At 41.4% G+C, this 117,144-nt stretch overlaps 5 protein-coding genes across 10 annotated transcripts; 1 reads left to right on the plus strand and 4 right to left on the minus strand.

The window, feature by feature from the left end:
- Positions 1–896: 896 nt before the first annotated feature.
- Positions 897–17,740, plus strand: dnai1.2 (dynein, axonemal, intermediate chain 1, paralog 2). The gene is made up of 20 exons (XM_061786191.1): positions 897–1,990; positions 2,189–2,233; positions 2,349–2,441; positions 2,561–2,641; positions 3,417–3,543; positions 3,895–3,950; positions 4,115–4,270; positions 4,350–4,409; positions 4,490–4,615; positions 4,844–4,928; positions 5,038–5,155; positions 5,259–5,302; positions 5,407–5,654; positions 5,993–6,082; positions 6,918–7,005; positions 7,152–7,231; positions 9,028–9,176; positions 10,112–10,211; positions 13,741–13,926; positions 17,002–17,740. Exons 1-20 carry the CDS (start codon positions 1,955–1,957, stop codon positions 17,104–17,106), a joined length of 2,073 nt encoding a protein of 690 aa, XP_061642175.1. The 5' UTR covers positions 897–1,954; the 3' UTR covers positions 17,107–17,740.
- Positions 17,741–31,108: 13,368 nt separating this feature from the next.
- Positions 31,109–40,446, minus strand: LOC133484183 (dynein axonemal intermediate chain 1-like). Of its 3 annotated transcripts, none has more exons than XM_061786394.1 (20): positions 40,216–40,446; positions 39,629–39,667; positions 39,407–39,466; positions 39,234–39,314; positions 38,959–39,088; positions 38,708–38,739; positions 38,383–38,529; positions 38,164–38,223; positions 37,965–38,078; positions 37,781–37,865; positions 37,557–37,674; positions 36,787–36,830; positions 36,455–36,702; positions 35,150–35,230; positions 34,874–34,961; positions 34,636–34,715; positions 33,666–33,814; positions 33,051–33,150; positions 31,413–31,598; positions 31,109–31,266 (listed from the first exon to the last, which is right to left on the minus strand). In XM_061786394.1, exons 1-20 carry the CDS (start codon positions 40,228–40,230, stop codon positions 31,183–31,185), a joined length of 1,941 nt encoding a protein of 646 aa, XP_061642378.1. In that variant the 5' UTR covers positions 40,231–40,446; the 3' UTR covers positions 31,109–31,182. The 3 variants fall into 3 exon arrangements, with proteins under 3 accessions (XP_061642378.1, XP_061642379.1, XP_061642380.1); XM_061786395.1 differs by having other exon boundaries at positions 34,636–34,683; positions 36,636–36,702; positions 40,216–40,445; XM_061786396.1 differs by lacking the exon at positions 34,636–34,715 and having other exon boundaries at positions 36,636–36,702.
- A 17,773-nt stretch (positions 40,447–58,219) lies between these two features.
- Positions 58,220–61,838, minus strand: LOC133484091 (transmembrane protein 233-like). Its single transcript, XM_061786192.1, is given in 4 exon segments — positions 58,220–58,694; positions 58,785–58,919; positions 61,428–61,583; positions 61,585–61,838. Coding segments are annotated over 4 exon segments (333 nt in total). The 5' UTR covers positions 61,609–61,838; the 3' UTR covers positions 58,220–58,676.
- A 220-nt stretch (positions 61,839–62,058) lies between these two features.
- Positions 62,059–90,677, minus strand: LOC133483693 (RNA-binding protein Musashi homolog 1-like). 2 transcript variants are annotated; one of them, XM_061785234.1, is made up of 14 exons: positions 90,532–90,677; positions 90,039–90,079; positions 89,408–89,489; positions 89,196–89,280; positions 80,596–80,637; positions 80,121–80,213; positions 72,140–72,188; positions 71,285–71,367; positions 70,641–70,758; positions 69,782–69,862; positions 69,137–69,193; positions 68,329–68,385; positions 66,451–66,605; positions 62,059–64,282 (listed from the first exon to the last, which is right to left on the minus strand). In XM_061785234.1, the coding sequence occupies exons 1-14, from the start codon at positions 90,594–90,596 to the stop codon at positions 64,241–64,243; spliced, it is 1,050 nt and encodes a 349-aa protein (XP_061641218.1). In that variant the 5' UTR covers positions 90,597–90,677; the 3' UTR covers positions 62,059–64,240. The 2 variants fall into 2 exon arrangements, with proteins under 2 accessions (XP_061641218.1, XP_061641219.1); XM_061785235.1 differs by lacking the exon at positions 69,137–69,193.
- A 15,390-nt stretch (positions 90,678–106,067) lies between these two features.
- On the minus strand, positions 106,068–111,483 carry LOC133483491 (protein unc-119 homolog B-like). Of its 3 annotated transcripts, XR_009790131.1 has the most exons (6): positions 111,139–111,483; positions 109,488–109,601; positions 109,223–109,379; positions 108,955–109,121; positions 108,705–108,879; positions 106,249–106,382 (listed from the first exon to the last, which is right to left on the minus strand). XR_009790131.1 is itself a non-coding variant. In XM_061784816.1 (5 exons), exons 1-5 carry the CDS (start codon positions 111,359–111,361, stop codon positions 106,180–106,182), a joined length of 864 nt encoding a protein of 287 aa, XP_061640800.1. In that variant the 5' UTR covers positions 111,362–111,483; the 3' UTR covers positions 106,068–106,179. The 3 variants fall into 3 exon arrangements, 2 of the variants coding, with proteins under 2 accessions (XP_061640800.1, XP_061640801.1); XM_061784816.1 differs by lacking the exon at positions 108,705–108,879 and having other exon boundaries at positions 106,068–106,382; XM_061784817.1 differs by having other exon boundaries at positions 106,248–108,879.
- Positions 111,484–117,144: the final 5,661 nt, after the last annotated feature.

Consider the following 117,144-nt stretch of genomic DNA (forward strand, 5'->3'; position numbering starts at 1 on the left):
GCAATGAATTTGCTTGTTATGGAATATAAACCCAGTAGGGCTCTGAGATCGACAAACTCAGGTCACATAGTGGAGCACAGAGTCCAAAGCAAACATGGTGAAGCAGCATTTAGCTATTATGCTGCACACAAATGGAATAAGCTGCCAACAGAAGTGACGTCAGCCCCAAGTGTGAATGTTTTTAAGTGCAGGTTTTTGAGTTTGAGCTTCTGTTGTTGCAATGTCCACATACTGAGGGTGTCCCAAAAGTCACTATACACTATACTTTTTTCCATTTCATCTCAGGTATCATTCAGACAGACGTGAGGCCATCATCATATGACAGTTTGGGCTTTGCCCATGGCTTGCTAATGGATATTGGAACAGCTGCAGTTCAGCACCAGTTTGAGAACGTTTATGGCCATCGCACTGCTCCAACACGTAGTACTATTTACACGTCTCTATCCATGGCAAGTTTCTCAATACAGGATTTGCTCCTGACAAACCACACAGCCGAAGGCTTGCTACTACCACTACTGGTAATAAAACACCAACCTCATAGAGCAGGCGTCCGCACAAAGCCAGGGAAAAGTCTATCCAGAGGGCTGCACTCAAACTGAGCATCAACAAAAGCTCAATACAGGGGATGCTTCGAAGACTGATAAAACCTTACGTGTACCGGCTTCAGGTTGTTCAAAGGCTCGAAGCAAAAGATTATTATGCTCAGCAACCTTAAACGTAAATTGTAGCTACTATACGTTGGAGCAGTGTGGTTACCATAAAGCTTCTCAAATTGCCGTTGAACTGCAGTCGGGTACAGAAAAACTTCTTGCCAGGCAGTAATTTTACAAACCCTGTTTCATTGTCAATTTGCAACCCATGGGCAAAACCTAAGCTGTCAAATGGTGATGGCCTCACATCTGTCCAAACGACCTCAAAAGAAATAGAACAGAGAAAGTGTAGAGTGACTTGTACTACACCCTGTATATACAAATCTGCAACTGCCTGGCTAACTGTTAGAATCACAATAAGGTTAAGTCCTATAATGTTCAAACTGAGCTAAAGTTCACCTGAATGAAGGGCGAAGTTCTGTATAACTGTGGATCAGGACAATTACAAAAATGCATTGGAAAAGCAAATATTCAGACAAAAGTACAAGTTTCTCTATTCCCACTTTTGGGAAAAGAATGAATAAGAAAGTTGCACTATTTGGGAAAGAATGTATCAGAAAGTCAATGGAAAATGCGATGTGTAAAAAACAGTTAATGATAAAGGATGAGAAGCATTTCACTAGATCTAATCAGATAAGTTGTTTGTATGGGGAATGTTTGCTAGACTTTCATAAATGTGTACTAATTTCTACAACATTGTAACATGAATTTGTTGAAAAAAAATACATTTAGGAGAGTATTTTATAATACAGTATGCCAAAATATTCTGAAACTCAAGGTTTTGCAGCCCATCTGTTGGTGTGTACTTATTTCTGTGCAGCACTGTCACGCTTAGTTGCACAGAAATTGTCAAACCACGACAGGTACACGATTAAAGGCTCATATGCTGGTGTCACTTACTTACTGTAAGTAGCCCCGTTAAATAAAGCAAAATGAATTAACAATGGCACATGTATAGTGATGTAAAACGTGAACTCTTTTGATAGGTTTTGGTGGTGTGTGGAAGTGTGTGCTTGTTGTGTTTACTACTGTGATAAATTAGCTCAAATGTGGTCATTGTGGTGCATGCATGATTAAACCATGTTTATTTTGAGGATAACTTAAGTGGGTCAAGGAGAGGTATTATCCATGGGTGGCAGTAATGCACACCAAGAGTTGTTTGCAAGCTGTCTCGTGGACAATCGAAGAAGCTCTATTGAAACTGGTGGTTGTCTCGGCAACTGGTATACAACAGGCCAGGCAAGCCTGTCTTCATATGTTGGAAAGTTCCTCTGGAGTTCTGTTCAAAAGTTGACTCTTTGACGATGCCAAACAATAATGTTGCAGCACCTGGGAAAAAGGTAAAAATGATCGTCATAGTTGACATAGAATTAAGTTAATGAGCAAAAGGTAAACAGATCACATAGTAAGTTTATTCAAAGAGCCACAAGACTAAGTCATATTGTTTGCAATTACATTGAAATATTTCTGTATACTGTGCAAATTTAACACCTGTAATCCTGTTGTTGTTGTTTTTTATGTTACAATCAACTGTTCAGAAGGTAGTTGGTACAAAGTCACAAAAAGCTACCAATAAGAGAAAGGTGAGTCACATAAAAAATATATATAATTCATGTTTCTGATATTAATTCTCATTCTTATTTGAAAAGAAATTGTGAAAGAAATATATATATCCTGCAACTGCTAGCGACATTGCAGGATGAGGACGACGACAGTGGTGATTATGGCTGGGAAGAAAGGGCTCATGGCAAACTCACCAAACCCGCAGATCAACTGGTGCTTACTGATGCTGTAAGAGAAAGCTAACACAGCAATACAATTAATCATTATTTTAACGTCATGAGTTACCCCGATAAATTATTCAGTGTTGTACTACGTTCTATCTGTTTATTTCTATATTAATATAATAGGAGCTGAAAGGGGAAGTCACCAGGATACTGACAGCAAAAAATCCACACGCCCCACATAATATTGTCCGATACAGCTTCAAGGTAAGCACTGTATCACTGTGACAATGTAAATATATGAAATATATCTAGCGAATATTTTTTTTCATGCAGTCAGTGCTAAAATTAATGCCATAATACTGACAAAAAAATGCAATTTGAAAAAGCATAACCAAGCATCTTAATGACAAAATTGTAATGCACTCTTTGACCAATGTAACATTTCATCTTTGACATTCCAAAAACTTTGTTTTGATAGAGACATTCATTGCATACATTGATCTTTACCAAAATTAGAATCCCAATGCCTTCATTGTCATTGTATTATAGCAAATACAACAAAATCAAATTGATGCTCCATTAAGCCGCTTGAGGCGTAAAAGACACAAAAACATAGATCCAATAAAAAATAAAAAACTACAATATACCCAGCAGAAGATAATACACGAATTAACAAAATAAGTCATCAATATAAGGAACCAATTGTGTATTATTTACAGTCTATACATCTTGAGAACAGTTGTTGGTTTTGAGGGGAGAAATGTTTGAGTCTGATTGTGCCTGTTTTGTTTTGTGAGTGGACCAGTGGGCATATAAACTGAGAAGTAAGCAAGAAGTAATCTTTGAAAGAGATCTGCTTTGTCATTTGTCTGCTTTGTCTTCACCCCCTCGGCGAGGGGTATATTTCTCTGATTGTTATGATATGCTATGAATCTTAGCTATGCAATATTGGAACAATCAGATGAATCACCTCCAGCCTATCTAAGGACCTTGAACTGGAATCATTATTCTTAGTAATTCTTCGAGATGTATTTTCCAGGAAGGCGCTTTCAAGCTGACCAATGTTGTTGATCAGCTAGCTGTCCACTTTGTCCTGGATGATTCTCTCATTCATCAGGACTCTGATGAGGCTCGCAGGCTGGCAGCCAGTGAAGACCTCCCAGAAGGTACTGCATAACACCTGTGACTTTTTTTAACTGAAATTTATGGTTTTTGTTCAATCCCCCATTTCTGTGTTATTACAACTGCAGGCAGTGTTCTGTATGTTCGTGTAGACCATGGACAGAATTCTAGTGCAGTTCATACTTTGTGCCACCAAGTGTCACTATCAACATGTCATGACATTTATTAAACAAAGAGTCAACCTTGCATCTAAAGGTTGTCTCGCCTTCATCTTCTTGAAGGCGAGACATCTCCCTTTCTCAAAATCGTCCATAATACTAATGCAAGCTAAGCAAATAAATGATAACTTCTACAATATATTTAACAATCATGATTTGATTTTTGATTGTGTTCAGAGACAGCAACAGTTGATACTGGAGCAGAACTGGATGAGGACACACGAGAAACATTGGTAAATTATGGTTTTTTTCTTTCAATAAACAGTCATCTTTGTTGCGAAATAACCACCCAGTTCTAGTAATTTTAGGAACCTTACAGTTCCTGGTTTGGTTGTACAGTCAACAATGTGATTTTAGCTAAAACAAAAAACAAAAACTTTATTGTTTTTCCATGTAGGATGCATCTGGTGACGGAGGTGAGGAGGACGAGGATGCTAACGAAGACGAGAGACCAGACAGTTTTGCCTCCAAAACAAACAATCAGGATCCAAAATGTACAAACCAGTTCAACTTCATTGAAAGAGCCTCACAAACACTCAATAATGCACTGCGGGTAGGAATGAATTTAAAAAAACACACACTCGCTTCCACATTGAGTAGAAGAAAACACTTGAAGTTATGTTTTCCTTTAGGAAAGAAGTTGCCAGACTGTACCTCCTCCACGCTGCAACTATTCTGCCACCGCGAGTCAGGTAGGGGATTCTCTGACTTCTATACTGCTACAATAGCTGGGAATGTTTATAAATGCTCAAGTCCTCTTTTGTCTTTTCAGTGGGAGATATATGATGCATACACGGAGGAGCTGCAGAAACAAGAAATTAAAAAAGAGAAACAGAGAGCCTTCCAAACCAAGAAGGATAGTGACAAAAGCAAAACGAAGACACTGAATGAGACTCCGGTAACTCTCCTTACACGCAATGTCCCTGATTGACTTGTACAGTATGCATTTACTACCTGTAAATTACTATATTATAATTCTAAATTAATTGTTCTTTCCATCCAGACACATCTGTCACTCAAATATAGAGTAGGATGTTTCTTCTTGCTTCATTTTGCAGCAGGAAACACAATTTTTCTGTCAGACACATTTTATTTCTGTCACTCAATTATAGTTGTATCCCTACAGAGTGATGACATCACCCAAATGGCCACGGCAGTCACACTCTTGGAAAGAATGGTCAATCAGAATATATGTAATGACATAGCACAAGGTATTCTTTGTCCAATGCTGTTTTAATTATGTGAGATTCAAAGGACCACTGATATTGCAATCTGTCACACTTCCACTAGTATGTTCTCTTTCCTCGTATGTCCTTTCAGATTTCAAATACTTTGAGGATGCAGCAGATGAATTTAGGGATCAGGAGGGCACTCTACTTCCCTTGTGGAAGTTCCAGTATTACAAAGCCAAAATGATGTGTGTCACTGCAATCTGCTGGTTGGTTTACCCACCAACACATCAAGTATAGCGTTGAAGACCAATGCAACACAACCTATTTAGAAAAGTACAAGATGAATAATGAATGCACCTAATTTCACAGGAATGAGAAATATCCTGATCTTTTTGGTGTGGGTTTGGGATCTTGTAAGTCAATAACAGAAAAAACATCAATCATCAGACTTTCTGAGAAGAATGCATGTTTATTAGCATGACTGAATAAACAATTCCTCTATCCTTTCTACCGGCAGATGACTTCAGCAAACAAGGCCAAGGGATGCTTCTGTTCTACACGTTGAAGAACTCTACCTTCCCTGAGTACATCTTTCCTACAAGTTATGGCGTCCTGAGCCTCGACATTCATAAACAACATTCCTACCTGGTTGCTGTCGGTTTCTATGATGGCTGCGTGTGCGTGTACAACTTGAAGAAGAAGGGACTGGACCCTGAATACAAGAGCAATGCTAAAACTGGCAAGCACACTGACCCTGTCTGGCAGGTGAGGTATTTTATTACTGTATATGATAGTATATTTACAGTATATGATATTCTATGGAATTATATGCTATGATATGATATAATATATGATATATATATATATATATATACTCTTAATTGTCCAAAGGTTTTTTTTGTCCATATGTGTGTGTATACAGTAATTGCACAAAGTTTAGTGTTTTCCCAAACCTGTCACCCAGTGTGAGCTGGGTTAGGCGGCAGCTCACCTGTGACCCTAATAAGGACAAGCACTACTGGTATAGAAAATGGATTGATATACTGTATTATATTATATTTATCTGTCATGAGTATCTCAATTGACTCCGACTTTTCAATCAGGTACGATGGCAGAATGATGACATGGACAACAACCACAATTTCTATTCTGTGTCCTCTGATGGTCGTGTTGTGTCTTGGACACTCATTAAGGTTTGTTTTGTGCACAGTATATGCTGTGTATAGCTAGTACAGTCAAAGGTTTCTCATCAACACTCAATAGGTTGTCATATTCACAGGGATTATTCAATTTGAATAATATTGGACACAAAATGGCTTCGGTAACTGAAGACAAAGTTCTTCCTTTTACGTGTTTTACTCGCTACAACTTTTATTGAGTACTGCAATGATCTTTCTTTTATCTTTTATTGCTGTCCTTCTATATATGTTAAAAGATGTACAGAGTAATTAAAATTCTCATGTGCAATGCAGTGCTAACAAATTTATTAGACCACCTCTGCTCCCCTAAATTAACAGCATTAGTAACTAACAAAATCATTATTTCTGGAATGGTTCTAAATCAGTACATAGTATATCTGTAGCCGGAAATATATTTTTAAACACTAAAATATAGTTATTTTATCAATCCATGACTTTTCAAATCAAATCTAATGTCCCCACCCCCAAAACAATAAAAAGGTAAAAGCACATTATTAGTTCTTGACTGATATTGTCAAATTATAGTTATTTACATTCCTGAACAGGAAAAATACGGCGTTTTTGATTACGTGCTCGCTTCTCAGTGAAGCCCAGTGTGCTGTTCAAAATTGTTTAAATAATTAAATGAAGATGAATTCAGTTTGAAATGATGAAATCCCTCTTTCTTGGTCAAACTGCCTTAAATTCGAGCGCTTGTTGAACTTGATCTAGGTTGTGCTAAAGCTGTTCATGACACTGTAGGGTCTCTTTTTGTTTTTATGTCAAATGATCTAATAAATTGGTTTAGCACTGTGTGTAAGTGCATCACAATGTATTTGCATGTCTGCAGAATGAGCTATTCTTCTCGGATGCTCTCAGGCTCGTACGGGATGATTCTGTGTTGGATGGCCCACAGGGTATTCAGGAGTGCCGCACTGGTGAGATTTTACTTTCTTAATGCAATAGCACTAGAAATTGTAGATAGAACCTTTTTTTCTCGTAGAATGCTTGACTTTCATTAGCCAGGCCGGTGTCTGTCCTTGTGAATTGTTCATTTAAGTGTCTAAATACCTGTTGTCTACAGTTGGAGGTACATCCTTTGACTTCCACAAAAAGACTGACTCTCTCTTCGTTGTTGGCACTGAAGTGGGGAAAATACACAAGGTATGTTGAAATTCATTCCACCCTCCAAAATTTGGTTGTCAGTGAACTGCCAGTGACTTGAAATACAGCGGCTGTACTCACAAGCCACAAAATTGATTTAGTCTGAGAGTATGCACTTTATTTGTCACTGCAATCAGACGTTCAATCCAAACTGTACAATTCTTAAACTTAGACTTTTTCAAAACTTCAAACACATATGATTTCATTATTCCCTTCAAAATTAATTAAATTAAAATGTTACAGTTTGGTTTTCATCTATCTTTTGTCTGCAGTATCTTCTTAATCTTCAGGTGAGAGAAATTCATTTCAGAGCATTTCAAGCATTTGGATCCCTTAAATATCCATTTTTGGAGTGTAGATCACACTTTCAATTCTGAACACAGCCACATCCCTGGTAATAAGAGGGTGTGCATGCTTGTGCAACCACATTATCTCATGTTATTTTTATTTCTTCTCTATAAAAGATTTCTTCTTTTTTTGCAATTGAGATTTACATTTGATCAATCACATTAATGGTGGAAATAGTTTTGAAATGATTTATCTTGGTCTTTTTCTTAATATCACAAAAATTGAATTTGAACAAGGATGTGTAGACTTATATCTATGTATGTGCCCTGCCATTTGCTGGCGACCATTCCAGGGTGTACCCGCCTCTTGCCCAGTCAGCTGTGAACCTAATGAGGAAAAGTGCTATAGAAAATGGATATATAGTTATCAGGCCACTGATGATAGTACAGACGGTTTCTCTCATTCTCAACTGCTTATATACACTATTTCTTGATACATATAGGCACGGCGAGAACATGCAAACTCCACACAGGCAGGGCCGGGATATATATATATGGTCGACTGGTTAGCACATCTGCCTCACAGTTTTGAATTCAAAACCCGGCCCCGCCTGTGTGGAGTTTGCATGTTCTCCCCATGCCTGCGTGGGTTTTCTCCGGGTATTCTGGTTTCCACATCCCGAAAAAAACGTGTGGTAAGTTGATTGAAGACTCTAAATTGCCTGTAGGTGTGAATGCGAGTGCGAATGGTTGTTTGTTTACATGTGCCCTGCGATTGGCTGGGATAGGCTCCAGCATGCCCTCGACCCTAGTGAGGATAAGCGGAACAGAAAATGGATGGATGGATGTTCATATTCACTTTTGTATACAGTATACTGTATAGCATGTGTCCAACTCAGGGCCCGGAGGCCAGATCCAGTATGCCATATCAATTCATGTGGCCCGCGTAAGCAAATCATGTGCACCTATTTCATGTTCTTCTGGAGCGAAATTTAAAATTGTCTTCACTTTTAATAACGTATTTTAAGATATTAAAGTGAGGAGTGACGCGGGCAGGCGGATGCATTTTGTGTTTGGACCATTTTCAAGTGTACGGAAACCAAGCTGATGTACAAAAACTGGGACAAAATTTCAGCGAAGGAAAATGACCAAAACTACAAAAACTATGGCATAACAAAATCGACGTTCCACTGTATATGTACTGATATGATGAGGCGATTATACATATTAATGGTTCCACAGTCATAACGGCCCTCTAAGGGAACCCATAACAACAATGTGGCCCACGACAAAAATGAGTGTGATATGGTATATATTTGTTCATGTACAGTTGCCACATAGTATGTACACTGCTGTTGTCATTCTTTTTCCTCATTGCGGACTAATAAGGAAGATTATTATTTTCTATTCTATTCTATTTACCACTTTAGATGTTTAGACAATCTCCAAAGAGAATTTGAAATACACGATCACCTTTGGTTCCCAGCTAATTTTGTTGCCATTCCCTAGTGCTCCAAGAATTACTCAAGCCAGTTCCTGGAGACATACGCTGCCCACAATATGGCAGTGGATGCAGTAAAGTGGAATCCTTACCACCCAAAGGTTTTCATCTCATGCAGCTCGGACTGGACCGTCAAGATCTGGGACCATACTGTCAAGTAAGACAAATAATGGATTAAAGACTTAATAATAAATAATTAAATAAATAAAAGCAGCAACGAACGTTTTATTTTGAACACAATGACTGTCTTTGATAGTAAACTATTCAGCAATCCACTTGTTTTGTACCAATTGCAGTGCATTGTTTAAAAACAAAATCCAACTGGATTTTTGAGAATTTGCTGTTGGTAATAGGTTTTGAAATTCTCTTTCTTTAGTGTTGCAATATAGAATCATCTTTGGAGGGCGGGGGGAGAAGCAGTGTAAAATCAATGGACCTGGCTGAAAGGGTATGGTGCCTTGTCACTGGGATAATGCCAACATTTCTTTTTTATTCTGCTGGCACTTTACTTTTAAAACTTTTATGCTTAAGTTACAGTTACCAAGGAGTTCAAAAACTTAGTGAGTGAGTTTCAATACCTTGAGTTCTTCAATATAAGATGCAACTTATTATAGAAACATTAAGATGTTTACTTTATTCATATGATCATTATTATTACTAATACTACTTCCTACAAATATGTTTTGGATTGTTCCAACTATTCTGACCTTTGCATAACAGTTTGAACAGTAATTTACCCGCCTTGTCCTCATATTCTCCACATATGATTTTCATAGCATATTTGTTGCCTCCCACTCCCCCAAACTTCCCTAACATCACTGCTTCATCCCTGGTTTTACCTGTCTCCAGCTAGCACTTTTTCCATTTACCTGTCCTTAACACCCTACAAACTGTACAATTTTAAAAACAAAGTTGGTGATGTTATTTAAAATAATTTAAAATTGAATTAACAAATTCCATCCTGGGATCAATAGAAGTATTCTGATTGAAGAGAGCTCACTTCTACTCAATGTTGATTCAAACATTTAAAAAGGAAGACAGATTATGTTGACATTGCTTGTCTAATATGTTGTTGTTGTTGTTGTTTTCCAGCACTCCCATGTTCACATTTGAGCTCAATGCTCCAGTTGGTGATGTGGCCTGGGCACCGTATTCCTCCACTGTCTTTGCTGCTGTCACCACAGAAGGATTGGTAAGAATAATTTTAAAGTAACAATTTGTGATTAATATTACTATTTGCAAATTATTTTTCAAAACCTTTTTATTGAAGCATTGTACATATGACCACATGTATTATAATGCATTTATTGTAAAATGATGACATTTACTGGCCCAATCACTTGGAATAGCATTTTTCCACCATACCTTTCAAGCAGGGGGGGGGGACCAAGCAGACAATAATCAACTCATTCAAACTATTATCTGAAACAATGTATGTTAATAGATTATTGTTTGTCACAAAATGGTGATCTTTGTGGCAGGTCTACTTTGCTTCATAGTCATAGTTTGACGTGACCAAGTTGTCGTCACCATTGTAACTATAATCCACTTTTGCACAACAGAGTGCTGCTGTTTTGTAAAAATTTTTTACTTTGGGCAGACAGACAGGTTATTTGGCACACCAATAGATTTGGAGACACCCTCTCATTCAATAGCACAATAAAGTGTGTCCTAAAGTGTGTGAACTGTACTTCATCTTTTTTATTTTATTTTATTTAGCCTTTATTTAACCAGGTAAAAGACCAGTTGAGACAGAACATCTTTTTTGCAATGGTACCTTGGCCAAGAAGGCAGCAAGTTAAACATCTAATCCAAGTCAATAACATACGGTACAACAAAATTAGATACCATCATAACACCTATCCACGCAACAAATGAGTACAAACACATACATTATAAACAACACATAAAAACCAATAGGTCATCAGAACTGTGTAAAATTCTAAAAATTACACAATATGGCAATAGCAGTAAATGGTTTCTGCTATCTTTAGTTTGAAACTGGCCAGAGAGACGAAGGTGTGAAGATTGAGTTTAGTTTGGAGGTCATTGCAGGATCATGGACCATAGTAAAACCGACTCCTCTTTCCAACCTCAGTCTGCACTGAAGGTAGCTTTAACTGCAGACAATCACTGGATCTAAGATTGTTGGTACGTTGTACAGGAACAAGCTTAGAACAAATGTAAGTGGGTAATCTGTTCAAAATGCCCTTGTATATAAAGTGTGCCAGTGTTGTATCCTGTCTGTCTAATCAAAAAAATCAAAATGATCTACCGTGCAATGTTAATGTGAGTGGAAACTATTTTGTCTCCAGCTTCGTACCAAATTTGAATGGGTGCTCCTTTGGCCTCGCAATACTACGTTGTTTATGTGTAATCCTGCTTACTTGCAAAACAGGTGTGGTCACATCATTTAAAAACATGACTATATGGGAAATAAAACATCCATCCATTTTCTGAGCCGCTTCTCCTCACAAGGGTCGCAGGCGTGCTGGAGCCTATCCCAGCTATCATCGGGCAGGAGGCGGGGTACACCCTGAACTGGTTGCCAGCCAATCGCAGGGCACATACAAACAAACAACCATTCGCACTCACACTCACACCTACAGGCAATTTTGAGTCGTCAATTATCCACCGTGCCTGAAATAAAACATCAAACAGCAATTTTCAACTTTTTCCCCATGACAAACTTTATTTCCTTCGAGTCACATTTGGTATTGCACCCCACCCTACAGCTTAATGATGCATTTTTCTCATTGGGACAGTTCTTGTACTCCCCACTGGGTCATTGATCAGCAAGTACTAATTAGTCTGCCCACACACCTTGGACTGCTTCTTTTTGTCACAATGATAATGTCCACCATTTAAGAAAGCAGTCAAGGAAAAAAGGAAACAAGCATTTGAGTCTCTAGTGTAATGTGACACATAAAATGAGAGCAAAAAGTCTGATCGGCTCTTAAGAACTCATTTGAAACGTGACAGTCATTCATTTCCCAAAAATAAATACCTTGCACAATGAAAATAGTACAAAAGATGAGAGTATTAAACTGTAGTGGCTCAAAGTCATTAACACTGATATCACTGATTTATTTATTCTCAAACTCTAAGCCAGTGATTAGATCTGTAAATGTCATCTGTGAATCCAAGTTGTATGGAACTAACATGACGCACAATAGTCCCCATGGCAGTTGTGAAGATTTTAATGCAATAATCTCTTATTAAGTCCAAATTCCATCATTTACACTTAGTTACAGTACATAATATTGCCATGTTCATGCATGATATTTGTCATTTTCTGTGACATCAGTTTGACTCATTTAGACTGCTGCTGTCTGTAATCATATCATATGTTTGTGAGGATAACAACATGCCTGGTGGCCTGAGATACCTGACTGTTGTGGAATTGTCATGTCAAGATGAAATATCAGCGCGCCCAAGTGAAATCATTCAGCCCAAAAAATCATATTTGCTCTGTCGACTTTTAACCTTCGAGTCACATATCTTCCACTTCCAAAGTTAACTATGTTTTTTTTTTTGTCTTATTTAGCAACACGTAAATAGCGACAACAGCCGGTTTCAGTTCGTATATTTGTGGGTGCATGGTGTAAATCATGTACATATCATGTATCATCCTTAGGTCAAAACAAAGAAAAAATCTAATGAGTGAAATTTTATCTGCTATTGTCTCTTACAACTATCTGCACATTGTATAAAAACATATTTGTCTTGTAGTTATAATGCAAATTACAAAGTTGGTAAATACATGAGCAAATTACTGCAATATATTAATTACTGACATTTGAACAATTGTTCAAGACCGTAATAGATAAACTCACTGTAGTTCACGGCCAATGAAGCACAGGCTGCAGAAAGTCACGCAGATCAGTATTTACAAGTGATGACTGTGACACTTCGTGTGCAGCCAGTACGCACAGTAAGTGTGGACACTAGTGACCAGGCAGTCAGTCATCTGCTGGCTTGAAGGAGTGGGCTGTAATGTGGATGACACCATATATTACCTATGTGGTGTCATCCAGTTCAGCTACGCTTGAACTGTGTTTCTCACAAACAGTACAGTACGGTTCAGCGCATCATGGTTTCTAAGTGGTTTGTGTTTCCATCACAGGGTGTGTTGTCGGGATGGTGATACTGAATCAGCTCCGTAAATAGTGTGACATGATAGCAGTGGGTCACAGTGACTCTAACAAAGAGGAGTAGAAATGGTAAACAATGGAAAATATTTGCCATTTTTGTGCTCTTTCGCTTTGGAATGTTTTTTTTTTTTTATATATATTTTTTTTCATGGCTGCTCTGATTAAAGTCCTCCTGCCACCACAGGGTCACCGTCAGTAACTCGCTGATAGCGTCATGCATCGTTAGCCTTAGCACAGCCACAACAAAAACAATCGAGAATTCCCTTGGCAGGTAGAAGGGTCGACATTTCACAATGATGATTTCTGATGAGTGTCATTTGTTATATATACTTTATAAGACACAGTATATTCCTACAGTATAAATATCTGGGACAGGCTTCACAAAAACATGCACAATTGGCTCTGATCGTCTCTTGAGAGGGCACTGCTTCCTTACGCGCCACCATGGTCAATCTTCTGCAAATCTCAAAAATCTGATTGTGCAAATGTACTTAATGTTGTGGTCAGTGAGTGTATGATAGATACGTTATCTGCTCAGCTTATTAAGTGTTCTGACATCTTTTCCAGGTACATGTTTTTGACCTGAGCATCAACAAATATCAGGCTATCTGCCAGCAGCCAGTGGTGGCAAAAAATAAGGCCAAACTGACTCATATTGAATTTAATCCTGTCCATCCCATCATCATCGTGGGAGATGACAGAGGCTCTGTTATCAGCCTGAAACTGTCCCCTAACCTCCGCAAGAAACCGAAGGTAAGAATCCTTATCACCTCCTGGAAGCAGCAGTGCTTTGCATTCTGTTCTTATCAATGTCCCACGCAATGAACACATTACATTACTCACTTGTTCTGTATTTATGACGTATGGCTAATTTGACTTCAGAACAGCTACTCCTCTACTCACTATCAGCATCACCGAACGATTGTGTCCCTCTTTTCTTTTGTCTTAATTCAGACCAGTCAACAATTAGCAATGTGTACCCTGAGTGCTCCAATTAGATTAGCTTGTCATTAGGTAGCACCAGAGCCAGAGGCAAAATGATCTAACTTGTCTTTTTAACACATTAGAATAGTTTTCCAGCAATTTATTGGTTTTAGTATACCTGCTTCTCAACGGTTATGACCTTAAATGTATTGAATTTAATAAACATTGTTAAGACTTTCATAACTTTAAGTATTTACAACTTACATATAGTATGTCAAATATTTTAAGTATTGGGTTAAAGTTTATATTGGTATAATTTTTTTAAGCAAATGTTCTCCGTAGGCCTACAATAACAAGACATCTCAGAATAGCTTAATCTCAGAATTTGTAAATCACTTAAACCCATTAGAATCCAAAGTAGACTTAAATACACTATTTCAGGGGTGGCGAATCCGCGGCTTTCGAGCCGCATGCGGCTCTTTGCCCGTTTTCAATGCAGCGCTTATGAAGGCATGAAAGCATATCGAAGTTTAGGTTTTTCAATGTGCGTGCGCGCTTTCCTTGAGTTCATTACGGTATTTGCGTGCGCGCTTTTCTTGAGTTCATTTCGGTATTTGCGTACGCGCTTTGCTTGAGCTCATTATGGTATTTTCACAAAACTGGCATGCGCATTGAATGAAAATAGCCCGAGGTTTCCCAGTCGGATCGCAATCTTTCGAAAAAAATATTTCCCAAATTCGCTCCCAAAATGGCAGGGAAAAAATACACAGTTAAACAAAAATATGTGGATGAACACAGGACGTTTTTACCAGAGTGGAAGAGCTCATATTTTTTTTGTTGAGCGCAATGGCAAGCCACTCTGCCTTTTGTGTCAGGTGTCTTTATCGCATTTCAAAGCTTCAAATTTTCAGCGACACTTCCGCTCACTCCACACTAACATCGACCTGGAATTTCCGGAAGGGACTGAACTTCGCAGTCACAAGTTGGTCACTGAAAAATCAGACAGAAAAGCAGATGTAGTTTTTCAAAAAAATAATGAAGCATCCAGAGACTGTAACGCTTGCATCATATCAACTGGCTTGGAACATTGCAAGGGCCCAAAAGCCATTCAATGAAGGGGAATTTATTTTAGAAAATGCCTCGGTTACGTCGCTCAAATCTTGTGTCCTGAAAACAAGAAACTTAAACGAATGGTATCAGACCTTCAACTGTCCCGCAACACTGTTGAATAGAAAATATCGGACATTAGCACAGGTATTGAATCACACTCTGAACTCCAATCATGTGAGTATTTTAGTTGTGACATACAAGACAAACCTCAATTGGCAATATTTACACGGACTGTGTCAAATGATTGTTTGATAAAAGAAGAACTTCTTGATATTGTGCCATTAAAAGACGGGACTCGTGGAATAGATTTGAAACGAACAATGATGGCTGCATTTGTGAAACCAAATGATGTGACTCTTTGCAGTAACACAGTAAAAAATGTGGCTCTTGATCTCTGACTGGTTGGCCACCCCTGCACTATTTGAACACTACAAATAAATCCAATTTAATTTGCTGTTTTTATTAGCCATAAAGGCCTTAATTAAGGAGGAAGTTGCAGCGTTTCTTATTGGTGGTGCAACTAAAATAGGTAAAATTATAATGATCGTAATGTATTATACATTTTACAATGCATTGTGGGCCATACACATAAAATGATCTCAAGCACTGAATACAGCATAAACATGCACGCACACATGCGCGCACACACGTGCACACACACACACACACACACACACACACACAGGCCCGGTGGCGCATCATTGGCAACATATACTGTAGTCCTTGAGAATACGTTTGGGACATAATTACAAAGTTCACCACCACTGACAGTGCTGTTAGACCTCAAAGTGGCAAATAGCCATCAGACACAAGCGCCCATTGCAAATATTATCAACAATATGCTACTAACATTGACAGAGAGACCCTCAAAAATTAGCACAAACATAAAATGGTAAAACAACCTTGTAAATATGTGCTGCACATAAAACACATTTTAGGGTGTCACGTAAAATGTCCAATACAGAGGGTATGTAATTCAGAGACTATTATTTGAGTTTTACAAGGCAATGCAATGAATGAAAATGAAAATGAAAATTTAATGAAGTTTGCAAAGTGTCTTTTATAATCTAATTATCTGCTATATTGATCTGAGCTGAAGGGCTGCAGTCACTGCAGCCAATGTTGTAGTTGAAGTGTGCAGGATATTGTCATGTTGTGAAGGGTGTTTGTTGGGAATAATGAGAATAAGAATAATAAAGGAGCAAAAACAGATATTAGCAGAATATTGGAATAAATATACAGTACATGTGTACATAACTGTGTTGATGAAGCCAAACAAGACAAATCAATAATTATCAATATTTTACAAAGCTGTTTTGATAAGGTTGACTGTGGGGAGTTTGCTGTAACAATGTATTAGCAATGGAAGGAATATGCTAATATTTTTTTTTGTCTGTCTTACCTTTTTGCCCTTGTATTGTGGATTAATTATGATGAGATTGGTTTTAGCTTAATGTAAAAAAATACAAGTGTTCTGTTTTATTATTGTTTAGGTTTTGAGCTTCAGAAAGGGCGGTGATTGATCACCACTTTCAAAAAAAAAAAAAAAACTAGCATATTGCATTTGTCATGGGTTTCACCAGTCTTGGCATAAACCCTATACAATAGATACAGGGAGACGGGGGAAAAAAATGGCCGGAGCCAATGCAGGTTGTTGTTGTTCTCAATGTATTAAATGGAGCCAGCTTCAGTGGGTAAGACATCTCTTTGTGTGTTTACTCAGCAAAGGTCAAGTAAATCATGCATGTGTGCGCGCGTGCATGTGTGTGTGTGTGTGTGTGTGTGTGTGTGCAGGGCAAGAAGGGTCAAGAGCTGCCTGAAGGTCCTGCCGTGGAAATAGCCAAGATGGAGAAGCTTCTCAGTCTACAGTGCGATTCAGAGCAAAGCAGTGTAACGTAGCCATCATGGTTTCCTCATAGAGTTTCCATCATGTTCATTCAGTGAGTGTATCAAAACAGGAATAATGACCACTTCTGCCTTGGATGTTAATTTGTTTTGCAAGCAATTGTTTGCATGTCTCTCTGTAAATTTTAATGAAGCTGGAAAGTGAAGTATGAAGAAGAGGGTTAGGGTTAGGGTTTAGTAGTATGCCAGCTTCTCACATTTTGAATCATTTCGACAAATTTATTTAACCATCGATTGAATTGCTGTTTGTTGGTTCGTTTGTTATAATTATGCTATTATTCTTTTTACTGCATGTACCGTATATAATCAAATTCTCATAAACTGCATGGAAGGCTGACACGTGTGCCAAGAAAGAACCTGTTCTGTTTTGCTACATGACCATATAAAAATGTGGGTATGGAACTTATTTTGCAATTCAGTCACAATGGAACTGTTCCCCCAGCCCAATGTAATTGATAGAGTCCTGTCAATCTATTCATAATATCAACCCAATTCTCCATGAACATGGAAGTAGCCTCCCAACTAACCAAAAACAAATATAAATATAGTCCTCTGTGGTTCTTTCATTTATGTCATGTATTGTATGTTCTGTACTATCATTTTTCCATTTGAATAAAATTCTCCCAACTCAGAATTCAAATGGTGGAGTCGAGCCGGTTTTCTCTTTATGTCGTTCTCCATCGACCCGGAAGTACCCTGACAACTTAAAATAATAATAATAAAGGGTGGACAAACACACAAATACTGTAGTATGCTTTGTTTAGTATTTTTCAGTTTTCCATCTATCCATTTTCTATTCCACTTGTTCTCGTTAGGGCCATAAGGAGAGCTGGAGTTTATCTTTGTTGAGTGGGAAAGAAAGGCAGACTACTTTTTTTTTACAACATTCTTCAGTTACTGTATATTAGAGGTTTTTCTTTTCCTCCACCACATAATAAAAAAATTGGCATTCTTGGAGAACCAAATTGTGGTTTTCTAACATATGGATGAAGGAAGAGAAATAAAACCGTAGGATAATCCATCCATCCATTTTCTGAGCCGCTTCTCCTCACTAGGGTCGCGGGCGTGCTGGAGCCTATCCCAGCTGTCATCGGGCAGGAGGCGGGGTACACCCTGAACTGGTTGCCAGCCAATCGCAGGGCACATAGAAACCAACAACCATTCGCACTCACAGTCATGCCTACAGGCAATTTAGAGTCTCCAATCAATGCATGTTTTTGGGATGTGGGAGGAAACCGGAGTACCCGGAGAAAACCCACACGGGCATAGGGAGAACACGCAAATTCCACAAAGGCGATGCCGGATTATAACCCAGGTCCTCAGAACTGTGAGGCAGACGTGCATCCACCGTGCCTGGACGGACATGCAAACCCAAATACATTTCAAGCCTGGCAGAGGTAAAGGGCTCTACTGAATAAGTAGATAAAATGTGATACATTGTTTTTTTTGTTTTTTTTATTATCAAAGACATCACACACAATAAATTATGAAATGCGTTTATTTGTATACAGTAGTACTCCTTACATGAAACAGGCAACATTAGGACGGCAGTGCACTTCTGCAGTGATTAACTGAGGCAATTCCGTATGTATTGTACAAGTTGATTAAGCGGTTGTGTGGGAGGGCATTCTTCTAAGTGACCACCAAAACAAATTACCCTGATAGATTAAAAATCTTCAGACCTCAAGTAGACGAATTATGTTAATTGACTTGCACGTGCAGTCCTGGGCAGCATTCCAGGGATGAACCAAGAGTCTTTTGACTTCCATCTTCAGTACAGGCAGCACTTTGCATTGAGTAATGATGCTGCTGGTTGGTTGTGATGCTCTTGTTCAGTGACGTACCACACAGTGCCCCCCAAAACCTGGCTGCTGACACATGTAGCACTCTATCCATTAACTGCGATTCGTTAGTTCAGCTCCTCAGGTTTTGTTGGAGAGGGCTGTACGTCCATATTGCTTTAACACCGTGAAACCTACTTTCCCAATGTGTTTACTGTTCTGTTCATTGTACACTATAAGGACAAATGTATTTGGGACATTTGGTCATTACACCTACTGCTAGTAAAAGGAATTGAAAGTCTGTGCGCTATTTGACCATTCATCCAGAAGAACAGAGAGTAAGAGAGAGGACCGGGCTCTCTGCTGCAGTTCATCCTAAAAGTCTTTCCGGTGGTTGAGGTCGGAGCTCTCAAATTCTGCTACACCACACTCATTGCACATTGCTTTGTGCATTTGGGCACAGTCATGTTGGAACAGAAAAGTGTCGATGTCTTGGAAAAATGGAAAAAATTCTTCGGTGAGGAGTCAGGGAGTCAACCCTTGATTGATTGAGTCACGCATCAAAAGTTAAGCCTACAACTGGGACATTAGCAAGTGTAGCGTATATGGGTTAAATAAAAACGTAATTAATTTAGGAGAAAAGAATAAGCCGGCAGCGACACTTGCGTTACTTCCGGTTTAGCCTAATTCTAAATTTCAGCATTATTAATCAAGCTATTTTGTCTCGTAAAGGGGCACCGCGTCACTTTTTAGATGTATAAAACTTCAGGACAAAGTGACGACAAACCTTTTTTCAGTCTCGTAATTTGAAGGTTGCTACATGAATTAGATAAGAGTTCTCCATAACCAGAGGTCTTTTGTCGAAACACAAACACACACAAATGATACAGGTAGTGAATTTTTATAGAAAATGTAATGAGCTCTAACATGGTCATCTACTAGGGAAACAATGCAGGAAAGAAAACACAAAAGACAGACCAGACAAACATTGGCAAAGGAGCCTGACTTGTGATATGAGGGTAGAATTAGCGTGTATTGACAATTGGGGCTGCTGCGCCTTGAAATTCTGTCCATAAAAGTTATGATCAGAATCTGTGACAAAGGGCAGCCTTGGCGGAGTCCAACCCTCACCGGGAACGAGTCCGACTTACTGCCGGATATGCGGAGCAAACTCTGACTCCGGTTGTACAGGGACCGAATAGCCCATATCAGGGGGTTCAGTACCCCATATTCCCAAAGCACCCCCCACATGACCACCCGAGGGACACGGTCGAACGCCTTCTCCAATTTCATTTACGATAATTTGTGGTTCATAACCAGTGGAATAAAATAACATTAATTGTTGGATTTCAGATAACGAGACCATGTTCCAGCTTTCCATTGTCATACGCACATCCTTTTTAATCCCTGTAGTGAATGTTTCAATGGTATGTGGTCATTGAGAACGCTGTAATATTTGCAATGTGGCATTTGTGTTGTGTGGGGTGAAACATTTCATCCGGCTCAGTTGTCAAACAGATTTGACAACAGACATTCAAATTTGCAGAAATACAATCACTAGTGGCGCTATTGTAATGGTAACACTGGTGGCCTTCATGCAAAGTTCTTAAAATATTATATCACATTCAAGTCCAGTGAAGATTGTAATTAGTTGATCCGGGGTTGCAGTAGCTTTCCACTAACTGTGGGTGTCGCTAGTGCTCCATCCATTGTCCCAGACAGAAGGAACAAATGTTACTGAAAACAGCGGGAAAAAGAAGTCTTTGTTGGTGAGACTCTTCAGGCTTGCTGGGGTGGAAGTTAATTAATTTAGCGTCCGGGTGAGAAACCAGTTGTCTGTGTCTCCGCTTTGATGAACTACTTGGGACTGGCTGGTAATTCATTTAGCGTCCGTGTGCGAAGTTAAATTCCTAAGACTGACTCAGCGGGGGCAGCCGAGGCAGGTATGCGGAACAGCACAAGACTGGGGGTGCTGGGTGTCATCTTTACTGGCGTGTCCATTACAGGAAGCCTATGCAAATTCCCTCTACATGTCATCTAATTCAGCTCAGACTCAGTGGGACGCCATGCACAGTAGAAGCGGATGTCAGAGTAAGGAATAGAGGGCTCAGCATAAATGAATGCACACCAACAGATTTCTTGTTTCCTCTCAGAATCTAAATATTTCATGTCATGCTATACAAAAAATACTCTTTGATTACAAATGTGATTTGACAGTGTGCACAAAAAAATTTAGACTAATAAATTTAATATTGCAGTTTTCAAAAAAATAAATCGTACACACCATTTAAATAAGCTACTAACAATTATTGTTCTTGTATTTGCTAAGAAATTAATAAAAGCTTACTTTTTACAGGGGGCGTACTCATTTATGTATGTTGAACAGTATATTGAAGAGGACACCGATATAGCCTCGTCAAGCGTTATGTAACAGCCCTGGTAAGGACTTCTGGCAAACAAATTGCTGGGATTTATGAGTGACAATGGCACACAAACAGGCTCAGTCCCTGTTGTCATTAATATGCTGAGATGAAATGACAGAATGTATTTAGAAACCACCTACAGCAATCATATTCCTCAGTTTATGTGTTTTTACCTTTCACTTCATAGCTACAGTATCTTTTAGATAAATCACACGGTCGTGTTGAATTCCAAAAGGCATGCCTAATTATTGCTTTTCGTGAGTTCCAGTGCTTCCTCGCACAATTTCTCATTGCTACGTATGACTCCTCCCGCTGCAGTCAGGAAGTCAGGAGGTACTTCTCATTCAGAGGTCTGCTTTCTCCTTCACTGGCAGCAAGCACCATCAGCCTGTCTGGGGTGGAAGGAACCCTGCAAGCTCGATAGAGGACAAGACACAGGAGGAGGAGGAAGATAGCAGCAAATGTGTTACACACAATGGCCACCAATGCTGCTGTGGACAGTGATGGCACGCTCGCTTCAGATTCCATAGTAGGGCTTCAATGTCCAGTGTCTGCTTAAAATTTAGGTAGGATCCATAATGTCTTCAGTCTTCATAAAGCAGCCGAGTGAGAGTGTTTATCTGCAGGGTTAATTGTCCACATTTGATCGGATAATAAACAAAATTAGCATAAAGTTACTGGTCTTCCACTCAGTGCATTTTACTTCCAGTTGATTATGTTGATAACAGCAAGAATGTCAGCATTTGGGAGGGGTCACATCACCTCTCAACTACATCTCTTCAGATGAGACTTAAAATATTTTCTTGTATGACTGACTCCACATATAGGCTCAGTCAAAACACTGCAGTGGATGATTGGCAGTGTCTAAAGGAGAGAAAAAAAGTGAGCAATCGGAATTAGGCTTGCATATAGAAACATACCTGTAATCCTATTTAAGGAAGCTAATGAAACAAATTGAATAACAACAGGGGGACGGCAAATAGAGACGCAATAAAAACAGAAAGTGCATTATTATGTAATAGCCTCAATTAGCATTTTGTTTAAGAAGCATTTTAAAACTACAGGAAATGCCCCTGCCTCATACTAAATTACGGTTTGAGTTTTACAACCAAAATAGCAAAAACACCGTTTATATTCTGTAGAGACTGCGTGAGCGGGTGTGTTTAAAATGAATGAACCAAAACTTCATTTACAACGTTCGTACTGATGATCAAGGCCACTTTGTGACTGCACACAATATCCTCCACATCACTGTCTTGGCAGGAGTTATAATCAGATGCAAGCAGAACAAAGTCACATTTTATTTTTAGTTATAGCAACAACAGCTGAGTAAATATCTCTGGGTCCCAACCACTTGCCACTTTGAGTCAAGTCTGTGTTTTTTATTGTCATCTTATGTAGGGATGTCACCACTTTAGATAGCAGTACTTAAATTGGGACTGTCTTAAATTGGAGTGAAATTTTTAACTGACTCCAATTACACCAAATTCTGCACCTTTGTAGCTACCTCCTTCAGCCATATGCCTAATTATCATTGAACAGTGAGTCATTATATTCAATGGGGAAGTTTACAAGAAAAATCTCAAAATTTTAATGAAAGTGAAACTGATTATTTGATAGGGAACTTTATTCCTAATCTAGTGACATTATTTTATATGGATTCCCAGCAGAGCAATTTGTTGTAAATGTTCATTAAAGATACATTAAAAACAAATCAACAAGCAAGGCTAATTATACTAGATAATCGTTTGTCGTTTGAAAGTGACTCAGCATGTTAACAGTAATTAGGCACACAACTCAAGGTAGCTAATAGGAAAGTGATAAGTTTGATCTCAATTTATTAGGGTTATTCTGTATAAGAAAAGACGTAGCATCTTGTCCATTCTATTCCCATGAAAAGCATTTGATCTATTATTACACATTGGAAAGACATACCCCCAAAGGTCCATTCAATTCACATTCTTTTTTTTCTACGGATCATGCATCTTTCTCGCTTTATCTCATCATACAACTTAATTGCATAGATGCATAACAATATAACAGTTGCTTACTTACCCAGCAGGCTCTTCTGAATGAACATGCTGCTTTGCTTATGTTTCACTGTCCACTGTGTTCAGTGCTCTTCACTAGCCTTTCAGCCTCTTTCCACTTTTGTTTCTTGCCCTCCCCCCCTCTCCATCTGTTCATCAAACACAATCAAAGATGAGGCAGCTCTGCTTGAGGAGTTCTGTGGTAGCAGAGACAGAGAGCACGAGAGAGAGACAAACAGAGCGAGAGAATGGGGGTGGAGGCGGGGCTGAGTTTGAGTTAGTGGGTGTCAGCAGTGATATCAAGCGCAAAAGAGAGGGGAACCGTTTGGATGCAATTGCATCAGGATCCTGCTACAGCACAGGAGGTGTTGTTATGGCGAACAAGCACAATGCAGTGCAGAGGGCTGACAAAACAATTTCAGCACAGCAGAGCATGTCTTCAGAGAAAACAATGCAATTAGTGATGATTTGGGTCTATATTTAGGACACAAAAAAACACATAATGTTGAGATGATGACACAAGAATCCATATCACAATGTCCTCTCTCCTTCAAGACAGAGCTGAGACTCAAACCAAGAATTCTATTTTAATGCGAGCTGGCCTACCAAGTCACCATCGATCCATTTTCTACAACCGTTTATCCTGTTCAGGAGGCTGGAACCTACCCCAAATGACTTCAGAAAGGAAAGGCAGCCTACACCCTGGGCTGATCACCAATCAATCACAGGGCACATAACATAGACAGACAACCATTCATACTCACTCATTCTGTCACTGAATAGCAGCTGAACCCACGCTGTCAGACGTGTCCTACACCATGAGTGCCCCCTGAGTCATGCATTCCTACTCACTAATCCCTGTCTGGGGGTTCACAAACCTGACACACCAGATGGATGTTTTCTAAAAACACTGATAGAAATTATCTGGAAAAGGCCATGTACTTTATCCAATCATAACTAGAATATGTTATTCTATGTATTCTAAGTGACTTTCCAAAAGACAACAGTAACTAGAACCAAAGCCGCTTTTACGCTGACTGTAAAAGTTAGCATTTTCTTGCCTTATTTCATTGATGCTGTTCTGTATGATTGTATCAAGGGAACAAAATGGGGTACAGCACAGCAGCAGCAGCTCCCATTTGTAAACCGGTGCTTTTCCTTGCAATACTGGCATAGCAGTGTTCACTTTCACACAGTAACACGACATCAATACATACATGACAGCTGTGCCAGTGTCTAATTGTTATGTTCCTGTTTTCCTGCCTCCTGCTCACTTCTTTTTGTGTGTGTTCACAGTCACCTTTGAAAACGCTTATTGGCGTAGTTTCTCGCTTGCACCTATTGGCAATTGTTGCCATATGGTATTTAAACTCTGTCACAGCGGAAGGTGCCTGATTATTGACTCAGATCGCTTGTCACCATTGACCTAACATTTTTGTTGTCATCTCTTGCTTGTCAGTGTACCGGTACTTTTTGTAAGTTTTAGAAAGTACTGCTGTGATTCTCATTGTTTTGTTTTCTACCTTGTGTAGGTTAGATTAGGGTTTTTTGTATTTTGTTCCTCCACCTTGTGTAGGTAGGTTTTGTTTTTGTTTTACACTCTCAGCATGGTGCTTAATAGATTCCGCTTGCCTTAGTTTGATTCGCCTTCCTTCTGCTGTGGCACAGTCCGCCTCCCTTAGTTACTAGTTTCCTTTATATTAGTCTACACAAGAAGACCTTATGTCAACGTAGTTTAGAGTTACCGTAATTTCTCGTGTATAATGCAGATTTTTTTCCCCCAAAAAATGTCAGAAATCAATTGTGTGCATTATACATAGGTATAGGGAAAAATGAAAAAAACTTTCTCATTTTATAAATGTATGCCGCCATCTAGAGGTTATGAAAAAGCAGTACACATTCATTTCAATATGCCACCGTAACCTAGAGGTTTTGAAAAAGGTGTACGCTTTCATTCTACTATGCCAGCGCCACCTAGAGGCTATGAAAAAGGTGTAGCCTACACTTTCATTCCAATATGACAGGGGTACATGTGACTGCATAATATGTACAGTTGTGGTCATAAGTTTACATACCCTGGCAGAATTTGTGAAATATTGTTTTTTTAAATATGACTGATGACTGAACAACAACCATCATTAATTTCTTAATGGTTATGTTTTGTTTAATGATAACGCTTTCCTGAAATGCTTGACCGTTGAATTTGAATCCCATTAAAATAAAACAAAATGTGTTTCACCTGGCCCTTCATGTTTTCTTTAAAGAATTGCACCTGTTGTTGTAAGTGGCACTTGCAGTTGCAATTGTGCGCATTATCCATCCATCCATTTTCTTTACCGCTTATCCTCACTCGTCTCGCAGGCCACTGGAGCCTATCCCAGCTGTCTTCGGGCGGGAGGCAGGGTACACCCTGAACCGGTCACCAGCCAATCACAGGGCACATAGAAACAACCGACCATTCCTACTCACATTTCCCTTCGGTAGAGAAAGTCAAGATTCACCTGGGAAAAAAGTCTGATGGACAGTCAAATGAAAAAAAAAGAGTAGGCATGACATACTATCGCAGCTTGTTCAACCATTTTGCATGTAAAGACTTATGCAATGAACTAGTGCCTAAATGTTGTGGGGGGTGAGACTATTCAACAGAGAACACTACTGTATAAAACATGACATAAGCAATTGCTGATGTAAGAAACAGCAGAGAATTGCACATAACCATTTGCATAGATGTACCAAATAAAGAAATGTTTAAAAAAATGAGAAACTGCTTTTTTGATATGCAAAATTGACACAACGATGTGAAGATTGAACAATTAGTTTTCAGAGAATTTTAATTCTGATCTGTGAAATGTACAAAAGCAATTGAGAAAAACTGTAATATTTTGGATCACAAAACCAATTTCTAATGTTTCACAAATACAATCCAGGTAAATATAAAGTGTGGTTTCTAAATTATGATTTTGTTTATTAAGCTGGGTTCCAAACCTTTTTGTCCCTATGTGAAAAGCAGTTGTCCCCCATGGATGCCATTCTTGCCAGTTTCTTTCTCATGGTTGAGTCAGAAACACTGCCCTCAACTGAGGGCAGTGGGGCCTGCAGTTCTTTGAATGTTGTTTTCGGTTCTTTTGTCACCTCCTGGTTGAGTCGTCGCGTTCTTGGAGCAATTTTGGTTGGCTGAACACTCCTCGAAAGGTTCACCGCTGTTCCCAGTTTTCTCCATTTGTGGAAAATGGCTCTGACCGTCATTTGATTGAGTCCCAAAGTCTTGGATATGGCTTTGTAACCTTTTCCGTACAGACAGACAGACAGACAGACAGATAGACAGACAGATAGACAGACAGACAGACAGACAGACAGATAGATAGATAGATAGATAGATAGATAGATAGATAGATTGACAGACAGACAGACAGACAGACAGACAGACAGATAGATAGATAGATAGATAGATAGATAGATAGATAGATAGATAGATAGATAGATAGATAGATAGATAGATAGATAGATAGATAGATAGATAGATAGATAGATAGATAGATAGATAGATAGATCGTGTGATACGTTTCTTTATTAGGCCTTGTAGCCTACTTCACCTCAGCTCAAAATAACTATTTGAGGGATTTCTTGGTGAAACAAATCTGGCAGTAATCAGGCGTGGGTGTGTCCAGTGAAACTGAACTAAGCTTTCTGAAGAAAAAAAACTGAGGTTAATCAGTTAACTCCTGATTTAACAAGAGAGCTTTTACTTTTTCACAGAGGGCCAGATAGGTCTGGATTTTTTCCTGTAATATATGAAATCACCATTTAGAAACTGAAAAAAATAAATTAGTAAGTAAGCAAGCAAGTAAGTAAATCAGGAACAATAGTACTGCTGGTTCCCATGTTTACTTTTTACTCCCCATTCTGATTGTACTAAACAGTGATGTGGAAGAAAAGCAGAATTAATTTTTACGTTTTTTACAAGCAGTGTTAAAAAAAGAAGGTCACGTGTTGGTCCATCCATCCATCCATTTTCTGTACCGCTTATCCTCACTGCGTGCTGGAGCCCATCCCAGCTATCTTCGGGTGAGAGATGGGGTATACCCTGAAGTGGTCGCCAATCGCAGGGCACATATAAACAAACAACCATTCACACTCACATTCACACCTATGGGCAATTTAGAGGCTTCAATTACCCTACCACGCATGTTTTTGGGATGTGGGAGGAAACCGGAGTACCCGGAGAAAACCCACCCAGGCATGGGGAGAACTCCACACAAGCGAGGCCGGGATTTGAACCCCGGTCCACAGAACTGTCAGGCAGATGTGCTAACCAGTCATTCACTGTACTGCATGTATGGGTCCAATATTAATATTTAGCATTCATATTTAGCCGCACTGAATGAGGATGGTCAGCATAAAATGAACATGATGACAGTACACTCACACATTTTATTTTTTCAGTTGCACATGATTAAAATGTGGTAAACCGATGCAATTCCCCCCCCCCCCCCCCCCTTTTCCTCGAAAATAATCAAATATATGTTAATTGAACACATTGTAATCATGTACCACAGATGTACAGGTTTGAATTAAGTACAGTGTAGTATGGCAGTATAATAACACAAAAAGGTTAGTTGTACTTTATAGCCCCACTTAACGCTGCTCGGGGGGGCCTACACTTTGATGCTGTGAACCACTGCCCTCTACTGGTAGGTTTCATCACTCCCATAGCCATGAGAGCCACTGCATTGCATTTTTTCCCTGAAACGTAATCTAAACTAAACCAGATTTCATGCATATAAACAATATAACAGTACATACTACATAAAAAGGTTTATCCTCTTGTGCAGAGGACTGCATAGGTGAAAAGATCCACATTTTCTAGTTATCTAGAGAGATTGTGAAGGCCTGGAGGGGTTGCATCAGGAGCTGGTTGCTGTAGGATCTGAGTTTTCGCGGGTTTACTTGATGTTCATGTCAAGTCCCAGGAGATGGTAAAGCATCCATGGTGTTTTGAAGGTCTGCATCAACGTAATAGAGACCTATCATGGAGAATGGGAGTATCTTGCTTTTCGTCCTGAATCTATTCAGAATGAAGAATGCCGTCAATCCTTTATATAAGCTTGACTCCTTCGGGTCAGTTGTGGCTGGTGAGATAGACAGTGGTGGTGATGACGATAGCGAACAGACATCAGTGTCAACTTTGGAATAGATTGCTTCAGATGCAACATTGCAGACAACGACTGTAGTGATGCCGTGATGCAAAAGATGTAAGATCTTAAGATACTGATGTGGGCATCTATGTGGAATCGTACTGGGGAGACTGGTGCACAGCCATCACATCGTCCTTGAGACGGAGAAGACCTGGCTCCAATGGCATGAATATCAAGACAATGGTGCCTTATTTCTGCAGCCTTCTTCTGCCTTCATGACCACTGTCAAACAGCATCTCTGTTGCCATTCTATACCCACTCCGACGTGCGAGACCTTTCCGGATCGCTCTTTGACTTTGGAGCTTAAACTCATGACGACAGCACTCTAATTTTCATCGGAACCAAAGCTCTCTACCACGACAAGGTTGCGATCCAGTTCAGTTTATTTTTTGAAAGGGGACAATGCAATTTCATAAAACACATGAAGTACACATGGTTAAAAAAGCCAGAATTAGCCAGAAGGCTAGTTTTCATCTGTAGTCCCCTGGCCATGATGTAAAAAAGCAGTAAAATACATCTACAAGACAATATAATACAGGATACATAATCAAACTATACTATTAAGAGAGAATAAAACCATAATTGTTTTGATCATAACAAAAAGACAACATAACATACTTGTCTTTTAGTGTTGGCAGCTATAGGTGTTAACTTGCCACATTTTCAGTTTTTTTGTGAAGGCCTTGTATGTTGTAAGCAGTTTAACCTCCTCAGGTACTGAGTTCCACTCACTGACCAGGCTGACTTACTGAAAGTGCTCCTGCGCAGAGGAATGAGACAGTCACCTCAAACAGAGCCTCGAGTGACACGCTCAGAGCTGTTTCTTTGGCTGATGAACTCAGCCAGAGGAGCTGGGGCCAAATCATGCAGTACTTTATAAATCAAATTTAAATCTGCAAATATGTGAAGACGGTCCCAGTTTAAAAGACTGTATTTTTTTAAAATTGCACAGTGATGATAGTGCCTTGTTTTTTTATCCATCACTTTAATTACTTGTTTGTACAAAACTTCCAATGGTTTTTTTGCATTCTGACCAGCCTGGGACCAACTGGTTATGCAATAGTTAAAGTGACTAAGAATCATCGAATGCAGGTAAATTTTTGCAGCTTCAGTTGACATTTCATTCCGAATTGCACGAAAATTTGCGAGGTTTAATTTGATATTTTTACACAATTTGTCAATATGGGCTTTAAAGGAAAGCTGTGAATCTATTATTAACCCAAGATATTTGTATTGGCTGACAATTTGCATTTTTTCTCCATTAACAAGTATGTCGGGGTCAGGTGATACTCTATTTGTTTTAGTGAAATACATGCCTACAGTTTTAGAAACGTTTAGCTGTAGACAGCACTCCTGCAACCAAGTTGTGACACAGGACATTGTATTAGTGAGTTTAGCAGCAACAGTATCTTTGGAGCGACCATGAACAAAGAAAACTGTGTCCGTCAAATCCACCTGTTCCCCGTGCGGACAAGACGGGCCAAACATTCGGGAGATGGACCAGCCTGGCTAAATTCTGTTCCACGTAGCATAAATTCAACTTGTGGTCGACAAAGTACAGATTAGTGCATATTTGGGTTTAAATTAACGAGAACAGGAACCCCCAGCTATATGCGTTGTCAATACACGCTCATTCCACCCTCACATCACAAGCTCAGCCTGTTCCTACCAATGTTTGTCTGTCCTTCGTAGTTTTTTCCTGCATTGTTCCCTTGTAGATTCCCGTTAGATCTCATTAAATCCATGCATCCACCAATTTTCATTACCGCTTAACCTCACTAGGGTCGCGGGCTGTTGGAGCCTATCCCAGCTAGCTTCGGGCGAGAGGCGGGGTACACCCTGTACCGGTCGCCAGCCAATCGCAGGGCAAGAGCTCATTACATTTTCTATAAAAAGTCACTACCTGTATCGTTTGTGCGTGTTTGGGTTCGACAAAAGACCTCTAGTTATCGAGAACTTTTATCTAATTCATGTAGCAACCTTCATATTACGAGACTGATAAAAGGTTTGTCGTCACTTTCTCCTAAATGTTATACTTATAAAAAGTGACGTGGTTCCCCTTTACGAGACAAAATAGCTTGATTCATAACACTGAAACGTAAAATTACGCTAAACCGTAAGTAATGCAGGCGTCACTTCCATTTTATTCATTTCTCCTAAATTAATTAGGTTTTTATTTAACCTAATGTAAGCTACAACAGTGTAAATTAAACATTTGACAGTTTAGAGATGGGTTTGTCAAAAAAAACTGGAAGCAAAGAGGGGAAAATGCTCAAAAGGCTTACATCATACGCGCACAGTGACAATAAAGTACACAATCCTTGGTGGAAAGGTGGACACAACTGATGACACGAAACAAATTTATAATAATCTCACAATAATTCCACCAAGTCTAATCGAATTTTGAACTATCGTTACAATTACTGTATTAGAAAATGGATGAAATCTTTGCAGTGCACTTGTTCAAATGTTGCCTGTCTACTATTCTGAGTTCTACAGAAGTGAACATTTTATAACATTGGGGAGAACCGAGGAAGATACAATAAATAAAAATTTACAAATTGTTTTCATGTGAAATACTTTATTGTACTTTACAGTGTTGATGAAACGAAATGGTGGCTACTTTATCGCTGCACTTTGCTCAATGTCTCAGCAGACTGAGTAACTTCTCCATCTTGGCGACTTCCGCTTCAGGGCCTTCCACCAAATCCCGCCCCTTTTTCCCCTACACACACGTATGCGCGCATATGCACACAAGAGCACAATAGATGTACATTAGGCAAGACCCTGGTCAGTAGCAGCTAGTATAATTATAACAATGAATCAAAAGCTTGTTTATATTATAATTTGGTCCTATTCTTGATACTTCACCTTTGGTTTCTTGCGGAGGTTAGGGGACAGTTTGAGACTGATAACAGAGCCCCTGTCATCACCCACTATGACGACGGGATCGACAGGGTTAAACTCAATGTGAGTCAGCTTGGTCTTCTTTTTATTCACCACTGGCTGCTGGCAGATAGCCTGATACTTATTGATGGCAAGGTCAAAAACATGAACCTGAAAACATAACATCAGAGCACTTAGTGGGCTGAGCAAACAATATGCATACAGTGTTCCCTCGCCACTTCGCACTTCATGTTTTGCAGCTTCAGTGCTTCGCGGGATTTTCCAAAATATACATTAAAAAAATTATAAAATGCAGCCATATTGCGGAAAGACGCATTGTTTCATGTTGATGCGCGCGAGAGAAGGTTTCCCTGCATGCCAAACAAAGAGATGAGTTGACTCAGAGGCTTTGTACATGCCTGTACTGTACGGGCACTCATACAAGGCGCGTGGTTGATTCCCGGCGCGACATCGACCAATGAGAGCACGAGTGAATTTATCCCTTGAGCTGATTGGCTGCGCATCATCGCAGCCTCACCCAGCATCTTCCCTTGTTGTGTCTCGCCAGTCTCGTCTTTGCTGTTGTGTTTGCAAACTTTTTTTGTTTAAGCGATAATTTTTTTGATAAGTTAAGCAAGCCCTCACAATGCTGCCGAAGTGCTGTGCCCCTGCGAAAGCTTCCTCCGGGGCGCCCAAGAGGAAGATGATGATGACCATCAGCGAAAAAGTGAAACCTTTAGATTTGATCAAAGAGGGCAAAAGTTATGCTTCTGTGGCACCCATTATGGCGTGAATGAATCTACAGTGCAGTAAAGTATAAATATTGTTTACGTATTTTAAACATTCTGGTACCCACATACACATTCACAAAAATTCCTCAGGGGCGGGGGGTTGGAGAGCAAATCCTACTTTGCGGTTTTTCACCTTTCGCTGGGGGTTCTAGTCCCCATTAACCGCAAAAAAACGAGGGAACACTGTATTATGTATTTAAGTAGAATGATGTTAATCTTTACAATCTGCATCCAAACTGAGCAGCAAAATTTGTGTTACACTCGTGTGAGCCGAGAGAGCCGTTTCAAGTAATTCAGTGAGCATGCACTTCTGTCTACATGCCGTTCATGCTGTTCATGTACTGTTATGTGTGGGTGTGTCAGATGCCTACATAAATTTTATCCCACAACATCTACACAACAGACGACAGTAACTGGTGACGACCCAGCTGCACACAAAGAATCTACTTTGTAGTTAGAGTACAGCAGTGCAAACTAAAAATCATGTTGTTTTTTTTTTTAATGACTACTAATACTTCTATCAATCCATCCAAATTCTATACTGTTTATCCTCATTAGGCTCAACTGTTGGCCTATCACAGCTGACTTTAGGGGAGAGGCGGGGTTGACACTGGAGCCCATCGAGGGGAACATGTACACAACCATGTACAATTTAGAGCCTTGGTACTTAATTTTGTTTTCATTTGTACTTTTGCGTCCCTAAGCCTCATTGATCCCATGAGCCATATACTTTGCGGAAGTATGGTGATCAGAATTGCTTTGAAAGCTCTTTAATATAAATATAAAGAATAAGCAAACTCATAATGAAGTGTTACTTTAAAATGATTCTTACCAGTCCTTCTGTGGTGACAGCAGCAAAGACAGTAGAGGAGTACGGTGCCCAAGCCACATCGGAAACCAATGCATTGAGCTCAAATGTAAACATTGGAGGGCTGGAAAAGGAAAGAAAGCCTAACTTACTTGAGTGAAAACAAATCAGAATGATAAGCAGGCTTTATTATGAAAAGGAAAAAACAGTTATAGATCTTTTGTGGTTAAAGTCATTCATATCTCTCTTAACTGTAACAGTGCAATCCAAAAAGCTCAAACCCCACCCTCTTTGAAATGAGGGCAAATAATTTATTTTTGAACGATTTCCCACTAAATTCTCATGAAGACACGTTTAGCAGCCTTGTCATTTTTCCAACTAAGAGCCATTTTTTTTATGAGACGCTCACATAATGTCCATATCAAGATGCAAAAACAACAAGATAATTCAAACCTTCATTAAATGAAAAGTGAAAATAAATCTGATTATAAATAGAAACTTTTAAGTCATGAAAAGTAGCTAAACTTGTAATATTTTATTGTTAAACTATGAACTATTAACAATTTAAAATGTTAGTTTGATATTCAAAATTAAATGTTGCATGCCTTCAGTTTTGTCTTCATTCATGAATTGTCTTACTTGAAATCCTGGTCCCAGATCTTGACAGTCCAATCCGAGCTGCAGGAGATGAAAACCTTGGGGTGATAGGGATTCCACCTTACGGTATCCACTGCCATGTTGTGGCCATCATATGTCTTTAGGTACTGGCTTGAGTAATTCTTTGAGCACTAAGGAATGAGAGAATCAGAACAATTGTATTATAGCATACTCATTAATATTTTGAGAATCTATTGATATCCCCCACAGCAAGAGGACCACTAACTACAATGTAACACAATTTTTAGGACTCTGTATGTGACCAGTTATATACTGTATGACTGATTTGTATCTCATTTGATCATTCTTATTGTCATCTACTTGATTTCTCATCAATTCATCAGATACACAACAGCTCTAAATCGATCTAAAGAAAATAGCCAATAGCCAAAAACTTATTTTTATAGACTCAAAATGCACGGTCCCAGATTCTATCCCATGTTTAATTTTCAAATATAATGTATATTTCAATACACAATACGAGTGGGTGAAAGAGCAAATGTAGCTGTTCTCCCTTGTGGAGAATCAAAAATTCCAGTTTAGTCATTCACAACTTGCGATTTAACAACAACAGGTAGAACTGCCAAGAGAAAAGCTACTATTAATTCAATTGGATCATTCATTATGACCCCAAAATTGGTATCTTGTCTATTACAGATTAAACGGAAACACAAGGTATTTTTCTTACTGATAAATAAAGTTCCAATGGAACATGGCTGTAATATTAGTTTTAGTTTTAAAGAGCAGTTTAATGTTGAGTATTTTTGAGTGGGGACGGGTATTTTCAGAATTTCACATTTAGGATTGCAGCTCTGATTACAGTGACAAATAAAGTGCACACTCTCAAGACTAAATCAACTTTAGGGCTTGTGGGCACAGCTGCTGTATTTCAAACATCTGACAGTTCACTGACAGCCAAATCTTGGAGGTGGAATAAATTCTTCCAGCATACCTTGTGTATTTTCCCCTCCACAGTGCCAACTATGAAGAGATCATCAATCTGTGTGTGAAAGTCAAAGGATGTGCCACTAGCTGTAGACAAGAGGTATGCGGTGCTTAAATGAGCAGTACACAGAGACAGAAGCTGGCCTGCCTACGCAATGTAAAGCATTCTGTGAGGAAAAGCAGTTATTTCGACAATGTCTAGTAAATAGATGCATATGACGTCACACCAATTGAGTGCAACTCACATCTAATGAGTTCCTGAATACCCTCCAGGCCATCAGACACAGTATAATCCAGTGCAAGCCTGAGAGCATCTGAGAAGAGCAGCTCATTCTGCAGACATGCAAATACATTGTGATGCACTTTTTCTGCACATGAAATTTTAAATCCAAAGTGCAGAAACAGCACATTTGCTTAACAAGCATCTGAATGCAGTTTTGTATAAATGACAACATATAAGTATATACAGTATATCAAGCAACACGCATATATTCATTCATCAGTTATTTCTCTTAACGAACCTTAACGAGCATCCATGACACGACTCGGCCATCAGAAGACACTGAATAAAAATTGAGGCTGTTGTCATTCTGCCAGCGTACCTGCATGAAAAACACTCAATGAACAAATAAGCAAAACACATGACAACAAAATGGGCGGCACAGAGGTTGAGTGGTTAGAGCGTCAGCCTCACAGTTCTGAGGAGCCGGATTCAATCCCCGGCCCCGCCTGTGTGGTTTGCATGTTCTCCCCGTGTTTTCTCCGGGCACTCCGGTTTCCTCCCACATCCCAAAATCATGCATTAATTGGAGACTCTAAATTGCCCGTAGGTGTGAGTGCGGATGGTTGTTTGTTTCTATGTGCCCTGCGATTGGCTGGCAACCAGTTCAGGGTGTACCCCGCCTCCTGCCCGATGACAGCTTGGATAGGCTCCAGCACGCCCGCGACCCTAGTGAGGAGAAGCTGCTCAGAAAATGGATGGATGGATGGATGACAACAAAATGGTCTGAACTGAAAGGACGTTATATGTGGTGTTTATTTACTAGAGATTATTCAGCACATACCATGCAGTACTCACAACAAGTTAGGGATTCACAGCTTTCAGTTGAAATTTAAGGATGTACTTAAAATGCACTATAACCTTTACAGGAATTTAATTTGACCTTCTTCAAACTTTTGAATGACATCCCACTGGTAAATCTGTCAGTAATTTTAAGTAAACTTGCTGCTTTCTAATGAGGAGCCGTATGGCAAAATTCACCACAGGTGTTAGTTCAACGACTCGACCAATACATTTCAAATGACATCCACTTCTATGCCTCTCTGTGACTCTTTCAGTCTCGCTGCTCTGTTGCAACCTGCTGTTAACACTCTTGTGACATTCCAATCTCAGTGGCTACTTCCTTCTGAGAGCATCCCGTTTGAAGCCTCGCAAAGGCTGTTCAATTGTTGGGCGTCGTCCTGGTCCTATGATGTCAGAAGGTGAACAGCCCGAAGAAGAGGATTGTTTAAATACCAATTCTCATCGAGCAAAGAAAATGTCTTTGTCGATTCATGGGTCAAACACGTCATTTAAATAAATCTGTCGGAGAACGGCGAGTTGTGCCAAAACTACTGAAAAATTCAACAGTTGCACAGGCATTCAGAAGTATAGCGAAGGTCAAATTAAATTCCCCTGTAAAGGTTACAGTGCATGTTAGTTTCATCCTGAAATTTCACCCAAAAGCTAAACCTAACTTTTTGTTTGTGTGATGGATGCCATTACTTAGTGTTTTGGGACAGCAGGTGGTAGATAACTTAAGTCTCCTGTTGCTCATCTCCCTCACCTGCCAGACAGGGTCAGTGTGCTTGCCAGTGTTAACAGTGCTCTTGTACTGAGGGTCCAGTCCCTTCTTTTTCAAATTGTACACACACACGCAGCCATCATAGAAACCGACAGCTACCAGGTAGGAATGTTGCTTATGAATGTCGAGGCTCAGGACACCAGAACCTGTAGGAAAGATGTACTCAGGGAAGGTAGAGTTCTTCAAGGTGTAGAAGAGAAGCATCCCACAGCCTTGTTTGTTGAAGTCATCTGCCAGCGGATGAGAGGAAGGAGTTTTTAAATATAATCCTAATCATATTAAGACTGACTACTCATGATTCTTTTGAGACTTACATGATCCCAATCCCACACCAAAAAAATCGGGATAAATAAAATTCCTGTGAAATTAGGTGCATTTAATTAGCCATCATGCACTGCTCATCTATGGATGTTTTCCAACTGTTATTGAGTCATGGCAACCATTTTATAGTCGAAAAATCTCACTGCACACTACCAAACAATAATTTTCCCAAAAGTACAAATATGTAATGACTAACGTCTCAATTTATTCACAAATTGACTTACTCAGCGTGAAATCTAGCCCTGTTTAGTTGAACACAAAGCTGATATACTGGTAAGAAGCCATATTCTGTTGTGTGAATAACAACAGGTGGATACGGATTTTGTCTGACCTTTTGTTTGCAAGTACTACTGTGATTTTCTCTTTCTCGTTCTTTTCCCTGTGAAGTTTTTGATTCAGTGTTTTACTTGTACCAGTCGTCTTATTTCGTGTTACTCCGTCCACCTCATTTTGTTTGTTCTGTGTTTGAGCCTAGTTAGCTTTTCTAGTCGACCGCTTCTCACGTCACTTTTTATTACTTGTTTTTTCCTGATGCTTTTCGTGCTCTTTTGGTATAAATAAATACTGCAAAAACTGCCGAGTTGTGTTTGTTTGGTTTTGGATTCACTATCAACGTTCTTACGCACCCTAAGAGAATTTAATTGCATTTAATTATATACCTGACTCTTTTTACCACTGTCAAATATGTGCCTTGGCTCAATGAAGGTTGGGAAACACTGAACTACAGTATGTGTGTGCTTGATGTGCTGGTGAGCAAACCTACCAACAGAGGGCAGTGACACACATCGTTTTGGCTTTGTCATAGTGGAACTTCCACAGGGGGAGAACAGTGCCCTCCTCATCCCTAAATTCATCTGCCGCATCCTCAAAGTATTTGAAATCTAAAAGTACATACAAGGCGAGAGGAGATCACTGTATCAGTGTGGCATATTAAGACTTTTTTCAATGCAATGTGACATCCATAGACAAAGAATAAACATTGAACACCTTGTGCTACTTCATTAAAAGTGTTCTGATTGACCATCCGCTCCAACAGCTTCGCTGATTTGGATACTTGGGTGATGTCATCACTCTGTAGAGATTAGTCCATTGTATTTTGTTACTTCTAGTATATATATATATATGTGTGTGTGTGTGTGCATAGCAGGACATTGATATTCATGTGACTTACGGGTTTCTCAATGAGCATCATCTTTTTGTTTTTTTCACAACTTTTATCTTTCTGTTTCTCTTTTTTCACCTCTTGTTTCTGTAGCTCTGCCATGTAAACATCATATATGTCCCACTGCAAAGACAAAACAGGAGTCATTCCCAAGTGAGCACTGCACTGGATGGAAAAATGGTGAAAGGAAGTCAAGAGAATTCTCTACCTGATAAGCAGTGGCATAGTAGTTGTAGCGTGGAGGAGGTACAGTCTGGCAGCTTCTACCCTGCAAGAAAATAATAAAGGAACCCTGCATGTGTAGTTGTGCTATAGATACTTTTATGTGCAACAATGTTAATTAAACTCCCCAGTGTGAAAAGTTACAGTATATCACTGTTATAATGTGGAAAAATAGGGTGTCGATAAAATTAGTTATCTTTCATACCTGCAGTGGATTATTGATTGTTTGAGAGGCTCTTTCGATAAAGTTGAACTGATTTGTACATTTTGGCTCATTGTTTGCTTTGGAGGCAGCACTGTCTGGTATGTCGTCTTCTCCAGCCTCTTCTTCACCTCCGTCACCAGATTCCCCCTGTATGGAAAATCAACAAAGATGTTGGAGCTAAAATTCCATTCCTGACTGAGCAACCATTTGAGGATGTTTTTAAGGGTTGAAATGTGAATTTAAGCGACTTAAAATGAACTACTGCTACCCAACAAGAAGTGCTTGTATTGTATTGTAGTGTCAGCCAAATCACATCACACCTTACCTCATCAGATTCTTCTCCCCCCTCACCTGTTGCTGCAGAGACATCAAATCATCTAATATAAATACATCATGACATACATGACCTTTGAAATGGCTCTTTTGGAATTTCATGACGTATATTGATGGTGGCACCAGATGGCATAAAGTATAAATTACACCAATAACCTAAAACAGTGACCGCAGTCATAACAACACACACATATTGGAGTTGACAATTTTCTGTCAACACAAAAGGTTAATAATTTCAGTAACCATCTTCAGTGAGTTCCTCAGTGGCTGTCAGACTGTGACTATCATCAAAGTCTTGATGTTCGAGACAACCCTCCAAGACAAAGTGAACAGCCATGTGATTGACAGCGGTGGTCAGCTTGTAAGCGCCATCCTGCAAAAAAACAACACAGCAACGAGATGAAAAGTGGTACTGATGGTGATGTTGATGGTGATGATTAAACCACAAGGATAGGATTGTAAAGGATAATAAATAAAATTTAAAAAAAGCCACAAGGGTCTGTCTGTGATTGGCTTACATTAAATTTGTAGTGGGCAATATTTTGGGGGGCATGTGGATTTCTTGCAGTCAGAGTCCTTGTCATTTCCTCTTTCAGCTCCTATTGGTAAAGAAACAAGCCAAGACCATACATTACATGCTTGACACCTTTGGTGGCATAATTGATAAGAGGATGATTTGTGTCAGTCTTACAGTCTCAGAGAGTTCCAGTTGATCAGCAGGTTTAACAAGTTTCCCTGGATCGTCATCATCCTGAAATTAGTTTCATGTGATCAAATTTCACTTTTACACATTTCATTCGTTCATTCATTCAGTCATTAATATTATTGCTGATGGCTTGAAATATCAGTTCTGCCCACAACCCACATTACAGTATACCCAGAATTATAGTAATTTGCATTGCATGCGACTTACCTTTTTCTTGTTGGTAGTTTTGTATGACTTGGCAGGTGCCTATGATCATGAGGGTCCATTGTAAAAGCACATCAACAAAGATGGTTACAATTGATCTGTACCAAGAGTTACAAGCTCACTGTCTTAACTTCATGTAATTGGTTTACACAATTGATTTCCTTACAGTGACACTTTGAAAAGAGAGAGCCTTTAGAAGGCGAATATAATTTTTAGGCAACAAATAATTGAAGCAGGGTGATGAGAAATACTATAGACTGTATAGACAAGTGGATCATCCAACCATGCCTTTATGGACACAGAAAAACAGTCATGGTTGTACACCAGTCCTGATTAATTTCTTGATTGATTAATAGGTGTGTTTGCAGCATAAACAAGATGGTTAACTAACTAGGCTCGAATGTCCGCAATTAACTGACATGAAACCAAATGCAAATGATTTTGTGACTGCCAGGTACGCTTTAGTATGTCCACAGTCAACTGACGGAATGAATGCTTATCCAGATATTAACGAGTGATATTCTATCTATCACTCTTGGCATAGATCTCATTGTTTGAATGAGCCCACCACCAGCCAGTCAGTCACTTACTTGATCTTTGCTCATCGTTGCTCATCTGTATGTATCTCCGAAAGATACAATTACTTGTGTATCTAATTCAAACCTCATGTTTAACTGCTCTGTTTTCTCTTGAAGTCTCTTTGGAATGACATAATAAAGGTTTTGAAGACCTTAGTGACTAATGTAAAGGTAGTACATGCATTATCATGTGACACTAAAGGAATATCTACACAAAAAGGCATCTACTGCTCTGCCATCCAGAACATGTTGAAAATAAAAATTAGATAAGAATTATATTATTTACTTTGCTGTTTTACATGAAGCGTCAAAACATAAAACCAATTAATTGTAAAACTGTGAAATGTTTTTTTCAACCACAACTATGCTTTAGCATTTTAATTTGATGACAATTTCATTATTTCTGGCATGACTTCAACCATTAAAATTTGATGTATCTGCGATTTCTCTTCGGTCAGCAAAACGTTTCCTAAATATTTCTTTCAAAAATAAAAGTACACAATCTACTGTGACTGTCACGTTTGGGGTTTGTCCGAAGGCGAGGAGCGCAAGGCAAGAACATGGAGGACCCAAGTGCAGGGAAGCAGGGAGGCAACACAGTAGTGCAGGAGTCTATAAAAAATTATATTTAATTCCAAAAACAAAGGAAAACAAAGATCATGAAAAAGTCTAAATGCTAAATTAACAAAGTCCAAAATCCAAACACAAAGTAACAAAGAAACAATTGAGTAAACCCAAAACAAGTAACAAGACATGACTGGTGAAATAACTGAGCGACAACTGGCGACTATGACATCGCACAGACAGAGACAAAGACACCTCACAATGACATACTGCAAAGACATGTGACAATGACAATGAACCGACAAGAACTGAAAGAAACCAGGGAACTAAATGCAAACAGATTGACGAGACAATGAGGAACACCTGGACAAGACACGAGTGGCTGGAAAGAGCTGATTGGTCGACACAAGGTAGACAAGAACAGGTGGACACAACAGTCTAATGACCACACGACAAACATGGAACACAGGAAAACATGGAACAAAACTAAACACAACCCAAACCAAAACACAGACCATGACAGTGACTTGTCATTCTGCAGCAAAGGGAGGGATTTCCTCAATTTGTGTGTCATTCATTCATTCAATTTACCAACTCATTCTTCTCACTTATATTGCACATAAAAAATAATAATAATCTAATGTAGAACGAGTCGATGATTGAGACAGAGCCCAAAGTGATTTAAAGGTAAGTGGAAGCTATTCAGCTAATTATGTCATATCAAATAAGATGATACACATAATACAGTGTGTAAAATTTCAAAGATTCATTGATTGACATCAAACGAGCATTATTTGACAGATCTCTTAAAGACGATTCCAGTGATATAATTATAATTGCCCTGTGATAAGTCGTCTTGAGAAAATAGTGAATCTGTAAAAACCTTTATGAATAAAAATAGCACAGTTAAAAGGCATTTGTAGCTGATAAAATTCATCACGGCAGGTTGGAGTAACGTCACAAGCGACCTGGCCAGCGACGGGTCCAAAAAATGTGTGCGAATCGATCAATTTACACCACATTTAGCAGAAGTTATTTTTCCATAATTTCCCCAATTTAGTGATTAAGATCATCAAACAAAATATCAGAGAAAGTCAAATACAACCCAATTAAACATAAAAATGTAGTTTTTAAATTGTGATATTTTTTTATTAAGGGGAAAAAAACTATTCGAAGCTACTTGGCCCTGTGTGAAAAAGTAATTGCCCCTATACCTAATAACTGACTGGGCAGTTATTATCGAATCATGGTTCGATAAGTACCTCAGCAGCAACATCTGAACAACTCAAATGTTTTCTACAACTGGCAATGAGTCTTTTATGTTTCTGTGGCGATATTGTGGCCCACTCTTCTTTTCAGTATTGTTTTAATTCAGCAACACTGGAGGGTTTTCAAGCATCATCGGCCTTTTTAAGGTCATGCCACAACATTTCAATCAGATTCAAGTCCGGACTTTGACTTGGCCCCTTCAGAACCATCCATCCATTCATCTATTTCCTGTACCGCTTATCCTCACTAGGGTTGCGGGCGTGCTGGAACCTATCCCAGCTATCTTTGGGCGAGAGGCGGGGGACACCCTGAACTGGTCGCCAGCCAATCGCAGGGCCCCTTCAGAACAATTATTTTTTTTTTTGTCATTCAGAAGTTGAATTGCTGGTGTCTTTTGGATCGTAACTTGTCCTGCTGTAGCACACAGATACAGTATATTTAGCACGCTTGAGGCCCATGTGTGATCATCTTTGTTATAGACAATTAGTTAACGAGCTATGTTAGCTTCAATGTATGGATGGATATGGCCTTTAAATATTTATATTATATAAAACTTTAAAAGGCCATATAATTCCATACCGTCCTACATAGAAGTACATATTTTTAAATATTTATATTATATAAAACTTATACCCCCTCCTGGAAGCCGTCACCTTATCGTGGTGGAGGGGTTTGTGTGTCCCAATGATCCTAGGAGCTAAATTGTCTGGGGCTGTATGCCGCTGGTGGGGTCACCCATGACAAACAGGTCCGAGGTGAGGGACCAGACAAAGCACGACGCAAAGACCCCTTATGATGACGACAAACTATGGACTCAGTTTTCCCTTGCCCGGACACGGGTCACCGGGGCCCCCATCTGGAGCCTGGCCTGGAGGTGGGGCTCGAAGGCGAGCGCCTGGTGGCCGGGCCTGCACCCATGTGGCTCGGCCGGGCACGGCCCGAAAGGGTAACGTGGGTCCCCCTTCCCATGGGCTCACCACCTGTGGGAGGGGCCATAGGGGTCGGGTGCAGTGCGAGCTGGGCAGTGGCCGAAGGCAGGGACCTCGGCGATCTGATCCCCGGCTACAGAAACTGGCTCTAGGGACGTGGAATGTCACCTCTCTGGCAGGGAAGGAGCCCGAGCTGGCGTGTGAGGTCAAGAAGTTCCGACTAGATATAGTCGGGCTCGCCTCCACACAGAGCTTGGGCTCTGGTACCAGTCCCCCCCACCCCCGATCAGAACCCGAGCGGTGTTCTGTTATTGGACTTCTGTGCTCATCATGGATTGTCCATAATGAACACCATGTTCAAGCATAAGGGTGTCCTCACGTGCAATTTACAGGTCGATCTACGTTCCTACCCTCACCTATGGTCAGAATGAGTTTCCTCCGCAGGGTGTCCAGGCTCTCCCTTACAGATAGGATGAGAAGCTCGGTCATCCGGGAGGATCTCAGAGTAGAGCCGCTGCTCCTCCACATTGAGAGGAGCCAGATGAGGTGCTTGGGGCACATGATTCGGATGTCTCCCGGACGCCTCCCTGGTGAGGTGTTCCAGATCTGAACTATGGAAGCTGTTAAAAAAAAATTTTAAAAACACCCTGACAAATAAACTTCAAAAATCAGTCAATAAAATTGATCAATCGCCCAGCCCTACTTCTTTTTAAAAGCTATTTTGAACCAATTGCAATATAATAGACTGTTGGTCATTTTTAGTCAAACATAACATTAGCGCAATAATTAGGATTTCTTGAGTGTTCATAGGTTCTTCAAGGTGAAAGGGATGTTCTCTCCAAAAAAGAGAATTTGGTCATTCCATCACATTAAAATTCAATGATGTATGGCAAAGTGACGAAGGTCACTGATAGCTACTCGTACTGTAGTTTCTCTGAGAAATAATCCTCGCACTTTGACACGACTATTAAATAACCTGCATTCCAGCCTGTGTAACTTTTCAAAACTGAACCACTGTAGATTCCATTACTTGTTTCATATGACTTCGGAGAGGGGTGTCAAACTTGCTTTCATCACGAGCCACATTGTTAGTTATGGTTGCCCTCAGGGGACTGTGTATCACAGTCAAACCGCATAAATGTATAATGGCTAGGGAAATAATGGTAGGCCGCGTTAAAAATCATGGTTCGATAAGTACCTTGCTTTTAAGGTTGTGGTTCAGTTCACATTTGGTACAGTAAGTGAACAAAATGCAAAAAAAAAAAAAGCTTATGTGTAAATGGCAACAAATGACAAATTATGACATTTAAAATGAAGGATGCAGACAAATGCAACAGTAGCAGTTTGAATAGTGTAAATTATTATCATTATAATCATCAATTATCATTAGTATTGTTGTTGTTGTTGTTGTTAAAACACCAATGACATTTGATATTGGTTTAGCTTTATCGAGAATCCGGGGGAGGTTGTATAAATGCAGCTACAATTTGTGTTCGTACTTCACCTTTGCGTGATGCTGTTTCAAATGAGTTAACCGGTTTGACATTCTGCCAGAAACATATGGCGAGCCAAGATGTCTGCCACTGTAGCCACAAGTGGAGCTGCACTGTGCTTGTTTGTGGACTACGTGTATTGCTAGTGCACAAGGCTGTTACACTTTTTGTGTGTTGTGTGCGCGTACCCTAATTGTCCCTGCATTTGATTATTATCATTTTTATGATGGATAACAAGTTTTCTTTCTAGTTCTTCCCTAATACGTGTGATGCCTACAAGATTGCAGTGGATGCTGTAAAGCTGAAGCCCTCCCACCCACAGGTTTTCATCATCTCGAACAATTTGGATTGCAGTACCATACCACCGAGTAGGAAAAACATCTTTGTAAATTTGTTTAACATGCTTCTGTAAAATGAGAAATGAAACATGTTATAGAGAAAAGGGAAAGAAGCACTTTCTGAGAATAAGCCAATACAACATCATGGGTGTCTGTTTAAGATTGGACAAGTGTTAATTATTAAATAATTATTGGACTTGATGAATTCTATTGTAAGCTAGCACAATGGAATGAAGTTCAAAGTTTAATCAAGCCAGACTTCTTGCCTCTACATGATGTAATGGATCATTGTTGAAAACACTGTTTCTATAATGAGAGGCTGATTACCATCATTATTCAGTCAAGCTGCCGCTACTGACAAAGCGTGGGAGGGAACAAATATGCCATGAAAATTATGTGGCCTATGAGGACACTAAGACTGTAGTAAATATAAATATACTTGTAGGTTATGTAAAAAACGGCCCCTCCTTGAGCCGTCACCTTGTCGTGGTGGAGGGGTTTGTGTGTCCCAGTGATCCTAGGAGCTAAGTTGTCTGGGGCTTTATGCCCCTGGCAGGGTCACCCATGACAAACAGGTCCTAGGTGAGGGACCAGACAAAGCACGGCTCAAAGACCCCTAATGATGACGACAAACAATGGACTTCGTTTTCCCTTGCCCGGACGCGGGCCACCGGGGCCCCCCACTGGAGCCAGGCCTGGTGGTGGGGCTCGAAGGCGAGCGCCTGGTGGCCGGGCCTGCACCCATGGGGCCCGGCCGGGCACAGCCCGAAAGGGTAACGTGGGTCCCCCTTCCCATGGGCTCACCACCTGTGGGAGGGGCCATAGGGGTCGGGTGCAGTGTGAGCTGGGCGGTGGCCGAAGGCGGGAACCTTGGCGATCCGATCCCCGGCTACAGAAGCTGGCTCTAGGGACGTGGAATGTCACCTCTCTGGCAGGGAAGGAGCCCGAGCTGGTGTGTGAGGTCGAGAAGTTCCGACTCAATATAGTCGGACTCGCCTCCACACACACCTGGGGCTTTGGTACCAGTCCTCTCGAGAGGGGTTGGACTCTCTTCCACTCTGGAGTTGCCCATGGTGAGAGGCGCCGAGCAGGTGTGGGTATACTTATTGCCCCCCGGCTCGGCGCCTGTACGTTGGGGTTCACCCCGGTGGACGAGAGGGTAGCCTCCCTCCGCCTTCGGGTGGGGGGACGGGTCCTGACTGTTGTTTGTGCCTATGCACCAAACAGCAGTTCAGAGTACCCACCCTTTTTGGAGTCCTTGGAGGGGGTGCTGGAGAGCGCTCCCGCTGGGGACTTCAATGCTCACGTGGGCAATGACAGTGAGACCTGGAAGGGCGCGATTGGGAGGAACGGCCCCCCCGATCAGAACCCAAGCGGTGTTCTGTTATTGGACTTCTGTCACGGATTGTCCATAACGAACACCATGTTCAAGCATAAGGGTGTCCACACGTGCACTTGGCACCAGGACACCCTAGGTCGCAGTTCGATGATCGACTTTGTGGTCGTGTCATTGGACTTGCGGCCGCATGTCTTGGACACTCGAGTGAAGAGAGGGGCGGAGCTGTCAACTGATCACCACCTGGTGGTGAGTTGGCTCCGATGGTGGGGGAAGATGCCGGTCCGACGTGGCAGGCCCAAACGTATTGTGAGGGTCTGCTGGGAACGTCTGGCAGAATCCCCTGTCAGAAGGAGTTTCAACTCCCACCTCCGACAGAACTTTGCTCATGTTCCGGGGGAGGCGGGGGACATCGAGTCCGAGTGGACCATGTTCCGCGCCTCCATTGCTGAGGCGGCCGACCGGAGCTGTGGCCGTAAGGTGGTCGGTGCCTGTCGTGGCGGCAATCCCCGAACCCGTTGGTGGACACCAACGGTGAGGGATGCCGTCAAGCTGAAGAAGGAGTCCTATCAGGCCTTTTTGGCCTGTGGGACTCCTGAGGCAGCTGATGGGTACCGGCTGGCCAAGCGGAATGCAGCTCTGGTGGTCACTGAAGCAAAAACCCGGGCATGGGAGGAGTTCGGTGAGGCCATGGAGAAAGACTTCCGGACGGCTTCGAGGAAATTCTGGTCCACCATCCGACGTCTCAGGAGAGGAAAGCAGTGCACCACCAACACTGTGTATAGTGGGGATGGGGCGCTGCTGACCTCGACTCGGGACGTTGTGAGTCGGTGGGGAGAATACTTCGAAGACCTCCTCAATTCCACCGACACGCCTTCCCATGGGGAAGCAGAGTGTGGGTTCTCTGTGGCGGGCTCTCCTATCTCTGGGTTTGAGGTCACCGAGGTAGTTAAAAAGCTCCTCGGTGGCAGGGCCCCGGGGGTGGATGAGATTCGCCCGGAGTTCCTAAAGGCTCTGGATGTTGTGGGGCTGTCCTGGTTGACACGCCTCTGCAACATCGCGTGGACATCGGGGACAGTGCCTCTGGATTGGCAGACTGGGGTGGTGGTCCCCTTTTTTAAGAAGGGGGACCGGAGGGTGTGTTCCAACTACAGGGGGATCACACTGCTCAGCCTCCCTGGTAAGGTCTATTCAGGGGTGCTGGAGAGGAGGGTCCGTCGGGAAGTCGAATCTCAGATTCAGGAGGAGCAGTGTGGTTTTCGTCCTGGCCGTGGAACAGTGGACCAGCTCTACACCCTCGGCAGGGTCCTCGAGGGTGCATGGGAGTTCGCCCAACCAGTCTACATGTGTTTTGTGGACTTGGAGAAGGCGTTCGACCGTGTCCCTCGGGGAGTCCTGTGGAGAGTGCTTCGGGAGTATGGGGTACCGAACCCCCTGATACGGGCTGTTCGGTCCCTGTACGACCGGAGTCAGAGTTTGGTCCGCATATCCGGCAGTAAGTCGGACTCGTTCCCGGTGAGGGTTGGACTCCGCCAAGGCTGCCCTTTGTCGCCGATTCTGTTCATAACTTTTATGGACAGAATTTCTAGGCGCAGCCGAGGCGTAGCGGGGGTCCGGTTTGGTGGCCTCAGTATTGCATCTCTGCTTTTTGCAGATGATGTGGTTCTGTTGGCTTCATCAAGCCGTGACCTCCAACTCTCATTGGAGCAGTTCGCAGCCGAGTGTGAAGCGGCTGGGATGAGAATCAGCACCTCCAAATCTGAGACCATGGTCCTCAGTCGGGAAAGGGTGGCATGCCATCTCCAGGTCGGGGATGAGATCCTGCCCCAAGTGGAGGAATTCAAGTATCTTGGGGTCTTGTTCACGAGTGAGGGAAGAATGGAACGGGAGATCGACAGGCGGATCGGTGCAGCGTCTGCAGTGATGCGGACTTTGTATCGGTCCGTTGTGGTAAAGAAAGAGCTAAGCCGAAAGGCGAAGCTCTCAATTTACCGGTCGATCTTCGTTCCTACCCTCACCTATGGTCATGAGCTGTGGGTCGTGACCGAAAGAACAAGATCCCGGATACAAGCGGCCGAAATGAGTTTCCTCCGCAGGGTGTCCGGGCTCTCCCTTAAAGATAGGGTGAGAAGCTCGGTCATCCAGGAGGATCTCAGAGTAGAGCCGCTACTCCTCCGCATTGAGAGGAGCCAGATGAGGTGGCTGGGGCATCTGATTCGGATGCCTCCCGGACGCCTCCCTGGTGAGGTGTTCCGGGCATGTCCCACCGGGAGGAGACCCCGGGGACGACCCAGGACGCGCTGGAGAGACTACATCCTTCGGCTGGCCTGGGAACGCCTCGGGATCCCCCCGGAAGAGCTGGATGAAGTGGCTGGGGAGAGGGTAGTCTGGGCGTCCCTGCTGAAGCTACTGCCCCCGCGACCCGACCCGGATAAGCGGTAGAGAATGGATGGATGGATGGATTATGTAAAAAACTTTCCTCGTGACAACATTGCTTTTTTCTACTGAGTGACAAAAAAAATTTCTTTGAACGCAACAGGTACTACTCAACGGACCAGTAAACAAATAAAATTAGGACAAAAGACTGGAGAAAAGCTTGAAATGATTATGTTTATTAATTATGATTATGCAGTTTACCATCTCTTGCTAAATTTTAATAAAATCAATTTGAAGTGGCCTTTATCCCATGTGCAACAATCCACGTCACTGTATTACAGCCATACACAAGCAATCACAACACAGTATTATAAGCTTATTCATGTAAACCCGTAGTCTGCATTAATAATTCATTGATGCCTCGTCATAGTCACACTTAGAAAAATTGCCTCATCTCTGCAACTAAGGAGACAGGATTGAAAACTCACGGGCATTCAATGTTGGTTTTCGGCCTTGCCCGTTACATGTAGACATTTTTCCAGATTCTCTCAATATTCTGATGATATTATGGCCCATACATAGTGAATTCCTTGCAATTGAATGTTGAGAAACATTGTTCGTAAACTGTTGGACTATTTGCTCACACAGTTGTTCACAAAGTGGTGAACCTCACCCTATCCTTGCTTGTGAACAACTGAACCTTTCAGGAATGCTCCTTTTAAACCCAATCGGGACACTCACCTCTTTCCATCTAACCTGTTCACCTGCGGAATGCTCCAAACAGGTGGGTTTTTTTTTAAGCAATCCTTGACTTTCCTAACTTTGTTGGAATGTGTTGCAGGCATCAAAATGAGAGAATATTTGCAAATAAACAATCAGGTTCATCTGTTTGAACATTAAATGTCTCAGTTTAAGAACCACTGACAGATATATATCTATCTGTCCATTCATCCATTTTCTGTACCGCTCATCCGGACTAGAGTCGCGGCATTAATTATTAATAACAACATATAATTAAAGTGATTTTAGTCAATTTGTTTCAGAAGTGTGTGTCTAACTAGTAGCCCTGTGCATAAATCAATACCCAAGATGCATCTCTCAATTTCAAGAAGGTAGGGGACCCTCAAACCTCTTAGCGTAGTCTCACCCCAGATATCTCCCATTCATCATTTTCTCCATCCATCCTGGCAAGTAATAATTTGAGGCTCCATTACCACTATCAAAATCACCAAAACTTTTCATGAAACTGCATCGCTGGCATAATCTAAACTAAATCAGAAATCAGTTGTAATCAAATAATTTAGTTGGAAAAAAACTATGCTTTTCATCGTTTATCATCCATTCTGACCATGATAAGAAGTAGAGACCACCATTAATTATTTTACATTTTTAACTATATAAATATTCAGAGCTGGATGAAGTGGCTGGGGAGAGGGAAGTCTGGGCGTCCCTGCTGAAGCTACTGCCCCCGCGACCCGACCCGGATAAGCGGTAGAGAATGGATGGATGGATGGATGGATAAATATTCAAATATTTTTTTATCTTTATCTTCATTGTGTGTGGTGTACTACAATAATATCAACATAGAACACCCTACACATAAAGATTCTGTTCCACTGCCATATCATGAAATCTCGCCTCATCACATGTAATCTAACAAAATTGAAGAAGAAACACTTCCGGGTATGCGTCCATGTTTCCCGAAGGTTCCCGGAGCCAGGAGCCTTGTAAAATGGCGTTGTCCTCAAAAAATGACTTCATGCCGTCTAGGGAACCCACTTTTATACATATAATTCATTTTTTTTTTAAAAAGACAATGGGTAAGACATGCTTGTTTTTATTTATGGTATTTTCCTTTTGTTGAGTCAAGGTGCTTCTTTATTGGCTATATTCTGTTCCACGTCACAATTCTTGGCATCATGCTGCTCTCCCCCACACACGAAGACTTGTTGTCGTAAATATTGAACACGTTCATTATTTAAGATTGTCGGCCCCGACCTTTTCGGACCCTAAAATCAGGACAAATTCACTCTTAACACACATCAGACCTAAGGAAAATCTTTTAAAATAATTTTATAAGATTAACATTGTCTGGCGTTTGACGTGCTTGGTCGGGAAGGGGCAAAATCGACACAAGAACAGGCCAATTGTCTTTATGTGTGTACCAGGCCGTACTTTACTTCTTTGCTCCCTGTGGACTGACTTCACCAGGAGTCTTTTCGCTTCCAATTCTTCAGGAAGAAATCGTTTTGATTCATGTATTGTAGCTTTGAGCTTACATTGTGGCTTGCTCTCTTCAAATACGCTTGTTCTTTCATCTATTATTCAGTTGTTGTTGTTTTTTCGACTTCTCTATTAATCATAAACTTCTTCAAATACTTTTAAAATAACGCACCCCATGTCCTAATTAACCCAATGATTGCGTTCCATGTGTCCCAGTGCTTCCTCAGACCCCTGTGATGAGGGAGCACCAAGGTTGTCGCTTTTGCTTAATTTCTTCCTTTTCCGTCAAGAAGTCAGCAGGTATTTCTGCTCGTTCCGATGCCTGCGTTCTTCATTGGCAGCCAGCACCATCAGTCTGTCAGCGTTTTAAGGGACTCCACAGGTTCACTGAAAGACAAGACATAGAAGGAGCAGAAGAATAACAGCAAATGTGTTACACAAAATGGCCATCAATGCTGCTGTGGACCGTGCTGACAGTCTCCTCAGATTTCATAACTTCACTTTGCAGTGTCTGCTTAAAATTTAAATAGTATCACTTTTGCCTTTAGTCTTCATGTAGCAGCTGTTACCTTGCAGTGGTATTCTTCTATAGGCTTGCTTTTATCCAGCGACCATGTGGATTGTAATTCCACTTTGTAATGAATAGGTTTTGCCACACCACCTCTCAATCAAACTACACAGATGGGACTTGAGAAGTTACTGACCTGGCATGGTTGAGTCTTATGACTTACTGAATCAAGACACTGCCGTGGATGTTTGCCAAGGGCTGGACAGCAGAAACAAAATGAGTTATTAGAGATGTTAGGGCGGCAGTGTATTAGTCTGTAAGGACTTGACTTCAGACCAGAGAGTTTGATTCCCACTGCGAACGAAAAAAAAAATACAGAGATTGTGACGGAGTTGCTAGCCTGCTTCATGCACACTGTCAAGGTTCCCTTGAGCAAGGGATCGACAAAGCTCCAAAGGGGTAATGAACTTTATATTTTCTTCCACTTGGAGTTTGTGGAGGCATTTTATCCAAATACACGTGTAACGGACACACCATCAACCAGATGTCCCCAGCAACACCCAACCACTGATAGTTCTGCATCCTTGCCTTCTGCCCCGCTGAGCCAGATGGTCACACAAGCCTGGTTTATGTCACCTGAACCCTAAACTAATTAACAGCTCCCCAAGAAACCTGGGCTTCCAGTCATCAAAGACCCCACTTGGTGCGTAGGACCAAGATACCGACCAAAAGTTTGGAAAATCCGCTGTTCAAAGGATGCCAAAATAAAGTTCAAAGAACCATTTGTTCCTTTGAAATACATGCAATGCCCTCTGGGACAATTGATGGAACACAAGCGACACCCGCTGACGATGTAGCGTTACTGCAAGCCGTGAGCTGTGCCACAGATTTCTCCGAATTCAAATGTCTGTTTGATATTTTACGAACTTTGCACGAATGCTCCCAATATAAATCATGACACCAGTGTCACTAATGATTGTTTGCTACAGGTCTGATGTCAAATCTGTTTGCCAACTGAATCACATGAGATGTTTCACCTCAAACAACTCAAATGTCACATCGCAAATATTAAAAGTGCTCTCAGTCACCACATACAATTGAAACACTCATTGCATAGATTAAATAGGGTGTGCGCATGACAATGCACAGCTGGGAACCAATTTCTTTATCTTAGATCCAATAAATTATTTCCTATTTCCACTGGTGGCGGCACGGTGGCCGACTGGTTAGAGCGTCAGCCTCACAGTTCTGAGGACCCGGGTTCAATCCCTAGCCCCGACTGTGTGGAGTTTGCATGTTCTCCCCGTGCCTGCGTGGGTTTTCTCCGGGCACTCCGGTTTCCTCCCACATCCCAAAAACATGCATAAAATTGGAGACTCTAAAATTGCCCGTAGGTGTGACTGTGAGTGCGAATGGTTGTTTGTTTGTATGTGCCCTGCGATTGGCTGGCAACCAGTTCAGGGTGTACCCCGCCTCCTGCCCGATGACAGCTGGGATAGGCTCCAGCACGCCCGCAACCCTAGTGAGGAGAAGCGGCTCAGAAAATGGATGGATGGATGGATGGATTTCCACTGGTTTAAAACCACAAATAATCCTAGGATGAAAATTAATACTAAGAGGTGCGGTCTGTCTCCCGTTTGGTCCCTGGGCCAGACCCTCCCTCTCCTGTGCATAAAAGGCCGAAGCTCGCTCACTCGCTCTCGTTTTTCAAGATGCAGAAGAAACTGGCGCACAGCCAGGAAACCCCGCCTCCCACCACGAGGCGGCAGAGACTCACTCAACCGAACGTGGAGGGCAGGACGATTCTGCCGCGCCCCGAAACCACGCTTTGGTGCGTGTGGGGTAGCTTGCGAATAAAAGATCCGTCCAGAAGGAAGTGCGATGCAAGTCTTCTCTGAGCCCGTAACGAAGACCATCACTAAGGCGCTTCGGCAACCCTACCCTTGCTTTTTCTTCGTTTTTGCCTTCCTTTTTTCCTTCCTTCCTTTTCCGTCGAATACACCTGTACCGTATATTGGTCAAATAAAAATGTATTTAATTTAGGAGAAAAGAATAAGCCGGAAGGGGCTTTGTTAAAATCAAACTAATGTCTTGAAAGGGGCACCATGTCACTTTTTATATGTATAAACTTTAGGACAAATGACAAGAAACCTTTTTATCAGTCTCTTAATCGGAAGGTTGGTACACTTTATTAGTTCTAGATGACAGATGTTGCGCTCGTAACTTTCCTGCCGGTTGAACTGGTGGCGGACCGATCTCTGGCCCTCAGAGGCGTGCGGGACCGGTACGGGATGCCAGTAGTTGCTCGCTGAGGCTCCGCCAACCGATCGCGGCTCGGAAAAGCGATCGAAGCCGCACGGCCGGCTTCTTCGATCGAAAACGCCACCGGGTTGCTTGCGGCGGGCGTTTGCGCAAGTGGACAATGGAAACAAAAGAAGGGGGAGGGGGTTGGCCAGAGACCACCCAGCTGGCGAGTTGCCAGCAAGAGGAGAGGAAAAACACAAGACTAGAGGGAGAAGGTATGAGTTTAGAGTTTAGAGTTTAGAGCGTGGGCAAGAGGGATTGCTGAATTGGAGAAGACCACACCCATCAGCCTAAATCTTGTCTACAAATTTGATCAAATGGGTTTAAAATGATATTACTATAAAACACTCCCAACTTTGCACTCTCACGCATAGAATCATTGTTTAAACTTTGGTTGTGGCAGAGCAGTTGCTTATTGTTCAATACAACATTTCATACTGTTTGATTTCAAATCAGGAGGAACAGTTTTCAAAATCTTGCAGAGACCTGTAAAATTGACAATCGTGACACAGACACCAAGGCATACATTTGGAATATTTCTACAGAGTTCGTAAGATATCAAAACGGACATTTTATCTTCCGTTAACAAACATCAAAGGTGAGTCCACGGGTTTGAGCTTGCAGTTCCTCTCAACGCCAGTGGGTGGTGCCTTACGTGCATGTTTGAATTTTAACCCAATAGTCTTCTTGGAGGGAGGGTCCCTCAACCTTTTGGTCGGGGAAGGAGTCTTTTGAAGCCAGGAATCAAGATTTGACGGGAAGCTGCTAACTAGGTTGACTTGACGTACACCAGGCATTCTCCTAGTAACTGTCTCACAGAAGGGCAGCGTGGAGGAATGGGGTTATCAATTAGTTGGGAGTCCCTGTGGCATCTCCAATTGCAGGAGCATATCCACTACACACCTGTTCGGCAACCCGGCCCAGCCACCTGGAAGACCGACCAGCCTGTCTAAATTCTGTTCTATGCAATGTAAGTGCAGCGTGCTATTCCTAGGTACAAATTGGTGCATAATTGAATTATCATAACGGTCACAGAGCGTCCCAGCCTCGCATTGCGACCCGCACATCCTCACTTCACACCTACATCACAAGTTCGACCTGCTTTATGAATGTTTATCTGTACCCTTTGTAATAAAGCCCTCTGCATTGTTCCCCTGTAGTTTTCCCTTTTAGATTTAATAAAATTTTCTATACAATCCCACTTCCTGTCGTGCTTTGTGTGTGCTTGAGTTTAATAGTAAACGTGCTGAAATCGAGGACTTGTATTTCATTCCTGTAGCAACCTTCAGATTATGAGACAGAGGTTTTACGTCACTTTTCCTCCAATTTACAAATATAAAAAGAAACGTGGTGCTCCTTTACAAGACAAAGAGTTTGATTTTAATGTTAAACATAAATCAAACTAAACCCTTCCGGTGTATTCTTTGTCCAAAATTAATTACTTTTTTATCCAAAACCAATATAAACTACACACGTAGTGTGTATAAATCAGTAGCCTTGTGCTGCTATATGGTGTGGGCCGTCTAATTATTTGTATTCATGATAATGCAGCAATAACATTTAAAATATTTTGTGCAAACAATTTTCGGTCTGATTGTGTAATGTTTAAGTTTTATCATACTGCACCTCCTTTTTCTACAAAATTTTAATCTAAAACATATAATGGGTCACGGGTGTGCTGGCACCTATCTCAGCAGTCTTCGGGCGAGAGGCGGAGTAGACCCTGAACTGGTTGCCAGCCAATTGCAGGGCACATATAGATAAACAACCGTTCACACTCCCATTCACACCTGCGGACAATATGATTTTGATATCAGATCAATAGCCAGTGTAAAAAAAAAAAAATTAATCATCCCTGACTGTTTCTGTTTCCCTGTCTGCGTTTTACCCACAGTTATCTATCAAACCGTTGTTTGCTGGTGGGAATGCGTTATGGGATATGTTTGCAAGGACGCTCTAGCTTGTACTAATGGAAGCAGCTGCCTTGACTGACCTATTTCAGTGAGTCACAGAGCACTCTTCCAGCACACTGGCTATTGTGCAACAGCACTGCTTCAGGTGATTTTGGGCAAAAACATCTTTCACATTCACTATTCTGGTTCAGAGCAGGACTGTCTCACCACACTGCCTGAAAGTGGACACAATGTTATAACTAAAGAGAAACTTTGATTCTTTTGTCCCATGTGAACAATTCAAAACAAATGAGTTTCATTTTATCAGACTGAAATCAGACCCCTGTCAGAAATCCTACCTTAATTCCTTGATTATGGGAAGTGCTTTCAGGTCACCTAATCCCTGCACTCATTTCATTTTTCATCTTGTTCTCCTGGATTTTGCCTTAGTGTTACTTCAAAGAGGTGGCACTCCAAACATGTATTTCACCTTCATGTGATGGCACTAATGGCAGCTAATACAACAAAACAACTGGTCAAATTGATTTGTGCTATAGCATTTTAACTCATTTACTGCCAGCCTTCCCAGTTAACATGTATATTTGACTACTAAAGCCGTCAATGGCAGTGAATGTGTTAACAAATGAAAGCATCTTATTTTAGACCAAAGGCACCATTTGAATTACTGCACTCCCACGCTATGATACACAGGTAAACATGCATAATTCTGTGTGTGTGTGTGTGTGTGTGTGTGTATGCATGTGTGCGTGCATACGTGCTTACGTGTGTGTGCATGTCATAATTGAGATTGAAAATACACAATCAAGACAAGGGTTGTTAATATCAAGTCAGGGATCTATTCAATTTGATTACCGATGCACATTGAGTCAATGCAGAGCTGTCTGAATGTTAGGTGGCAGTAGTTCAGATGTAAGGACTTGGCTTTTGAGGCAAAGGGCATGAGTTTGAGTCCCCCTGCTGACAAAAATTCTTACATCCAAATCCTGCGTTTTGAAAATCTTAGAGCCTAAATGGCGCCCTGTGTGACGCCCCTAGCTTGCCAACCCTAGCCCCCACCCCACCCCCCACCCCCATGGCCGATCATCAACTGGGAGGGTGAACATGACCCCTGTTCAAATATGTTAGATACGATGGTGTATACTCAGATATTATACAGGTATATGTTAACAGGGCTCTTTGTTAGGCCCACTTTTTATGTGAATAATCTCGGTCAAAATCTGTCAAATGCAACACACTCCTGTGCTGCATCTCTTGCCCAAGCAGTTGAAAATTTACAAAATATCTTTATGGTCATTTAAAATACACTCACTGCATGAGGTAAAATTTGAGGTGTGTGTTTTTTGTTTTGTTTTGTTTTGTTTTTTTAACCAGCTCTAAGACCAGGCCGCAAAATGTTCCTGTGCTTTGTGCTCTCGATGGAAAGGAGATTGAGGTTGCACACTCTTACAAATAACTGCGCATATTGATTTTTTTATTTTAAATCACATGTACTGTGTTTTGTGAAAAATCTGGGGCTAAAATTGGGTGTTTACTTTAGAAACAAGTTGTGTTTCTCTTTTAATGTAAAAAAGCTGTCTGTCACGGCAGCTTTTTTACCTGTTTTAAATTATGGTGATGTTTTGTCCATGCATGCCTCTGCACAGTGTCTCTATCTGGTTGATACTGCCTACAATGAACCTCTTTGAGGTTCACTACAAATTTGCATCGGTGACCTGCAGGCTCATTCACTGGTACAGCTTTATTTATAAGGCAATTCTTGGTCTGCTTCCTCCCCATCTATGTTTTTATCTGCCAGAGAAGTACCAGACAGTATTCGTTGCATTCTCAGAAGCTCTTCATGCTCTCTATTCCAAACACTTGGGCAGCAATTGGGATAAAATGTTTGGGTACTCTGCACCCTCAGCCTGGAATCTGTTGCGAAATCAATTAAAGCTCAAGGAACTGGTGTCCTTAAATGTTTTAAATCTACTGTAAAATGAAAGAAATGGAAGCAGTTTCTAAAGAATGTTGGTTTTAGCTTGGCTGTTTGAACAATTTATTCCTAGATACACTATGACTCATAGATGGTTAAATCCAAAATGTTGTGCTTTATAAATTGTACTTTGTCTTTCTTTGTACATCTGTAACTTTGTGGTTTTGCTGCGGCTTGTCTTGACCAGGTCTCTTTTGAAAAAGAGGTTTTATCTCAATAGGACCAACCTGATTATATAAATGTTCAATTGAAAAAATGTAAAAAAATATATATATATATTAATAATAATCATTTAATTTTTTTAAAAAGGCAACTAGTTGTTGGAGAAAGGCTAGTTTGCTTGCTGGTGACTGTCAAGGTGTCGTTAAGCAACTTGTGCTACATCATCGTCTTTGAGATGTGTGCCACATTGTCTGCACTTCCCAAGTTCCACTTTTTAAAAATTTATTATTGACATTCATGAATCGACTCAAAATAATTTCCCTCAGGATCTCGGTGCATCTAAGAATGGATTATTTCTCCTACCCCTTATCGGGAGTCACCGTGACACTTTTTGTTTTTCTTTAGAATCTCATCAGCTTTACCTTGTGATAGTTCAGGCTACCAGCAAAGCACACAGGAAATCTTTTATATTTAGTCGAGGATATACTATGACATATCAGGCTACTGGAACATTGCAGCTAAGTTTACAAGTTTGGCCCTGGAGCTGGGCCTACCATTTTAGTCTGCCAGAATGTGTGACGCTAATCAAATGGCAAGACTGGAATACATTTTCTTTCACAAATTATTTATACTGTAAAACTTTATTTTGTTTTTGGTTTTTTTGCACATTTTCAGAACATACATTATAATATAGTGCATATACATTTAAGAATATGATACTATACAGCCAATAAAAGACCTTTGTACAGTAGTTGACAGACATCTTGTGGATGAGATACTCAAGGCAATGTCTTCGCAATATCTGGCCACAATAAAAGCAGTGAAACACGGATTTGTGGACTCTCTTGCCTTCTCTTAGAAGCTTCCTTGCTCATCTTACTAGTATTATCAATTATCAGGTAGTGTGATCAATTTAAAAATCTAAAAGTCTTTGGCTACATGGGGGGGACCAACAGGATGAGATGTCACAATTAAACATGAATGTAGTCCCTCCCAATTCTTTTCAACCTTCTTTCAGGCCATCTTACAATCAGCAGTTTTGTTTTCCCTGTTCAAGTGTTCCAAAAGTCCCTTTCCCTCACACCCTCAGACCCAATGATTCATCTGGAAAACAAACAGAAAGAAGCACGTTACCTTATCCTCAAAAACAAATATCTTTACCTGCCGCACATGTCTGCTTAATAAAAGTCTTACAGTGGTGAAATGCACAGTACAGATGATAGTGATGACGAGTAGGCCTATGATGATGGAAGCAACGGCGACATAAAGAGCATTCTTGCCCAACCGTCTTGAGCCATCATAGTCACCATTGTAATAGCTGTTTCTAGACTGAGGACATAACAAAAATACGTTATTAAAACATTTCTGCATTACATAGAAACTAGGACATTAATTCCATACCGGATCAGTAGTGGCCCAGGTTAACAACATCTGCCACCGGCGCCGTCAACCTGCAGGGCGCCGGTGGAAATTCAGCTACTGTGGGTTGAAGTCGAAGAAGAAGAGGTGGAAAGCGAGTTCTTTGGCAGAAAGAGAAGAGGAAAGCACATAGCCTAGAACTGAATGTGGGGACTTTGAATGTTGGGACTATGACAGGAAAATCTCGGGAGTTGGTTGACATGATGATTAGGAGAAAGGTTGATATATTGTGTGTTCAGGATAGCAGGTGGAAAGGCAGTAAGGCTAGAAGTTTATGGGCAAGGTTTAAATTATTTTACCATGGTGTAGATGGGAAGAGAAATGGAGTCGGGGTTATTTTAAAAGAAGAGTTGGCTAAGAATGTCTTGGAGGTGAAAAGAGTATCAGATCGAGTGATGAGGCTGAAACTTGAAATTGAGGGTGTTATGTATAATATGATTAGTGGCTATGCCCCACAGGTAGGATGTGACCTAGAGATGAAAGAGAAATTCTGGAAGGAGCTAGACAAAGTAGTTCTGAGCATCCCAGATACAGAGAGAGTCGTGATTGGTCCAGATTGTAATGGACATGTTGGTGAAGGAAATTGGGGTGATGAAGAAGTGATTGGTAAGTACGGCATCCAGGAAAGGAACTTGGAGGGACAGATGGTGGTAGACTTTGCAAAAAGGATGCAAATGGCTGTAGTGAACACTTTTTTTCAGAAGAGGCAGGAACATAGGGTGACCTACATGAGCGGAGGTAGAAGCACACAGGTGGATTACGTCTTGTGCAGACGATGTGATCTGAAGGAGGTTACCGACTGTAAGGTAGTGGTACGGGAGAGTGTGCGACATAGGGCAAAGGTAGAGGTGGCAAAGGCCAAACAAGAGGCATATGATGACACGTATGCTAGGTTGGACACTAGAGAAGGAGAAAAGGATCTATACAGGTTGGCCAGACAGAGGGACAGAGATGCGAAGGATGTGCAGCAGGTTAGGATGGTTAAGGGTAGAGATGGAAATATGTTGACTGGTGCCAGTAGTGTGGTAGATAGATGGAAAGAATACTTTGAGGAGTTGATGAATGAGGAAAATGAAAGGGAAGGGAGAATAGAAGAGGCAAGTGTGGTGGACCAGGGAGTGACAATGATTATTAAGGGGGAAGTTGGAAAGGCATTACAGAGGATGAAAAATAGAAAGGCAGTTGGTCCTGATGACATTCCTGTGGAGGTATGGAACCATCTAGGAGAGGGGGCTGGGGAGTTTTTGACCAACTTGTTCAATAGAATTCTAGCACGTGAGAAGATGCATGAGGAATGGAGGAAAAGTGTGCTGGTTCCCATTTTTAAGAACAAATGTGATGTGCAGAGCTGTGGGTACTATAGAGGAATAAAGTTGATGAGCCACACAATGAAGTTATGGGAAAGAGTCGTGGAGGCTAGACTCAGGACAGAAGTGACTATTTGCGAGCAACAGTATGGTTTCATGCCTAGAAAGAGTACCACAGATGCATTATTTGCCTTGAGGATGTTGATGGAAAAGTACAGAGACGGTCAGAAGGAGCTACATTGTGTCTAGAGAAAGCCTATGACCATGAGTACCCAGAGAGGAACTGTGGTACTGCATGCAGAAGTCTGGAGTGGGCAGCAGAACAGCGGTGAGGTGTGCTGTAGGTGTGACAGACGAATTTAAGGTGGAGGTGGGACTGCATCCGGGATCAGCCCTGAGCCCCTTCCTGTTTGCAATGGTGATGGATAGGCTGACAGATGAGGTTAGACTGGACTTAGACTTATGGACCTGCTGAAAGGTATTTTGGCCTACTCTTTTTGAGCAAACTGTTCCAACTGTCTAACTCTGTTTAGTTGAAAGACCAGCTTCAAAAAGGGGTGTGAAGACAAAAATGTAAGAAGAGTGGAAGGAGAATATATAGTAAACAAATTTAATAGACCACCACCCAATGTAAGATGTATGCCACAGCTGCCTTATTCTTGTTTTATTAATAACAATAGTTAACTTTCCTTTCCACTTACAGCATTTAAGAATGTGAAAATATTGCATAAAACCTGTATACGTAATAAATGTTTTCTGATGTCAAAAGTTTGACCATGTAACAGATTAATTCCATTTCCATTATGTTTTTGTTTTTATAAATATTATCAATCAGCTTCCTGGAAGAGATCATGTTCGACCTTAGATTTTCCACTGTATACTTAAAAGTTAATATTCTCTAAACTACTACCGACATGTTGCACTAAAAACACTGTCCATTGAAATCAATATTGTGCCGTAGTTTCAAATCTCACTTTTAGAAAATTAATTAATTCAATCAGAAAGCTAATTACTATCTGTACTCTACATCGTTGTGAGATTGTACTACTCTACCTAAAAGAAAAACGAGCATGTGTAATGATACAATGAAATACTTATGACACATACATACCATGATAGAGTAGACCAGAGCAATAATGTTGACAGGATATGCAGGACAAAAGCAGGTAAGCATAGTTAAAATAAGATAACTTTTAAGTTGAGGCTCCTTTTCCTCTGTTGAACTGTTGTCACAAAAGTTATTCTCAGTCAGTGAACTTTTCACTGGGTGGTTTTAGCACTCCCAGAGCCATTTTACAAGACACCAATGAAAAGGTCACAGGAGGAAGAAAAAATCAGAGGGGAAAATTCAATTACCAAATTCTAAAGTCCAGTGATCCTGACAAGAAAAGGTTGAATCCGCAGATCTAAAAGTCTTGTGCTGCCGATTGAAGCCCTCTTGTAACATAAAATGTGAGGAGCGAGAGAGCAAGGAAGACTGTGCAGAGAGGGGAGAGGATCACTAACCCCATTGGCCTCCATCCAGCAAAGAGATCCAACTGTTTACTAGACCAGCACCTCACACAAAGCATCCAGAGCACAGGAAAATAATCACCCCTATTGGTATAGTGGGGTCTTTTCTGCTGCACCTTGCACGCGTTTTGCACCATTAAAAGGCTTGTAACCCCTGCATGCCTATGATAGGTATCATGGTTTAAAGAAAAACAAAAGAAAAAAGAAAAAAAACAGAAACCACACTGACATATACTTTAGAATAATTTATTAGCATTTTAAAATTGAAATTCTCAGGGGCGTGGGTATGAGAAAAGAAATTCTGTAAAGCTTGGCAGGGGCCATCCCTAATCTTTCTGACCTCGTGTAAGGCGCTACAAGCTCAATTCAAATCATTGGCCCTTTTCCTGACATGAACACAAGACAATTCAACATTGAAATCAATATACTGTACAAGGGGAGCAAGGTCTCAACACAGAAAAATATAATTTTTATCTGAAAATAAAGTCTTAATGCCGCAAAATTATCCACACCCTGTCTGCTTTTACCAATAATAGCACTATTTTCATTTGTAAGGTACAAAATAACTTATTGCTTTATTGTAAGTTAAAAAGTTACAGTGTAGGTGTCCAGCAGTAGTTTTGTGTCGTGTCCCAGATGGTCGGACAGAGGAACGACTGGCTGGATGAGGACGTGGCTTCACGTGGCTTGCTATGCTCAACATGAAACAAGGCTGAACAAACAGTTCACTTGGTTTTTTTTGTTTGTTTTTTCACGTTGCATTTGTTCCAGCATTTGACTTTGCCTTCCAGCCAGCGTTAGTCTCCATCGAGTTCCTTTATCAGAGCTGACTGGGACCAGACCCTGTTACATTTTATGTTCCCTGCCCAAATCCCCTCTACCCAAAATTACACGGAGCAGCAACTGTATATAATCAACAATTATGTGGAGGAGCACATAGTCATGAATACAAAACAAGAGATGTGAGCAAAGTAGTGGAGAGCAGTGAAACAAAACGGAACGGGGAGATCATATCAGTACCAAGTACAGGCAACAGGAAAGCTCCATTAGTTGCCAAAAGAAATTCCATATCATAGTTTGATGTAAGCGCACTAAACCTCGCTTACACACATTCAGACGCATTCACATGCACCTTCAATCGTGATAAGAGAACAGAATATTATTGTGATGTTTTCTACATTTGTTTCTCAGAGAATGTCCTTCATTTATTTTCACGGTGCCTTACCGCGTAAAAACACATAAAAAAGGAAAAATAAACAAAAAATGCAAGTGACTTTGAAAAAAAAAATCCCACAATGTCAAGTTAAACCCCCCCCCCCCCCCCCCCCCCCTCCCAACCAAACCCTGATTTCTCCGGTTTAAATTTGAAATTAGTCCATCATCTTAATCTAAAGTAGTTTTTCATGCAGATGCAAGAAATTGGGTTCACCACCATTAAAAATAAAACACAAAAAAACAACAACATAGCTGCTGGTTCCAGAAAAACATTAAAAATGTGATGACATTGTAAAAGAACATGAATGGCAGACAAACTCCTGGAAGTAATGTCTTATCATCAACAGTGTCACACTGCGTCAATGCTGGAGAGGAATGGCCAATAACGTACACAAGAGCCTTATGTTTACTCTTAGTAGTGAGATGACCACATATCATTTCATAAAGATGACTTTCAGTGAAATAGAAGCTGATCCTCTCCAAACCAACCAATTACATGCCAGGTGGTTCAGTAGTCCCTCACCCGCCCTGCCCCTTCATCCCAAAGTCTATGTACAATATCTTACAGGAAGACATAAAAACATTGCTTTAAAACCAATAACAGAATAAAATACCTCACAGATTATCATATTATGTCAATATTAATAACAATATTACAAAGGTTTGTTTTTAAAGTCTATCAAAATATACATTTTTTTTCTGTGTTTCCATGATGCTTAGAAAAATGAATTGTTGTTGGGTTTGTTCTTTGTATGTTAAAAAGGGTTTTTAAAGAAAACAAACCTTTGTGCCTGGTGTGTTTTATCAGAAACATCTTTCAATGATTTCATGATGCAATATAACACAGTGAAATACAGTAAAAATTAGAAGAAAATAGTCCTCTGTGGCTTTGTCAAAAATGACAGTTTCACCAGAGCCTTTTTTTTCAGTTTTCTCAGTTTCAAAAGAAAGTAATGGATATTTGTGGGGTCTAATGAAGATCCATGAGGACACACTGGGATATTATGTTCATGTGAGATTAGTACAGCAAAAACAGAGTTCAGGTTTTTAAAAAGATATTCAGTCGGTGGGTGGAGCCACGGGACAGCCAGGCAGAGCTGCAGCCAGCCAATCAGGTTGTGCCGCCAATGGGCACTCAGCATTTGATTGGCTCATCAGCAGAAAAGAAGCCCCCAAATATCTATGACCGGAGTCATCTCAGTGGTAGCCATTAGTGAACGCAGTAGCAATCAGAGGACCCTGGGGATGCACACAACAGATTGAATACATACCTTTTGCTTCACAAATAAACATGAGCATTCATGCATGTACAGTGGATATAAAAAGTGTACTCACCTCTGTTCAATTGCCAGGTTTTTATGACATAAAAAAATGAGACCAAGCTAAATCATTTCAAAACTTTTTCCACTATCATTACTGTTTTTTAGTCTTGGTGTTCTGGCTGCCATGCTCCTGCAGCATCTGCTGGATAGAATACGTTTGAAAACTGTGCTGTCTCTGATAATGTTCTGTGCCCTCTTTGTGGCACAGCTGTCATATATGTGGTGTAGTGGCGTGAAGGCTACTCCACAGATGTTTTGTGCAGTTTTAATGACACACTGGAGAGCCTTCCTGTCCTGTATACGGAGGAACCGTTCCCATACCATACTGCGATGGAGTTGGTCAGGACATGTTCCAGTTTCCACTGTGCATCTGTAGAAGTTGCTGAGCAGTTTCCAAATTTCCTCAGCTTCCTCAAGAAGTAGAGTCTCTTTTGAGCCTTCCTGACAATGTGGAGGTTCTGAGGAGTTCGAAGGTTTTCACTCTCTGTACCTGGGTCCCACTGATGACTGCTCTTTCCTCCACCTTGACCTGATAATCTTCTCTTTAGTCTTTACAGCTAAAATGACACCAGCTGAGCCACCTGATTCCTGTCTCTTCTCCAGAGACAGGTGATCAGGCTAATGACTGTCATGTCATCAGCAAACTTGATGATGGTGGTGTCATCCCGGGAGGAGATGCAGTCATGGGTGTACAGAAGAGGGCTAAGCACACAGCCTTGGGGTGGTCCTCACGCTCACTGTAGTTGTGCCTAATGTCCTGGTGCCAACTCAGATTTTCTGGGGTCTGTCTGTCAGAAAATCCAGCACCCAGTTGCAGTGGAGGGGTGTTAATCCGAGGGTAAACCGCTTCTCATCCAGCTATTTTGGGATGACCGTCTGAATGCTAAGCTGCAGTCAATAAAGAGCATTCGAACATAAGTGTCCTTAATTTCAAGGTTTTTGAGTGCTGTATGGATGACTGTGTTGACAGCATTGGCAGAGGAGGGGTTCTGACGATAAGCAAACTGGAGGAGGTCCGGTGTGTCTTGTATGTATGTGACAATGACTTTCTGAATGAGTTTTTCTGGGGGAGGGTGGTGGATTTGAAACAGGTGGCCACAGATGAATGATAGCGTTCTCCCCTGTCGGAGGTCTGTGATGTGATGGAGGCCCTGCCACATGCGTCTGGAGTCAGCACTGTTGTAGTATCCCTCCAGCTTCCACTTGTACCGTCTCTTCATTTATTTATTTATTTTTTCTCCTGTTCAGCTGCATGGCCTTACAGAATGGTGGATCTGTATGCCTTATGCTGGAACAGTTTTGTTCTGCAACAGGGGAGTGTAAAATACTCCCTCTGTTTATTTTAAAATTTGCAATTATTCTGATGTTTATTGAAAATGCAGCTGGACAGTCTCTTGGCTTCTCTGATGGATCTACGTAGGTTGTATCAGGCTTTTTTGTGGTCCTCAGTATCACCAGAGGCAAATGCAGCGGAGCGTGCATGCAACATGGACCGTACCTCATAGTATGGTCCGTATGCATGTGGGAAAATGTGTTATGGTCCGATAAAAACAAGGTTGATCATTTTGGCCATAATTTGGTGCAAACACAACACTGCTCATCACTAATTTAGTCAAGGTGGAGGGACTCATGAGCAGTTCCATCAAGCGTGTGTGGGGTGAGCTCATGTGGGCTGTGTACAGGAGGTACCCTCGCAATATGACAGATTTGGAGCATTTTTTGCAGAGAAAAGTGGGCAAATATTACCACATCAAGCTGTGCCACACTGAAAAGACTGAGTGCTGCAATAAAAGCCAAAGGTGCTGCAACAGAGTACTGTATTAGTTTGAGGGTACGCATACCAGGTTATTGTATGTTTATTTTTTATTTTTCCCCTTAAAACATTGTTTTGGGTTGCTGTTGTTGTTTTTTCTATTTAGTTTTAAAGGTTATAGGTAACGTTAATGGTGGAAAAAGTTTTGAAACCATTTATCCTGGTCTTTATATTTCACAAAAACCTGCATTATAAACAGGGGTGTGTACTGTATGTGTAGACTTTTTATATCCACTGTATTCAAGAGCGAGGAGGCAGAATTACAGGCATACCCCTAGACCATGGCCGAACCCTGTGCTGGGGACGGGGCTAGCCGCGCTGATGTAGCCGCTTACTCCTGAGTCCTGATTTGCTGCAGCGTACAAATCAGCCATTGGTCCAGGGCTGCTGGTGCTCAGAAATCCAGCTGCGCGAGAAGGGGTGGCACCTAGACAGTACAGGAGATTTGAACAGTCTACTGCACACATATACACGCATTTCTTTCAAACCAGGCCTTTACCCATGCTAGTGGATGGACATACAGTGCCAGCAGAAAGTATTCACACCCCTTCACTTTTCCACATTTTGCTATGTTACAGAATTATTCCAAAGCTGATTTGTGTATAGTGTTCTTTAAAAAAAAAAAAAAATCTACATAAAATATTCCATAATGACAAAGTAAAAACGTATTTCCAGACAATTAGGGTTTGGGCACAAATGTATTGAAAATTTAAACATTTTAACATAATACGTACATAAGTATTCACACCCTTGGCTTAACATTTTGTTGAAGCACCTTTGGGAGCAATCACAGGCTCAAGTCCTCTTGGGTATGTCTCTTCAAGCTTAGCTTCCTGTTTTGAGGCATTTTTCTTCTTTGTAGATCCTCTCAAGGTCAGTCAGGTTGGATGGGGAGCGTCGGTGGACAGCTATTTTTAAGTCTTTCCAGAGATGTTCCATTGGATTCAAGTCTGGGCTCTGGCTGGGTCACTCAAGGACATTCACAGGCTGCTCCTGAAGCCACCCCTTTATTATCTTGCCTGTGTGCTTTGGGTCATTGTCGTGTTGGATGGTGAATCAACGCCCTAGTCTGAGTACCACAGCACTCTGGAACAAGTTTTCTTGAAGAATTTCTCTATATTTGGCAGATGTTTAGGTTATCGGACTAGTCGCCCAGTTCCTGCAGCAGAAAAACAGCCCAACAGCATGATGCTGCCACCACCATACTTCACAGTAGGGATGGTGTTAGCCAGGTGATAGCAGTGCCTCTTTTTCTCCAGAAATGACGCTTGCAATTCAGGCCAAAACGTTCTATTTTGGTTTCATCAGACCAGAGAATTTTGTTTCTCTAGGTCTAAGCATCCGCAAGATGCCTTTTGGCAAACTCCAAGCGGGCTGCCATGTGCCTTTTAGTGAGAAGTGGCTTCTGTCTGCCCACTCTGCCATAAAAGCCTGATTGGTGGAGTGCGTGAGCAATGGTTGACCTTCCCGCAAGGGAACACTGGGAGCTCCGACTTAGTGACCATAGGGTTTTTGTTCACCTCTCTGACCATGGCCCTTCTTCCCCGATTACTCAGCTTGGTCGGACGGCCAGATCTCGGAAGGGTCCCGTTGGTTCCAAACTTCTTCCATTTCTGAATAATCGAGACCACAGTGCTTTTCGCGACCTTCAATGCTGCTGAAATTCTTTTGTATCCTTCGCCAGATTTGTGCCGGTCTCGGAGGTCTCCAGGCAATTCCTTAGACTTCATTGCTTGGTTTCTGGTCTGATATGCACTGCCAACTATGAGAACTTATATAGACAGGTGTGTGCCATTCCAAATGATGTTCAATCAACTAAATTTACCACAAGTGGACTCCATTCAAGTTCTAGAAGCATCTCAAGGATGATCAGTGGAAAACAGATGCACCTGAGCTTAAGTTTGAGCATCATAGCAAAGGGTGTGAATACTTATGTACCTATTATGTTTGAATGTTTACATTTGTTTTAAATTACACAAATGTCTGAAAATATGTTTTTACTTTGTCATTATGGGATATTTTATGTAGATTTGTTTAAAGAAAAATACAGACTTACTTCACAATAAGTCTGTAACATAGCAAAATGTGGAAAATGTGAAGGGGTATGAATACTTTCTGGTGGCACTGTACGTTTTCGGTCACATACACACCTCTAACAACTGCTGCTGCCGCTGCTGCCATTGGTCCATATGCAGTTAAGGGAATGGCTGAAGGTAACAAAAACACACATTTTACTGCACAAGTTCCAAATTTAAAAGAAAAGCTCAAACATCTTCTCAAACATTAAACCATCAACAGATTTAAATCCCATGTGAAAAATCTGAAACATGTTGAACGTCGTAAAAACATCTTTCGGTTTCTTAAAACACCGGAACAATGGTAAGGAGGATGTGGTTTCTGAGTGAAAAGTGAAAGTACAACTCCATTATGGCATTGGTACAAGGCATTATGAAAAGCACTGCAGTAGTCTACTGTAAGATCATTGGCAGAGCTTTTTGTCAATCTAGATGGACGCTTATCTAGGGATGCAGTTTTCAAACAGAATTAACATCCTGCACAAACGTGATCATTGTTGTTTCACATGGAGAGATATTTAGGATGGGATGCTTCTCAAAGCTAATATCACAGCAAGCTACTAAGCATGGATTTGCCCATAGGCCAGAAGACTACAAATTTGAGTCCTTTGAAATTAAATTAAAAAACGGCAATGCATGACAAGATGTAAAATATACATAGGTCTCGGGTGCTGGGGATACCAAGCACATAACCCCCAAATGTCCAACTCTTTCTGTAATAAATTCATCAAATGTAAAAGAGGTGTAAAATAGGACCCTAAAAACTTAGAAAGTGATACCAATCTGATCTCTGATCAGTAGGTTTATGAATGGTCTCAGTCAGCATTCACTCAAATGTTGGGATTTGGCTTTAGCCTGTTGAATATATTCGGTACCTACTGACCTGTCAGCTCAGGGGGGTGGGAAGATGTCAGGAGGGGGGTCCTCTCTAAATGGAATTCTAGAAACAGAGAAGGTCAAGAGAGAGCGCTCTGTAAATACAGTCACCATCCACAAGCCACACACTACAGAGCCACATAATAGACAATTAGCCACAGCGGGACACTAACATGAAGGCAAGAGCACAGAGCGTAACGTTTTACGTGAAAACATCTATTGTGGGGGAAAGGCAGGAAGGTGGGATAAGAGGAAGAGGAGGCGCCATTCGGCAAAGGACACAAGGTTACATAAGTCATTAAAATAAACAGAGCAAAACATTTGCGCAGATCTGAAAGAAACTGAAGGCATTGAGATTTGAAGACATTTACAGAAGATTACTTTGAATAGTGTTAAAAAGTGATGATAAGCCATTACCATCAAGAGTCGCCAGACTCTGCTGGAGGCACGTTTGTATTAAACTGGAACGCGTGTGTCTGTGTGTGTATGTGTGTGTGTGTGTGTGTGCGCGTCCATGGCCTTTGTAGTTCCAACACTTTCATGGCCTCAGTACTCTTTGCAGCTGAATCAACTACATGCCACAACCCGCATCCTTTGGCTTTTCTTCTTGGCAACTCACCTGTACAAAGTGAAAAAGGGTGTACACACTCACCTGGGAACTGGTAGGCGTAACCAGGCGCAATTCCAGAGTAACTGCGGCTGGTGTAGGTGGTGGTCTGGAACCCTGGGTAGCCTGTCAGCAAAAACAAAACATTGAATAACGATATGAGGACAAGCTGCCATGTCCTACTGGGTTTTGCTAACTTTATAGCAATATAACAGCAATCTTTTATGTCAATCCTGCTGGTCAAGCCGCAACTCTATCTGTCCACTAGAGGGAACCAAACAACTGCTAATATTTTTAGTCAAGCGTCCTTCTCCGACCCATGTGCAACCTCAAAGTGCATTGTTCTGTTTGATTTTTCCTTGTGGGTAAATGTGGAAAAAAATAAAACAATGCGGAAAAAGAACTGTTTTCATTCATATTAGATAAAAGGATTTGTATAAGAATATGTGTACGCCAGCACGGTGGGCGTACTGGTTAGCACATCTGCCTCACAGCTATGAGGACTGGGATTCAAATCCCGGCCCCGCCTATGTGGAGTTTGCATGTTCTCACCGTGCCTGCGTGGGTTTTCTCCGGGTACTCCGGTTTCCTCCCACATCCCAAAAACATGCATGGTAGGTTGATTGAAAACTCTAAATTGCCCATTGGTGTGAATGCAAGTGCAAATGGTTGTTTGTTTATATGTGCCCTGCGATTGGCTGGCGACCAGTTCAGGGTGTACCCAGCCTCTCGCCCGAAGATAACTGGCTCCAGCACGCCCGCGACCCTAGTGAGGATATGCGGTACAGAAAATGAATGGATGGATGTGTACGCTAAGTTGAATCATTAACAAAAAATTTCACATAAAAGGACATAGACAGTAAGTGCAAAACATATTCAAGGTAATTCAGGTTATAAGTTTTACCAAGCATGCCAATGCCCAGCATGAAGGCATCCATCCCATAGGGCATCACTCTGGATCGACCTCTGGCCGAACTTGTAGGCGTCATCACCTCCTTTGGCTGTGCTTTCTTACACTCTACCTATAGTACACAGGGAATATAAATTCAGTGATGCGAAAATAATAGTACAAAATCAACATAGTTAAGAAAATCTGCACATATGAAAATAACTCTTCCAAACACACATTTTTGACATACCATACTTTCACAATCTAGCCAGATCAAAACAAAACAAAACAAAAAGTATAATATAAACATTTTGTCTGGTATGTATGTTCATAATTATTTTTTGTTGCGTGTTGTGGGTGTATTTAGCTAATTGGGAAGGCCAATAGTAATATACTTATATCGTACATATATATACTGTATAGTATTATACAGTGCCCTTCCTGACTACTACAAAGTACTGTTAAGCATATTGCTAGATTAATACCTCATTGGCAGTGTCTATCAAAACATACTTTTAAAAAAAAGCACAAGAATGATTATTATCTAGGCAGAATCAGAAAAAGCACTTATATCAGCTCTAATTAAGGCGTGTAGTTGTACCTAATGGTGTAGGTTGTTTGGAAATGTGTTTAGGTGTGTTATTGTTCAGCTTGCCTACCATTTTATTGTTGATCTCGTGGAAATGAATCTCACACACTTTCTCGACCACATCTTCGTTCTCAAAGGTGACAAAACCAAATCCTGGAAGACACAAAAACACTCTTGCAATGTCCTATTTTCTGCTAAAAAAAAAAAAAAAAAAGTGGTGAAATTGGAGACCATTGTAGAAACATCAACAACTTTTACTTTGCATTAGCCTTCCCCAAAATGTAAAAATCAAGTTTAATTTTGACAGTGTTAAATATCTCAAGTCTGATGAGCAGATCGAACAAATTTGTACAGGAAATGGGACCCAATCTTGCTTGCAAGGACGAACAAGACTATTATAGGCTGATAACATGCAGACAGGAATAGACTGGACAGGAGTGATGGCCGTCCATTAAACCTGTCCTCACCCTTCATCACAGCTCTTTTCTCAGGCAGGGAGGCAGCAACATGAAACCAACCTCACATTGCTCCTCTATCAATCAGCTGTTGTTGATATGGTGGTTCTTCCACACCTGAATTAACCCCTGCCGGCCACACCCCTTTTTCCCCACCCGCCTCATCTATATTACCTCCTTGTTTCTTTCCTTTCCTTCCCTCATATTCCTCATTGATCTCATTAAGTTCCATCCTATCCTGGAACCATTCTGACCCTTTATTGTGACCCTCAGCAGGCGCAGCACTTCATTCTCGCTGGGAGAGGACAGAGATAAATGAAGCAGGGCGGAGGCACATGTAAAAGGCACATGAATATGACTGGATATTTTTTTTCTCCTTTCTATTCTCCCTTGAGGACATCTCATAAGGTCCCATACACCAATTACTTTAATTTGTATATGTGTGCGTGTGTGATACTCTGTGTACGCACCTCTGTGTCTGTTGGTTGTTTTGTCGAACATAAGCATGGCATCGTCAACCTGGCGAGAACAAAAGCAAAGACTTGGATGGGCTTCGACATCAACACACACACATATCATTACACAGCATGGGGTGCTATTGTCCCTCTTTAGCATTGGAGCAAGAGGGGAAAACAGATGGAGAGGGTGGAGGGACAGGGAGGGGTGACAGGTGACAAAGGAGAAAAGACAGAATGAGGTCCAAAAAAGTGATGACCGCTATGTGTGTGTAACTTGAAATCCACACTCTTTCTGTGACAATCTGGAAGAACCACAAACAATAAGACACTTCAGGAAATTCTTCTTTCTTTTATACTCTCATTCATTCACTTGCTGCTTGTCTTTCTCCACGAAGTTTGCAATTGCCTTGGAGACGCTGTAAAGAATTTCAATTACAAGAACACACCTCCCCCAACCTCATTTCAATAGAGGGAAAAGGCGAGAGAAAATGAGAAACTGTAATGCTGAATAACGTGAGGATCAAAAGAGGAGAAAGTTTTGACTGAACATGGAAAATTTGCTGACAAACACTTTGCATCTGAAAGAGTGTGAATAAATGTGAACAAGGGGCTTTGTCAACATGCACTCCTTTTCCTCTCCTCCTTCTACTTTCCTATTCGCACTCACTCCACTGCCCCATTCATATTCCACCTCCTCCCCTTTTCAACCACTACCCAATTCCCCCCCCTGCCCCCGCCCCCGCCCACACAACCACCACCACTACCGCGCCTGCCCTTTGCTGGCAGGAAACTTTTGAAGCTTCTGCTCGAGCTCTGACTGTGTCGGGACCACTCATGTAGTCAGCTTACACACGTCTTACACAAAGTAGTTGCTTGTTTTTACAATAACCAGAGAAACTCCCCACAGATTTTTTAAAATGATGATGAAGTGCCCTTAGAAACAGATAAATACTGTCATTTTGTACAGCATTTTGGAAACAAAAAACATAGTTTTGAAAACAGAGCTCTAGTTTTACAACCCCAATTCCAATGAAGTTGGGATGTTGTGTTAAACATAAATAAAAACAGAATACAATGATTTGCAAATCATGTTTGACCTATATTTAATTTAATACACTACAAAGACAAGATATTTAATGTTCAAACTGATAAACTTTGTTTTTAGAAAATAATCATTAACTTAGAATTTTATGGCTGCAACACGTTCCAAAAAAGCTGGGACAGGCTCATGTTTACCACTGTGTTACATCACATTTTCTTTTAACAGCATTCAATAAACGTTTGGGAACTGAGGACAATAATTCTTGAAGCTTTGTTGGTGGAATTCTTTCCCATTCTTGCTTGATGTACAGCTTCAGCTGTTCAACAGTCCGAGGTCTCCATTGTCGTATTTTACGCTTCATAATGCGCCACACATTTTCTATGGGAGACAGGTCTGGACTGCAGGCAGGCCAGTCTAGTACCCGCACTCTTTTACTACGAAGCCGCGCTGTTGTAAAACGTGCAGAATATGGTTTGGCATTGTCTTGCTGAAATAAGCAGGGGCATCCATGAAAAAGACGTTGCTTGGATGGCAGCATATGTTTCTCCAAAACCTGTATGTACCTTTCAGCATTAATGCTGCCTTCACAGATGTGTAAGTTACCCATGCCCTTGGCACTAACACAGTCCCATATCATCACAGATGCTGGCTTTTGAACTTTGCGTCCATAACAGTCCGGATGGTTCTTTTCCTCTTTGGCCCGGAGGACACGACGTCCACAATTTCCAAAAAACAATTTGAAATGTGGACTCGTCGGACCACAGAACACTTTTCCACTTTTCATCCGTCCATCTTAGATGAGCTCTGGTCCAGAGAAGCCGGCGGCGTTCCTGGGTGTTGTTGATAAATGGCTTTTGCTTTGCATAGTAGAGTTTCAAGTTGCACTTATGGATGTAGCGCCGAACTGTATTTACTGACATTGGTTTTCTGAAGTGTTCCTGAGCCCATGTGGTGATATCCTTTACACATTAATGTCGATTTTTGATGCAGTACCGCCTGAGGGATCGAAAGTCACGGCATTCAATGTTGGTTTTCGGCCTTGCCGCTTACATGCAGTGATTTCTCCAGATTATCTGAACCTTTTGTTGATATTATGGACCGTAGATGATGAAATCCCTAAATTCCTTACGATTGTACATTGAGGAACATTGTTCTTAAACTGTTCGACTATTTTCTCACGCACTTGTTCACAAAGAGGTGAACCTCGCCCCATCTTTGCTTGTGAATGACTGAGCAATTCAGGGAAGCTCCTTTTATACCCAATCATGGCACCCACCTGTTCCCAATTAGCCTGTTCACCTGTGGGATGTTCCAAACAGGCATTTGATGAGCATTCCTCAACTTTCTCAGTCTTTTTTGCCAACTGTCCCAGATTTTTTGGAACATGTTGCAGCCATAAAATTCTAAGTTAATAATTATTTGCTAAAAACAATAAAGTTTATCAGTTTGAACATTAAATATCTTGGCTTTGTATTCAATTAAATATAGGTTGAACTCAATTAAATATAGGTTGAACATGATTTGCAAATAATTGTATTCTGCTTTTATTTGTTTAACACAACGTCCCAACTTCATTGGAATTGTGGTTGTAAAATTCACACATTAAAGGGTGTGTTTTAAGTATCCATCTGAACATGCGTCGTCACATTACAGTCAAAACAGTAATGGCAGAAGACAGCACATTAGTAGCATTTGTGCTTCCAACACGTCAACAGCAAAGTGTACATTTTTAATGCATCGCGCCACTGTGTCCAGAGCAGTGTCATTGCTTACAGTATGCCAACTGAGTGCGTAGTGTTTCTTGACAAAGTGCCATCAATCTGCTACTGGAATGATAAGCATATTAGTGTTTCGGTTGTTTTTGTAGGTCAATGTCAACTGAAATCATTTTTCCAACGTCGTCCATTGGTGAAAATGCAAAGACCGACTGTGTCACAAGGCGACACAGGTGGAGAATGACTAAATGTCTATTTTCATTTAGCTACAGCAGCACTGAAACTCAAACCAGTGTAACGTGAGTGGCAGAGGCCTCAGGACAACCAGGCCATCTGATTTCTAACCCTTACTTCAGATGATGAACACACTCCGCACTTGAGATATGTATGTATGTAAGTGCGTTTGACCCAACACAATTGAAAAAGTTTGCAAGCTAGATGTGGTGATGACGGAAATGGAGGGAACCAAGGTTGCTACTGCAGTCTCCGTGACCCTTTTGACTCCCATCCATCTCAATATATGGCACTAACACACACAGCGCCCCCTCCTCCCGCAGTCCTTCATTGAGTTTATTCTGTCCTCCCCTACTTTCCACTATTCCAAACTCAATGACACAGCAGAGAACCCAGGGAACAGGGCAGTAAGTAGACAGCTGCAAGACATGTTATCATAAGACTAGTGTTACATGAGCAGTTAAAGGCCCTGTTAGCATCAGAAGCATTTATGCTAGGTTAGCATGACAAACAGATTTCGAAGCGGAGGCCGAATTCTTCACACGTACAAACACACAGCCTGAGATGGACGCAAAAACAACATGATGATATTTAATCCAACGATAGCACACCACTGAATTCCCAAGAAAGACAATGGTGCGCTACTATCTCGTTAAAAGGAACTTGTCACGTGTATGATCTTATGCTGCGGTCACACACCAGCTCCTTGCCCTTGCCAAACCCAATAAGAAGACGATTGCCAATGTCCACTACCCAGGGTGCTGTAAGACAATCTGATTGGATAGCTATGGGAGGACTGAGATTGGCTTAGCAGCAGCTCAGTCATTACTACTACTCAGTGTTGCACCAGCGTCATTTTTCTGAAAAAGATCGAGACGTGACGAGATGAGGGTCACCTTAAAATGAGTGCATGTTCTTTTTAGGTGCAGCTATTTGTGTGAAGAAAAAGCATTTAACATAGTAGATTATGAAGGATGGAGTTCACATTTTTCCCCCTGCTTTCTCCTCACATCTCCCTCTTTCATCCTTGCACTCTCTCTCCGGACAGCTCTCTAAACAGGCCAGCAGACAAAGTGTTCAGTCAAGCCTCCTAATTGCTGGCTCACATGGGTGAGTGGAGTCCCAACTTTTCCCGTCTGCCTGTCCATGCTGCATTTTTTTAATCTCTGCCACTCTGTTCTCCATCGAAAACCAATGTGTATCCAGGGTTTAAATATTTTTTTTTTTGCATTGGCTATGGTTCTACGCAAAGATTTTAGCAGTCATTTTGCCTCTGTGGTGCTTTAAAGAGTTCAGAGAGGAATGATGAAAAGCCTGATACAGGGACTTTCTTTGGACCATAACTGACGGTATGAAATGCTAATTATCGAATTACTTGTGAATTGCAGTTTAAAACAAATCTCAGATCACACAGCCGGCCTTGGCAAAAGGAAGGGATGTGGTCACAACTCTCCTTTGGGTCTAAGCAGATTATAGAGGGCCTTCACCTTGGGATTCAGACTTAATGTCTCACACAAACATGCTGCTACATGGCCGCTACAGTAATACAGGCCAGAAGATATTAATATAGAGTAGCTAACATTTATTCAGTACGTAAACCACAAACAAACTTACACATTCGCTCGGTAAAAATATCTGACATATTTGATGAACAGCCATTTTCCTCACTCAGATGAAGCAGAGTAGCATAGATGTGCTTTCAGAAATATGCTTGAAGAAACAAACTTCAGTATGCATCAGAGAGTTGCAGAAAATGCAGTGCATTCTGTGTTTTCTTTTTGAGGCGGTGCCACAGTATGAAAATAAACAGGACACCGAGTCCTACTCCATCCCAACCTGCACCTTGTAACCAGGCTCAGATAATAAACAAGAAATACCTCCTGCTCAGCAGGAATGCACTGTGGGATTGGCGCTACGCATGATACAGCTTCAGTCTCATGTGTCCAAACAGTCCAAATATTCCCTTATTCTGTCGAGTCAGGGCTATCTTTGATATGAAAGTGTGTAACCACCAGGGAAAAGTGATTCGAGAAACCATGGCACGTGACACAAGCACCTGTAAAATGAGTTAGCACGTGTCACATGTAATGCAGCTCGACTGCGACCCACAACACGACAAATGGTTTGTTTTCAAGACAACAATCTAGTATAAAGAGAGATTTTTTTTTCTCTTTTGTTTTTTAAATAACTGCAAAACCAACTGAAAACACTGTAATATGTATGCCAGGCCAGTAGTGGGCAATATCAGTTTGTAAAGAAACCCATAAGAGTATGCACACTGCCTGTTTGTCCTCTCAGGTTATCCAAAACTGTCTTTTGATTATCCTCTTTGTTTACATGTCAACAACCTACAAAAAACTAGAATGTTTTTTTTAAAGGTTTCATGATAAAACTACAGCGTAGTCAAAATGAACCTCGTTGACATGTTCCTGTGAAAACGACCAAATATGTTGCAGTATGTATGCTAGGACAGTAGTTACTGATCTCACTTTGGAAAGAAAAAATGTGCATGTACACCAACTGTCTATCCAAAAACTAGGGCTGCGCATGACTTGGTGGTGACTTAAATTGGGATTCGAGTGGGCATGAAAAAGCGATCAGAGAATCAGAATCTTCAGACTCCAATCAGAGCGAATCGAAGAATATTATACTCCTTACTTTATTCTGACAAGAGCTCCAACTGCTGACACGCCGCATTTGTTTAAAAACAAATACAAAATATTTCTTGATGTTTTAGCCTATATGTGTATGGCTTTTGCCATTTTGACTTACTGCAGATAGTTTCTGCGCATGTGCGCAGTTTTATTTTGTTGTTGCAGTCATGGATCACGGATGCAAATGGATATAGCTCTCCACCGAGATCTCCGCGGAAGGACGTTTCTGATAGCCAAGCCCGAGGAGCTGCACGGATAGTCACGGCAGCAACACAACCGAAGCCAGAAAGGAGGAAACCACGGCAGAATGAATGGGAGAAAGTTGATCCAACAAAGCTTGGCAGAAGACGAGCTCGCCGGCTAGCCAGCAACTTCGCTAGCTAACTAGAAAGGAGACAGCTGGTCCCAGACAGCGAGGACTTACAGCACGGAGAGAGGCGCAAACCAACCCGGGTTCTACCTTTGGACACGGTACGGTGATGGATCCATTGTAAACTACAACGTAAAAAGAAAAACTTTTCCAGAGGGAGAAGCGGCAGCCAAAACGCGCCAGCGTACTCTGTTTCTGGTTCAATAGATAGTTTTCAAATAATCAAATTGGATTTTTCATTTGTTGGATGATGACATGTCTTTATTTTGGAATAGTACAAGGAGTAATGAGTCAATTCTGATTCAAAAGCCATTCGTTACTGTCAGGGCCCTACCAAAAACATATTTTGAAAGCACTTCATGTGCATAAGTGAGTTTAAAATCTGAACTGTGTAATTACTGCTACAGGATAACTACATAAATAGCTTGACATAAGTGTGTAAATCAGCAATAGGTAAAATAAAAAATATTAACGTGACAGGTAGCAATGCTGCATGGTGCCATTCTTAATAATGACAACCTGTGTACTGAAAATTCCCTTTTCCACCCAAATGCATAGTAATTTTTTAAAATGATGCCTTTTGCATTGTTTCAGTTTAACTATAACATGAAAGTGAAAATACTATACACTTTCATCGGGACCCCAGTGACCGTATATTTGAAAGCAGTACTGTGCAGGTTGGATATTTTAGCAACCTTTACAAATGTGTACCCTCGGGAACTGAACAGAACTGCTTGGTGGTAAAAGGGCTTTAGATGACTTCATTTGAATCAAATCAGAGCCTTAAATACACTTAGAGCCCTGACTCATAGGCCAAGTGAGACAAACAACATACAGTACAAGGCCTTTAGCACAAAGCAATGTCCAATTTTGGATTCTTAAGCAGACTTTTTGACAACAGAACCCCATTACATTTGTTGGATCACTGGCTGCAAGTTCCGGCCTCTTTGTCTACACAAATGTATGCAAGCTCACCTCTCCTCAAAACCAAAACTGTGCCACTGTCACACGCGCCTCTTTCCATTCATGCAAATACACACTTCTCTACAAAAAAAAACAAAAAACACTGGATTACTGTGGGACAATGGGCAAAAGCAGGTCACCACAGCAACAAGCTATGGGACTTGATATGTATGTATGTGTGTGTGTGTGTGTGTGTGTGTGTGTGTATGTGTGTGTGTGTGCGTGCTTGTCTGTCTGTGTCTGTGGGATGAAGAAGGCATCTGTAGTACTGATTTTTGGGGTAAGATGCGATGTATGTTTGATGTAGTGTGTGTGTGTGGGGGGGGGGGGGGGGGGGGGTGGCAGCTGTTGCATTTAACATAGTTAATATAAAAAAGCCTGAAGTCCGTAAAGAGTCTCAGCCCCACACCGCCATCTAAACTATGCTAAGCTAAAAAGTAACCCTGTATTGCATGCAGACCGGATACATTTATGGCCCATCAGATTGGTGTTTTCCCCCCATTCAAACTCACATTTCTTCATCACCATCCCAACATTCCTCCTTTTCTCTGCCCTTCAACCCTTCCGAGTTCCCCTCCCTCTCACTCTATGGGGGGTTGCTTCTTCCCTTTCAGTCCCCCGCCATCTCCCTCACCCCTTCCCCTGCCCTCACTGCTTTTTCCCCCCCTCTTCCTCCCTCTCCCTAGCCACGCATCTGTCTCCACAGCATGTGTTTGCCTTGCACCAAATTTCATTCAAAGAACCAGTACACTGAATGAGATATGATTAAAAATTGCACAAAATCAGACAATTAATTATATCTAACCCACTACACATTGAACGCGTTCCCTCTCTTTTGTTTATTTGACAGACGTCTACAGATGGAAGAAGTAAAGGGAGCAGAGAAATGTGCTGTAATGTGAATATCCTTTTTTGTGGACAGAGAAGAGGTCAAACATAGAAACAGCACCAAAGGCAGGATGTCATTTATCACAGGTTTACAGTCTACAATTTGAAAGACTTCTTCCTAGTTTACCTTTCCAAATTGGTCAAAGTATTGCTTCACATCTTCAATGGTGGTGTTGACTGACAGTCCTCCGACAAAGATCTTCTTTGTCCGGGTGACCAACTAGAAGCACAGAAAAAGAGGAAAGCATTGTTTTTATCACTTTTCATGTGACTTTTCTGATGTTTTATTTCCTGACCTAATTTCAGTTTCTGAAAGCTTTACTTGACATCCAGGCTAAATGGGTTAAATTTTAGGTGTGTGTGCACAGGTGAATACATGCTGTGTTCCCATTCATGTAAGTGCACAAATATGTCAGTGTGTGTGGGGGGGTGAAGCTGATGGTCAGGGTGGGGGAGGCGGGGTCAGGGTGACAGGGTCACAGTGTCAGGCTGGTCAACTGGACTGCCGCCCCTTTTCGGTCATGTGACCGACGCTAATCCTAACCAACCAGAGCTGACCGATTATGGGTGAAACATGACTTCACCTTTCCATGTGCACTCACCTTTGGCTGAGCACGGCGGGGAAAAGCCACTTTTGGGTCGATCTGTGCGAGAGACATGAAGGAAGATATATTGTATTCAGTCATAGACACATAAGAGCAAAGTCTTAACACGTTTTCAGAGTACTGATTGCAGTGTTAACTTATTAGTAAACTGTGAAAGCTACAGTTCTACTAAAGCAGCATACTAGTGCATTTGGTGCTTTTTATCATCAGTTTATTTTTGAAAGGGGACAATGCAATTTCATAAAACACATGAAGTACACATGGTTAAAAAAGCCAGAATTAGCCAGAAGGCTAGTTTTCATCTGTAGTCCCCTGGCCATGATGTAAAAAAGCAGTAAAATACATCTACAAGACAATATAATACAGGATACATAATCAAACTATACTATTAAGAGAGAATAAAACCATAATTGTTTTGATCATAACAAAAAGACAACATAACATACTTGTCTTTTAGTGTTGGCAGCTATAGGTGTTAACCAGCCACATTTTCAGTTTTTTTGTGAAGGCCTTGTATGTTGTAAGCAGTTTAACCTCCTCAGGTACTGAGTTCCACTCACTGACCAGGCTGACTTACTGAAAGTGCTCCTGCGCAGAGGAATGAGACAGTCACCTCTGACAGAGCCTCGAGTGACACGCTCAGAGCTGTTTCTTTGGCTGATGAACTCAGCCAGAGGAGCTGGGGCCAAATCATGCAGTACTTTATAAATCAAATTTAAATCTGCAAATATGTGAAGACTGTCCCAGTTTAAAAGACTGTATTTTTTTAAAATTGCACAGTGCCTTGGTTTTTTATCCATCACTTTAATTACTTGTTTGTACAAAACTTCCAATGGTTTTTTTGCATTCTGACCAGCCTGGGACCAACTGGTTATGTAATAGTTAAAGTGACTAAGAATCATTGAATGCAGGTACATTTTTGCAGCTTCAGTTGACATTTCATTCCGAATTGAACGAAAATTTGCGAGGTTTAATTTGATATTTTTACACAATTTGTCAATATGGGCTTTAAAGGAAAGGTGTGAATCTATTATTAACCCAAGATATTTGTATTGGCTGACAATTTGCATTTTTTTCTCCATTAACAAGTATGTCGGGGTCAGGTGATACTCTATTTGTTTTAGTGAAATACATGCCTACAGTTTTAGAAACGTTTAGCTGTAGACAGCACTCCTGCAACCAAGTTGTGACACAGGACATTGTATTAGTGAGTTTAGCAGCAATAGTATCTTTGGAGCGACCATGAACAAAGAAAACTGTGTCGTCTGCATACATTACGCACTCTGCTTCAGGGCAAACAGTGGGCAAATCGTTGATATCAAGAATAAATAAAAGGGGGCCCAATATTGATCCCTGAGGGACTCCAGAGGTTAGCCTAAGAGACTCTGATCTGCAGTTGTTAACTGATACAGATTGTGTTCGGTCATGCAGATATGATTCAATCCAGCTCACAGCTTTGCGAGAGAAGTTAAATTTTGAGAGCTTGATAATAAGAACAGAGTGATTTACTGTATCGAAAGCTTTCCTGAGGTCCAAGAACACCGCCCCTACAACTCCACCCTTGTCGAGAGAAGATTTTATTTTCTCAATGAAGAGGCATGTAGCCATTTCAGTGGAATGCTTGGATCTGAAACCAAACTGCATGGCGTGGAGAGAGGGGGAGCTGCTGATTAAATAATGGACAATCTGCTCTGACACCCATTTTTCTGCAACTTTGGAAATGGCCGGAAGAATGCTTATAGGTCGGTAGTTATTCAGAGAAGTTTGATTGGCTAATATTCTTTACACTGTCATTATTTGAGGAACCGTGTACCGGTAGTCGTTTGTAGAAAAATATGTGACGCTAATTTTCATAAGTGACCTTATTCTTTACCTCTCCCTGACACTGATTTACTCATAGTGTAAATAATGTACTGTTTTAAAATAGCGAGCTACAGTCAGAAGCCCGGCCTAAAAACATACAGTAAATCACTATGAAGACATTAAAACAAGCAAAGACTTATTTGTATGTAATAAATCATACTGGCGTTCAATCAACTGACATGTTTTCTTAATAATATTTATTCCAAAAATTGTAATTCAATCATGTGGGAATTGGAAAGTGTAGTGCAAGCAGTTCAAATAGGGAAAATATACCGTAAATGCTGAATATTACCGTTAAGTCCAAATTCCTATTCCCAGCTTGGCCACATTTAAATCAAAGTGAGTGTATTTGTTGAATGGATATCTTCTGGTTGGAAATTACACAAGAAAGCGGTGAAAAGTTACAAAAAATAAAAATATTCTGCATTTCATTTCATTTTTTACATTTTGATTCATAACCCTGAAGGTTTTGAGGAAATTCTATCTTTTACACACTTCCAAAAGGATCTGGGTAACTTCAAACATATTTGCAAAAATATTGTATCGCATCTTACAGTTTTAGGACCTTTAAATTATAAAAACTAAAATGTAAATTTTCTTTCAATTTAAAGTTTCCACGTGCCCTGAATATAAAAATGTATTTATCATCTAAGAATGATCACTATTCCAAGAAACATGTTGTAGTTTAGTCACTGAGCACATATGAAGGACAACACATCCAGAAATAGAATATATGCTAATAGTCAAGTATGGATAGTAGACCCTTGTTGATGCAAGCCCCCCAAACATCCAAACACAGGGGCGTGGTGAACAACATACACATTAGGGTATGAATACTTTGACTTAACTGTTTATATTGTTTTTATTAGAGTATTAATAAACAAATGCATCTCAATATCAAACTAGACGAGTAAGGTGTTCTGGAATCTAAAATGAACATGCATGTAACATTCAGATTTTCAGAAAGATTGTTCACAGTAACAAATCCAGACAACCTCCATTTAGGATTAATAAGATTTGATGTATCCATATTTCGCCCCCGTGGAATGTCTGAGCAGTGGTCAAGGTTATAGATAAAATTAGAAGCAAATGAGTTTTGAATGAGCTGGCCTACAATAATGCTAAATATGCAAAGCCAGTCTGGCATTTCAAATTTGTGTGGAATCTTGTGTTATTCTCACTCAAGCCAACAAGAGACGATTTTTAGGTCACAGAACCTTGTAGTGTATTAAGGTCTTAGGCTTCCATCTTTGTTCTAATAATTGGATGTGTGAAGGGAAACCCCTTGTGTCTCACACAGGCGTTGATATTATATTGGCAACCAAAAGGAGCCTATCAAACAGCGAGACAACATGCACTCGAAAAGTGAGCAATGCGCATGATACAGGAGCGAGCAAGCTTTCCTTCAATATTCAAACTATCTATTCATCTCCCTCCTGTGATAATTCCCAGCTTCTGATGACAACTCTTCAGACCAAAATATCCTTGGAGGACCTTTAAGTGTCTTTGCGGCCACTTGGAGAGCACAAGGCTGGGTAACTACCATGCAGCAGCAGTGCCCTTGGGAGGGATTGCTGGGTGACTTTGCAGCAAGTAGGACAAAGACAAGAAGCGTTGTGTCACCTACAGCTGGTCCAAGCCTGGAGACAGCATATACCAAGGTGACAAGGACACACAAAAACTATTGGCAGAAGAATGCGGGGACAAGAAGTGACCACACGACATTCCTTCCAGGATTTTCATCTATTTAATATAGGATTACCAGCTCAAAGATTGAAGGTGCCAATAATCTCAGCATCTTTCAAAATATGTTCTCACTAAATTAAGCATTCTCCTTGATGCGAATGGTTTGACAAAATGGCCCAAATTCAATATTTAACCGCTTAGAGCAAAGGTCATGAGGTGTGACATGATAACAGAATAAGTAAATTGTGTTTATGGGAGTATAAAACAAGAAGGTTCCAAATGGAAGAGACACGGCTCACACGGCAATGTTTTTAATGGCACTGATGCGAGCACAAAATCCAACGATTTGTATCCAACTTATTGCAGGGTGGAGTATGGATAAAATTATCAATTATTTATTGAGTTATCACAGGGATTGTTACATTACATATTTTTAATGTAATGATAATATGCAGATCTAGGAATTAAATGTCTAGTGTTCCTGTTCGGGATGGGCATTTGACTAAATTTATCTTATTTAAAATCAATGATAAATTAGATTTTTTTTTTTTTAATGGGATTTGAAAATCTTTCTCTGAATGTACTCCTGCTTCCGTGCCAGTGTTGTATCAAGCAGAATGGTGGATGTAGTTTAAATGATAAGGAACTCTTAAAAACAGCCTACAATACAAATGGTTATCATCTATGACTAGGTTAGCCCTAATGCATCTTATTGTACTGCTACTATGGCTACAGTCATGCCATGCTGTTCAAAAATCATTCCACTTCAGCGAGAAAACAGAATGTATCTTACATATAATTTCTACAACTGGCCGTACTCAGAGGAAGGCTATGATAAATGAAAACTAAAGCATCTATTAAGACTGCTGGATTAGCCTTGAGGAAGACAGACAGGCCGCAAAAGCACAAGTAAAATGGCTTAGCCAGGTCACTGTTTGCAACACTCAGAAATAGCTCCTCACGTCTTGAATAGAGAGGCTTGACATTTGAGAAGTCTCTCGACCATGTAACAGTCAACTTGTGAAAATGTGTCTAATCGTGTACAATGTGTTGAAGAAAGCAATTCTTCTTTTACGAGAGTTATAACTGAGTGTTCTCGTAATGCTCTGAATAATACCCAACCTGTGCTCCAGCTATGCAGCAAAGTGACAGCAATATGATTTTTTTTCTACAATCTACAGCCAATAGTCACCTCACATGGCCCAGTGTGATCACCAGTGAAACAGACTGAAAAGAAATTGCAAAAAAAAATAGACGTCAAACCAACACATAAAACACCTGAGGAACCCCCCCACCCCCAAAAAAAGAACAATTATATCCTATACTCTAATAGGTAAAATTAAGAGGGGGACGGACAAAAGAAGAAAATGCACAGGGAGAAAGAGAAAGCATTAATTTGGAAAACAGAGTCTGCTCATGAGAAAGTGGGCCTGTCCAGTGTAGCGGTGCAGCGAGGCCGTCTCAGCAGGCAGCCCCTCTGATTTCATTAATTAACAGGACAAAGAGTACAAAACAGATGGGCCCGTAGAGGAACTGGGGCTCCCGTTCTACCCCCCACAGCCCCACATAATATATACACACATGTACACAAGCATCCGGATAATGTAACACCAACATAAGCACTAACGCACATACCCATACTTTGACTTGCTCATCACTTTACCTCCAAATGTATAGTGTGAGTAACCTGCTACTACGTAGCAAAAAAATGGCAAACAAACAGAAGGCACCACTGACTGTGGCGTTATCACATTAAAATAAACAAAAGCTATGGGCATAATGAGACAAAAGTATAGAGAGAGACTTAGTTTGGACACAGCGGGGTCAGTCTGCACAGCTCAACAATGGCACAAGTAATTAGTTAACGAAGCTTACTAATGAGGACCCCCACTCCAAATTTACCAAACCAAACCCCTAACCCCCTGTAAGCCAATGAGAGCCTTGCTTTGCTAGGCTGGGCAATCAGGCCTGCATTCTAATAGTGGCGTGCACATGTAGCGTCTGGAGCCACCTTCAGAGCCAGTCCAGGCTTTATCCGCAGATCTGAGGCCGTGCATGAACCTCAGAAGCCCAATCCAGTTTGTTTCTTTCAATCCGATTAGTTGCTTTTCAGATCTATACTAATTACAGCAATCCTCCCACCCTCCTTTTCTCTTCCACCTTCTCCATCCCCCTTGTTCCTGTCCTGACCACGTCAGCATTAACTGCTAATCTCCAGTAGAACTTGGGCCAATAGCCAGCCTCTACTAACCAGGTGTTAGACCACTAGAGATGTTCAGTGCCACTGGTGCACAGCAGCTGGTTCAAGCATATTTATGCAGTTTCAATATGTGGCTGCAGATGAAAGCATTTGTGCCATACGGACAAAAGCAAAAAATATATATATCAACAACACTGCACCTTACTTGAATTAAAGGTCCAAAAGTCATATTACCTCTAAGTATGTTGTGTTTTTCTCACTGCATGTATGTAGTTTTGCATCAAAATTATTTCAATCAATTTGTAAGATAGTTTGTGGAGCACAGACCCCAGGATTCTTTATTTTGTTGTTGTTGTTGTTAACATCACAAGAGTGCTATATTTCAACATGTTTCGGTGCCATTCTAGTTTAAGACTCATTTACTGACTGATGCTCAGTGTCCCATAGATTTTGCATCATAAATAAACAAATTAGCGAGCAGGCAGTAACTACATAAGGTCTGCTGTAATATTAGTCAGAATTACACAGAATATGTTTTGCTGCAAGAAGCATAAATGACCCTTTATATAATTCAAACATACTGTAGAAGATGACTATTAGTAATACCACAATGGAATCTAAAATAATTCCAACTAAATCCACGTGTAGTCAAAGTGGAGGAAAAAACACTGATCTCACCCCTTCTCCTTCCCCTAACTACTTCCAGTGAAGTCTTTCTCCCGAGAAAACAAATACCAGTTGTGCCCTTCTCCTGTGTCCAGAAAACAGCACACTACTGCCCTAAGGCCATTTTCTGCCCTGGCAGGAACTCTAACCAGCAACAACCTCACTCTAAAAACAAAAAATGACAACCTATTTGTTGACATTTTACAGTAGTTTGGATGCGCAATCAGTCCACACTGTTGATGACCTGTCGCCCATCTTCTAATACAATGCTGGATGTAACAAAACTGTAAATGTTTAATACCACACAACCAGTTGTGTCTGCAGTGTTACGGACCTTGCACCTGTAGTTTACTTACACAGGCCACAGCACCGTGTCGATGTATTCTATCTTTGTCATGTTTTGTATCTAAAAGCATATTTTCTCGCACACCAAAGATTTGGCTTCAGTTGTAAATGGCCGAGCTTCAAATAATTTTTACCCGTTCCAGGAAGGAAGGTTTGTCTCTCATGTAATTCCCATCAAACTGTGCAGGGCTGTCTGGTCTTGAAGCATGCACACATTGCATATAAAATGTGAATATTGATACCGGTACATATAAAGTGTCTACTATAATTTCTATTTTTTGTCTTATTCATACGTAGTTCTAATAATAGTGAAGCCGTAACACTCATGTCATAACTGACTGTATTTAAATATCCTTTGCAAATTTGATACTTTCATAAAACACCAATTAATAAAAACACAAATTAAACCGAATGAACTCAAAACTGGCAGCTCTCATCTTTGTTCCAAGTGTGTTATTGGATAACTAAACAGTTGTTTACCTAACCAATTTAAGGCTGTGTATGTCACAAATATTGTTATTGTTTAGCCTTTTTAATATATTTCGGTTCACAACAGGACAACGCCTAACAATAACAAGGGTCGGCGAGACTGCGCTTTTAAAAATTTCCTCCTCCAAACAAGCGTTCACATCGCAAGAATACACACATGGACGAGCTCTCAAACAGTAGTTAGATATTTGAAGTACAACTTTACAATTGCTTAGAATTTGATTCCACATGAAAATACAAAACATTATGAGGAAAACACTATTTTGTCAGAATTCCCAGTAGAGCACTCCCACAGAGATATGTAACTCCATCCATCCATCCATCCATTTTCTACCGCTTATCCGAGAGATATGTAACTCTGCAATTTAATTCAAATATTTTCAACTCTTTCAATATCTTCAATTCACAAATTAGCAAACTAACGAGATGTGTAATTCCCGTGTTTGTCCATCCATAGCCGTACTACTACCACTACGACTATGACTACTACACACACACACACACACACACACGCACACATACAGAGTTAGTCTTAAATGAATGCAAAATAGCTGAGAAGTTGTTATGGTGACATAAATCCCAACAGGCTGTGTACGTACAGCACTGTCTCTAGTGGCTGGCGTCACCCCCAGCAACAGGCTTGCTCCAACAACTAACCGACACTACCTTTCTCCACCCCTGGGCCCATACTGTGCCACTCATATTCACTCTCAAATCATCCTGTTGTTACGTGTGTACATGTGGTTAGGAAAGGCCAAAAGCTGACGACCTCCAATCTACATTCACACCTTCATAGAGATTTAAATGGAAGTGTCACAGCATCACACATGTAGGTTGTGTGTGACACATTTCTGAACACTGTTGAGTGCCCACATGTTACATGTGTAGGAGGGGAAATTACATGAACTGTCAGTAATTAAAACTAAACTAGCTGGCATTCACGAGCGTCCCTCCTGACATTCACAAAAGCCACTCTAGAGCTGTTTTCTTTTCTTAAGTTTTTTTTCCCCTCATTGAGGACCACAAGAAAACTTTCTACCGAAGAAAAACTCTGCATAGCATAAACACTGTGAGGGGTTTTGCAGGGGGCTCTGACCCCATTCAGGTCCCCCAGGTAACCATGGCAATGAAGACCAAGAAAGAACGCTTTCATGTCGGCGCCCTGAACCAGGATTTGGAGGGGGAAATGAGCACAGAGAGAGGGGAAGAGGAGGGAGAGAAGGGGGGGGGGGGGTGCTCTACAAGCCATACGGTGGGTGGCTAGATACACTGAGGGGGAAAACACGCAACACACATCGGAAAAGCTACAATAGTGAGTGGCACCATAAGAAAAAGAGGTGGGCCTCACTGTTTTGGAGTCCAGCTCGTGTCTGTTTTGGGCCAGCACCTTTTCCACTCCGGCCTGGTCTGCGTATGTGACGAACCCAAACCCCCTGGGAGGGATAATAAAGAACATATCTTCAACTTAAATCCCCCCCTCCCCACCCCAAATGCAAGAAGAGAGCATGCATGGGTCCAATCCGGTGATTGGATGATGGGGTGCACACGCCTCCTGCTTACCTCGACCTCTTGGTGACGGGATCGCGCATCACCATACACTCCTTCACCTCTCCAAATTTGCAGAAGTAGTCCTTCAAGCCCTCTGTAACACAACAATCATTTTGCGTATGAGATGGTGGGATAGGCAAACTGTACATGCAACCATTAGGGATATAGCAGCTCTTTTAGGACCCACACGACCAACGCTGCACTTGGTGTTAATTGTTGTTTAGACACCATTGCAGTCAGTATAATAATAAGATGTGTGTGTGTGTGGGGGGGGGGCATAGTGGCGGGAATAAACAGTGTGCTGCGCGCATGGCTCCTGCGAGGGTGCACGGAGAACTGCAGTCAGCAAAACAACACGCCAGCGTGGCCATCAATATGTAAACCTGCAATCATTACATATTTCAGGTGGTGTTTAGATGGAAAAGGACACACAAGTCGCTCACTGTGTCTGGATGTGTTTTGCAGCGTTAATCTCCTCGCGTCTCGGCAAGACTAAATCCTAAAAGCTGATCCTCATTGAACAGAAAGGGACACATTGAACTATTTGCAGTTTATTTGCAACTCCGTGGAATACGTGAGCGTAAACACGCACACATAGGATAGCTGCGTGCGTGTGCAGAAAGTAGCGTGCGGGACATCTCACCTTGTGTCGTCTGCCAACTCAAACCCCCGATGAACATTTTGCTGAATGGGAGAAACACAAGCAGTAAGTCACATAGGCAAACACGCGTGTTCTGTACAAGCACAACACAGCAGCGATACGAGGATTGAAAAGTGGGCTCGGTGCGTGCGATATAGCCTCATTAAAGTGAGACGAAAGCATCGGCCATGTTGCGAAGTCACCGACGGGCCAGTGGGGCCGTTATAATCCCCAAGAGGACGCAAAGGGTGACTTAAAAGGGAGCCAATTTTTCCGTTCATGGTGCAGAAGTTGGAGCAAAATGTGGCCTCCCCGGGGAAGATGGATGTGGAAAGGAAAAGAAAGCGTCTCCTCCGCTCACCGGATCCATCCCACACACACAGAAACACGCACGCACGGCGTGCTTGTCTTTTGTCTCGGCTCCGCTCCCGCACTCAACTCAACTTAAAAGTCCAAGGTGAACTCGAACCGGGCCGAATAGGCGGAGGCTTTTTACCAGGGGTCGTGGGGGGAGTTGTCCGTGACGGACGACAGGCTGCTTGGGCTCCCTTCCGTGTCCATGCCGCTCTCCGCTGCTGTATTCCCGCACTGAGAGCCAGTGAAGCACCGCCGCTTGCTGCTCCAGACTCAGGGGCGGGCAAAAGCGAGGGGAGGGGAGGGGAAGGGGGGCAGGAGAGGCGGTGGGGGTGGGGTAAGCGTCACACACACGCACACGCACGCACTGGGGAGGAGGGGGGGGGAGAGGCCCCGCCCCCCGCGCGGCCCGTCTTTATTCATGGCGCCATTGGCGCGCTCTCACTAGTGTTTCCCTCCGCTCACGTCATTGGCCCATCACAACATGACGGCCCATGAAGGCGTTTTTGAATATTTCCCCTTTATCTGTACCACAGCCTGTCGAGCTCTCTCGCTCTCTCTCTCTCTCTCTCTCTCTCTCGCTGTGTGCAGCGTTATCATGAAGAAGAGGCCATCATTCCCTGCATTTTGCGAGAATAATCTAGGGGTTATGACGTGGAACAACAGTGTGGACTATATTTAATGCAGTTATATTTTTGTTTTGATGCATTGCTGAGGGAAAATCATGGTTTCCTGTATTTCAAGGTCAAGTGTATGGTGGACTGAGGCTTCTCTAATGTGGAGTTTGCTCCCAAAGACAACATGACTCTAGGAAAACATCTCCTTGGTACATGAAGTCTGCCTTTATATGTCCAGTGGACTGAAAAGGGTCCTTCTTTTTACATTTTGGCGGCAGAGCCAGTTCTTTTTTTTTTCCACAGTGTTTGCGAACATTTTCAGTAGTTTCTTGCATAGCCTTCCATTGACCTTTATTTATAAAACAGGTATACTCATGAGCAGCACGGTGATCTCATGGTTAGGATGTCTGCCTCACACAGGTTGGGTTGGAACCTCAGCTCAGGCCTTCCTTCCTGTGTGGTGTGGAGTTTGCAGGCTCTCCCCATACTTGTGTGGGTTTTCTCTGTGTTCGCCGGCCGACCCCCACATTCTAAAAACATGCAAGGTTAATTGAGAAGTAAAAACATGAAAATTTAAGTGTAAATGGTTGTGAGGTGGCGACAAGTCAAACCCACCTCTCAGTGAACGTTAGGTGGGATTCGCACCAGCTCACCCATGACCCTAATGAGAACAACCGCTACAGAAAATGAATGGATGCATGGTTCTGGTTAAAATATTGCATGTTTTTGTCATTCAGAGTCATTCACGCTTCGGTTTTAGAATGTGACAACAGCCAACCCTTGGCAGAGGTCTGCACTTTCTGAGTTATCTTGTTTCAGTACTGTGCACTTCTTCTTTATCTTTTGCTCCCTGCCCCCTGGTCAACTGAAGACTTTAAATTGTCTCCAGGTCTCATCCAAAGTCAGCTTGGCTGGGACAGGCTCCTGGTCACCCGCGACACAACATTAGGTACAGCTGCACAACTAATGAGATCCAACACAGGTACCACATCAGAAATTCTAGTGTTCATTTTTTATTTACCCTGTCAAACGTACAGTATTAACTTTACAATATATCTCTCCTCGCTGTGGTCTAAATATGCTGTGGTGTTTCTAAGAGTACGTACGCCAAGCTAACAACACTTCGGGGGCATACAGAAGACCTCTCAGTATGATGCACTGCAGTTCTCCACTACCCCCAAAGTATAACCACAGTAATAAACATACTGTTAAATGAATGTACAGTAGGATCCTATTATCCACATTTTAGACTGACACAGACACTCGCCTAAAATTCAGTTGGCACAACCCACCTGATTTGGATTAGCCTTCTAGGTTGCTTTTCTTATGTCAGTTGCTTTTATGAATGTCTCTCACTCGAAGTCAGCTGGGAGAGGCTCCAGGACACCTGCGACGCAAATGAGAATAAGCGGTTTAGAAGATGGATGGATATATATACATGTATTGGCCTTGTTGTCTGAGTGTTGTACTCTTCTGCCTGGTGCTTTTGCATTATCGACCCAGTGTGATGCACTGTGATGTAATCGTATATGATGTAAGGTTATTCAACAATCTGTGCGGTGTGATCTTATATTCCCCTCTCATCAGATCGTCACACTGGCCATGACACTCTTAAAAAAGGTGAAAATACATGTTTAATATCAACCAGTTATTTTATCTTGGTTAAAAAAAGTTTGAATTAAATTGATAGCAGCAGTTTTTCAGGAACTGAACCATATTTGTTTAACTCACACACATCACTATTACATAGGACCACAACTGAAACCTTTTTGGACCCTTTGTAGCTCACCTACCAGTTCATGGTGGTGTGGACGATGATGTCGTCTCCCTCATGCCTTGATGGTATTGGAGGCACTGCAAGATTCACATTATTTGACTTTGGTAGGGCTTTCAGCACCATCCAATATTTTCTGTTAAGATGCTTCAGATGCTTCACAGCATCCACCATCTCTGGATCATTGACTATTTATCAGACAGGTCCCAGTTTATGCACTTGGGGAGCATCCTTCAGAAGTTGTGGTCAGTAATCGTAGAGCACCTCTCCTTTTCTTTTAACCGTGTACATCTCTGACTTTCAGTAGAACTCTGGATCATGCCACTTTTGATAAGGTGTGTTAAGGATGGACATGAACTGGAGTACAGGGAGCTGGTGGACAACTTTGTGGATTGGTGCAGCTGGAACCATCTAGTCCTCAACACTAGCAAAACGAAGCAACTTATGTGTGGACTTTAGAAGCACCAAGACCACCACTCAGCCCTTACCATCAGGAGGATATAAAGATGGTGGAGTAGTACAGATGCAGTACTTGGCAGTACACACTTGAACAATCTGTCTATCCACAGTATCCATGAGTTAAGCAACGATGAACGGGCCTACACCTGTTGGGGAATCGTGAAAGTCAGATGTGCTGGATGGTGGTCAAAATGCAAGTAGTGATACGTTGTACGTTTTAAGGAAACTGGAGCTTCAGGAGTGACTTCAGGAGTCATTACAGCCATAAATTTCTTCGTCCTTCGTCACACGACAGACGTTTGGACAGGCTTTGACCTTACCTTACAGTTTTTGTGTAAATGTAATTTACCCACCTCTTTCTCATGTACAGTATGTGGTTCTAATTTGATAATAATCCGAGGGAAATTTTAGGACAAGTTCATTTTTGAAGGACCTCTGAAAATGGCCTAATTGTCGACTATAAGCCCTAAAAGCCTGCTTCAGACAAAATGGATGACTCCCTCTGTCTTATAAGGCATGAGTCTTTTTTTATGATTATACTCTCCTCAGGATAGACATGCCTTCACACCATTTTTCCACCCTAAAAACTTAATAAAAGTAGGACGAAGTTCTGTTCCTATGGCAACACCATAACCCAAATAAGTACGTAAGTTAGAACGTGCTCTAGTTTATCACTAACCAATATTAAATCAGTAAAGTCACAAGTACAGCAAATGCTTGTATGAAAAATGCTCTTCGGACATAAATATAAAACAATCAAATGAAAAAGTGTTATTATGGTGATAACTGAGACTGCCTTCTTGCCGTTTGCTTAACCTGTACTGATATGGAGTATAATATCATGACAGTGATTTAAAAGGCTTTGACAAAGTTACTGAACCAAGAAAGTATCATTATGAGCTGCAATAATTTTTTGTGCTTCAAATGTTTTTCCATCTACCATCTTTTCCTTAATATATGATCTCTTCAAAATCAAATCACCCTCTCAGAGAAGCTCTCCAACAATCATCCCTGTCGGTCGGGTCCCACTCTCCAATAAGCCTCAGCACATCTGTTCAAGTAGCAACATGACAAGTGGGGGCCATTTTTGAAGACCCCCCCCAAAAGAAAAATATAAATTATAGGATGAGCATTTTAAACACTGAAAATCTTCTTAATAAATAAATTTATGAAAAAAATAACTGATTAATAAAGTATATGACCTGTTCCACTGCCTATACTGCTCTTTTCATCATTAATGTTCCATTTGTGCTAGTATTGAGTTTTTAGGGCAAGTGACCCCATTTGAAACATCACGGTAACTTTGACGCGTCGACTTGGGGAACCCCTTGGAATTTCAGCCTATATGAGATTATTGGTGGATATTTTTAACTGAAATTTGTCAGCCAATCAGAGGGGATTCTCCGAGTAGCACACGAGGCGATGAGAAATAATGAAGACATACTATTTTACTCTAATTTTAAGGCATTTCTTTACCAGATTTTCTATAGGAAATCATACAAAGACGTTCCCAAACAAGACAATTTTTTTCCGACAAAAAATAAATAAATTCTAGATTTTGTGTGCATTGTACTCAGGTTGAAGTGGCTATTTCAACTACACCCAGCATTTTGACAGACTGTCATTTTGGGGACATCTTGTCACGTTGCTTTCAAACTACCTCTCACCGAATCCATCGTGCCGAAAATTTCCGTGAACAGCGTTCTACATCTATCATCCAGTTCTTTCAAAGCCAAAGTTCAAAATACTCTAACCCAATTCCAGTCTTGACTGGTCTTCATTTCATACAGTATTTACTCCTGCGGCATCAACCCCATGTGACAGGCAGACCTAACCAGCTAAGTGGAAGATTAGCAGCATTACCTCAACGTCAGCTACTCTCTCAAGCGGAGAGAGTTTGATCAGCTGAGCAGAACCGCCGTTTACCTCAGCTGTTGTGACCAAAGTCGAACAAATCACACTGAAATTATTTTGCTCTCAAGACAATGTGCATCAAAGACATGAAGTAAAACCAGATTCAGTGTGTACCATAAACATTTTGGCAAAGATAATTCCAGTAGAATATATTAAAGTGTGCTTGTGCTGGTTGGTGTGTCCGTGTGTGTGTGTGTTTAGGTCTGTGTGCATGTGTGTGTGTGTGTGTGTCAGATCAGAGGGAGGGTGTGACTGTGGCCTGGTGGACCATAGCGAGGGAACAGTATGTAGGACAGGGCCTTGCACCATGCAGCTAACCTATCCTGTTGGCTGGGCGTGTTCAATTTCTGCATGCATGATCAATGGTACTGGATTAAAAAAAGAGGGGCGAAAAGAGGGAAAGTCAGCAGGGTGGTGAACCGGCATGAACAAGTTAGAGGGATTCGAGCAAGTCAAATAAAGTAGAAAATCACCTCTTTTTATGAAATTATTAGTGTTTCAAACATAATTAACAAGGATCATTAGAAAGAAGAGTCATTGTTTTTAAGTGATTTTTCTTATTTTAATGGATTTTTGTATACAATAACTCCATTCATCCATCCATCCATTCTCAACAGCGCTTATCCTGTTCAGGGTAGCGGGGCGCTGGAGCCTATCCTAGCTAACTTCGGGCGAAAGACTGAATACACCCTGAACTGGTCGCCAGTCAGTCGCGGGGCATATCAATAACTCCATCCATGCATCCATCCAATTTCTTTACCGCTTAACCTCACTAGGGTCGCGGGCTGCTGGAGCCTATCCCAGCAATTTTCGGGTGGGAGGCGGGGTACACCCTGAACTGGTCGCCAGCCAATCGCACGGCACATTGAAACAAACAACCATTTGCACCCACATTCACACCTACGGGCAATTTAGAGTCTTCAATTAACCTAGCGTGGATGTTTTTGGGATGTGGGACGAAACTGAGAACATGCAAACTCCACACAGGCGGGGCCGGGATTTGAACCCCAGTCCATAGAACTGTGAGGCAGATGTGCTAACCAGTCGTGCACTGTGCCGGCTCAATAACTCCTGTTACACATTTATTTCTATTTTTCAACCATATCTTCCTCCTGTACCTTATGTTTTGTTGTAAACCCTCCACCTTGAAACACTGCATTAGTTTGTTCAAACCAGGTCTTCACCCCTTTTTTTTGTTTGTTTTTACCACAACTGACCCACAGTGGAAACCCATTGTCTCTGAGTGAACTTTGACCTCTTAGGGCCTGGGACTTGGTCTGCACCAGCCTCGGGGCAGTTTGAAAGAGAGCTGAGAAGTAGAAGCCAGAGAAAGAGCTTCAAAAGAGAGCTTTTCACCACGAGAGAAGTCAGCGGCAGTGACAGAGTCCGCACTTAATGTAGCTTTGTCAAAAGGAGGAAACATCATTTGCATGAGGAATTTGTGAATTGCACTTCTAAATTCAAATGCCCCTAAATTCAGAATCTCACCAAAAGGTTTCTGAAAAAATACACCTCTATAGTCTCACAAAACTTCAGAGGTCAAACCATCATCATACGTATCCAATGAGACTTCAGTTGAGTGAGCATTTAAAGGATTCACGTTTGTGTTGTCCTCATTCGATTCATTTCCCAGGAGCACACACTGATCCCCACAATTTATTATGCAAACAAATTTTTTTTCAGTTTTAATTTACAGTATAAAAGTTAACTTTTATGTTAAAATGTTAAAAAGAGCAATGCATGAAGTCAAATCGCCTTCAGCAAGCCTCAGTCTTTTCTTGCTTATGTGCTACGCCTACATCGTGGGTTAGTAAAGGGTGAGTACTTTGATTTTCTCCTATTATTCTGTGGATTTAGTTTTATACTTCTGTAACATTTTTGCACTTATTTGAAAGTTAGGAATATTAAGAATGTAAAATTGCCTGTACAGTTAAAGTACACATATGGTATTATATATATTTTTCAGTGTTCATTGTTCATAGTTTCCAGGTGTCTTCATAACATGTCATGCTTTTATCAAAACACCACAAGGATGAAGAATTATTATTATACATTACACACCTTATTTCTTGCCATGCTTAAGTGAGTCATTTATTTTAGGGACTGCCGTGTCTCATGCAACTGAGCCAGCCAGCTTGACTCTATGTTGTTCCTCAGGTACACCGCTTCAATGCTGCAAATTGAAAATATAATAATCTTATCATTCTTATGACACTGATGTAACCCGATTTTGTCGAAACCTCATTGTGTAATGCTAACGCAGTAGTAAATTAATAATTGCAAAAATGAAAATCATTAACAAAGAGAACAATTACTTCCTTTCCTTCCTTTGCAAAAACTAGTTCATTGGGTGCTGATCATATTTACGGAGCAACCAACATAAGTTGAAACAAGTAGTTTTTAATAATACGGTGGATATAAAAAGTCTCTGCGCTCCTGTTCAAATGTGGTGTGTCAGAAAACTTTCAGGAGTGGTGTCACAAAAGACATTTCAAACCCCTTTAATGTGAGTCAGACGATCAACCAGGACATCTGCAAAGAGGTCCTGCGGCATTTGCTTCGTTCAGTACACGAGAAGAGGCAGGAGTTGTTGGAAGGACAACTCGTGGCTGCGTCGCCCTGACAACGCACATGCTCACAATGCACTGAGCATCTGACAGTTCCTGGCCAAGAATAACGTCACCGTGCTGGAGCAACCCCCCTACTCACCTAACTTGGCTACTCCTTTCTAAGATCAAGGGTGTCATCAAGGCAACTTGTTTGGAAGACTGGGATGAGTTAGGGAGATTCCACTTCACACCATCACACAACCAAAATATGTTACTCTATCGCAGCTATGCAGCAATCAGCAGAACATTGTCCATGTCTTCTCCACATTTTGACCCAATGATCCAACTGCCTTAGGCAGAATCTGGACTCATCACTGAACATAACGTTCATCCAAACACTCAGGTTCCAGTACATGTGATGGTGGAGGGCAGTAATGGCAGCTGGCCGTCCAGCCAAACTGAGCAACTGGGGGAAAAGAGCCTTGGTGAGAGAGGTAAAAAAGGACCCAAAGATCACTGTGGCTGAGCTCCAGAGATGCAGTCGGGTGATGGGAGAAAGTTCTAGGTCAACCATCACTGCAGCCCTCCACCAGTCAGGGCTTTATGGCAGAGTGGCCTGACGGAAGCCTCTCCTCAGTGCAAGACAGTTGAATGCCCGCATGGAGTTTGCTAAAAAAAGAAAAAAACCCTGAAGGACTCCAAAATGGTGAGAAATAAGATTCTCTGGTCTGATGAGACCAAGATAGAAATTATTGGCCTTAATTCTAAGCGGTATGTGTGGAGAAAACCAGGCACTGCTCATCACCTGGCCAATACAGTCCCAACAGTGAAGCATGGTGCTGGCAGCATCCTGCTGTGGGGGTGTTTCTCAGCTGCAGGGTCAGGACGACTGGCTGCAATCGAAGGAAAGATGAATGCGGCCAAGTACAGGGATATCCTGGCCGAAATCCTTCTCCAGAATGCTCGGGACCTCAGACTGGGCGGAAGGTTCACCTTCCAGAAGACAATTACCCTAAGCACACAGCTAAAATAACCAAGGAGTGGCTTCAGAACAACTCCGTGACTGTTCTTGAATGGCCCAGCCAGAGCCCTGACCTAAACCCAATTGAGCATCTCTGAAGAGACCTGAAAATGGCTGTCCACCAACATTCACCATCCAACCTGACAGAACTGGAGAGGATCTGCAAGGAGGAATGGCAGAGGCTCTCCAAATCCAGGTGTGAAAAACTTGTTGCATCATTCCCAAAAACACTCCTGGCTGTATTAGCTCAAAAGGGTGCTTCTACTCAATATTGAGTAAAGGGTCTGAATACTTATGGTTGTGTGATATTTCAGTTTTTCTTTTTTAATAAATTGCAAAAATCTCAACAATTAAATTCTTTTCTGTCAATATGAGGTGCTGTGTGTAAATTTATGAGGGGAAAAAATGAACTTAAATTATTTTAGCAAATGGCTGCAATATAACAAAGAGTGAAAAATTTAAGGGGGTCTGAATACTTTCCGGACCCACTGTATTCATCCATCCATTTTTTTTAGCGCTTATCCTCACTATCTACAGTATATATAGTTACGAAAACAACAACTGTACTTGTTGAAGTTGAAGCTGGAGAGACCCCTTTGAGTGCACCCTTTGGTGTGGGTGTAGTTTCAACCTGACAGGTGGTGTGCCCAAGAAATTAGATGCAAGAGGAAAGGGGCGGAAAAAAGCACACCTTTGCTGGAGCCAAGAGACCCACCTTGCTTTTCCAGCCACAATGCCTCCATTCCTTAGGGGAAGGTGTGTCAAAGGAAGAGAGACAAAGGGAGGAGAGAAAGGGAGAGGAAGGAAGAGATTGTGGGGGAGTTTAACAGGCCTCTTCAACAGCAAACTGAGGGTTGAGTTAACCTTTTAATAATCATTTGCACACAAAACAAACAGCTGGACTGGAGCTGGCACTGCAGGAAGGCTCTGAAGAGGTTTCTGAAGGGGGCTGTGAGCTTCCTGTATGTATAAACACACCACAACCTATAGTACAGTATTTACCCTGATGACACACGACTATTTCTGTCTGTGAGCTGTCTGAGCGTAAGCACTAAACCTCTCTGCGCTGTAATACCACACACACTGTTTTGGGGTTTTCTCCGGGTACTCCGGTTTCCTCCCACATCCCAAAAACATGCATGTTAGGTTAATTGAAGACTCTTAAATTGCCCGTAGGTGTGAATGTGAGTGTGAATGGTTGTTTGTTTATATGTGCCCTGTGATTGACTGGCGACCAGTTCAGGGTGCACCCACCCCGCCCCCCCCTCACCCAGAGTCTGCTGGGATAGGCTCCAGCACGTCCGCGACCCTAGCGAAGATGAGCGGTATGGAAGATGAATGAATGAATGAATGAATGTCAGCCAGGTCTGTCACTAGGCCCAAAAAGGCCCAAAAACTTCTCAAGCCCCTGCAAAATTATTTGGAAGTATGTGTTTATGCCAAAGTTTTATTGTATTGTTGTATTGTGGTAACCTAATTTTTTTTTTGGGGGGGTGGGTCAGTCAAAACATAACAGTCAGCCTCTATTTAGTCTAGGGCACTTATGATTAAACCTTATGAATTCTACTTAAAAACAAGTAGCTATGCAAACTAGGTATAGCAATCCGAGCAATTGTGTTGATCTATGTCATAATTAGTCACAATTGAATTGTGTTGTTTGTGTGATTTAGTTATTTTATTACGGTTGGAAGAAAATTAGGATTTCAAAAGAGTGTATCGGACAGTAAGTAAGATGCTGTAGTTCTCCTGATTTGTCGCAGGGGGTAAAATATCAACGATATGATACATCAGATTATTTAGGTATAAAATTATGAATTATTGGAAATTCCTCTTTCCTGTTGAAAACAATAAAACGTCAAAAACTCACTGAAAATGTAGGAGTTTGCATAAAACCACTTCATAATGCTGGATGGTGATTGAAACCAAGTCTCAATGGTCTCATATAGCTGTTAAGCACTGCATAAACAGGTACATACTTAGACAGGATAAATTGTACACGTAAATTTCTGTGTAGGGGCTGAGCCAAATAGTGAAAATCCGCAAATAACAGAGGTCACCCGAGAAGTGAATAAAGTTGTCTGTATTAATAGTTTAAACTACAACCCCAGTTCATCCGTAAGTGCAACGTGAAACTCTACTTTGCAAAGCAAAAGCCATTTATCAACAACACCCAGAAACGCCGCCGGCTTCTCTGGGACTGAGCTCATCTAAGATGGACTGATGCAAAGTGGAAAAGTGTTCTGTGGTCCGACGAGTCCACATTTCAAAATTTTTTGGGGAAATTGTGGACGTCGTGTCCTCCAGGCCAAAGAGGAAAAGAACCATCTGGACTGTTATGGACGCAAAGTTCAAAAGCCAGCATCTGTGATGGTATGGGGCTGTTTTAGTGCCAATGGCATAGGTAACTTACACATCTGTGAAGGCATCATTCATGCTGAAAGGTACATACAGGTTTTGGAGAAACATATGCTGCCATCTTAGGGGACTTTTTCATGGACGCCCCTGCCAAACCACATTCTGCACGTGTTACAACAGCATGGCTTCGTAGTAAAAGAGTGCGGGTACTAGACTGGCCTGCCTGCAGTCTAGACCTGTCTCCCATTGAAAATGTTTGGCGCATTATGAAGCGTAAAATACGACAACGGACACCCCGGACTGTTGAACAGCTGAAGCTGTACATCGAGCAAGAATGGCAAAGAATTCCACCTACAAAGCTTCAACAATTAGTGTCCTCAGTTCCCAAACATTTATTGAATGAAAAGGTGATGTAACACAGTGGTAACATGACCCTGTCCCAGCTTTTCTGGAACGTGTTGCAACCATAAAATTCTAAGTTAATGATTATTTGCTAAAAACAATCAAGTTTATCTGTTTGAACATTAAATATCTTGTCTTTGTAGTGTATTCAATTAAATATAGGTTGAACATGATTTGCGAATCATTGTATTCTGTTCTTATTTATGTTTAACACAACGTCCCAACTTCATTGGAATTGGGGTTTAATAACCACACCAAAAACTATGATCCCACAACACTTGGAAAGAGGCTCATGTCATTTCAAATGCTTACAAACATAACGTAGTCAGTATTTTGCCATGGAAAAAATAAAATTCGGGCCTGCAAAAAAAAAAAAAAGTGAATCAGCGGGGGGTTTTGCACATAACGGTGGATAGGTTCCCCCCCAAAAAATTCACGAACGCTGAACCGCAAATATGCAGGGGTCCACAGTAATGTCAGGACAATGCATCCAAATGCCAAATAAAACCAAGTTTTATTACATATTTTTGTTTCAATTTTATTTCTCTGCTACTTGCTACTCTTTTCAGTTAGTATTGACAAAGAGCGAGAACTATGAGGAGTCACGAGGTGACAAGCGGATCATCCTTACTTTCTTAAATGTTGACATCGTTGGACATTGAGCATAGTGTCTTACACTGATCGTTGACAGTAGAGGTCAAATTGTGCTGAACAAAATGTGATAGATCCATGCAGGTCAGCTAAATTTGACTTTACCTTATATTGTATCTAATCTACCTTTCGTCCAAAATCTGCTGCGATTGTGCTCCAGCTCCCCATCGGCAGCGGAGTGGCCTAATGTTGGAATCTCTGCTCCTTTCTTCCTGTATGGGGTTAGTGTGTTATCCACGTACTACAGTGAAGACTAAATTGTCTGTATTTGGGAGTGTGAATACTTGTTTGTCCCTTGCCATTGGCTAGCAACCAGTCCGAGGTAAACCCCACCTCACCCGCGACCCTAATGAGCGCTATGGAAAATGGTGGCTGGATATTGATTATCGCATTAAAGCATCACCGTGATATGATTGTTATTGTTGGGGCTGTGTTGGCTTACTGGCCTCCAATCGAGGATGTAGCCTACCTTTCACCTCAAGTGAATTGAAATCGGCTCGAGCCCACCCCTGACCCTGAATAGGAAAGGCAGTAAAGAAAGTGTGGATGATGTCCCACAATTTGTGTCATATAAAATGCAACTAGACCTAAAGGTGGGTACTTACAGTAACATAATGAGCAATGCAGAAGCTTCTTGATCTTCAATGGTGTTTATTTACACTTGAAAACCCCCTTTGTGTTTGCTGCTGCCCTCACCCTTTTTTATTTGGGGTGGAGGGGGGTGATGTCACTCAAGCAGTTGCTGGAAATGACATCATGACACATACAGATGGAGTCACAATATTGAAGAGCATTGTGCTACCAGCCTGCAGCAATTCATTATCTCTTTATCGGAAGATGTGGGTAATGTTGTGTTAACACAGAGTGGCTGTCACACCAGCACCTCGCAAAAAGGAGAATGATGAGAGGAAGAGGAAGTGTGTGTGTATGTAAGATGGATAACGATTTCTATCAGGGCAAGGAGGCGGCTCAGACGGAGAGAGGTTCATTGGTGGCACGATATGCAACTCTCTGCAAAGAACCTTACAAACACATGCAAGTGAAAGTGTAGTGTGTCCCTGCATCTCTTTTAATCCTTTTTCCACTCCCCCCTCTATTTTTCTTTTCACCGGACCTCTCAACGCCATTCCGAGCTGCTATTTATAGGAAACCACTGCCCCCTCCCTCTCCTTATGTCCCCCTGCTTGAGTGCAAATCTGTCTTGTGTTTCAAGGAAGCTTCGATAGACCAGAGCTTCTCACTCCTAATCACTATAGTGTGTGAATCACTGAGCAGCATACATGAGAAGGTGTGTGTGTTGTGGGAAGAGTGGGAGTGTGACTGATTTATCCCACTTGTCCATTTGTTTCCGGTGAATGCGTGCTGACCCGCCACTGACTGCTATTCCATGAAGGCATGGGAACACGTAAATCATCCCTGTGAAGTTGAAAAGTGTGTATTTACTTCAGCACTTGTTTTTGTATGCTAATTTTATACCCATAGACATGATGTTTTTCTGAGATTGATATCAAACACAACACGTGGTCCAGTCGAGCGCAGCTGTTTTACTTGCGTGCTGCACTTTGTGCAGGCCTCCAGCTAGCCTGATGAAAAGCTGTGGTTATTGATTTATGAGATCAAACTATAATGGTGCCCTGCTTTATGGGCTAATTGGCAACTGACACGTTGGGCAGTCACATCCTACTTATTCATGCTTTATGTGAAGGGTCTCATGCTGAATTATGACACCAAGAAGAAATCTATGGAAGGGTTCCCCAAGGACGAATGGCTTCCACTTGCAGTCCTCCTTAGCTTTTTCAGGCAGTTAAATAGTCTTTCATTCTACTGTTCTCCATCCACTACCTGGCCAGGAGCAATTGGCTTGATCAGCAATGTTAGCATGTTCAGCCAAGCAGCCTCTGGGGTCTATGCAGAACATAACAGAGCCAAATGTGATATGCTACAAGCAATATACTGTACATGCTACAATCAACTCAGTCAGGACAATCATTAGCGTGTCCTTTAGGCACTCCTCACTTTCTGTTTTTATTCCTCATGAGTGATTACAGAAGGGCCTTGGTCCTATCGTGAGTCTCGTGGTTTTAAAGATTATTACAAAAAGGTAAAAATGTATGTGGATGGCTAACTCCCATGTCAGGTCAAATGAAAAGATTTGAGAAAAGATGAAAAAGAAAGTGAAAAAGATGAAACATGAAAGAATAAATTGAATGGGGGAGTGGATAGGAAAGGGAGCTTTGTCAAACTGTGTGAAATGTATTTCAATGTGTGTAGGTGTGTAGCAGAGGGGGTCCATTGTGGATCTTTGTGTGGCTCAGATTGTCCTCATCTGTGGGAAAGTGGAAACTCAACCCCGCTCTCCAGAGGTCTAGTTACCAGGTAAGAGAGGCCGACAGAAAAGGGGAAAACAGAACTGGAGAGTCGCACAGGTGTAGGATGAGAAGAGAGAGGGACCATGGGATTTTGACCATGAGCATTGGAAAGATGCATGGAAATAGAGTGCCTGGGACAGATGAACACACAGATGAGAGGAAACAGCATCATGAGAAAGAATTAAATTTCAATTCCATGAAAAAAGTCATTTTTAAATTATGTGACAAGATGTCATTGACTCAATTCCCCCTTCCTTTGTACTCTAATCATGCAAACTGTATGCACACAAAGGGGTCAAGGTCAGCATGCTGGTTGTCGTTCGAGAAACTGCTACTGTTTTGAGAGCCACCAAGAAACAAAACAGAAACCAGTAGCCCGCATAGTAACACTTGAAACATAACTCCTCCTGGCGGCCAACACAGGCATTGGACCCTCTATCAGCACTAGGAATTGATCCAAACTAGAGTCTGATGAGTGACTTTGGGTGATAGGTGAGGTACAATTCTGTAATTCTGATCATATAATTTCTGAGAGCGTAAAGTATTATATATTTGTACTTTCCTATTGTGAGATCTTTTTTTATTTAGGGACTAGTATACTATTTATTGGTCTATTTAAGTCTTCCACAGTGAGTAAACAATACACAGGTAGAAAAACACGGAACCCTTTGATCGAACTCTTACAGCATGATTGTCTCTCTGTGTGTACTGTATGTGTTTTTTGTGTGGGTGTGTTAAAGCACAATAGGTTGTGGGCAGGGGGTCGCAAGACTGACCATGTGTGTTTGACAGGAGTGTTTTTGTGGACAGTCTCTTTTTTCCCTTGGTATTGTCTGGAGTAGATTGTGGGGGCGGCAGCTCAGAAGAGCAGCTGCTTCTGACTAACACTGAGAACACACTGTGTGACACTTGGGGGTTGAATACATTTGTGTGTGTATGTGTGTGTTTATGTGGATGTATGTGCATGTATGATTGAAAAGACATCTTTTAAAATTAATTAAGATGAGACTTACCATATTTGAGACCACCACAGTCACTGAAGTTAATATTCTGCGGTATCAAATGCAATAACTTAAAATAGTAATGTCCATTCATCCATTAGCTCTACTACTTATCCTGTGCAGGGTCACTGGAGAAGTTGGAGGCCATTCCATCTGATTTAGGGTGAGAGGGGTTGTGTCTTGGATTGATAACCCATCAGTCACAGAGTGAAGTAAGATTGCAATTCATACACAATATTGTGTTTGTTTGTTTGCTTGCCTAAATACAAGGGTATCTTAGTAAACTAGAATATCGTAGAAAAGTTCATTTATTTCAGTAGTTCAATTCAAAAAGTGAAACTCATTGATTATATACTGTAGCTTCATTGCCCTGCGATTTGCTGGCGACCAGTTCAGGGTGTACCCGCCTCTCGCCCGAAATCAGCTGAGATAGGCGCCAGCACGTCCGTGACCCCAATGAGGATAAGCGGTTTGGAAAATGGATGGCTGGATGGCTGTAGCTTCATGAAACACATGGTAAAATACCTCATTTCTATTGTCTCTTATGTAATATTCTAATTTCTTGTGCGGGTGAATTTTGAGTTTTCGTTAACTGTAAGCCATAATGATCCAAATTATGAAAAATTAAATATGTCACTCTAATAAATTGAGTTTGCCACAATATTCCAATTTATTGAGCTAAACCAGTATATTCAGTTGTATGCATACATTTGTGCTTGGATCTACGCATAAATATGAGTGTAATGTGTTTGTTAGGACATGTTCCATGCAGCGTCCTCCATTATAGGTATAGTCTGCCTTGTTGTGCATGACCAGTCTGTTTTCCACAAAATAAAAACTGTCGGAGCGGGTCTCGTAGGGACAGTCCACCATCAGACGAACTGAAGAAACAGCGGACAACAGAAGCATGTTAGCAACCTCTAAGTCACGTTGTGGGTAGTACTAGGTTCTGATTATCAGCGGTACATTAGAAACACGTGCTAACATATGACAATGAGGTCCTTTCTAATTCCTAAGGCTATGTCTATGTGAAAAAAACAAAACAAAAGGAGAAGCAGGCGTACCTGCATATGAACGAATAAAATGAGACTTGAAATACCCAGCGGGTGTTGATACAATGCTCAAATGTGCATGACGCATTGGAAAGGTGATTGATCGCTCTGATCTTCCCTCCTCTCGACAAAATCAGTGTAAATTACACTGGAGAATGTTATTTTTTAATTTTTTTTTAATTTTATGTTCAAATCAAGAAATAGTGTCCACTTCTACCCCTCAGTGTACAATTTACACTAATGTACTCCATAGTTTCATCATTGAACTCCAAAGTAACTGTACTATTTCATGAGCCGATAAGCTACAAATATGTCCCTGGGCACCTTTTGACACTGACACCCATGTAGTAAGGCTGGATTTTTCAGGCAAATGGATGGTTCAGTTCATTTGGCTACGTTACGTTTCATATCAATAAATCCAGATCAAACTGGAGGTTGTAGGTGGGATGGCTGCGTCTGCAACAAAAATAGTGTAAATTCAAATCAGACCAGCGTGACTTGGTGAATTGCCAATTAACCAAACAAACAATTAACATTTTATTGTCATACATAAGGCAGTCATTTCTCTGTCCAGCTCCCCCCATCACAAGCCGGGTACAACAAAGGGTACTGAAAATGAAAACTGAAGCGAACAATACAATGAGGTGGAAACTAAGCTAAAATAACTGATCTGTCCTGTATCATCCTCCACTGGCATACAGTGAGTCATTTGTTTTGGAGAATTGTCACTTCGGTGCAGCAACAGTAATGGAATAGTAAGAAGACAAAGGGATCCTCAAACAAACCACGTCAAGAAAAAAAGAAAACAAAATGCTGGATGTCCTGCATTGTGACCCTTTGTTTGCATTGTCATAATCTGCCTCTTTTGTTGACTTCATTTGTGGGTTACACCAACACTGTCATATTCCGATGATGTCACGCTATTTTTCTAGCTGACACACTCATCCTCATCCCAACTACACACTCCACATTGGAAACCCAACTCAGATCAGGGTTTAACGTTCCTAAGGTGAAAGAAAGACTATACCCTGGACGAGTTGCCAGTCAATCCCAGGGGGATTGGGAATGGTCTTTTTGAGTGGGAATTATCTCATGCCATCTGAACAAATGTCCTCTGTCTGTGATTCCCAACCACTGTGAGGGAAATTACCCCTATGATGTATATAAATATTGGAATACGTTTTGTTGTGGGGCTGTCCTGGTTGACACACCTCTGCAAAATTGCATGGGCATCGGGGACAGTGCCTCTGGATTGGCAGATTTGGGTGGTGGGACCCCTTTTTACGAAAGAGGACCGGAGGGTGTGTTCCAACTATAGGGGGATCACACTCCTCAGCCTCCCTGGAAAGGTCTATTCAGGGATGTTGGAGAGGAGGGTCCATCGGGAAGTCAAATCTCAGATTCAGGAGGAGCAGCGTGGTTTTTTTCCTGGCCGTAGAACAGTGGACCAGCTCTACGCCCTCGGCAGGGTCCTCAAGGGTGCATGGGAGTTCGCCCAACCAGTCTACATGTGTTTTGTGGACTTGGAGAAGGCATTCAACTGTGTCCCTCGGGAAGTCCTGTGGGGTGAGCTTCGGAAGTATGGGGTACCAAACCCCCTGATATGGGTTGTTCGGTCCCCGTATGACCGGTATCAGAGTTTGGCCCGCATTGCTGGCAGTAAGTCGGATCCGTTTCCGCCAAGGCTGCCCTTTGTCACCGATTCTGTTCATAACTTTTATGGACAGAATTTTAGGTGCAGCCGAGGTGTACGGGGGTCTGGTTTGGTGGCCTCAGTATTGCATCTCTGCTTTTTGCAGATGATGTGGTGCTGTTGGCTTCATCAAGCCATGATCTCCAACTCTCACTGGAGCGGTTCACAGTCGAGTGTGAAGTGGTTGGGATGAAAATCAGCACCTCCAAATCTGAGACCATGGTCCTCAGTCAGAAAACAGTGGAGTGCCCTCTCCTGGTCGGGGATGAGATCCTGCCCCAAGTGGAGGAGTTCAGGTATCTTGCGGTCTTATTCACGAGTGAGGGAAGAATGGAATGGGAGATCAAAAGGCGGCGCAGTACAGCATCTGCAGTGATTCAGACTTTGTATCGGTCCATCGTGGTGAAGAAGGAGCAAAGCCGAAAGTTCTCAATTTACCGGTCGATCTACATTCCTACCCTCAGCTATTGTCACGAGGTGAGTTTCTTCTGCAGCGTGTTTGGGCTCTCCCTTAGAGATAGGGTGAGAAGCTGGGTCATCCGGGCAGCAGAATAGAGCTGCTGCTCCTCCCCATTGAAAGGAGCCAGATGAGGTGGCTCGGGCATCTGATTAGGTTGCCTCCTGGACGCCTCCCTGGTGAGGTGTGTGGGAAAGACACTCTATGTGTACCACAACAATACCAATGGTCCATTGCAGGAGTGCACTTACCCAAGCTCTCAGACAGTTGAGGGAACTCGTAGATGTGCTCGCAAGTATTCTGACTGTTAGGGATGCAGAAGCCGAAGTTGACGCTTTTCAGTAGGCAATCACGGAAATAGTGCCACTCGATCATTCGGAAGTTGTTGAGAGCTCGGTTCCCCACTGTGAATTCCACTCTGGTAAGACGGAGAAGATCACAGACCGAGGTCATGGGTTTTTGTAGGACAGTGAATGATGTAGTCTTTAGGTTTTTCCTGTTGATAATTCAGTCACTCACGTGGCTTCCACGGTCATCAGGCGTAGAAAGGCCGCGGATGAACTGGTAGTGTACAAACCGGCCTGTGCTTGCATCGCTCGCTCGATTTTCCTCATCCTCCTCTCCAAGGCATAGCACAGGAAGACATCAACTTCCAATTCCATCGACCTACATAATCCTGAGGCGAGTTTCAGTTTGGTGATTGTATGTTGCTTTGTAATCATCCCTTACTGAAGATGAAGTCAAAGCGAAGCGATGAGACACAGAGTGTGCAAGCAACGGGTACCTGAGTGCGGTGGTTTGGCTATCTCAAACAGAACGGTGCCGGTTTCCAGGTCTCTGATATTGAAGCGTACAAAGTCGATATTATAAATATTTTCCTTGGGTTTACAAAGGTAGCCTGCAATGATAACAGATGGATGACGGTGGTGAGAAAAGTTTTGTACAGAAAAGATTTGCACATCACAGTACGTTATCTTCAAATGCGTAAAAACCTGGCATATCATACAAAAACATACAAAAGCACATTATAACTGTCACAGATTTATGTAATCACAGATCATTTTATCACCTCCTGATAGAGAAATGTCACAGTAATCCAGCCGTCCATCCACTTTCTATAATGCTTGACCTCATTAGTGGTGAGCTGGAGCCTGTCCCAGCTGACTTTTGGGTGAGAGGAGTTCATACACCCTGGACTGGTCGCTAGTTTATTGCAGGGTACATATAGACAAACAAGCATTCACACTTACATTTACAGTCTTTAATTAATCTAAGAAACATGTTTTGAGTGCACTAGTGTGGAAAAACGTTTTTTCACTACTGCCTTCTACAACTGTATGACATATCTGCACACTAGTAGGCCTAGTAACTACATGTTACTATAGTGAGACAAACCCTGCACTCGTTGACAGCTGCACGCTACTAGTACTACTTGTGACACGCTAGATGTTAACTAGTACAAATTTATAATGCCAGTAGTAATAATAGTAGCGCACATTGTCAACCAATCTACAGTTCTGCCTCACTGTAGTTCTCCGACTAGTATGCCAAAGTTGTCCTACTAGTGTGTCAAACTGTCATACAGTAGTCAAAGACAGTAGTGGAAAAAATATTAGGTAGTAGTAAGACACAGTTGTTCTATGAGTGCACCCTATTAGTGCGCTGAATTGTTTTACTAGTGAGGACAAAGAGTGTACCAGCACATTACGCTGCATGGATATCAGAATATCAAATAAATGCTCAAATCGCTTCCCATACAATTCATCACTTATACACAACTCAGTATGTGTTTTTTTGTTGTTGTTTTTTTTTATCTTACTGTGCGGTGTCTGCCTTTACGAAGATAATAATGCTCACACAGTTTGGATTGACACATAATTTTAGATATGATACAACTCTGGCCTTCTATTTGTTCTCCCACGCTTCTGTGAGTTTTCTACTAATGACTGTAGTACAAAACAATGGTTTCTCAATGTGTAGTGCAGGTACCATCAGTGGTAATATTAAACATATCTTTTACTTTGTTTTTGATGAACACTTGAACTTATCACACTATTCTATTTTAATGTTGGTGATTATTAAGTATTTTTTCGGTGGTACTTGGCGTAAAAGATTTAAGAACCACTGGTCTAAAGTACTACTTAAGCAACTACTAGAGTTTTTACGAGTGAGGACAAAGAGCATACAATATATACTGTACATGGACCTTGAGCTTGACTTCAAGGGTTTGCAACGACTTTCTATTGGCACCTGCTTAAATGTATACTTGTTTTTTAATGACAAATGCCATCCTCTAACTTTTATTGGACTTTAATTCTTCACGCCATGAATACTGCAGGCAGTCTTGGGCTGTCTAGGTTATTTATGTCCCCAAGCATTGTCAGTATAAAGGCTACAAAAAGGCCAATTCCAAGAGGCTTTGCGGGGAGTCAAACCTTGTGTAGCCACCCGCAGTCCGAGGACATCCTCCGGTGTGACGTTTCCATTCTGCGCCCGCAGGTCCTCCTCAGTGACGGGCCTGCAGTCCACCTGATTCCTCCACGACTTGAGCCTTTTCAGAACCCCTCCGCCCGACGGAGGGCCCGCGGAACCGTGACCGCCGCCAGAGACGTAATTATCAGCAAAAGGCGCGTCGCTGCCGGCCTTGGCTCTGTTCATCTCTGACTCCCCTTGTAGAGCCTTGTTTGATGCGCGAGTGCATATCCACCTCAGTGAATTCTACACGAAGATGGCGCCGTAGTTTGTGAATGTGGAAGGGACGAGCAAGCTCTTGTTTTTGTCCGCGCATGCTGTATCGTTGCTATGACAACTCCAAAGAGTGGAGCGGGTGAGGAGGTTCTTGAAATGTCCACAGTCTAACATAGCTTTATTACCAGAAGTACAGTGCTCTAGCAGTAGATGTTTTTATTACTATTAATAGCCCGAGTATCGGTGAATGTCAAGAAATGGCATTATTTTCGTTTCATTATTTAAATCATTCATTCAACACTATTTTCAGAATGGTGATTCATACCTATTTTTTATCTTTACTAAACTCCAAGTTGACTATGACCTCTACAGACAAAGTCTTTGTAATTTTAACCAAGAGTTAGTCAGGGCTAGACAGCAACACTTTTCTGAACTTCAACAATTTAAGCAATCTTTAAGCAAAGTCTGTGCTAGCTGATTTGCAGCAAATAATCAATTTATCACTTTGGTCAGGCGAGTTTCCTAAAGCTCTTAAAGTAGCTGCCCTTAAGCCTCTTCTAAAAAAAATAGAACAGTGGACGCTTCCATGTTACCAAGCTATAGACCCATCTCAAATCTCCCTTTCATAGCCAACATTGTTGAGAAAGTTGTTTTTAATCAGGTTTCCGAACTCATCACAGTACAGAATCTGCTCTTATCAAAGTGCTAAATGATATAAGATTGAATACTGATTAGGGAAAGCTGTCAATTCTGGTCTTGTTGGATCTCAGTGCGTCTTTTGACAAGGTAGATCATAATATACTGCTGAACAGGTTGGAAACGTGGATAAGACGAAACGGAACAGTCCTTAAATGGTTCAGGTCCTACCTGGAGAAAATGAGTTATTTTGTAACCCTTGGAAGTGTTCAATCTCATCTAATGACAATGACCTATGAGGTCCCTCAAGGGTCAGTTCTTGGACCCCTCCTGTTCAGCCTGTACATGCTACCCTTGGGTCAAATTCTTCAGAACTTTAATTTTGACTATCATAGCTATGCAGATGACACACAGTTATATCTAGCAGTGTCTCCAGATGACTATAGTCCAATTGAGGTGTTGTGTCACAGTCTAAAACACAGGTGTCAAACTGGTGGCCCAGGGGCCAGATCCGGCCCGCTACATAATTTTATGTGGCCCGTGAAAGCAAATCAAAATTGCTCATTGTGTTCTGGTGTAATACCACTGAGATATTTGCAAGCATTTTTTGTTACCAATCCCCCTTTGAAAACAAATGTAATAGTTGAAAAATGTGTTTTATAGGCTTCTGATTTCAAAACTGTCTATTCATCAATGTGTTGTGTATAATATGTAATTACAGTATAGAAGGTAATCTTTCATTTATATGGGTTCACAGTTATAGCGGCCCTCCGAGGGAAGTCATAACTACGATGTGGCCCGTGACAAAAATGAGTTTGACACCCCTGGTCTAAAACATAAATAACTGAATGAGCCAAAATTGTCTTCAATTAAACCACAACAAAACTAAGATAATTGTTTTTGGCAAAAAAGAAAAGAGGATTGGTGTTAGTAAATACCTAAAGTCACTCTCTTTAAAAACCAAAAACCAAGTCTGAAACCTTGGTGTACTGATAGATTCTGACCTGACTTCAACAGTCATATCAAATCAATTACTAAAACTGCCTTCTACCATCTGAAAAGCACATCCAGAGTGAAGGCTTGCATGTGCCTAGCAGACCAGAAGAAGCTCATCTATGCTTTTATCTCAAGTAGACTTGACTATTTTAATGGTCTTCTGACTGGACTCCCCCAAAAGAGCATTAAACTGCTGCAGCTCATTCAGAATGCTGCAGGTTGGGTTCTGACCAGAACAAAATAGTCAGAGCATATTACTCCAATTCTAAAGTATTTACACTGGCTCCCAGTCAGCTTTAGAATAGATTTTAAAGTTCTGCTACTAGTCTATAAATCACTAAATGGTTTGGGTCCTGAATACATGAAAGAAATGTTAATGGAATAAAAACCTAGTAGGGCTCTGAGATCGACAGACTCAGATCATATAGTGGAGCACAGAGTCCAAAGCAAACATGGTGAAGCAGCATTTAGCTATTATGCTGCACACAAATGGAATAAGTTGCCAACAGAAGTGACGTCAGCCCCAAGTGTGAATGTTTTTAAGTCCAGGTTAAAAACTCTTCTTTTTCTCATGCTTTTTAGAGCATTTCCACTTTTAAATTTTTCTTGCACTGTACGTTGTTTTAATTGTACACTTATTTTTTTTCTCTCTTTGTTTTAAATGTTTATAAGCTGTTTTTTTTCTTTGTTTTGAAATGCTTTTAATCATGTAAAGCACATTGTGTATGAAATGCGGTATATAAATACATTTGCTTTGCTTTAAAACAATTTTGATGGCTTTTTGTATACTTTCTTAAGATGGTGAATGATAGAGTCAGCACAGTGTATAGTGGTTAGCACGTCTGCCTCACGGTTTTGAGCTTCACTGTTTGAATCTTGGCCTTTCTGTATGGAATCTGCATGCAATGCTTGCATGGGTTTTCGCTGGGTAGTCCAGCTTCCTCCCCTATTCCAAAAACATGCATGTTTAATTAAATGAAAACTCTAAATTGTCCACATGAATTTGAGTGTGAATAGTTGTTTGTCTGTAGATTAGCCCTGCGATTGACTGGCGACCAAACCAGGGTACACTCACCTCTCGCCAGTCAGCTGGGATAGGCCCCACGAACCATGAGGACAAGCGGTATAGAAAATTGATGGATGATGACTTTTGGGTTGTCACTAGCTGTAAGCTATAAACATCAAAATTCTAAAACAGATACATTAATGAAATATTGCACCCTGTGTGTTGCGAATCTATAACATTTGAGTTTAATTTTTTTTTGTAATTAAACTGATCAGAATTAACTTCCATCCATCCATCCATTTTCTGGACTGCTTATCCTCACTAGGGTCACGGGCGTGCTGGAGCCTATCCCAGCTATCTTCGGGCGAGAGGCAACGTACACCCCGAACTGGTCACCAACCAATTGCAGCAGAATTAACTTGTCTATAATATTTTAATTAATTGAGATGCATCTGTATGGATAATATTACAGTATTATTTGTATGAAAATATGTTTTTCATGTAAAAAATGATTTATTATAAAACCGAAACAAATAAACTATTATTAAATTATTTTCCCGATTACGCAACAGGTTTGTGCAATAATTTGTTTCCGCCCACGGCAGTAAAGTAAGGACAAGAAGAGCTGCCAACAATATTTAGCTGTCACTTTTTGGGGGTTAAATGAATAGTTAAGTAGGAGTGGAACCTTCTGATGTTGACCATAATCTGCTCTGAAATGCCAGTCGACTTCCAATTTGTTTAATAATTTTTCCATATGAACTATACTATACCGCGACCCTAGTGAGGAGAAGCGGCTCAGAAAATGGATGGATGGATGGATGGATGGATGGAACTATACTATAAATAGAGATGATCAGTTCCTGAGTCAAACTATCTTACAAAATTAACTAACTCTATAGGCAATGTTTTAAATTACATTTTAACATTCTTAACTGTCATACAAGTATGAAAAGTGTAAAATGTGCACTCATCCTTGAGTTAAACAGTCATTATTGCCGACTTAGCCAATCATGACTTATGATAGCCATTTTCTACTGAGAGGCTTGGGCAGAGGGAAAAAAGGCAAAACAAAAAACACAAAGCACACGTGTGCACTTTCTCACTGAAGATGTCATTTAATGTTCAATACTGTTACAAACGTATCCCAAAGATGACCACCTACTACAAACTTGTAAATCTATAAATTGTTTTAAGTCTTATAATTTGAAAATAAAATGCTGGAGTACTTAAATGGGTGGCACGGTGGCCGACTGGTTAGCACATCTGCCTCACAGTTCTGAGGACCGGGGTTCAAATCCCGGCCCTGTCTGTGTGGAGTTTGCATGTTCTCCCCGTGCCTGTGTGGGTTTTCTCCGGGTACTCCGGTTTCCTCTCACATCCCAAAAATATGCGTGGTAGGTTGATTGAAGACTCTAAATTGCCCGTGGGTGTGAATGTGGGTGCGAATGATTGTTTGTTTGTATGTGCCCTGCGATTGGCTGGCGACTAGTTCAGGGTGTGCCCCGCCTCTCACCCAAAGATAGCTGGGATAGGCTCTAGCGTGCCCGCAACCCTAGTGAGGATAAACGTTACAGAAAATGGATGGATGGATGGAGTACTTAAATGCCTGAAACAAACCTCAGTATACATTATTAGAATGCAGTTCTAAATTACTGGAAACATTCCATCCATTTTCTCAGCTGACAGTGGGTGGAGGTGGGGTACAACTGACTGGTCACCTGCAAATGATAAACAACCATCACACTCACATTCACTCCAATGGACAAATTAGAGTTTTCAATAAACCTAATGGGAATGTTTTTGGAATGTGGGAGGAACCCGGAGTACCCGAAGAAAACCCACGCAAACATGGGGATTCAAACCCTTAACCTCAGAACTTATCACTATCATGATCATACTTGTTTATATTTTTGATATAGCTCTTGTATTGGACCTGTTTGTGTTTAGAAATGATCAAAAACGTGTAGCACTCAAGTGAATTCAATGATTTCAAAATATCTGTAAAGTTGCATTTTATTTTTAAAGAAAACGAAACTGCTACCTTTTAATTTCAAATTATTCCTATTGTCTCAAATTAATGGAATGGTATAACATAATTAATATGTGTCAAATATTCCCCAATCATCTAACTGGTCATCCATCCATCCATCCATTATCTGAGCCGCTTCTCCTCACTAGGGTCGCGGGCGTGCTGGAGCCTATCCCAGCTGTCATCGGGCAGGAGGCGGGGTACACCCTGAACTGGTTGCCAGCCAATCGCAGGGCACATTGAAACAAACAACCATTCGCACTCACAGTCATGCCTACGGGCAATTTAGAGTCTCCAATTAATGCATGTTTTTGGGATGTGGGAGGAAACCGGAGTGCCCGGAGAAAACCCACGCAGGCACGGGGAGAACATGCAAACTCCACACAGGCGGGGACGGGGATTGAACCCCGCACCTCAGAACTGTGAGGCTGACGCTCTAACCAGTCGGCCACCGTGCCGCTACTAACTGGTCATTTGAATTTCATTTGTGTGTTAGCTGCTCTTTTATGTACAAAAGGCAAATGAACCTTGTGGAGCGCACATGAGCTATGCAAACTTGGCCTTTCCGATTGTTAAGATGTTCCACGTAACCTGGGCAGTCCCCATGAAGCATAATGAGCTGCATGGATCCATTTCCTTTTCTCCTAAATGGCACTGTGCCTTTAACAAAACCTGTTTATCAGGTCTACATGGCAGCGCATTACCTACTGTCAAGTTTGATGGAGAGACTAAAGGAAATATCCAGTAAGGGTGTTCCAAGTAAAATGTTGCCTTTCTCTTTCATGAACAGTAAAATATCACCGTACATGTCACTTTAACATTTCTAGATATTTCTAGTTATCTATTGGCTAATCAGCTACACTACAATGAGGGAATTACTATAACTATTTGATCCCTTGCTCAATTAGCTAGCTCGAAAAATATTAACAGTCTCAAATTTTTTAGAGTTGTTTATTATGGTTACAGACAGAATATACGTCAAAAATGTGTGAAAACACACAATATAAAGGATATAAAATGTGCTTGATTGAAATACGTATTTGATTCGTAGTTAGTAGTTAAGTTACTATTTGGGGTAGAAAC

Source organism: Phyllopteryx taeniolatus, chromosome 9 (genome assembly GCF_024500385.1).
Source record: "Phyllopteryx taeniolatus isolate TA_2022b chromosome 9, UOR_Ptae_1.2, whole genome shotgun sequence".
Classification (NCBI taxonomy): Eukaryota; Metazoa; Chordata; class Actinopteri; order Syngnathiformes; family Syngnathidae; genus Phyllopteryx; species Phyllopteryx taeniolatus.

Bases quoted from the DNA above. Each gene is read 5' to 3' on its own strand.
- dnai1.2 (XM_061786191.1), top strand. From the start codon at position 1,955: ATGCCAAACAATAATGTTGCAGCACCTGGGAAAAAG. The intron at 3,544-3,894 runs GTACTGCATAAC...GATTGTGTTCAG, and splicing joins CAGTGAAGACCTCCCAGAAG to AGACAGCAACAGTTGATACT. The intron at 7,232-9,027 runs GTATGTTGAAAT...GCCATTCCCTAG, and splicing joins AAGTGGGGAAAATACACAAG to TGCTCCAAGAATTACTCAAG.
- LOC133484183 (XM_061786394.1), bottom strand. The intron at 36,703-36,786 runs GTAAGTCTCAAA...ATCCGCTGGCAG, and splicing joins TGGTGTGGGATTGGGATCAT to ATGACTTCAACAAACAAGGC. The intron at 35,231-36,454 runs GTGAGGGAGATG...TTTTTCATGCAG, and splicing joins ACACTGACCCTGTCTGGCAG to GTACGCTGGCAGAATGACAA.
- LOC133483693 (XM_061785234.1), bottom strand. From the start codon at position 90,596: ATGGACACGGAAGGGAGCCCAAGCAGCCTGTCGTCCGTCACGGACAAC. The intron at 69,194-69,781 runs GTGAGTGTGTAC...CTCTGTTTCTAG, and splicing joins TTACGCCTACCAGTTCCCAG to AATTCCATTTAGAGAGGACC. The intron at 66,606-68,328 runs GTGTGTATGTGA...TGTACTGTCTAG, and splicing joins GGCAGCAGCAGTTGTTAGAG to GTGCCACCCCTTCTCGCGCA.
- LOC133483491 (XM_061784816.1), bottom strand. From the start codon at position 111,361: ATGAACAGAGCCAAGGCCGGCAGCGACGCGCCTTTTGCTGATAATTAC. The intron at 109,122-109,222 runs GTGAGTGACTGA...CCGTCTTACCAG, and splicing joins CTGATGACCGTGGAAGCCAC to AGTGGAATTCACAGTGGGGA. The intron at 106,383-108,954 runs GTAAGTGCACTC...CTGTTTCTTCAG, and splicing joins TCAACTGTCTGAGAGCTTGG to TTCGTCTGATGGTGGACTGT.